This window comes from Engystomops pustulosus, chromosome 6 (genome assembly GCF_040894005.1).
Source record: "Engystomops pustulosus chromosome 6, aEngPut4.maternal, whole genome shotgun sequence".
Lineage (NCBI taxonomy): Eukaryota > Metazoa > Chordata > Amphibia > Anura > Leptodactylidae > Engystomops > Engystomops pustulosus.
Genome location: NC_092416.1, coordinates 157045314 through 157189492, shown reverse-complemented (window position 1 = coordinate 157189492; position 144179 = coordinate 157045314). Strand labels below are relative to the sequence as shown.

At 42.4% G+C, this 144179-nt stretch overlaps 2 protein-coding genes across 4 annotated transcripts in view; both read left to right on the top strand.

The window, feature by feature from the left end:
* Positions 1-6728, top strand: part of MMP9 (matrix metallopeptidase 9) — a 10756-nt gene extending 4028 nt beyond the window's left edge. The window contains exons 6-13 of the mRNA XM_072112003.1: positions 683-856; positions 943-1116; positions 2367-2522; positions 3139-3349; positions 3459-3592; positions 4917-5067; positions 5159-5262; positions 6234-6728. Coding sequence (XP_071968104.1) covers positions 683-856; positions 943-1116; positions 2367-2522; positions 3139-3349; positions 3459-3592; positions 4917-5067; positions 5159-5262; positions 6234-6343 — 1214 coding nt within the window. The 3' untranslated portion in view covers positions 6344-6728. The remainder of the gene's footprint in view (positions 1-682; positions 857-942; positions 1117-2366; positions 2523-3138; positions 3350-3458; positions 3593-4916; positions 5068-5158; positions 5263-6233) is intronic.
* Positions 6729-80615: 73887 nt separating this feature from the next.
* On the top strand, positions 80616-143163 carry SLC12A5 (solute carrier family 12 member 5). Of its 3 annotated transcripts, XM_072111996.1 has the most exons (26): positions 80616-80853; positions 106877-106956; positions 108144-108275; positions 110905-111051; positions 121221-121275; positions 121711-121841; positions 123095-123336; positions 125075-125286; positions 125970-126134; positions 130119-130217; positions 130764-130821; positions 130942-131116; positions 133351-133469; positions 133644-133742; positions 134622-134741; positions 135328-135432; positions 135510-135678; positions 135764-135959; positions 136054-136223; positions 137126-137257; positions 137996-138103; positions 139022-139144; positions 139227-139405; positions 140948-140962; positions 141054-141187; positions 142246-143163. In XM_072111996.1, exons 1-26 carry the CDS (start codon positions 80802-80804, stop codon positions 142335-142337), a joined length of 3309 nt encoding a protein of 1102 aa, XP_071968097.1. In that variant the 5' UTR covers positions 80616-80801; the 3' UTR covers positions 142338-143163. The 3 variants fall into 3 exon arrangements, with proteins under 3 accessions (XP_071968097.1, XP_071968098.1, XP_071968099.1); XM_072111997.1 differs by lacking the exon at positions 140948-140962; XM_072111998.1 differs by lacking the exons at positions 80616-80853; positions 106877-106956; positions 121221-121275.
* The last annotated feature ends 1016 nt before the right edge of the window (positions 143164-144179 follow it).

The following is a 144179-nucleotide window of genomic DNA, read 5'->3' as shown; positions in this document are numbered from 1 at the left end:
ATAGCCTTTTATGATTTGGTTATACATAGCACCTAACTCGATATATATATATTTTATTTAACACTGACTTTCATTCATATTAGATTTTTATGGACTAAAAATAGTCATAGCTGTCATGATTTTACATTCTACATCATCATGTCTTTGTAATGTGAATGTTAAAGGGATTTTCCAGGAGTTAAATATTGATAGCTTGCGAGGGGAAGGTGTCTCAGGGAATCCACTCTAATAAGCAAGTATAGCGGGCACTGAATTTATTTGTAGGTATCTCTCTGACCAAAAAATCTTGTTCAACTGAAACTAAAGCCCCTTCGACCCTCATCTCTTCTATGTAACATGGTAGCCAAGTTTACATGTGGCCTGATTAAGAGAAGGCACCTCTATCTTTACGTCCTGTGAGATATTGGGCATGTTGATATCCAAAAGGTTGACCCTACTTACTCACACAATATGCCATCACGGCAAAGCAGGACACTCTCATTCACAGTAGCTGGACATTCAGTCTACTGAAATTGGTGGGCTTTACCAGTATAAACTTGTGTATGACCATCATTGGTTCCAAACTATCTCATAATTTTTGGTCAAATTTTATAGCTGAAAAGACTCAAAACTTCTGTTTTGAGCAAAGACAGTCATAAAAGTTGAAAGAACATATATAAATTTACCTCTGCTTTCTCCACAGTGCTCTACACCTTTGACGGCAATGCAGAAGGTCAGCCCTGTGTATTCCCATTTATTTTTGATGGTCAGTCTTATTCTTCCTGTACAACAGAAGGTCGTTCAGATGGATATCGCTGGTGTAGTACCACAGCCAACTATGACAAGGATGGCAAATACGGATTCTGCCCCAACAGAGGTACATGGTCTTTATATAAGATATATGTGGATGTGACATGATAAAACATTTGGAGGACACTACTGACTTGAACCATTTCCATGCAGATACTTCTGTCATTGGTGGAAACTCTCAGGGTGACCCTTGTGTGTTCCCCTTCACCTTCCTGGGCAAGACATATCGCCAATGTACTAGCGATGGACGGGACGACAAGAAATTATGGTGTGCAACTACCTCCAGCTATGACAAGGACAAGAAATGGGGATTCTGCCCAGACCAAGGTATGTAACATAATACAACTTATCTTACCAATAATGTCCTAGATGAAATAGTGCCCTTTACAATAAAAGTTTAGACCACTGTGCCCTATAGAGTAATAGTGTGACCATAGTCAGGGTCAACTCAAGGATTCAGTAGCCCCTTGGGCGACAGAGCCTCAGTGGGCCCCTTTACAACGAACTCATGTGGCGGCATTAAAAATTGAGAAACTGTTCCCTAAAACATTCCCTAGTTTATCATCCCAAACAGCCCCCTCATGGGTATTTTATAGAAAGCCTCCCACACCCCCTATGAATGCATTATGTACAGACTTATGCGGGCCCCCGCGGCAGCCCTGGGCCCCGGCACTTGCCCGGGTATGTCCAGTTCTGGCACTTGCCCTGCCCATAGTGACCAGTGACATACGGTAACTTGAAATTGCTGAGTCCCAATGGAAAATCTGTACCAGGCCCATTACTATTAAGGTAGTTATCCCAATTATTTAAGTTATCCCCTATCAACAGAATAGGAGATAACAGGGTGATTGGAGTCCAAAAGCTGGGACCCCACAGATCACTAGGAATACTCGTGATCTGGAGAGCAGATGTCCTGAACTAACTAATGAATGGAGTGCCCTGTCACTCTGTATACTATCTATGAAAGCCATCACAGATAGAAAAGAGTATACTCATCCTGCCCCTCCACCTTTTAGTGAGAACAGGATCCCCATTCTTTGGAAGGTTGAGGGTTCTGTTCTCGTGATAGGTGGGGTCTGAGGAGTTGGTCCCTCACCAATCAACAAGTTATTTCCTATCCTGCTCAACCTTTTTGCACACCCCACAGTAAAAGTGCCCACTTATTGTAAAATTGAGTGCCACAAACACACATCAAGCTTCTTGCATGGTGTTCCAGTTGTTGGATCCCTACCAATCTGGTATTGATCACTTCTCCGAAGTGAAAATTTGGAATGCTCTTATAAAATGGTTTTTAGTGTCTTTGCATAGAAAAATTGCACCTGAGAAACAGAACATCTACTGTGCTGTCAGCAGCATGATTTAAGTATCTGGTGACTTGTAGCCTGCAAGCCTGACAACACAGAAACAGCTTAAATGGTACTGCCAACAGGAGACGAGTTGCTAAGGAACCATTGGTTTTCCTTGTTAAATTATCACCGGAAAGTAATTTCTGATGGACGTAGTCTTAAATATCACACCCTAACTTGAGTGTTTTCATCAACCCATAACTTCATCCAACATTTCTTAATTTTCCACAGGTTACAGTCTGTTTTTGGTGGCAGCACATGAGTTTGGTCATGCATTAGGACTGGAACATAGTAGCGTCCAAGATGCCCTGATGTACCCCATGTACAAATACGTGAAAGACTTTGAGCTCCATTCTGATGACATAAATGGGATACAGTATCTATACGGTAAGGGCCTCCAGGTTATTAAATTAATATTTGTCTACCATTCTTACATGGTATTTGCCATGATTCAGTTTTAAGCCAATCGACATGCTATTTTATGATAATTAAAAACAGTCAGATCCGCTTCTCTCCCCGGACGTAAATCATTTTCACCGGCAACTGTGCTGTTGCCGGGCAACCTGTAAATGTGGATTGATTGTGAAGGGAACAGGAATGACTGGCAATGGCGCGAGAGATGGAGGAATTAGGGTTATTACTTGGAAACTCTTGATTACATATGTACAAACGGAGCCGCGCTATATAAAGCACACATATCACTACTACATAATGATAGCAATGAATAATATACTCCCCAAGTAGGATGTCGGAATGTGCATTCATGGAGATGGAGATGAAATATTGGTTGTTGTACTTGTAAATGGTGCTCAAAAGAAATGCAATAATTACAAAAAAAAGCGTAAGAGCTGAAAAAAATCCAATGTGTTCTTTACTGTCAATGTCTATACTTCAATGATATATTACAGCCCAGCAGTAGACGTCGTAGTGATTAATTACTGGGCCTATAGCAGATAGTACGGCAGCTGGAACTGCTTGATTAATTCTTGTCTATGTTTTAAAGGATCTGGATCTGGTCCAAAGCCCACTCCACCAAAACCCACCAAGAAACCACGGCCTACAACCACTCCTTCAACCCCTACCACCACTACTATGACCACTACTACCACTACTACTAGTGATGTTCCTATTGATCCTACACAAGACCCATGCAAGGTGAAAATGTTTGATGCCATCGCAGAAATTCAAGGAGTCCTTCATTTCTTTAAGGATGGGTAAGAGGAACATGATATAGGTTGCCTTTGAAACTTAAAAATCTGCTTTTTATACAATTTTTAGCACATTTGTTTCATCATTGACAAGTTCCTTCTATTTATGTTTCAGAGTGTACTGGAAATTACCGGCCAGAGGTCCACCCAAGTCTTCTACCCCAATATCAGACACTTGGCCAGAACTCCCCTCCAATATTGACACTGCATTCCAGGACCCCAAAAGCAAGAAGATCTTCTTTTTCTCAGGTGGGAGATTAAGGAGTGATAAAAGGGTGCATTTAGACGCTCTGCTTATGACCATGTGGAAAACTTTGAGTACTCCCTTGGCAAATCATATGTAAAAAAGCTTTCCTTCATAAGGAAGTGGTATCTCACTTTTAAGCTTCCCATAAGAAGCTAGCCAATGGCTACCACAAGGAATATTTAAAGCGATACTTTTCATTCTTTTGGAGGGTTGCTTATTTGCATATTCATTTCTCATGCCTGTAAGATTTCCTACCCCATTTAAAGGTCTCCAACAATATCCTTGTAAGCTATGTCAATGGATTCTTACCCAGGAAGCTATTACTCCAAGGGTCAACAAGCCCAAACACATGTCTACAGAAGGGTGGCTTTTACTTTTGAAGATATTATAGTCATGTGTCACATGGGTGCCAGTTTTTTTAACCTCATATCGCCCAATCCACGGATGTCAACCCATAAATGTGAACAGACCCTAACAAGATAGCTGTCTAAAAAAGGTTTTAAACACACATTGGGGCAGATTTATCAAGCTGTCTGAAAGTCAGAATATTTCTAGTTGCCCATGGCAACCAATCACAGCTCCCCTTTAAAATATTCATGAGCACTGGTAAAATGAAAGCTGAGCTGTGATTGGTTGCCATGGGCAACTAGAAATATTCTGACTTTCAGACACTTGATAAATCTGCCCCATTATGTGGATGCCAGATATTGCTACTTTTTATCCCCCTATGCCAAGTGAGCATTGAGGGTGCATGGTGGGGCGAGGTGTGGGCTGGATGTTATTGTAGATAACCTGGACACACGATATACCTTCCCCCACTGGGTCTAATCTAGTATAATCCGCATGCAAGTTTCCTGCCATTAAAAAGTGGCAATTTTTAGCACATGCCATGTAAACTTTCTGCTTTTTCTGCCATATTCTCCAAAAGTTGTCAGATCGGTCAATTAAGGGGACCAGGAAGAGGATATGTTGGCCTGCCAGAAAACTGTTGCAGGTTACAGCTAAAATCTTTGGCCAGCATAGATTTCAATTCTGGTCTTGGGGGCGATGCACCATAATCAAGGCCAGTGCAGAAATCATGGGTCTTAATAAAGTTGCACCATTTTGGAGAATTAGTTTGTATGGGCATGACATTAAGCCCCTCACCCTATAGATCCACCCTTGTACATACCCTAAGTACCCATTATACGGCTGGATATGAGAGGCTTTTGTCTCCTCTCATAGGCAGCTCTGATCATTAAAAAAGGATGGTTTTATAAGATTGATACTGTCCCTGTAGTCATGTTTTATGTATCATAACCTGTCATAACATTCATGTCATCGCAGGTCGCAAATTCTGGCAGTATACTGGAAACACAGTTCTGGGACCACGTAGCCTTGACAAACTAGGATTCGGCAAGGATGTGGACAGAATCTTAGGTGCTATTACAAGGGATAATGGAAAGGTCCTGCTGTTTAACGGTGAAAGATACTGGAGGTAAAATTTTACAATCCAAGCGATAATATATAAAAGAAAAACATCTGTAGTTGCTCGGAGAAAAATAATAACTTTATTTTCCTATTAATAGACTGGATGTGAAGTCACAGGCGGTGGATAAGGGATACCCACGACACACAGATGAAGATTTCACTGGCGTTCCCACTGATTCTCACGATATCTTTGTGTATCAAGGTAATGATGTACATTGTGGTGTAGCATCTTTTCTTATATTGGCCCCGGGGGACTCATTTCTCTCTCAGGCACTCGGACTCTGCACAGAGGTTCAGCAGTGACGCTGCTATGAGAGTGCGGGCCTACTTCAGGCTCTGGCTGCAGCCATTATTAGGCCGTAGTAATGTAACCGTAGAGCCCATAGAAATACCACAGTGTGGGCAATAGAATAACTTGAAGCTGCTGGGTCAGTGTAAAATCTGTGCCAGGCCCCAAATCATAATATATTGGGGGATTTATCACGGTGGGTGCCAGGGTGATCATACAATATCATAACCGCATTGTATATAGTACTAGTACTTACCATATGGGAAACAGAAACCTTATGAGTCCCTAAGTCTCTTGGGTTTAGTGGCGACCTTACACCTATTCAACCTGCATCAACCCACATCCTATATTCAGGCTGAATGGAGAGAGGGCCGCACATGCTGCTCTCCATTTTACTTCATGGAAGAGCCAAAAATAACTAGGGCTGTTTTCTCAGACTTTCTATCTCGTATCGGACAGATCTATCTCGTTCTAGAGACAGATCTATCTATCTATCTATCTATCTATCTATCTATCTATCTATCTATCCATCCATCATATCTATCTGTCTCCTCTATCTATCTATCTCGTATCTATCTTGTACCTATCTATCTTTCTATATATTTATATATATCCGTCTCATCTATGTATCCATCTATCTTGTATGTATCTATCTATCTATCTCATATCTATCTATCTATCTTTCTATATATTTATATCTATCTGTCTCCTATATCTATCTATCTATCTATCTATCTATCTATCTATCTATCTATCTATCTATCTATCCATCATTTAGCATTCACGGTATCCCAATTAAAATGTATACATAACCTGCATCATATGTTATCCATGTCTCATAGATGTGCAGATATTTACAAATGTTCTTCTTCTTCTTCTTGCAGGCAAATACTACTTCTGTCAGGATTTCTTCTTCTGGCGCATGACGTGGCGCAAGCAAGTGGAAAAAGTTGGCTATGTGAAATACGACGTCCTTCGCTGTCCGGAAAATTAGAGTTTCATCGGAGGAGGATGAATGTGTTACGAAGAGTTGGCCATTTAGGAAAGGGTTAAACGAGGGTTGTCGGAGGTAGCTTAGAACGGGAAGTCTTTGTTTTTATATATGTCAACCTTAGATCCCGCCGCGCCTCTCGGCGGCAGATGTGCTCCTACAAGAGACGTGTAAGTGTTGAGGCACTGTAAGCATGGGCTCCATGTTTAATCCCCCTTAGGGTTGTGTGTGTGTGTGTGTGTGTGTGACTACGCCTGCCTGGCGCAGGCTTCCGCAGAGATGTGTGACAGATGATGAGTTGTGGCAGTAGTAAAATGAGACAAGGTGACCTTTCAGAGATTTCTATAATATATTGTTTTCTATTCTAATAAATACTGTTCCTTCTTGACCCGGGCTTCTGTAGTTTTTTGCATGTGAAAAGATAAAACATTTTGTAGAAGGCTGTAGATTGGGGGATTTGTTTAATGGGATTCTATAGGAAACATGGCTGCTTTTTTCTATGAACAGTGCCACATCTGTCCACGAGTGGCGGCTGGTACTGCAGTTCTACTCTATAGAAACAATGGTCACGAATAAGAAGTCAGTTGGAAAGGGGTTTTACCCTCCAGATCATCAGTGAGGAGAAAACAGTGATATCGCAGTACAAGGCTAATAAATAAAGTGATGTCACAGTACAGTGATAATACACACAGTGATGTCACAGTACAGAGATAATACACACAGTGATGTCACAGTACAGGGATAATACACACAGTGATGTCACAGTACAGTGATAATACACACAGTAATGTCACAGTACAGGAATATTACACACAGTGATGTCACAGTACAGGGATAATACACACAGTGATGTCACAGTACAGGGATAATACACACAGTGATGTCACAGTACAAAGATCATACACACAGTGATGTCAAAGTACAGGGATAATACACACAGTGATGTCACAGTACAGGAATAATACACACAGTGATGTCACAGTACAGGGATAATACACAATGATGTCACAGTGCAGAGATAATACACACTATGATGTCACAGTACAGAGATAATACACACAGTGATGTCACAGTACAGGGATAATACACACAGTGATGTCACAGTACAGAGATCATACACACAGTGATGTCACAGTACAGAGATCATACACACAGTGATGTCACAGTACAGGGATAATACACACAGTGATGTCACAGTACAGGGATAATACACACAGTGATATCACAGTACAGAGATAATACACAGTAATGTCACAGTACAGGGATAATACACACAGTGATATCACAGTACAGGGATAATACACACAGAGATATCACAGTGCAGGGATAATACACACAGTGATGTCACAGTACATTGATAATACACACAGTAATGTCACAGTACAGGGATAATACACATAGTGATGTCACAGTACATGGATAATACACACAGTAATGTCACAGTACAGGAATATTACACACAGTGATGTCACAGTACAGGGATAATACACACAGTGATGTCACAGTACAGAGATCATACACACAGTGATGTCAAAGTACAGGGATAATACACACAGTGATGTCACAGTACAGGAATAATACACACAGTGATGTCACAGTACAGGGATAATACACAATGATGTCACAGTGCAGAGATAATACACACTATGATGTCACAGTACAGAGATAATACACACAGTGATGTCACAGTACAGGGATAATATACACAGTGATGTCACAGTACAGATATCATACACACAGTGATGTCACAGTACAGAGATCATACACACAGTGATGTCACAGTACAGGGATAATACACACAGTGATGTCACAGTACAGGGATAATACACACAGTGATATCACAGTACAGAGATAATACACAGTAATGTCACAGTACAGGGATAATACACACAGTGATATCACAGTACAGGGATAATACACACAGATATATCACAGTGCAGGGATAATACACACAGTGATGTCACAGGACAGGGATAATACACACAGTGATGTCACAGTACAGGGATAATACACAATGATGTCACAGTGCAGAGATAATACACACTATGATGTCACAGTACAGAGATAATACACACAGTGATGTCACAGTACAGGGATAATATACACAGTGATGTCACAGTACAGATATCATACACACAGTGATGTCACAGTACAGAGATCATACACACAGTGATGTCACAGTACAGGGATAATACACACAGTGATGTCACAGTACAGGGATAATACACACAGTGATATCACAGTACAGAGATAATACACAGTAATGTCACAGTACAGGGATAATACACACAGTGATATCACAGTACAGGGATAATACACACAGATATATCACAGTGCAGGGATAATACACACAGTGATGTCACAGGACAGGGATAATACACACAGTGATGTCACAGTTCAGGGATAATACACACAGTGATGTCACGGAACAGGATAATACACACAGTGATATCACAGTACAGGGATAATACACACAGTGATGTCACAGTACAGGGATAATACACACAGTGATGTCACAGTACAGGGATAATACACACAGTAATGTCACAGTACAGGGATAATACACACAGTGATATCACAGTACAGGGATAATACACACAGTGATGTCACAGTACAGGGATAATACACACAGTGATGTCACAGTACAGGGACAATATAACTTATGTATGTGAGGGGAGGGTTACTTTTAATTTTTATTTCAGAAAATGTTGACATTCCCGTTGGACCTGCCTCAAGCAAAACCTGTAAACCTGAGTGGGAGTGAATATACAGGAACTTGCCTATATATCTGTATGTACCCGATGAGTGACCCATTAAATCATACAGCGGCATCCTGAGGTTGGCAAAGGCAGACTGACAAAACATCAAACAAGAATCGGGATGAAAGGATCTCTCTGTTTTATTATTTCTCTAAAAATAACTCTAAGCTTTCATGAATCTTGAGAATCTAGAGCAGAACATGTAGGAGTTTAGGGGAGCGATGACTGAAAATCAAAGCGGAGGCTTTTTGATCAGGCTGGATTGGGCATGACATGCATGAAGCAGGAGCGGGCATCATGTACAAAATCAGGATGGAAGACAATAGATTTGAATATAATGAATTATTGCTGGAAACAACTTCATCATTTAGGTGTTACCTTATTTCTACCCCCATGAAAATAGTTATTTTTTTCCAATATAATATTGCTAACCCATTAATGGAATTTGGGGTCAATAAAGGACTGTCCCATTTTCAAGGTCCCCCGTTAATGAGCCGTAGAGTATTTACTAAGAGGGGGAATCATGTCTATTCATGACATCTACAGCCTCCTTTTTTAAATAAGAATTATGTAATGCTTCGTTTGTCCTATAGGGGCACCGCAGGAAAAAGAGAAACACTTATCAATTAAAGGGGTTGTACCAACTGAGAAAGTTGCCCAAGGTGATTGGTCATGAGAACTGGACCCTCAGCAATCCGGAAAATAGGGGTCCCATTCTCACAGCACTTGGCTATCTCTGACACGCTCAACGTCAGTGAATTGGAGTGCCATGGATACCAACCCCTCCATAGAATGGAATGGATAGGGAGTATACATGCTCGTCCTGCTGCTCTACCTAACAATGGGGCTCATTTACTAAGGGTCCGAAACGCTCACTCTAGTCGGATTTCCCAACAATTTCCAATTTGCGCCAAATTCCCCCAGGATTTTCGTGCAGGTGATTGGATTGGGGGGGGGGGGGGGAGGCGTGGCCGTCAGGCAGACTCTCCTGTTCGTTACCATAGTAATGTGTGTAACTGCCATCACTGCCTCACTGTGATGACGTCTCACCACACCAGCCATACTGGATGCACTACAACCAACCGGCATACAGCCAAAAATAGTGGTGATCACATGACTTGTCCAGACATGTGATTCCTCTTATCACGAATAATCTCACAACTCTCTGGAACATTCCATCCACAAGGGGTTTTATGAACTTCCCTTGGTCAGAGAATTCCGAGCTTATCCAACCAGGAGCCTTGTACAATATAAAACATACATGACATCCTATTGGTCACATTAATAACATTTCCTTCCCAGCTGCAATGCTGAATATAGCCTGTAAGTAGCAACATTGTTAAGGGATGTACATTTCACATTTAGGGCAAAGTACATGTTCTTAAAGGAAACTTGATGGAACTACACAGATTGTAGGATTAGCTGTCCATTTTATGGACATAGGAAGCGGATTAAATTTGTAACGTAATACGTCCAGCGACACATTGACCAAAGAATTATTGTAGGGCCACCAAATGATAATAATGCTACAAAAAAAAGAAACTAACTATAAACAACTTTGCTGTCACATGGGGCATGTAGTTGTTTTTTTGGCAATATTGGCAACAACAACAATAGAGACATCTTGTATTCAGGGGCATAACTAGGAAAGACAGGGCCCCATAGCAGACTTCAGAATGGGGCCCCCTTTCCCACTCATATATATACATATATTTATGCACATAAACATACCGTTCTTCACTCATACACACATTTATACACTTACAACATATAGAGCATATACACAACACATATACACCCACATATAGTGCCATATACAGACGTACAGCATATATACATACAACACATATATATCCCATATATGTTATATACATATTATAATGTTCAATGTGCAGAAAAATATGTATAGAATGGTGCACATCCTCTATTCTCTAGTGTTAGGCTAGATGACGGGCCACCTGACACTGTGGGCCCCATAGCAATTGCTATGGCTTCTACCACTGTAGTTACGCCCCTGCTTGCAATGCTATTCCCTACCGGTAAAGGTTGAGAGTGAATAAGCAGATGCCAACTGATGTTGACTATCTATACAATACCCACCATGCGTCTGTGCTTATAAGTATAAGTAGAGTTTGTTTGCATTTATAATTACTGTCTCCAAGATGTTCCTTCAACCTTTGTAATAGATCACACTTGATATTATTTATATTCTATATTACAACTCAGATTTTGTACTAAACCATTAAATACTCACATGCATCTTGAAACCCCATATGGATGGTCAAACATGCATGATTGTCGACTACAAAACGGTAAATCAGTAAAAAAAACCAAAAAAGCCAAAAGATAGTGGAAGAGTGGTGCAGTCATGGGGGAGGGAAGGTGCATTATGTATCCCGTTATGTAGACTGCATTCCTATTGAGCACTGCAGTTCTCCTGAAACAATCCGGAAACAGTGTGTTGTCTAATTAAAGTCTGCATCCCCCAGTGGCGTCTGATGTTTAATGAAGTACAAAAGTATACAATACACATTATACGCACATAGAACAACTGCTAGAAGACTCTCAGCACACTAGAAACAGAAATACTGCACATAAAGGCTGCGGGTATGGAGAAGGTACTGGTTAATCGTAGCATAGAAACACATCATAAATCAGGGGGTTGATTGATTGTTATGGGGGGAGCAAAATATCTCGATAGGGTAACAACTAGAGATGAGCGAACACTAAAATGCTCGGGTACTCGTTATTCGAGACGAACTTTTCCCGATGCTCGAGTGCTCGTCTCGAATAACGAACCCCATTGAAGTCAATGGGAGACTCGAGCATTTTTCAAGGGGACCAAGGCTCTGCACAGGGAAGCTTGGCCAAACACCTGGGAACCTCAGAAAAGGATGGAAACACCACGGAAATGGACAGGAAACAGCAGGGGCAGCATGCATGGATGCCTCTGAGGCTGCTTAAACGCACCATTATGCCAAAATTATGGGCAACAGCATGGCCATGACAGAGTGACAGAATGAAGCTAGATAGCATCTAAAACATGCAATAATTGACCCTGACACTATAGGGGACGGCATGCAGAGGCAGCGGCAGCAGGCTAGAGAGTGTCATGGCGACATACCCTAAATGGACTCAGGCTTCAAACCAATGGGTGGCAGAGAGGAACCAAAGGAGGTGAGCAAGAAGTGCTCAAATAATATCGGTACATGATAAAAGTTTGCCAGTATATTTTGTGGATTACACAGCAGGGTGGCGACAAAGTTAACATGGAAGCCATGAAAACAACCCAAAATTCTGCCTGACACAGCTCGTTTGATAAGGGGACCATGTATGGAGGCAGTGAACTAGTAGTAGATTAAAGGTGCTGCAGTTAAAACTATGTTAGTTGGATCTTGGCATGGAGCTGGCGCTCCGCTGCCAGGCGAGCTTTCGCCAATCCAAGCCCCTGTCTCTAGGCTACTCCCCAAACAGCACTTTTGTATAAGATCAAGTGTAGTAGCGTTCTTATAAGTTTAGGATATGCCGGGTGAGGGGAATGTAAACAGATACGCAAGAAGCGCATGATGCGCATGGAGCTGGCGCTCCGCTGCCAGGCGAGCTTTCGCCAATCCAAGCCCCTGTCTCTAGGCTACTCCCCAAACAGCACTTTTGTATAAGATCAAGTGTAGTAGCGTTCTTATAAGTTTAGGATATGCCGGGTGAGGGGAATGTAAACAGATGCGCAAGAAGCGCATGATGCGCATGGAGCTGGCGCTCCGCTGCCAGGCGAGCTTTCGCAAATCCAAGCCCCTGTCTCTAGGCTACTCCCCAAACAGCACTTTTGTATAAGATCAAGTGTAGTAGCGTTCTTATAAGTTTAGGATATGGCGGGTGAGGGGAATGTAAACAGATGCGCAAGAAGCGCTGAAATAATATCCCTAAATGGTAAAAGTTTGCAAGTATATTTTGTGGATTACACAGCAGGGTGGCGACAAAGTTAACAACTTTGATGTGGAATCCATGAAAACAACCCAAATTTCTGCCTGACACACCTCGTTTGATAAAGGGACGATGTATGGAGGCAGCTATATGGACGACTTTTGGAGGTAGCAATGGAGACAACGTGTGGAGGCTGCTATGGAGACAATTTAATTTGGATAGTGCCTGTATGTGGCAGTCCCAAACATTTTTCAAACCAGAGGAGCAGGTAGGTGGCCCTCCAGTAAAATGGGATAGATTGAGTGCCTGTATGTGGCAGTCCCAAAAATTGTTCAAACCAGAGGAGCAGGTAGGTGGCCCTCCAGTAAAATGGAATAGATTGAGTGCCTGTATGTGGCAGTCCCAAAAATTGTTCAAACCAGAGGAGCAGGTAGGTGGCCCTGCAGTAAAATGGAATAGATTGAGTGCCTGTATGTGGCAGTCCCAAAAATGTTTCAAACCAGAGGAGCAGGTAGGTGGCCCTCCAGTAAAATGGGATAGATTGAGTGCCTGTATGTGGCAGTCCCAAAAATGTTTCAAACCAGAGGAGCAGGTAGGTGGCCCTCCAGTAAAATGGAATAGATTGAGTGCCTGTATGTGGCAGTCCCAAAAATTGTTCAAACCAGAGGAGCAGGTAGGTGGCCCTGCAGTAAAATGGAATAGATTGAGTGCCTGTATGTGGCAGTCCCAAAAATTCTTCAAACCAGAGGAGCAGGTAGGTGGCCCTCCAGTAAAATGGAATAGATTGAGTGCCTGTATGTGGCAGTCCCAAAAATTCTTCAAACCAGAGGAGCAGGTAGGTGGCCCTGCAGTAAAATGGAATAGATTGAGTGCCTGTATGTGGCAGTCCCAAAAATTGTTCAAACCAGAGGACCGGGTAGGTGGCCCTCCAGAAAAATGGAATAGATTGAGTGCCTGTATGTGGCACTCACAAAAATTGTTTCAAACAGAGGACCGGGTAGGTGGCCCTCCAGAAAAATTAAATGCATGAAGTATAGCAAGAGCCAGTGGGCCCTGTCAAAAAATAGCCATTTTCCTCTGCTTTACTGTACAAAGAGGAGGAGAAGGAGGAAAATGAGGAGGAGGAGGAGGAGTGGATCAATTATTCAGGTTGAGCTTCCTTCACCTGGTGGAGATTGGAAATTCTGAGAAATCCAGCCTTTATTCATTTTAATAAGCGTCAGCCTGTCAGCGCTGTCAGTCGACAGGCGTGTACGCTTATCGGTGATGATGCCACCAGCTGCACTGAAAACCCGCTCGGACAAGACGCTAGCGGCAGGGCAGGCAAGAACCTCCAAGGCGTACAGCGCCAGTTCGTGCCACATGTCCAGCTTTGAAACCCAGTAGTTGTAGGGAGCTGTGTGATCATTTAGGACGATGGTATGGTCAGCTACGTACTCCCTCACCATCTTTCTGTAAAGATCAGCCCTACTCTGCCGAGACTGGGGACAGGTGACAGTGTCTTGCTGGGGTGACATAAAGCTGGCAAAAGCCTTGTAAAGCGTACCCTTGCCAGTGCTGGACAAGCTGCCTGCTCGCCTACTCTCCCTCGCTACTTGTCCCGCAGAACTACGCACTCTGCCGCTAGCGCTGTCAGAAGGGAAATACTGTTTCAGCTTGTGCACCAGGGCCTGCTGGTATTTATGCATTCTCACACTCCTTTCCTCTGCAGGGATGAGAGTGGCAAGATTTTGCTTGTACCGTGGGTCCAGGAGAGTGAACACCCAGTAATCGGTGCTGGAATAAATTCTTTGAACGCGAGGGTCACGGGATAGGCAGCCTAGCATGAAATCTGCCATATGCGCCAGAGTACCAACGCGTAAGAATTCACTCCCCTCACTGGCCTGACTGTCCATTTCCTCCTCCTCCAACTCCTCCAACTCCTCTTCTTCTGCCCATACACGCTGAACAGTGAAGGACTCAACAATGGTCCCCTCTTGTGTCTCGCCAACATTCTCCTCCTCTTCCTCCTCATCCTCCTCCACCTCCACCTCCTCCGATATGCGCTGAGAAACAGACCTCAGGGTGCTTTGGCTATCAACAAGGGAATATTCTTCCCCCGTCTCTTGTGACGAGCGCAAAGCTTCCGACTTCATGCTGACCAGAGAGTTTTTCAACAGGCCAAGCAGCGGGATGGTGAGGCTGATGATGGCGGCATCGCCACTGACCATCTGTGTTGACTCCTCAAAGTTACTCAGCACCTGACAGATATCAGACATCCACGTCCACTCCTCATTGTAGACTTGAGGAAGCTGACTGACCTGACTACCAGTTCTGGTGGAAGTTGACATCTGGCAGTCTACAATCGCTCTGCGCTGCTGGTAAACTCTGGATAACATGGTCAGTGTTGAATTCCACCTCGTGGGCACGTCGCACAACAGTCGGTGAGCGGGCAGTTGGAGGCGGCGCTGCGCTGCCCTGAGAGTGGCAGCATCTGGGCTGGACTTCCTGAAATGCGCACAGATGCGGCGCACCTTCGTGAGCAAATCAGACAGATTGGGGTATGTCTTGAGGAAACGCTGCACTATCAGATTTAACACATGGGCCAGGCATGGCACATGTGTCAGTCTGCCGAGTTGCAGAGCCGCCACCAGGTTACGGCCGTTGTCACACACAACCATTCCCGGCTTGAGGTTCAGCGGTGCCAGCCACAGATCAGTCTGCGCCGTGATGCCCTGTAATAGCTCTTGGGCGGTGTGCCTTTTGTCGCCTAGGCTCAGCAGTTTGAGCACCGCCTGCTGTCGCTTAGCGACGGCACTGCTGCTGTGCCTAGAGCTACCGACTGATGGCGCCGTGCCCACGGATGGTAGTTCGGAGGAGGAGGTGGAGGAGGGGTGGGAGGAGGAGGAGGCATAGTAGGCCTGAAACACCTGGACCGAGGTAGGCCCCGCAATCCTCGGCGTCGGCAGTATATGAGCAGCCCCAGGGTCAGTCTCGGTCCCAGCCTCCACCAAGTTAACCCAATGTGCCGTCAGCGATATATAGTGGCCCTGCCCGGCAGCACTCGTCCACGTGTCCGTGGTCAGGTGGACCTTGTCAGAAACGGCGTTGGTCAGGGCACGGATGATGTTGTCTGACACGTGCTGGTGCAGGGCTGGGACGGCACATCGGGAAAAGTAGTGGCGGCTGGGGACCGAATACCGAGGGGCGGCCGCCGCCATGAGGTTGCGAAAGGCCTCGGTCTCTACTAGCCTATAGGGCAGCATCTCCAGGCTAAGCAATCTGGAGATGTGCACATTAAGGGCTTGGGCGTGCGGGTGGGTTGCACTATATTTGCGTTTCCGCTCCAGCGTCTGGGGTATGGAGAGCTGAACGCTGGTGGATGCTGTGGAGGATCGTGGAGGCGACGATGGGGTTTTTGGGCCAGGGTCCTGGGCAGGGGGCTGACTAGCAGCTGACACAGGGGAAGGAGCAGTGGTGTGCACGGCCGGAGGTGAACGGGCTTGTTGCCACTGAGTGGGGTGCTTAGCATTCATATGCCTGCGCATACTGGTGGTAGTTAAGCTAGTAGTGGTGGAACCCCTGCTGAGCCTGGTTTGGCAAATGTTGCACACCACAGTCCGTCGGTCATCCGGTGTTTCCTTAAAGAACCTCCACACTTCTGAAGATCTAGCCCTCGCCGCAAGAGCCCTCACCACGGGAGCTTCACTAGTTGACAGTGGCGCTGATGCACCAGCTCTGGCCCTGCCTCTCCGTCTGGCCCCACCACTGCCTCTTCCAACCTGTTCAGGTCGAGGACTCTCCTCCGTCTCAGAAGCACTGTGTTCACCCGGCCTCTCAACCCAGCTTGGGTCTGTCACCTCATCATCCTCCGATCCCTCAGTCTGCTCCCCCCTCGGACTTCCTGCCCTGACAACAACTTCCCCACTGTCTGACAACCGTGTCTCCTCATCGTCGGACACCTCTTTACACACTTCCACTACGTCAAGAAGGTCATCATCACCCACAGACTGTGACTGGTGGAAAACCTGGGCATCGGAAAATTGCTCAGCAGCAACCGGACAAGTGGTTTGTGACTGTGGGAAGGGTCCAGAAAACAGTTCCTCAGAGTATGCCGGTTCAAATGGCAAATTTTCCTGGGAGGGGGCAGACTGGGGGGGAGGAGGCTGAGGTGCAGGAGCTGGAGGAGTGGGGATTTCGGTGACATGGGTGGACTGCGTGGAAGACTGACTGGTGGTGGACAAATTGCTCGAAGCATTGTCAGCAATCCACGACATCACCTGTTCGCACTGTTCTGGCCTCAACAGTGCTCTACCACGAGTCCCAGTAACTTCAGACATGAACCTAGGGAGTGTAGCTCTGCGGCGTTCCCCTGCTCCCTCATCAGCAGGTGGTGTCTCACCCCGCCCAGGACCACGGCCTCTGACCCCTGCAGTAGTTGGACGCCCACGTCCCCGCCCTCGTCCTCTACCCCTAGCCCTGGGGTTAAACATTTTTAAAATGAGAGTTATAACTTTTTTTTTTTTTTACTTTTTTTTTTTTTTTTGTGTGTTTTTTTGTGTTTTTTGTTTTTTTTTGTGTTTTTTGTTTTTTTTTGAGTTTTTAGAACCAAACAATCCTATCCTATTGCTATGGCTATTTTCTAGCCAAGTATCAAAGGAAGCACACTACTATGCCAGATGAGATGACACTGAGTTATTGCCTAATAGAAATCCAACCCCTACTGAATTTTGCCACTTCAGCCTTTGCTATGGATATGTGCGCCACTAAGCGCAGAACACAGCGGTCGCAAGTCTCACTACAAATTGCTCAGAATTGGCAAGTACATGCACTGCAGAAACTACAGCCACCAGCAGATCAACCAGAAATCAAATATATAGAACGCTACTGTAGGCTTCAAGAAGCTATTTGTATTCTCCTATGGCTATTTTCTAGCCAAGTATCAAAGGAAGCACACTACTATGCCAGATGAGATGACACTGAGTTATTGCCTAATAGAAATCCAACCCCTACTGAATTTTCCCACTTCAGCCTTTGCTATGGATATGTGCGCCACTAAGCGCAGAACACAGCGGTCGCAAGTCTCACTACAAATTGCTCAGAATTGGCAAGTACATGCACTGCAGAAACTACAGCCACCAGCAGATCAACCAGAAATCAAATATATAGAACGCTACTGTAGGCTTCAAGAAGCTATTTGTATTCTCCTATGGCTATTTTCTAGCCAAGTATCAAAGGAAGCACACTACTATGCCAGATGAGATGACACTGAGTTATTGCCTAATAGAAATCCAACCCCTACTGAATTTTGCCACTTCAGCCTTTGCTATGGATATGTGCGCCACTAAGCGCAGAACACAGCGGTCGCAAGTCTCACTACAAATTGCTCAGAATTGGCAAGTACATGCACTGCAGAAACTACAGCCACCAGCAGATCAACCAGAAATCAAATATATAGAACGCTACTGTAGGCTTCAAGAAGCTATTTGTATTCTCCTATGGCTATTTTCTAGCCAAGTATCAAAGGAAGCACACTACTATGCCAGATGAGATGACACTGAGTTATTGCCTAATAGAAATCCAACCCCTACTGAATTTTGCCACTTCAGCCTTTGCTATGGATATGTGTGCCACTAAGAGCTAAACACAACGGTAGCAAGTCCCCCTGCTAATTCCTCACAAAATGGTAAAAGATGCAAATTAAAATAAAAAAAGTAGAACGTTATTGTAGCCCTAAGAAGGGCTGTTGGGTTCTTTGAGAATCACTCCTGCCTAACAGTAAGCTAATAGAACACCCTAACGCTTTCCCTGACCAGCAGCAGCTCTCTCCCTAGCGGCATCCAGAGACAGAATGATCCGAGCAGCGCGGCCAGCGGCTAGTCTATCCCAGGGTCACCTGATCTGGCCAGCCAACCACTGCTATCGACGTGTAAGGGTACCACGTCATGCTGGGTGGAGTGCAGAGTCTCCTGGCTTGTGATTGGCTCTGTTTCTGGCCGCCAAAAAGCAAAACGGCGGGAGCTGCCATTTTCTCGAGCGGGCAAAGTATTCGTCCGAGCAACGAGCAGTTTCGAGTACCCTAATGCTCGACCGAGCATCAAGCTCGGACGAGCATGTTCGCTCATCTCTAGTAACAACCAAAAGTTACAGTAGGCTTTCCAATGTTACAGTAAAATATGTTTGCTTAAAAAGGAACCTGTCATCAGACATTGACCTTATAAACCACTAGAAGTTTGTAGTGAAGGAGCTGAGCATCTTCTAGATCAGTGATGGTGAACCTTTCAGAGACCGAGCGCCCAAACTACAACCAAAATTCACTTATTTACCGTGAAGTGCCAACATGGCATTTCAAGCAGTAACTTATTGCTACCTGTTCTTCAACATCATTCAGTTGTATCTGCTCTCCTAAGGCCACCAATACATTTGAAAGAAGTTGGGCAAATTCAGACCATCATTGTAGCTTCTCTCCAGGAATAATGGTGGGTCCAGTAGGAGGACCTCCAAAGATATTGCAGTTCTGTCAGCACCTTCTCACTTTTCCTGCAGTTTCAAACAGCCAGTGAAGTGTTGCTTTAAAATAGCGCTGGGAGCAGCATCTCTTAAGTTGCTTGGGACTGCAGGAAGAATTGGATGTGGTCCTGTTTGGTGAAATTGGGGCGATGGCCTGAGTGCCCTCAGGATGGGCTCCGAGTGTCACCTCTGGCACCGGTGCCATAGGTTCGCCACCACTGTTCTAGATGATGTTTATTTCACAGCCCTACATGGTTCCATCATCCAGAAAATCATCTTTGAATCATCTTTAAGATTTAAACTGGTTGTTTAAAGTCAAGGAGGTGGAGAGTTTAACACTGAAGTCAAGCTCTCTAAATATCAGAAAGCTCCCTTCGCTGTGATTGATGGTCCTGCACCCATTGACATCACTAACCAGATCTTCTGAAGACTATAGGATGATGTCAATTACAGGGATGGAGACATTCAGAGAAGGGGAGAGCTTGACTTCAATGTTAAACTCTCTGCCTCCTTGACTTCATACAACTGCAACACCCTCGCCGATGCAAGGCAGAGTGGTGGTTGCGAATAGGTCCCATCATGTAGCTTGTAGCCTGTGAAGGGTCTGATCAACCCCACAGCATGTCACTACATAGTCACCACATAACACAGATGAGCACTGCAGAGGTAGAATCTGTCTGGTAAAGCAGGAGTTAATTGTTTTATGTGATGCAATTCCAGCAACCAATCACATGTGTTAGACTTTGTTTCTGTGAGCTGAGATGTAATTGGAGGAGTAGCCACCACCTGACCAGTGGGAGTAACAAAACCCTTGGTCAGGAAACTTCTAGAGGGCAGTCTAATCTAGTTAGACAGGAAGACAGACCACAGCAGGAGAGCTCAGCTCCCTGCCTGAGTGGAGAGAGTTAGTCAGTGAGTGGAAAGGGGTATCATCCTACCTTCAAGGGTGATATCTGAAGCAACCCAGGACAAGCTGAAGCATCCTACTAGGACACAGCTATCTTCCAGCCTGCCCTTGCATCCAGGCTGATGATTTACATCCTGTGGCTCCCTCCAACTGCATCTCCAGCATTTCACCATTTTGTCAAGGCACGTTGCTAATGTTCCTGTCGGTTCCAATAAAGAACTGTAAGTTATTTTTGTTCAACGTTTGCCTCCGTCTGGTCCCTGCTACTACGGCTGTCACCATCACGGGCACCCTGTCCACCACACAGAGACCCATACTCTAGACACCAAAGGGTTGCCCCAGGGAGAACCGCTATAGCAGCCTCTCCCTCATCATTTCTTGCCAACACCACCCTGCTGGAGACCTGCCAGGCTGTAGGACAGCCCTCCGGTCCCCATACCAAGCACCGTGACACTAGCGTGCCTAGGCCGCAACCGCCAGCCACTCAGGTACTGCAGGCCCCGGCTGACTCCAGGCCCCAACAAAAGGCTAGGCCCCGGTGGGGGATGTTGCACAACCAATTTACATCTCAATTCAAAGCTGATTTTCTGGATGATGTCATCACACTGGGCCATGAAATAAACATTATCTTGAAGGTGCTGAGCTGCTTCACAACAAACTTGTAGTATTTTATAAGGTCAATGACCGATGACAGGAGAACCTTCATGAAGTCTTTTCCACCACATACCGGTCCAGCACATTGTTCTTACCTCTGTAAAGTTTGTAGTTGTTGGAAGTATGGTAGCAGGGATTCCTGTGGCCTTCCGGTAGATGTCATTACTGTATGCACAGCACCCTCCATTGCCTGAAAGCAAAGAACACCCCACAACACAGGATGTCACAGGTAGTCCCAAGTGCTGCAGGTGGTGGGTCACAGGGCACACCATTTCCTAGGCTAGTTATGGATGACAACCCCCTCCACACCATCCAATATTAATATATTATTTTAGTAGATGGGTCCTCCATGCATTGTCTGACACTCATGCTGATATCAGGTGTGAAGAGACACGTCGGGTTTCCCGAAAATTTCCGTAATTTCCCAGGGTTTTTGGCACACGCGATCGGATTGTGGCGCATCTGCGCTGGCACGCACGCAACAGATAACGGGGGGCGTGGCCATCGGAAAACACGACCGATTCGGAAAACCGCAATATTTTTTAAAAAATGTGTTGCTTGACACGCGCTTACCTGCACCCAGGATAGGATGGTGAACTCCGGCGGACTTCAGCGCAGCAGCGACACCTGGTGGACATCAGGTGCACTACCTTAGTGAATCCCCGGAAGACCCGAATCCTCGGCGGAGAATGCGCCGCTGGATCGCGATAGGACCGGGTAAGTGTCTTCATCTTAATGCCGGTTCTGCTACCTGAAGCGAGAGACTCAACTTGCCTCATGGCAGGTGCACCACTGCATATCAAAGTAGCTAGTATGGAATGACCAGGAACACCAATCCTCCACATATCACAGGCTTTTTACATTCCAGAACAAAAACATCTTATTATAATACCGTCTTCAAGGAAGAGTATAGAACGACATTACCACCTTACATGACCTTTGCAGCTGCATTACAATGATGCTCGAGTGAAAGGCATCATTTGCAAAAGATTTTTCCATAGTCGTGTGAATCCAGCATTACAGACAGGTCTAATTTTGTCTCATTGACAGTAGAGTTGTCATTTTGTATGCTCATTGCTCTTCACTATAGTAAATTACTGTTATTATGCTTATTTTTATGTCTGTTTATTTGTACATAGTGCAAGGGCACAGAACTGACATCTACTGGCTAATAGTGGTAGTACAACTGAACAGGAATTCTAATAATCCTCTCCGCTCATATACAAAAAGAAATGCAGCATTTTTCATGTAGTAATAGAAGTAACTGAAGCAGAGCTAGAGGCTTATGGACTATTACAGGTTAAACATCATTCTTCTTGTAATAAGTTTATTGCAGTGGATAACTGTGTTAGTATTGGTTCCTCAGATCCTTTACTGTAGGTGCGACTTGTTTGTGTCTGTTTAAAGCAAGTCTGAGGCCGCATTCGCACTTTGTGTTTCAATTGACTTTTGAAACGCAATTTAAATGTAACATGGAGGGGCTTGGGTATTGGGAATGAGTAGCACGTCTTTTGCATCTAAACAATACAAGACACCTGGTGCCTATTCCCAATCGAATGTTTTCCGAATGCATCTGCAACATCCCCCACCGGGGCCTAGCCTTTTCTTGGGGCCTGGAGTCAGCCTGGGCCCGCAGTACCTGAGTGGCTGGCAGTTGCGGCCTAAGCACGCTTGTGTCACGGTGCTTGGTATGGGGAACCGGAGGGCTGTCCTACAGCCTGGCAGGTCTCCAGCAGGTGGTGTGTGCAAGAAATGATGAGGGAGAGGCTGCTATAGCGGATCTCCCTGGGGCAACCCTTTGGTGTCTAGAGTATGGGTCTCTGTGTGGTGGACAGGGTGCCCGTGATGATGGCAGCTGTAGTAGCAAGGACCAGACGGAGGCAGAGGTTGAACAAAAACAACTTACAGTTCTTTATTGGAACCGACAGGAACCGCAGCAACGTGCCTTTAACAAGATGGTGGAGTACTGAGATGCAAGTTCGAGGGAGCCACAGGAGGTAGATCGCCAGCCTGGATGCAGAGGGCAGGCTGGGAGGTAGCTGTGTCCTTGTAGGATGCTTCAGCTTTATCCTGGATTGCTTCAGGTATCACTCTTAAAGGTAGGATGATACCCCTTTCCTCTCACTAACTAACTCACTACACTCTTCAGGCAGGGGCTAGGCTCATCTGCTCTTGGTCTGGGGTGCTGACTGCACAGACTCCTCTGAGTCTCTAATCTGAGACAGTGAACTCTCTCCTCACACTGCACTCTCTTCTGAGAGAGAACTCACTTCTTCTGGAAGTTTCCAGGGATCTTATTACTCCCCTGGTCAGGTGGTGGCTACTCCTCCAATTACATCTCAGCTCACAGCTCAGCTCACAGAGACAAAGTATAACACCTGTGATTGGCTGACACATATGACATCACATAAAGCAATTAACTCCTGCCTTACCAGGCAGGATCTACCACTGCAGAGTTCATCTGTGTTATGTAGTGACATGCTGTGAGGCTAATCAGACCCTACACAGGCTGCAAGCTACATGGTGGGACGTATTCGCAACCACTCCTCTGCCTTGCAGTGGCGAGGGTGTTGCATACCCCCAGGGCAATTGAAAGAGCCGCCCTCGGCTCGACTACGGATTGGGGCGCAGAGGTAGATAAGGGCACTTTTGGGAAGTGCAGGCTATCGGATATGTAGGGACAAACCGCCCATGGCCCTGGAGACAGACACCTGGGTTGGTGTCGGACTAAAACAACGACATGTAAATGTGAAGTATGACAGTTGGTCGCTAACGCCATTAAACCGAACTGTACAGTAGGAAAGGTGTGGTGTCATGTACTGTAATCCACTCCTTGCACCAGGGCCTGTATATTTGTTATATAAACACTTCTTCCCCAGCGACAAATATATGGTGTGTGTATATGCATTACATGGGCATATGTGACACAATAAGACATTGTACAATGTACAAGTACCTGCCGACTGACACTCTTACCCTGTGTATGAGTGGCATCCAGGTGCTATCTCGGTAACACCCCCGGTCCCCTAAGGACCCGCAGTTTACGGACTACACCCACGTGCAAACCTCGGTTTGAGGGATAAGGTAGCGGTCAGGGTTTTACATAGAGACGGTCCGACACAGCCACACTACAATCTGAAAAGCCTGTCAAAAGTTAGTGCAAACTACTGGCAAACTCACATTGGCTTAGGAGCCCAATGGGTACATATCTTGAACGTTACAAACGTTACAAAGGTAGGCTACACAGGGTAGCAGAATAAAATGTCTCTTTACCTGGAAAGGAAAAGGCATAAAAGTGCATGCGGAATGTCCATACCTAAAAAGGAAGGCATTAAGTGCAATATAATAAGTCAATAAAGTAGCAGCTTTTCCTTGGAGTTGGCAAAAGTCTCACAGAAGGTCTTTAATGGCAAAGTCCATCTTCTGGGCACAGCCCTTGAGGTGGGGAAAAGTGCAATAAAGATGCAAAGGGTCTCCTCTATGTGTAGAGGGACAGAGTCCTTTGTAGGAATCTTCTGCTGTGGCAGAGGAAGGGGTGCTATCATAGCACATGACAGTAGGCAGTTCAAGGAGAGTCTCTTGACTGAGATATATAAGGGTGAGAGTCTCAGGAAAGTCTCTGGCTCTATAGGGTTAGCGGAAATAATATTTACATATGTACACAGTATTCACAGTACCTGAAGTGGGCTACAGCCCATCAGGGTTACTCAGTATCTTCTTCGGTGGTAAGTACTTCGGTGTCAGAAAAGCGTACCTGCCTCCTCCTTCTGTGTGACACCAGTTGGTACTCCTGCAGGTACGCAGGAGCTTTACCTTTTGTCTCCCTTTGAGACCTCCGAAGTTCCGGCCTGGAGAAGATAACAACCTCCTCATCGTCCTCCTCTGAGTCAGGCGCTGGAGTCGGAGTCTCAGCTGCCTCTGATGCTTCAGGGGTTGCAGACACTGGAGCCGGATCATCCTCCACAGGCAGCAGTATTGGAGACTGCGGTGGGGATGATGGTCTCTCTGGGGTACCTCTTACTGGAGTGGAAACAAAACAGAGTTGAGGCACAGTCACAAGTTCTAAGAAACTGGGGGTAGGTGAACACAAGGAGGTCTGTAAGTTGGGGGTCGAGGTGAGAGGTGTGGACATAGGGGCAAAAGGACGAAGACATCTCTTCAGCCGGTTCCTATGTACCCGGAGTAGTGGACGGTCTCCTCTTGAAATCTCGTAGACTTCAGGGGAGAGACTGTCCCTAACTAGGTATGGCTCACGCTCCCAACGCCCATCTAGCTTACTGGTGGGATGGTTGTTGCGCAGCCACACTCGATCTCCTGGGGCAAGAGGCTCAGCACAGGCATTACGATCGAAGTCCCTTTTTTGTTTCTCTCGGGCCTCTTCCAACCGCAGATCCACAACTTCTCTGGCATCCGCCAGGCGCCTCTGGTGTTCGTGAACCCAGTCAGTCTGGGGGAGTAAAGACTGGGAATCAGGGGACTCCATGTCCCAGGTCATATCAGCAGGGAGATGGCCGTGTCTCCCGAACATCAGATAATACGGGGTGTATCCTGTGGAGCAATGAGTGGTATTGTTGTACAGGTACACTAATTCGGGCAACAGTTTTGGCCAGTCAGCCCTTTTTGCAGGGGTCAGAGTCCTCAGCATGTTGATTAGAGTCTGATTCATCTTTTCGCAAAGCCCGTTGCCTTGGGGATGATAGGCTGTGGTCCTCAGCTTTTTGCAGCAATATAGAGTGCACAGCTCCTGGAAGACTTGGGACTCAAATGCTGTTCCTTGGTCTGTAAGGATCTGGTCCGGACAGCCATAGGGGAGGATGAAGCTCTTCCACAGGGCCGCTGCGGTGGTCCTTGCAGATAGATCTCTGACAGGTACTGCAACCACAAATTTGGTATAGTGGTCGATGATCGTGAGAGCATAACTGTGACCGGATCTGCTGGGCTCCAACTTCACATGATCCAATGCCAGGATCTCTAAGGGCCGTTGGCTCACAATGGGATGTAGAGGGGCCCTTTGATTGTGTCGCTCTCCTCGAGCGATGGCGCAGGCTGGGCATTCCCGACACCAGGCTTCGATGTCGGGCTTCATGTTGACCCAGTAGAACCGTCTTCGGAGGGTGGCTTCAGTCTTCTGAGCGCCAAAGTGTCCGGACTGGTCATGGTACATTTCCAGTACTATCTTGGCGTCCCTCCTGGGAATCACAATCTGGTACAGCCGGTCATAAGTGATAGGGTCCAGAGTTCTTCTCTTTAGCAGACCCTGATGCATGTTCAGAGTCTTTCTCTGGCGCCACAATTGAGACAGTTCTCCATCAGCTCTTCTGCTGCAGATTCTTTCAGGCACTCGCCCACTAGAGAGATAGTCCATTACTTCTCCTATGGCGCGGCTATCAGCCTGAAGACTTATCCAGAGGTCCTTTTCCGCAGGGGGCTCTGACTCTTCTTGAGGAGTAGCTGGCGCTGCCTCTGACGGTAAGGAGTAAACTCTCTGGGCATCTTGACGCACAAACCGGGCATAGAACGCTGGCATCTCCACATCTTCCCACTGAGCATCCGTGGAGGGTCCCTCCCACTGGTCAGGGAGACGTGACAGAGCGTCGGCGTTGTCATTGGTCTTACCAGCCCGGTACTTGATGGTAAAGTTGAAGTTGGCAAGTCTGGAGGCCCACCGTTGTTCCAGTGCTCCAAGACGAGCGGTGTTCAGATGCGCCAAGGGATTATTGTCTGTGAAGACAGTGAAGAATGATGCAGCCAGGTAGTCCTTGAACTTTTCGGTCACAGCCCAGACTAACGCCAGAAACTCCAACTTGAAGGAACTGTAGTTCTGGTCGTTTTGCTCTGGTTCTCGGAGGGAACGGCTGGCGTAGGCTATGACCCTTTCAGTTCCGTTTTGGAGCTGGGATAGTACAGCCCCTAGGCCTTGCTTGCTGGCATCAGTGTATAGGGTGAAAGGCAGACTGTAGTCTGGATATCCCAACACCGGAGGCTCAGTCAACCGTTGCTTGAGCATCTGGAAGGCAGCTTCTCGTTCGGCCGTCCACTCAATGGATACTCGGGAACGTTGGCTCTCTTTTGGCAGGCCCCTTAGAAGCTCTTGCAGGGGAGCCGCCAGCTGGGCAAACTTCGGGATGAAACGCCTGTAATAACTGGCAAATCCCAAGAAGCTTTTGATGTCCCGTACGGTTGATGGGGTAGGCCAATCGTGGACAGCTGCAATCTTCTCTGGATCTGGCTCAATTCCATGAGCGCTCACCACATGTCCCAGGTACTTGACGCTAGGTTGTAGCAGGTGGCACTTGGATGGCTTGACCTTCAACCCATGTTGGGTCAGGATTTGGAAGACTTCAGCCAGATGGTGGAGGTGGTCTTCATAAGTCTTGGAGTAGATGATGATGTCGTCCAAATATAGCAGGACGGTCTCGAAGTTGCGATGACCCAAACATCTCTCCATCAGCCGTTGAAATGTGCCTGGGGCGTTGCATAGCCCGAACGGCATGTTGTTGAACTCGAACAGGCCCATTGGGGTGGTGAAAGCCGTCTTCTCTCTGTCTTCCGGCGCCATGGCCACTTGCCAGTAGCCACTGGTCAGGTCCAGGGTAGAGAAGTAGGCAGCTGACCCTAGGGCTGCAAGGGATTCCTCGATTCGAGGCAGAGGATAGGCATCCTTGTGGGTGATATTGTTGATCTTCCTATAGTCAACACAGAATCGAAGGGTTCCATCCTTCTTTTTCACAAGGACCAGCGGGGCAGCCCATGGGCTGTGACTTTCCCGGATAACATTGGCTGTCTTCATCTCTTGTACCAGCTTCTTCACCTCTTGGTAGCGGGCTGGAGGTATGGGCCGGTATCGCTCCTTGATAGGGGGATGAGAGCCAGTAGGGATGGTATGTTGGATCAGGGTAGTCTGCCCAAAATCCAGTGGGTGTTTGCTGAAGGCCTGGTGGTGCTTCATAACGACATCCAGGACACCTTGTACTTGGTCTGCAGGAGTAAAATCGTCGTCTCCAATATTGAGCTCAAGCCACCAGGATTGCTCGGCAGGCTCACCTTCAGCACTTTGCTTCAGTTCCAACTGTTGGGAGGCAGACAGAGAGGTTTCCACCAAGTCTTCAGGATGGACGCTGAAGAGAGTGGCTACGGCTTGGTACTTTCTCAGATCCACTGGGGAGTCTCCCACATTTAGTAGTCGAATGGGTACTTGTCCTCGGGATACAGTGACTATGCTCCTGGCGGCTAGAATGGGCAGGTCTTCATCAGCTGGTAGAGGTTCTACTATCGCCTGGTAGTCTTGACCTTGGACGCCCATGCAGGCTCAACACCATACTAACGTCTCAGTCCCAGGTTGAAGGCGAACAGGTTGGGGATCCTTGATCCGGGCTCTGCAGATTTCACCATTAGGGCCAGAAAACTTCTGTTGCGCCGCTAGAACCTGCATAGTCTCCTGAATTACCTTCCGGGAACCGTTGGGCACTGTTGGCAGGGAGTCGTGGAGAGCCTTCAGCACTTCAGGGTAGCAGTTGCGGAGGACATTGGTACCCAGTACCAGGGAGAAGTTACCGTTTTCGGGCACTCTCGTCACCACTACGCCCTGTCTGGTTAACTCAGTGTCTCCAATGGTTAGCGTGGGCTCCCAGTAGCCGCGGATGGGAACGGGTTTTCCGTTCGTAGCAATAATGTTCAAGTAAGCCTTGGGAGGCTGGACTAAGGATGCTCCTCCTCGGCATTTCTCGAAGGCAGCACTCCGGAGGGTGGTCACTTGAGAGCCGGTATCAATTAAGGCCGGTAGGGTAACTCCGTTGATGGTTACATGAACCATGGGGCGAGTCCCCACGAACCTGGGCATCCAGTTGGCATCTCGGGGACTTACATGTTCTTCCCTTGGAGGTCGTCCCTTAGCTCCAAGGGTTTGTCGTTTAACTGACGACATCCATCCTCTTCATGCCCATATTTACGGCAGTAGCTGCACCGCTGGCGGGGTTCCTTCTGACTCCAGGTGCTTAACGACTTCGCTTCTCTTGGGCGCTGTTTGGCCGGGGAGTCACGAGGGGTAGCTGACCGTACAGAGTTCTCTGGAGGTTTCTTCCTCATGGCGGAGACAGTCACTTCCAACTGGGTCAACCGATCGAGTATTTTATGCAGGGTGTCTGCCAGATTAGAGACCTGTCCTGCTAAGTCAGCAACTTCCGTAGCCGCAGGAGTAGGTGATGTCGACTGCGTTGGATGGCAAGCTAGAGCAGATTCCTCCATTTCCACAGATTCAGGCTCTTTCTGCGGTCCAGTAGGCGGTCGGTCCCCTAATATGTCAATGGCAATTTCCTTAAACTCAAGAAAGGAGCCCTGAGCATGTTGAGAAGAGATGATCTTTAGTTGACACCTTTGATTTCTATCAACAAGTCCATTAATGAATTGTTCCCTCAGGGTTTGGTCAGAGGTTTCAGCGTCTTTGGGATCAAGACGGGTTATGGCCTTCCATGTCTCCTGTAGGGAGAGGGCAAAGTCTTGGAGGGACTCTTGGGGCTTCTGTCTTTTCCCGAAGAATTGCTGCTTCAACTCTGAGGCAGTACACTTGTCAAAGGTGTTGCGCAACCTATCAAGAATTTGGACCACATTCTGACACTGTTCTCGGGGCCAAGACTTGACTTCCCGGAGAGCGGGTCCTTTCAACTGCCCGGTTAGGATGCCCACTTTCTGTTCCTCTGTGAACGGGTACAGGGCCAAGGTGGCTAACAACTTGTCTCTGAATTCAGGGAGACTGTGTGATTCTCCCTCGTAGTGGGGTAACCAGGGGGCCCCCGGATAGTAGGGCATAGTCAGAGGCATCATGGTAGGGGTCCCAGGGACACTAGCCGTAGCAGGGCTGAAGGGACTCTCTGGAGGACTTAACATGCTCCGGTACCCTGAGGAGGGACAAGGGGACGGGACTTGCTCCAGTCCCGTATCTTCGTCCTGGGCGGACATGACTGGCCTAGCTGAGGGAGGCCTGTAGGGTTACACAATGTCTGTTGCTATGGGCGATGGCTAGAATGGGACGTGGGCACTTTAAGACACAGTCACTATTCCCTGGGAGGTGAGCCAATAACCTAGCGTCGGAAACAATCTCTACCCCCCTTTAACTTCCCCAGCGGTACTCACTCAGGATCAGCCGCGGTGCACGAAGGTCTCCGTTCCCGATGTCCGGCAGGCAGCAGGGGCACGGTGATGCTCAGCGGTGTTCTCCTCCAGTCGCAGGACACGTGCGCCGGAACTCCGGATGAGGCGCACGCTGCTGGCCGGCTTCAGGCGCGGCCTGCGCCGAAATCCAAGATGGCCGATTAACCCTCTTCGTTGCCGGCCGCACACGCTCCAGCTCCTCCTCCACGGTGCTTCGCGCCACTCGCGCAGGGGGCGGAGCCTAGTGACGACTCTGGAGTTCCCGCCAGTGAGGATTTGGCGGGCTGGAAATACTTGCTGCGCCACTTGTCTCTGAGGTAAAATGCTTCGGGCGCAGCAGCGCCGGATGTAGCAGAGCTGACAAAGTTCTTTGCAGGGTTTAACCTCTTGAGTGCTGGAGCGGAGCTCGACGGCACGTGGCAGCAGTAATACAGTTCAATGTAGAAATATAACACAAAGTCACTTGGGCCTATACCCGAATGGCAGCAGGGTTAGGCAGTACAATTGTTTCTTAATAAAGTACAGTCTTTAGTGCCAGGATAAGGCACAGAAGTATATATCCTGTTCGTGACGCCACTTGCAACATCCCCCACCGGGGCCTAGCCTTTTCTTGGGGCCTGGAGTCAGCCTGGGCCCGCAGTACCTGAGTGGCTGGCAGTTGCGGCCTAAGCACGCTTGTGTCACGGTGCTTGGTATGGGGAACCGGAGGGCTGTCCTACAGCCTGGCAGGTCTCCAGCAGGTGGTGTGTGCAAGAAATGATGAGGGAGAGGCTGCTATAGCGGATCTCCCTGGGGCAACCCTTTGGTGTCTAGAGTATGAGTCTCTGTGTGGTGGACAGGGTGCCCGTGATGATGGCAGCTGTAGTAGCAGGGACCAGACGGAGGCAGAGGTTGAACAAAAACAACTTACAGTTCTTTATTGGAACCGACAGGAACCGCAGCAACGTGCCTTTAACAAGATGGTGGAGTACTGAGATGCAAGTTGGAGGGAGCCACAGGAGGTAGAGCGCCAGCCTGGATGCAGAGGGCAGGCTGGGAAGTAGCTGTGTCCTTGTAGGGTGCTTCAGCTTTATCCTGGATTGCTTCAGGTATCACCCTTAAAGGTAGGATGATACCCCTTTCCTCTCACTAACTAACTCACTACACTCTTCAGGCAGGGGCTAGGCTCATCTGCTCTTGGTCTGGGGTGCTGACTGCACAGACTCCTCTGAGTCTCTAATCTGAGACAGTGAACTCTCTCCTCACACTGCACTCTCTTCTGAGAGAGAACTCACTTCTTCTGGAAGTTTCCAGGGATCTTATTACTCCCCTGGTCAGGTGGTGGCTACTCCTCCAATTACATCTCAGCTCACAGCTCAGCTCACAGAGACAAAGTATAACACCTGTGATTGGCTGACACATATGACATCACATAAAGCAATTAACTCCTGCCTTACCAGGCAGGATCTACCACTGCAGAGTTCATCTGTGTTATGTAGTGACATGCTGTGAGGCTAATCAGACCCTACACAGGCTGCAAGCTACATGGTGGGACGTATTCGCAACCACTCCTCTGCCTTGCAGTGGCGAGGGTGTTGCACATCCATTATGGCTTCTCTGCCAGTTTTGGGTGGCTTCTCACTCCACTATGGGCATGTTGGGGGCAGAGACCGGGTGGGCAGCAGGGTGGCAGACGGAGGGCTGGGGCGTGAATGCCTGGCCCGTCACATTTACTATAGTCTCTTTAGGAAAACTGATGGAGACTATAGTAGAAAACTCAGCCAGTTCCGATCTGGTCTACAGGTTGGGACTGACAGAGTTGGTGCCCATATTCACTGAGTCCGGAGCCTGAATATTGCAGCAGGACCATTGGTGAGGGTATTTTAAGTCTTAATAAATTCCCCACCATGGGGCACATTTACTCAGGCCCATTCCACACCTGCGAGTGTTATGCCCGAACGCTGCAAACCGGAAAAGAACCAAGCAAGTCAGTTCCGTCCTGGTTTGTAGCGCGAGATCCTGGCAGCACGCACTGCGAGTGTGATAAGAGTTCATCGCATCACTCTTGCAAGTGTGGAATGGGCCTTACCTGTCCCTGCGCGATCCTCGAGGTGCGTTGTCCGATGATCCTGCACAGCTGCCGCGATTCACAAAGATCGTGCGACCTGCATGTGTCACTTCCCTGATCAGGTTCGCCGGAGTTCACCTTCATCTTCCCGGTGTATGTAAGTGCTTGGCTTGCGACACAATTTTAAATGTTAAATCCTGCGCATTGTCCGAATCCGTCGGATCATCCATCGGACCGCCTCCCAATTTGTGTCGCTTGAAAGCCGGCACGATTGCGTCACACTCCGATTGAGTGTGAAGCATTCCCCATCGCGATCCCCGAAAACCTCGGAAAACCTGACAAAAATGCGGCCGTGGGACCTGAGTAAATAAGCCCCAATGTGTGAACAAGGCCTCAGTCTATGTGCTATATTCCGGTCATCAAGGGTTGAGTAAGACAGACAGGAGGACAGATTTGCATCAGTTTGTCTCAGGAGATGTTCACATGATGCGTTGTTTTTTTGGATGTGTTTTTGACGCATTCCAAAGGCTCCAGCCTGGAACACATACCCGATATCCTGCATGTGTCGGTTCCCCGCTCAGGTCCGACAGAGTTCACCTTCTCCCTGGTGCATGAAAGTGCATTGGATGTGACACAATTTGAAATTAAATTCCGCGTTCAGTCTGAATCAGTCGGATCGTCTGATGGCCGCCCCCCCCCCCCCTTCTGTCACATAAAAGTCAGTGCGGCTCCTCCACAATTTGATCTCGTGCAACACAATCCCCTGTAAAAAAAAAAAGTGTCACAGCCGTGCAAAACCCGAAAACGCTGCAAAGTCCGACGAAAGTGCGTCTGCAGACCCTTAGTAAATAAGACCCAGTTATCTCTATTGGACGGAAGTATCCATTAAAATGGATCTGACTAGGACATGCACCAGGGGCGTAACTAGGAGAGGCTGGGCCCCAAGCAGACTTCCGAATGGGGCACCCCTTCAATGAATATATACATATTTGTACAGTCACAATCACACACATTTATACTGATATATACACACATTTACATACTCATACAGCATATACTCACCATGCATACATACAGCACATGCACACAAACATACCCACTGCGAATGCACAGAGCTGGTGGTAAGTAGGGGGGAGCATAAGCCAAAGAGGCTACTCAACGCCCCAGTTCCCTCTGCCGAATGTTTGCATATTACTTTGATAAGGTTTAGATGAGGTTAGGAAGTGTTATAGGATTAGGGGAAGGTAGTTTAGGGTTTTACGGTTTTAGTAGAAACCTACCTTCAGATCTCCCGTACTAGGTAGGTTTCCTTTAAGAAATCTCATCCAAAAGCATCCGGAAAAAAATCAGCCTGAATATATCATCCTATGCAATAGATAGAATAATAGGTTTGGGGAAAGCTTCTTATGTAATTTACCGAAATAATGGTGTAATCTTTCCTAAATTATCGAATGAAAATGGCCAACTTGATGATGCTGTGATTTGCTTGCATCCAGATCAGGGAGGGAGTGAGAGGTCTGGAAACTTCCACTACAAACTCTTTCAGTGAAGTATGAAATGGCTTTAGCCCCGGGCGGGTAAATAACTAAGGAGAATCGCAAGATGAATCTAATTAGCAGATTCTCCGGATATGTTATTGTATCCATTGCAGGGGTGAGGGATTTTTTTTGTAGGATTGTAGGAAGGAAGGGACATGATTTTATAGAAAAAGGACATAATAATCATCTTGAAACTATCCCAAAGGAACATTTGTGTCGCACGCAACCGTTTTGTGGCGAGGCTGCACTGAAGGGGGAAGTTCCGGAGCTCGGTCAGACGCCATTTAATATGCAGAATACAGAGAACAGAATTGTGTTGCACGCCCCATGTTAAAGGTGCACCAAAAAATAATGGTGCACTATGTCGGAGCAGAGCAGGGGGCGCCAGATTCATGAACAACAGGCTCCAGAAATTCTGAATCTGGCGCCCCCAGCATACTACACAGGCAACTGCACATAGTACAGACTGTACTGTTGTTCTTAGTAAATGTATAATCTACTCAAGTCCTCCTGCTCTATAACATGCTGCCTGCAGATAGGACACAATGGGGCTCATTTACTAAGGGCTCCGCGGCCGCACTTTCGTCGGGTTTCCTGAATTTTTCCGTTTTGCGCTGAACTCCGCAAAACGGATTTTGATCGGATTGTGGCGCATCGGCGATGGCTTTCACGCGACAGAAATAGGGGTGTGTGGCCATCGAAAAACCCGACGAATTTTAAAAAAAAATGCGGAATTTAAAAAACAAAATGTGTCGCAAGATCAAGCACTCACATGCACCGGGAAGAAGAAGGTGAACTCCAGCGGACCTAGGCGCAGCAGCGACACCTGGTGGATATTGGGCGCACGACCTTAGTGAATCCCGGAGTACCCGAATCCACGTCGGAGAACGCACCGCTGGATCGGGTAAGTAAATGAACCCCTATGTACAATCTGCTCAGCTCCTCCTGCTCTATAACATGCTGCCTGCAGATAGGTCACCATGGGCCACATTAATAAAAGTACTGCAAACTGTACTATGTGCAGTTTACCTGTGTAGTTTGCGCCAGATTCATCAAAAGTGGCGAAGGGTCTTTATTAATTTGGTGCCCCCTGCACTGCTCAGGAAGTGTGCACCAACTTTTTTTGTATATTATACCTACCTGTGTATTATACCTACCTGTGTATTATACCAACCTGTGCATTATACCTACCTGTGCATTATAACTACCTGTGTATTATACCTACCTGTGTATTTTACCTAACTGTGCATTATACCTACCTGTGGATTATACCTACCTGTGGATTATACCTACCTGTGTATTATACCTACCTGTGCATTATACCAACCTGTGCATTATACCTACCTGTGGATTATACCAACCTGTGGATTATACCTACCTGTGTGTTATACCTACCTGTGCATTAGACCTACCTGTGTATTATACCAACCTGTGCATTATTACAAATACCTACCTGTGTATTATACCAACCTGTGCATTATACCTACCTGTGTATTATACCTACCTGTGTATTTTACCTAACTGTACATTATACCTACCTGTGGATTATACCTACCTGTGGATTATACCTATCTGTGCATTAGACCTACCTGTGTATTATACCAACCTGTGCATTATACCTACCTGTGCATTATACCTACCTGTGCATTATACCTACCTGTGTATTATACCTACCTGTGCATTATACCTACCTGTGTATTATACCTAGCTGTGTATTATACCTACCTGTGCATTATACCTACCTGTGTATTATACCTACCTGTGCATTATACCTACCTGTGTATTATACCTAGCTGTGCATTATACCTACCTGTGTATTATACCTACCTGTGCATTATACCTACCTGTGTATTATACCTACCAGTGTATTATACCTACCTGTTTATCATTTATTTGGGGAGTAGTTGATACCAGCGGCTTCCTGATCTACAGATAATGTTTGGCTACAGATGAACCTGCGCCTATAACTAGTAGTTATAGAAATATCGCTGTCAGCTATTAACCCTTTAGTGAAAAGGTTAAATGGGCCTTTCTTTCACATTAAACTTTCTCTTTGAATTAAAACATAGAACTAAAGAGAATTTCCTGCATCAGTAGAAATAATCCTCTCCGTCCATTGCAGTTCCCCGGAGGTTACGCGCTCCATAGCCGGACCCTTCAGGCATGAGAGCAGCCGCAGCCTTCACTGCTGTCTGATACAATCTCATAAGACGCTCCATCCATCTAGGCCGACAGCCATTACACCTTATTTATCGCAACTCAATTCCCACTGACATCTAATTTAAGCCTTTAATGGCATAAGGTGAGGAAACCCCCAGACCTCAGTACAATGGAATCTGCCCCCGGGGCAATGAAGAGGTTTACAGGCATTTTATACCAACAAATGTTATAAGATTCTGCTCATTATTTTTTTTTCAATAAATATTTATATATGTTTATTTCTGGACCTCAGTTAAAAATCTTCCAACCATCAGCAGTGTATTTCCCGGAAAGCTCTAAAAATAAATAAAAGAAAATTGTTTACATTGCCCTATCAGCAGACAGCATGTTATAGAGCAGGAAAAGCTGAGCAGATTGTACATAGTGTCCTCTCTGCAGGCAGCATGTTATAGAGCAGCAGGAGCTGAGCAGATTGTACATAGTGTCCTATCTGCAGGCAACATGTTATAGAGCAGGAGGAGTTGAGAAGATTGTACATAGTGTCCTATCTGCAGGCAGCATGTTATACAGCAGGAGGAGTTGAGCAGATTGTACATAGTGTCCTATCTGCAGGCAACACGTTATAGAGCAGGAGGAGTTGAGCAGATTGTACATAGTGTCCTATCTGCAGGCAACATGTTATAGAGCAGGAGGAGCTGAGCAGATTGTACATAGTGTCCTATCTGCAGGCAACATGTTATAGAGCAGGAGGAGTTGAGAAGATTGTACATAGTGTCCTATCTGCAGGCAGCATGTTATAGAGCAGGAGGAGTTGAGCAGATTGTACATAGTGTCCTATCTGCAGGCAACACGTAATAGAGCAGGAGGAGTTGAGCAGATTGTACATAGTGTCCTATCTGCAGGCAACATGTTATAGAGCAGGAGGAGCTGAGCAGATTGTACATAGTGTCCTATCTGCAGGCAACATGTTATAGAGCAGGAGGAGTTGAGAAGATTGTACATAGTGTCATATCTGCAGGCAGCATGTTATAGAGCAGGAGGAGTTGAGCAGATTGTACATAGTGTCCTATCTGCAGGCAACACGTAATAGAGCAGGAGGAGTTGAGCAGATTGTACATAGTGTCCTATCTGCAGGCAGCATGTTATAGAGCAGATGGAGCTCAGCAGACTGTACGTAGTGTCCTATCTGCAGGTAGCATGTTATAGAGCAGGAGGAGCTGAGCAGATTGTACATAGTGCCCTATCTGCAGGTAGCATGTTATAGAGCAATAGGAGCTGAGCAGATTGTATGTAGGGTCTTATTTTCAGGCAAGCTGGTTTCTTAGGAGGAGCTTAAAGGTTTGTACAAACTGTCCTATCTTCAGGCAGCATGTTGTAATACAGAATATATAGAGCAGATTGTACATAATGAGGCAGATTCACCAAGGCAATATTACTATAGTAAAACTCCATCAGTTCAGATCTGGTCCACAGGTTTCGGAGTTTGCGCCACACAGCTGCCTCTAAGTGACCACCGGCGGGGGGGGAATATATTAAGACTGGTCAGTCTTAAAGGGGTTTTCCCACAAACACAAGTTAGGCCCTATCCATCTTATTGACGAGACCCCCACAGATCACGAAAATGGGGGTCCGATGGGGTCCCACCTCCGTCTGACCCCCTCGTCAATCTGTCAGAGTAATGGAGCAGACAGCCGCGCATGACCGTTCTGCTCCATTAATCTCTATGGAGCTGACAGAAAATTATGCTAATGCAGCTTCACAGGTTGTTACACTGTGAAGAGCACGCCCCCTCCCACTGGGTGCTGGGCCGGTGTGGGGGAGGGGAGAGAACAGTGTATCAGCCTGTGAAGCTCATGCCCCTCAGACTTATTGCTGCCCTGTGCATAGCACACGGGCTGTTGTAGCCTGTGAAGCTACAGCATGGATGAGATTTGGTAACACCCAAAGGAACCATTCAGACTCATTAGCATAATTGTAAAAATTGATTTTAGAAGGAAGTAGGCCATGGATAACAAATATACATTACCAGAGACGCGGTGCCTGGATCTATGAGTAAGTGTCCCTGGTTTATCATGACGGATTTTGATGGGAGATTTCCTATAATGTAATTACCAGCCATATCATTACCATTTACATGGAGGATATTCCAGCATTTACCACAGACTGTGTTTCTTAGATATCAGACAAGGTTCACCAAAGCTTCTGAATCTTTTCTTTTCACTGTGTTAGAATCTTCAAGGTTTTCATTACTTTGAGGTCAGCAGTTCGGGTCAACAGAACCTACAGCAGGACGTCCAATGTGATTCTGAGCTGCCTGAGATGTCTATAGGGAATTTCCTCGGCTTTTTTTTATTATAGCCTGTAGTCTTATCCTATTTTTAGTTTCAATGGCCAATATTATATAGCTGGCAGGTCCTGCAGAACTGGGTGGGTCAGGCCGATCCCAAACCTCCCAATAGTCCGAGATTTTCAGTGTGTCTCACTGTTCAAGGTTGCAACATGAAAACTTAGGCCGCTTCCACACTTGCGTTGCAGATCACGTCAGAGTCTGATCAGGGTGCGATCAGGGTTTGGTCAGTGAAAAACTGACATTTTGTATCAGAGTTCAATCAGTTTTCAGTCAGAGTTTGTTCAGTGTCTCAGTTTTTCACGTGCATTTTCAATGCAATTTCAATGCGTTTTTCACGCGCAGATAATGACTCAGGGCTGAGCTCTATCTTTTCTATGGCAATTGATAGTCTCCATAGACTTGTATGGTGCATTTTTCACGTGTGTGACTTGCAAAAGTAGAGCATGCCGAGATTTAAACGCACGTTAAAAAAACTGTGTGTGTGTGCGTGGAAAAACAATGCAAGTGTGAAAAAGCCAATTGATTACAATGGGTCAGAGCGCAAATTCTGCGCGTCAAAAGCACGCGCAGAAAACACGTGTGTAAAACGCAAGTGTGAAAGGGGGCCTTAGACTCTCCTTCAACATCCAAAAATTTGGGAGGTATGTGAGTCACATCTCATATTATACAACCTAAAGCTCTGTCCACATCTGTGTCTGAGTTTGGTCAAACCTAAAGGACCCCATAATACATTATAGAATTCAGCAGGTTGTATGACAAATTTGCCACTTATTTTTAGGGTAACTATTTCTGGTCATCACAGCACAGATATGGGGGCACATTTACTTACCTAATCCCTGCGCGATCCCCTAGGTGCGTTGTCCGCCGGAATCCACATCTGCCGCGATTCATGAAGATCTTGCGCCCGATATCCTGTATGTGTCACTGAAGTCCGCCGGAGTTCACCTTAATCTTCCCGGTGCTTGTAAGTGCATGTCTTGCATCACAATTTACGATGTTAAATCCTGCGCGTTGTCCGAATCCGTCGGATCGTCCGACGGTCCGCCCCCCGATTTGTGTCACGTGAAAGCGCCGATGCGCCAGAATCCGATCTTGTGCACCAAAACCCCTGTAAAATGCGTCGTTAATCGTTGGGAAACCCAACGAAAATGCGGACCCTTAGTAAATAAGCCCCATGATGTCAACCTTGAATAGTCTGTATTATACCGTTGGCTATTCTGTGCAATGTAAGGGTCTGTTCACACAGTGGATTTTGATGTGTACATATTTTTTATTCGCTTTCCAATCCACATACATCATATCAAAATAGTAGCAAAAATGTGAAACATAATTCCTTCTTAATCCACTCACCTCTCCATTCCCCAGGAAATTTCCTTTAACCCCTTTAAGACGCAGCCAGTTTGTATGCTAAGGCTCCGCCTCTTTTTTTTAGTAATCTGGCACTTTAATTTAACTAAATGATTTTGAGATTGTTTTTTCGTGACACGTTGGACTTCATGTTAGTAGTAAATTTTGGTTGATATGTTTTGCGTTTATTTTTTAAAAAACCTTAAATTTGCTAAATTTTTCGAGAAATTTGTCATCTTCAAAATTTGCTTTTGAGAGGGATAGTGTTATCACCCAAATTATGGTAGTTACTTAATGGAAACTCTATGTTTTCATCATTTTTTAAAGTCCTTTCATTCCTATATGACGTTAGACAGCTAACAAATACAACAAAGTTTATCAGTCCCCCCCCCCCCCCTTCCGAAATTTCTATATTTTCTATGACGTAGAAAAGCATCAATTCTGTAATTGATTTTTGACTTTATTATTTTGTTGGTTAATTGTAAATGTCTTATTTTTATTCTATGGGTCAGTACGATGACGTGGATACCACACTTAAATATTTTTGCTCATGTTTTACTAAATTTCTCACAATAAGACCTAATATGAGGAAAAATCTATTGTTTTTGAATCGTTTTTGTCTACGAAGCTGGTTGATGGCTTGTTTTTTACAGGACATGTAGTACTTGGCACCAGTATCATCCTGGAGTAGATATGTTTTTTTGATCACTTTTTATTGCATTTTTGTGGGATAAAATAGGTACAAATTATATTTTTTGTTTGTTTTTTTTACAGCTTTTTACGGTGTTCATTGTGCGGGTTCAATAATGATTTATACAGATCATTACAAACGCAGTGACTATATGTGTGGGGATTGTGTTATAACTTTGACCTTTTTCACTTTATGGGGCATATTTATCAGCCGCTGCTTGTGCAACGCATAAGAAATAATTGGCGTAGAAATAAATGCAGCAGGCGATTTTTCACATGTGATAGTAATGCCCCACGCCAGCCCATTCCTAGCCGAGCCTCCCCATGGCGGATTGGGCTAAATAATCGCAAATGCCAGGCTAACACCACTGCACTGTGCCAGCTAGGCCAGCAGCTAGTCTAACATGTAGAAGAAAGTTTACAAGATTAATGATAATTTAGAATAGTAATGTGTACCACTGTCTAGGCTACATTCAGTGGGGGCCCCCACCAGATTTTGCCCCCATTTGCCTCCATCTGCCTTAATCTGCCCCTGCTGTACATGTATTTGTACCTGTACCTTTGCCTTTTATGCCTTTCCGTGTTCTCCCCATGCTGCCCTCAGCATATACACACAGCTTCCTCTCTCACATTGCTCCAGCCCGTCCTCATAGCATCTCCCACTGTATCTCCCTCTCACTGTCCGTCTACAGACATCACAAATGTAAATATCAGTAATGCTGAATCACTTGATGAACATTCAAGGATTAGTAGAAACGCAGTAATGGCACACGGGCAACTTATGTAAAAGAGCGGCCAACCCTTTATAATTCCTCTCTTTTCAATGAAGACCAATGGTCTTGGCCAAACTGAGTGTGCATGAGTTTAGGAAATGTTTAGCCAACAGCTAATTAGGATAAATTGAAGCTTTTAGACAACTGTTCTTCAAATTACTAACAGGGAGAAACATTTCTGTTCCCATGATCACTGTTTTTCTCAGATCTTATCTGACATTCCATTTTTGATCTATTTTTAATCTAAAAAGACAGCCGCCTCATTGGTGAACAATGTATAGTGTTTTTTTTATTGCACCCATGTGCTACCATTATTAATTTTTTTAGTAGCTTTGGGAAATCCTACAAGAAACATGGATTTGGCCTACTGTGGGATATCTATATGTATACTTGTGTCCTGGGCTAGTGTTACCCCATGCCAAGGGACCCCTGGCCTTCCGAGGTATGTATGGGGCTATGGCAGGGGTCTCTGTCCGCACAGAGGAGGCCCGTGCCAGAGGCTGTAATAGAGGCTGCGGTTACGGCTACATCAAGTACTATCACACTACAGATCATAACCCGGGAGTGTGATGCATCTGGAAGCCGTTCACCACATCTCACTGTGACTCTGGATGTACGGCCACGTTATGAGGTCATCCCGCGACCATGCAACACTTCCCATCTAGCGGCAGAAGAAAGAAGACAGGACAAGGCAGGAGAGCACATGTATTTTTTTGCTTACGCAGAATTCATTGGGAAGGGACAGTAGGTAAATTCATGAAGGGGGCAGCTTATATAATTAATACAGAGCCTACTATATAAAATTCATTAAGGGCTCAGTATGTAAATTGATCATTGGGGGCAGTGTGAATAATTAAGGGGGCCCAGTATATAAAATTCACTGGGGGGGGGGGTAGTATGTAAATTCATGGGGGACCAGTACTATGAGGGGTCCCATTATATAAAATGCATGGGGTGAAGAATGTAAATTCATAAGGGGGCCCATTATATACAATTCATGGGGGCAGTATGTAAATTCGTAAGTGGTCCCATTCTATGTAAATGAGGGGGGCCATTATACAAAATTCATGAGGGGACAGTATGTAAATTCATGAGGGTGCCCATTATATAAAATTCATGGGGTGGAGAATGTAAATTCATGAGGGGGCCCATTATATAAAATTCTTGAGGGGACAGTATGTAAATTTATGAGGGGGCCCATTATATAAAATTCATGGGGTGGAGAATGTAAATTCATGAGGGGGCCCGTTATATACAATTGATGAGGGGGCAGTTTGTAAATTCCTAAGGGGTCCCATTCTATAAAATTCTTGAGGGTGGCCGTATGTAAATTCATGAGGGGGCACATTATTTGAAATTCATGAGGGTGCCCATTATATAAAATTCATGGGGTTGGAAAATGTAAATTCATGAGGGGGCCCATTATATAAAATTCATGGGGTGGAGAATGTAAATTCATGAGGGGGCCCGTTATATACAATTCATGGAGGCAGTATGTAAATTCATGAGGGGGCCCATTATATAAAATTCATGAGGGGGCAGTATGTAAATTCACAAGGGGTCCCTTTCTATAATATTCTTGAGGGGGCAGTATGTAAATTCATGAGGGGACAGTATGTAAATTAATGAGGGTGCCCATTATATAAAATTCATGGGGGGTCAGTGTGTGTAATTCATAAACACATTCTTTCGTGGGGACACTGTATAAAAATAATTATTAGGAGCACTAAATAGGAAGGAATTTATTAAAGGAGGCCATATATAAAATAATACACAGAGGAACCATGTATTATGTTATTGATTGGGAGGCCACCACATATTCTAGTGGTACAGAATTACTATATATTTTACTATATATATTATTACTATATATTTATATAGTAATATATTTGGGGGTCACAATGTAATTTTTTGATATATGCAGGGGGCATGGAATGGTTTGTCATTTATATTCTTTAGCAGCACAATCTGCACAGCTGACATTATACTGCAAGTAACTGTGGTATTTTTAGGGGCACAGTAGCGGGATGAGCTGCCCAGAGCTGAACATCTGCTTAAAATTCTGCCAGATTTTGCAACATTTCTGGACCAAAAGAAGAAGACATGTCACATGTGAGCTGACTAGATCCTACTTCTGCCTGTGTCAGATCAGAATTGTGTTCACTGAATAACCTATAGTAGTGGTCATTGTGTGGGGTATTATGGTATAATAAGAGTGATCATGATGTGGGGTACTATGTGGTAATAAGTGATCATGATGTGGGGTATTATGTGGTAATAGCAGTGGTCAGGGTGTAGGGTATTGTGTGGTAATAGCAATGGTCATGGTGTGGGGTATTATGTGGTAATAGCAGTGATCATGATGTGGGGTATTATGTGGTAATAGCAGTGGTCATGGTGTGGTATTGTGTGGTAATAGCAGTGGTCATGGTGTGATGGTATTATGTGGTAATAGCAGTGATCATGATGTGGGGTATTATGTGGTAATAGCAGTGATCATGGTGTGGGGGTATTGTGTGGTAATAGCAGTGGTCATGGTGTGGTGGTATTATGTGGTAATAGCAGTGATTATGGTGTGGGGGTATTGTGTGGTAATAGCAGTGGTCATGATGTGGTGATATTATGTGGTAATAAGAGTGATCATGATGTGGTGGTATTATGTGGTAATAGCAGTGGTCATGGTGTGGTATTATGTGGTAATAGAAGTGATCATGGTGTGGGGTATTATGTGGTAATAGCAGTGGTCATGGTGTGGTATTATGTGGTAATAGCAGTGGTCATGGTGTGGTATTATGTGGTAATAGCAGTGGTCATGGTGTGGTATTATGTGGTAATAGAAGTGATCATGGTGTGGGGTATTACGTGGTAATAGCAGTGGTCATGGTGTGGTATTATGTGGTAATAGCAGTGGTCATGGTGTGGTGGTATTATGTGGTAATAGTAGTGATCATGGTGTGGTGGTATTATGTGGTAATAGCAGTGGTTATGGTGTGGTGGTATTATGTGGTAATAGCAGTAGTCATGGTGTGGTGGTATTATGTGGTAATAGCAGTGGTCATGGTGTGGTGGTATTATGTGGTAATAGCAGTGGTTATGGTGTGGTATTATGTGGTAATAGCAGTGGTCATGGTGTGGTAGTATTATGTGGTAATAGCAGTGGTCATGGTGTGGTGGTATTATGTGGTAATAGCAGTGGTCATGGTGTGGTGGTATTATGTGGTAATAGCAGTGGTCATGGTGTGGTATTATGTGGTAATAGCAGTGGTTATGGTGTGGTGGTATTATGTGGTTATAGCAGTGGTCATGGTGTGGTGGTATTATGTGGTAATAGCAGTGGTCATGGTGTGGTGGTATTATGTGGTAATAGCAGTGGTTATGGTGTGGTAGTATTATGTGGTAATAGCAGTGGTCATGGTGTGGTAGTATTATGTGGTAATAGGAGTGGTCATGGTGTGGTAGTATTATGTGGTAATAACAGTGGTTATGGTGTGGTGGTATAATGTGGTAATAGCAGTGGTCATGGTGTGGTAGTATTATGTGGTAATAGCAGTGGTCATGGTGTGGTAGTATTATGTGGTAATAGCAGTGGTCATGGTGTGGTAGTATTATGTGGTAATAGCAGTGGTCATGGTGTGGTGGTATTATGTGGTAATAGAAGTGATCATGGTGTGGGGTATTATGTGGTAATAAGAGTGGTTATGGTGTGGTGGTATTATGTGGTAACAGCAGTGGTCATGGTGTGGTATTATGTGGTAATAGCAGTGGTTATGGTGTGGTGGTATTATATGGTAATAGCAGTGATCATGGTGTGGTGGTATTATGTGGTAATAGTAGTGGTCATGGTGTGGTGGTATTATGTGGTAATAGCAGTGGTCATGGTGTGGTGGTATTATGTGGTAATAGTAGTGATCATGGTGTGGTGGTATTATGTGGTAACAGCAGTGGTCATGGTGTGGTATTATGTGGTAATAGCAGTGGTCATGGTGTGGTATTATGTGGTAATAGAAGTGATCATGGTGTGGGGTATTACGTGGTAATAGCAGTGGTCATGGTGTGGTATTATGTGGTAATAGCAGTGGTCATGGTGTGGTGGTATTATGTGGTAATAGTAGTGATCATGGTGTGGTGGTATTATGTGGTAATAGCAGTGGTTATGGTGTGGTGGTATTATGTGGTAATAGCAGTAGTCATGGTGTGGTGGTATTATGTGGTAATAGCAGTGGTCATGGTGTGGTGGTATTATGTGGTAATAGCAGTGGTTATGGTGTGGTATTATGTGGTAATAGCAGTGGTCATGGTGTGGTAGTATTATGTGGTAATAGCAGTGGTCATGGTGTGGTGGTATTATGTGGTAATAGCAGTGGTCATGGTGTGGTGGTATTATGTGGTAATAGCAGTGGTCATGGTGTGGTATTATGTGGTAATAGCAGTGGTTATGGTGTGGTGGTATTATGTGGTTATAGCAGTGGTCATGGTGTGGTGGTATTATGTGGTAATAGCAGTGGTCATGGTGTGGTGGTATTATGTGGTAATAGCAGTGGTTATGGTGTGGTAGTATTATGTGGTTATAGCAGTGGTCATGGTGTGGTAGTATTATGTGGTAATAGGAGTGGTCATGGTGTGGTAGTATTATGTGGTAATAACAGTGGTTATGGTGTGGTGGTATAATGTGGTAATAGCAGTGGTCATGGTGTGGTAGTATTATGTGGTAATAGCAGTGGTCATGGTGTGGTAGTATTATGTGGTAATAGCAGTGGTCATGGTGTGGTAGTATTATGTGGTAATAGCAGTGGTCATGGTGTGGTGGTATTATGTGGTAATAGCAGTGGTCATGGTGTGGTGGTATTATGTGGTAATAGAAGTGATCATGGTGTGGGGTATTATGTGGTAATAAGAGTGGTTATGGTGTGGTGGTATTATGTGGTAACAGCAGTGGTCATGGTGTGGTATTATGTGGTAATAGCAGTGGTTATGGTGTGGTGGTATTATATGGTAATAGCAGTGATCATGGTGTGGTGGTATTATGTGGTAATAGTAGTGGTCATGGTGTGGTGGTATTATGTGGTAATAGCAGTGGTTATGGTGTGGTGGTATTATGTGGTAATAGTAGTGATCATGGTGTGGTGGTATTATGTGGTAATAGTAGTGATCATGGTGTGGTGGTATTATGTGGTAATAGCAGTGGTCATGGTGTGGGGGTATTATGTGGTAATAGCAGTGGTTATGGTGTGGTGGTATTATGTGGTAATAGCAGTGATCATGGTGTGGTGGTATTATGTGGTAATAGTAGTGATCATGGTGTGGTGGTATTATGTGGTAATAGTAGTGATCATGGTGTGGTGGTATTATGTGGTAATAGCAGTGGTTATGGTGTGGTGGTATTATGTGGTAATAGCAGTGATCATGGTGTGGTGGTATTATGTGGTAATAGTAGTGATCATGGTGTGGTGGTATTATGTGGTAATAGCAGTGGTCATGGTGTGGGGGTATTATGTGGTAATAGCAGTGGTTATGGTGTGGTGGTATTATGTGGTAATAGCAGTGATCATGGTGTGGTGGTATTATGTGGTAATAGTAGTGATCATGGTGTGGTGGTATTATGTGGTTATAGCAGTGGTCATGGTGTGGTGGTATTATGTGGTAATAGTAGTGGTCATGGTGTGGTGGTATTATGTGGTAATAGTAGTGGTCATGGTGTGGTGGTATTATGTGGTAATAGTAGTGGTCATGGTGTGGTGGTATTATGTGGTAATAGCAGTGATCATGGTGTGGTGGTATTATGTGGTAATAGTAGTGGTCATGGTGTAGTGGTATTATGTGGTAATAGCAGTGGTCATGGTGTGGTGGTATTATGTGGTAATAGCAGTGGTCATGGTGTGGTAGTATTATGTGGTAATAGTAGTGGTCATGGTGTGGTGGTATTATGTGGTAATAGCAGTGGTCATGGTGTGGTGGTATTATGTGGTAATAGCAGTGATCATGGTGTGGTGGTATTATGTGGTAATAGCAGTGGTCATGGTGTGGTGGTATTATGTGGTAATAGTAGTGATCATGGTGTGGTGGTATTATGTGGTAATAGTAGTGATCATGGTGTGGTGGTATTATGTGGTAATAGCAGTGATCATGGTGTGGTGGTATTATGTGGTAATAGTAGTGATCATGGTGTGGTGGTATTATGTGGTAATAGTAGTGATCATGGTGTGGTGGTATTATGTGGTAATAGCAGTGATCATGGTGTGGTGGTATTATGTGGTAATAGTAGTGGTCATGGTGTGGTGGTATTATGTGGTAATAGCAGTGGTCATGGTGTGGGGGTATTATGTGGTAATAGTAGTGGTCATGGTGTGGTGGTATTATGTGGTAATAGCAGTGGTCATGGTGTGGGGGTATTATGTGGTAATAGCAGTGATCATGGTGTGGTGGTATTATGTGGTAATAGCAGTGGTCATGGTGTGGGGGTATTATGTGGTAATAGTAGTGGTCATGGTGTGGTGGTATTATGTGGTAATAGCAGTGGTCATGGTGTGGGGGTATTATGTGGTAATAGCAGTGATCATGGTGTGGTGGTATTATGTGGTAATAGTAGTAATAGAGTGCTATAATATGGTAATAGCATGATCACGGTGCTTTGGTATGTGGTAATAGCAGTGAGCATGGTGTGGTGGTATTATGTGCTTACAGCTATGATTATAGTGGTTTCATGGGTAATATTGGTCTCTCTAAAATTTATTTTGTTTATAATATTTTATTGATAATATAACAGTATGCCGGGGATATTTGATTACTGTAAGGCTACATTCACATGACTGGCAATGGCCGTACGGAGAGATATGGTGCCGCACACGTAAGACACCATACCGCTCCATACACGGGGTAAAGATAGGACATGCCCTATCTTTCCTCATGTTGCAGCGCCGTGTATCTCTATGGAGAGGGAAGGGATCAACCCTAGCATATGTTCGTGTGAATGCGGCCTAAGGAGTTAATATTTAGCTGTAGTGTAGTAATCTGTGGATGTGGCAGGGGGCATGTGTTATGGCTTTTGTACCTAATCTTCTTTGCTCACGGTCAAACCACAAAACGTGCAAAGAATCAGCCACACAGCTAAATGTGAATGAGTTGATGGTACAGGATCTAAACATTTGGGGCCCCTGTGTCGTTACATCTTAATAGCTTTGAGCCAAAATCCCATTTCTGGATTATTTCTCCAATCCCCTCTTTGCTGAAGCACTGGCCTCAACAGTCACATGATGGGGCAGATTTACTTACCCGATCCTGTCACGATCCCGCGGTGCGTTGTCCGACGAGGATTCGGGTCTGTTGCGGTTCACTAAGGTCATGCGTCCCATTTCCCGAATGTGTCACTTCCACGCTGAGATCCGCCAGAGTTCACCTTCTTCTTCCAATTTCATCATTTCGTTTTTAAATTCCACGGCTTGTTCGAATCCGTCGGGTTGTCCGACGGCACCCCCCGATTTCTGTCGCATGCAAGCCGGCGCCTAGGGCAAAAACCTAGGGCAATTCGGCGCCAAACGGAAATATTCGGGAAATTAGTAAATGAGCCCCGATATGTGTGTACTGGTTACCGTTGAGACCAGTGATTACAGGCACAATCAGAATGATCTCTATCTTTTCAAGGATCAGCAGAAATCAGGCTAGCAATTTTTGTTTTAGGATTATTCCCAGACTTTAGGTCCATTTGTTATAGAGACAGACAGTCCCTTTAAATACAAGACACTAAACAGGCAAAACTACTGGAATATGGCAATATGGCCTCTCGGGATTTCAAGCTTCTATAAAAACCCTGATTGAGTTTTTCGAGCTATTCCTGTGTGATTGACAATGACTGACATTTCAGATGTCATCTGCTCCATAAACACATTTTCCTTCCCAGGTGAGTTTTATCAAAGCCAAGAAACTTGATCATTTACAATGAAATAGAAATCCATTTTAGCTGACCGGAGGTAAAGTGCCGATGAATAAATGGAGCAGAGAAGAGGAGCCGGAGCTTTATTACTTCTATTTATAGAGAAAATGTTACATTGTTAGCGCGCCATTGTCATCGGGAAATATCATGTAAAAGCAGAAACGGGCGGAATGATGCCCCATTACCTCATCGCTAGGAAATGCGGAATAATAGAACTTTTTGGAGTGATTATATTTGTTATGTTTTCTGCAACACCAGCAGCAGGACATTCAGTATATTGATCATAAAAACAGGAAGTGTTTGGTATGTACATGATGTTACTGTCAGGATCAGCGGTAGGGCACCCACTGGACCGCCTCGGGCGACACCTGGGAGCGGAGTTTAAGTGGCACCCGATTTTCACCAGGGCCCACCGCATATCGGGTTGGACTTGCTGTGGCTTGGTACCGCCAGGTCGCTCAACTGGCGCCACTCGCCCGGGGTGGCAGCCAAGGCGAGGTACAGAATCGTGAGACGGAAGCAGAGTCATGGTCACGCGGGAGGTCAGGACAGGCAGCACAGGAGCAGAGTCAGGGACGAGGCAGAAGGTCAGGACAGGTGGCAGAGAACCTGAGTCAGGTATCAGAATCCCAACGGGAAATCACAATAATTGCAGGAATAATGCATGAGGGGGGGCAGCGAGGGGACCGCCGCTGGAATGAGGGTAGGTAAGTGCTGCAAGGGGGTTCCAGGGGTGCAGGGAGGCACAAGGGTTGCAGGAGCACCAGTGACAGTTACAAACAAAGCTATGACATATTTTTATGTAGTAGAGCACAATCTAGGGCACATAGGGGCACATTTACTTACTTTCATGCTGCAGTTCACCTAAAGAGCATTGCCCGCCTGTAATGCACTGTGCCGCAATTCACTAAGATCGCGCGCCCCATATTATGAATGTGTAGCTTCCCCGCTCAGGTCCGTCAGAGTTCCCCTTCTTCTTCCTGGTGCATGTAAGTGCTTCATCTTGTGATACAATTCGAAAGTTATATCCCGCGCTCAGTCCGACTGTCCGACAGCACACCCCCTAAATTGTGTCACATGGAAACCAGAGCAGCTGCGCCAAAAACGATTGCGTGCGAAACAATGCCAAAGCAGACACCTGTTAAATACCTGTCCAAGCCATGTAATCTCCGAAAAAGGCAAACAGTCCCACAAAAGTGTGTTCCGTGACCCTTTGTAAATGAGCCCCATAGTGCTCAGACACTCACCCTTTATGCAGGTAGAAATGCCTTCCTGCCCTGCTTGTCAGGAAAGGAGCAGAGCCTCTGTAGTAAAAGTCAATATAGCTGAGGGATGGAGGCACAAACACCAGGGGCGGATTAAGGTCATGGGTCCTGGGCTGTATGAATATTATAGCCCCTACAAGTATGGAACTAGAATCAGCTTCTTGGGGAATGGAGGATGAGTCCTGTCTGCTGCTTTCAATCTGCGGTTTCATAAACTTTTTAGTGCCTTCAAAGTTCCTGAAATATCTCTTGAGTATATGTGTGTTAAGAGCATGAACAAATGAATGAGTATTTCATGGGTGAAGGTCCTTTTTAGTATAAAATTTGATGGGTGGTTTGGGTGACCAAAGCAATTGCATGGGTTGTGTTGTGGTCTACACTGCCCCAATTTGGTTGCTGGCTATATACTGGGGGCAGGGGCTGCTGCCTATATACTTAGGTAATGGGCTGGCTATATACTAGGGTGCATGGGCTGGGAGGCTATATACTAGGGTGCATGGACTGGCTGTATACTAGGTGGTATGGGCTGGCTAGCTATATACTAGGGGCATGGGCTGGTTGTATACTAGGGGGCATGGACTGACAGTCTGTATACTGGGGGGGGGGGTATGGGCTGGCAGGCTCTGTTCTAGGGGACATAGGTGGGCTGGCTATATACTGGGGGTTAGGGGGCTGGCTATATACTGGGGGACAGGGCGCTGGCTGGCTATCTACTACAGGGCATGGGCTGGATGGTTATATAATGGGGGCAGGGACTGGCTAGATACTGGGGGGGTTTCAGGCTATACACTGGGGGGCATGTGCTTTCTAGCTTTATACCGGCTGGAGACTGTGACCAATCCTATCACATTTCCATTCAGATTTGATTCTCTTTTGACTTTGGGTCTAAAAGCACCAAAACCTCACCAAATGTTGTTAGTGTGATTTCAGCCTTAAAAAAAAAAAGAACTAAAACAAGAATATTTTTTTTGAATGGTTATATAATTCTTGACATGGTGGAAGTGGCAATGTATCATTCCATATTGTATTAGGGCTGTACCTGTAAAGGCATTATAGATCTTGGATCGGATCCTTCCTCACCCTGTCAGCGCTGGTCATAAAGGTTTCCAGTAATTCAAGGAGGTTTCTACAGCGTCTATTGATCGTGTGAGGGATGGATGCAGATGTCAGCCTTACCTTCCATAGCGCTGTGCATAATGGCCTGGTGTCATTTATCACCGCATACTGGACATACATATTCATGGGGCAGCGCTTGCCCCTTGCCCCTTTTTACTTGAGGTTCAAAAACAATAACAAAAGTAGAAAAATATTCCAAATATTCCTTGGCTGCATATACAAGTCTTTAAAAATACCTAAAATGGGAATATCCCTTTAATACCCCTTTAATACTATAATCTCTCTCTATATATATAATAAGTGGCCACCATGTATTTAGTTTCTGTCTAGCGTGATGACTTCAGTTTATAGTACATTATAATGGACCCCCACACCACTCTTATAAAACTGATCTCCTGAACCGGCCCAGGGGCTTCATTGTGTTTGCAGACTTTATTACCATGTCACACATGCTGTGACATTAGCTGATTTAATCCCATCTCAATATGTGTACAGTGTGCACCTTTCTTAATTGTTGTTCTCAAGATTTTTTTTAACATAATATTAGATTAAAGGGATAATACACACAGTGATGTCACAGTATAGGGATAATACACACAGTGATGTCACAGTACAGGGATAATACACACAGTGATGTCACAGTACAGGGATAATACACACAGTGATGTCACAGTACAGGGATAATACACATAGTGATGTCACAGTACAGAGATAATACACACAGTGATGTCACTGTATACACACAGTGATGTCACAGTACAGGGATAATACAAACAGTGATGTCACAGTACAAGGATAAAACACACAGTGATGTCACAGTACAGGTATAATGCACACAGTGATGTTACGGTACAGGGTTGATACACACAGTGATGTCCCAGTACGGAGGTAATACACACAGTGATGTCACAGTACAGGGATAATACACACAGTGATGTCACAGTACAAGGATGATTCACACAGTGATGTCACAGTACAAGAATAATACACACAGGGGCACATTTACTGACCTGTCCCGTTGATGCCGCCGATCTGGAATGTCCGACAAGGATTTGGGTCTGCCGCGATTCACTAAGATCGTGCGTCCAATTTCCTGCATGTGTCGCTTCCCCCCTGAGGTCCGCCGGAGTTCACCTTCTTCTTCCCGGTGCATGTGAGTGCTGATCTTGCGACACAATTTGGTTTTTAAATTCCGCGGTGTGTCCAAATCAGTCGGGTTGTCAGACGACCACGCCCCCCGATTTGTGTCGCATGCAAGCCGCAATGATGCACCACAATCCGATCGCGTGCGCCAAAAACCCAGGCCAATTCATGGCAAAACGGTAAAAAGTCGGGAAACCTTACGAAAATGCGGACCCTTAGAAAATGTGGCCCACAGTGATGTCACAGAACAGGAGCTTGGTAGATCGGCTATATGGGTCCCAAGTATTTTTTAAATGGGAACTCCCCCTTCAAAAGTTTTTTTCGCACTCAAATACTGATAAGAAATCACTAACAAATTATTCTTTATTCTGTAATCGGTTTGCAGGTTACATATTGACACTTGTAGCTAAGCCCTGTGTCCTTATTGCAGCACAGTTGTTTTAACATAGTGGGGCTCATTTGCTAAGGGTAGCGTTACTCACTTTTGTCAGACTGTGAGCCTTTTCCGGGGATTGCACGGCTTGGACAGGTATTTAACAGGTGTCTGCACTGGGATTGTGTTGCACGCGATTGGATTGTGGCGCGGAATCACTGATTCGGACTAAGCGTGGGATTTAACTTTCAAATTGTGTCGCAAGACAATGCACTTCTTGATTTGATGTGACTTTTGAATCTGTTTCAAATTTGAATGTGTGAACAAGTTCTTAGCATGCAGATAGCTGTCTGATATCTTTTCATCTTGATCAGCGCATGTGCTATTTTCGGCATAGGTACAATGAAGCTCCTACCGCTCTCTCCAGGTTCTACTCTTTGATATAAAGTTGCTGCTTCCCTATTGTAGGTGATACCATGGTGCTTAATGTAACGTGCAGACTACACTGGGGTACATAACATGCCCGCCGTGCCAGGCATAGCCGTATTACTGCGCTATTTGTGGGCATTGCAGCATATTAAAGACATGTGTGGCGCTCGGCGGGCTCGGCTATACCGCGCACATACGTCTTCCCCTTTATCTTCAGGTGATTTGGTCAGAGGAGCAGAAATAAAACCTGAGCGCTCACCCCCATTGCTCCAGCTGTTGCCATGGAAACCAGGATGGAGGCTGTATTACATTTTATTCATCAGCCGAAAGAATGAGATAGAAAGGAGAAAAGGGAGATACCAGCATGGAAACGGAGAACGAGAGGAAGAGCGAGTATAATACTTTCCCCAGAATATCCGCTATTACATCATGTCTGCTCCCACCGCTTCACGACTCCTTCGGTGGCGTCTCATCCCTACGTCTTTATTATGTGCATCCGTCTTGCGCGCAGTAACGTTATAATTAACCAATCATTTTAATACATTTATAAATTGCCCCGGGAGATGTTTTTTTTCCCCCCGTTTTTTTTTTTTATTTGGAGCCACAGCATGCGGCACGGTTGTGTTTTCTGCAGTTTTTTACTTCCCTTTCCCGATTAATTTCAATGCACAAAACTGTGATACAAACGCACTCACCGTCCTGGATGGTACAGTTTACTTACAAAATTAGGAACAAACTTTATAACATCCCCCCCACCCTCCACTCATAAACACACAATTTTTTTCTTCCTTTAGTCGCCCCTTTTATGTTCCATATCTCCCAAGTTGCAGAAAGTCTTATTGTCCGTCTCTAACCCTGTCTCCTTCTGCCCCCACTGTATATACCCACTCAGTGAGACCCACAGCCTTTAATGCCCCAATAATAATAATTCTTTATTTATATAGCGCACACAGATTACGCAGCGCTGCACAAAGCATGACAAATTCATCCATGTACCCATGGGGCTCACAAAATTTAAACAACCTACCAGTATGTTTTGGAGTGTGGGAGGAAACCAATGCAGACACAGCAAGAACATACAAACTCTTTGAAGATGTTGACCTGGGTGGGATTCGAACCCAGGACCCCAACGCTGCAAGGCAGAAGTGCTACTCATTCAGCCACCGTGCCACCCTATCTTGCCTCCACATATTAAAATTCCTCCTTGACCCCCTACTCAAACCACAGAATATCTCCTCATGAGGACTGCCTACTACCCATTGCCTCCCTTCCTGTTGCCCCATCCTATACACTCACCGGCCACTTTATTAGGTACACCATGCTAGTAACGGGTTGGACCCCCTTTTGCCTTCAGAACTGCCTCAATTCTTCGTGGCATAGATTCAACAAGGTGCTGGAAGCATTCCTCAGAGATTTTGGTCCATATTGACATGATGGCATCACACAGTTGCCGCAGATTTGTCGGCTGCACATCCATGATGCGAATCTCCCGTTCCACCACATCCCAAAGATGCTCTATTGGATTGAGATCTGGTGACTGTGGAGGCCATTTGATTACAGTGAACTCATTGTCATGTTCAAGAAACCAGTCTGAGATGATTCCAGCTTTATGACATGGCGCATTATCCTGCTGAAAGTAGCCATCAGATGTTGGGTACATTTTGGTCATAAAGGGATGGACATGGTCAGCAACAATACTCAGGTAGGCTGTGGCGTTGCAACGATGCTCAATTGGTACCAAGGGGCCCAAAGAGTGCCAAGAAAATATTCCCCACACCATGACACCACCACCACCAGCCTGAACCGTTGATACAAGGCAGGATGGATCCATGCTTTCATGTTGTTGACGCCAAATTCTGACCCTACCATCCGAATGTCGCAGCAGAAATCGAGACTCATCAGACCAGGCAACGTTTTTACAATCTTCTACTGTCCAATTTCGATGAGCTTGTGCAAATTGTATCCTCAGTTTCCTGTTCTTAGCTGAAAGGAGTGGCACCCGGTGTGGTCTTCTGCTGCTGTAGCCCATCTGCCTCAAAGTTCGATATACTGTGCGTTCAGAGATGTTCTTCTGCCTACCTTGGTTGTAACGGGTGGCGATTTGAGTCACTGTTGCCTTTCTACCAGCTCGAACCAGTCTGCCCATTCTCCTCTGACCTCTGGCATCAACAAGGCATTTCCGCCCACAGAACTGCCGCTCACTGGATGTTTTTTCTTTTTCGGACCATTCTCTGTAAACCCTAGAGATGGTTGTGCGTGAAAATCCCAGTAGATCAGCAGTTTCTGAAATACTCAGACCAGCCCTTCTGGCACCAACAACCATGCCACGTTCAAAGGCACTCAAATCACCTTTCTTCCCCATACTGATGCTCGGTTTGAACTGCAGGAGATTGTCTTGGCCATGTCTACATGCCTAAATGCACTGAGTTGCTGCCATGTGATTGCAGTTGGACAGGTGTACCTAATAAAGTGGACGGTGAGTGTATGTAATGCCCCCTTGACCACCCACTGTAAAATATTATTAAAATATAACTAATATCTCCTCTCATTCACCTGCCCCCGAAGGTAGGCCCAAAAGAACCAACTGTCCCCAAAAGTGGTTGTCCCTAGGCAGGTTGAAGCAGTCCCATGAAGGGACAAACAGGGTCTGATATCTCCAACATCTCTTAAATTCCATCTTGCCCAACAATTGTTTTCCCCAATAATGGGTAAATATGGGGAATGTCAAGAAGAGTTGGAAAATCTATACATAATATGGTCAACTAAACCCATCAGAATCGGTATATTCCATAAACTGCTGCCATAGGGGCCCACGCACTGAATTGGTTGGGCTGCTCATTGGTTGCCAATGCTATCTGCATCTTCTGGAGTGGTGGAGTAGAAACTTGTTCTCTCCCTGCTCCACCACTGAGCACCTATCACTGCTGTGCGTGTCAGAGGTTGGCAGACGAAATTACGTTATCATATCACAATTTAGGTGGGGCAGCTATATATAGGGGATCATAAGGTTAGGAATATAACAGAAAGGAAGGCATAAGTTGGGGGTTACAAATAGGGCATTTTAAGTGGTGGGGGTTTTGTAAATCGGGAGGGATACAGAAAAGTAGCATTTTGTGTAGTGGGCTACTGCAAGGGGGTCATTATACTATGTGGTGGCCACTGAAAGGTGCATTATAAGTGGGGGGGTACAGGAAAGTGTGAAAGGACTATTAAAAGTCGGGAATTATAAGTTAGGGCCAAAGGAGTGAGGGTATTTTACTATGTGGCAGCCGCTAGAAGATGCATTATAGGTTGTGGGTTAGTGCACTGCATACATTTTAATGGATTAGTAATACTACAGTGGCTAAGAAAAGTATTCACACCCTGTAAAATTGTTCACTGTTTGTTTTATTGCAGCCAGTAAGATCAAAAAAGTTCTTTTTTTTTGCTAATTTGTTTGCTCATTTATCTACACTCTGTCCGCATCTGGACAGAAAAAAAGCAGTAATGTAGATATTTTTGCTAATTTATTAAACTAGAAAAACTGAAATATCACATGGTCATAAGTATTCAACATATTTTTCACACCTGGATTTGAGGATTCTCTGCCTCTTCCTTCCAGATCCCTTAGGTTGGATGGTGAATGTTGGTGGAAGCCATTTTCAAGTCTCCCCAGAGATGCTCAATTGGGTTTTAGGTTGGGGTTCTTGCTGGTCAATAAAGAGTTATGATCATCCCAAACTTCATCCATTTAGGGTTATGGGGGTTACTGTGCTCTTAGGAACCTTGGGTGTTGCAGAAATTATTTTGTAACCTTGGCCTCATCTGTGCCTTGCCACAATTCTGTCTCTGAGTTCTTTAGGCAGTTCCTTAGACCACAGGATTCTCATGTGCTCTGAAATGCACTGTGAACTGTGAGGTCTTATATAGACAGGTGTGTGCCTTTCCTAATGAAATCCAGTCATTAAAATTAAACCCAACTGAACTCCAATGAAGGAGAAGAACCACCTCAAGAAGGATCAGAAGGTAATGGACAGCATGTAAATGGATGAAGTTTGGGATGATCATAACTCTTTCTTGACTAGCCAGAACCCCAACGTTAACCCAAATAAGCATTTCTGGGGGGGATTTGAAAATGGCTTCCACCAACATTCACCATCCAACCTGAGGGATCTGCAAGGACGAGGCAGAGAATCCCCAAATTCAGTTGAGATTAAAGTGTTGAATACTTTTGACCATGTGATATTTCAGTTTTTCTAAATAATAATTTTTTGTCAAGATGGGGGCAGAATGTACATTAATGAGCAAATAAAAATAACTTTTTTGATCTTACCAATTGGGTGCAATGAAATAAAGAATTAAAGATTTAAAGGGGTCTTTCCGTACCCTTTGTATATAAAGGAATGTAGTAATGGTTTGAAAACCAAAATTTACCAATTTACGACATGAAAATCCTTCCAGTATGGGACAAATGGACTACGATATCCGCTTACGGCAATCACGGAGATCTATGCTGCACGATCATATCCTGATCTAATGGATCCAATGTGTTGGACAGGTGGATTGGGTTTCATGCTGCGTTCTTTTCTGCAGTTTTGACAACAAAATCGCCGTAAAATGCTGCAGTTATGCGCAATTTTCACGTAATCACAGCAAAAAAATGAAAAATAAACCATAACATGTTAGCCCAGACTTCATGTCTTGTTCAGACTATATCAAATCATGTGCAGCAGAAATTTCCATGTCTAAATCCAGCGCTGGTAACAATATGCATTTTTATGTGCTGACTCTATAGAAGTATAGAAATAAACTATATCCTCCGCTATAGTTGACATGGCAACTACATCCACCAAACCAAGCATGTCGTATTACAGTATATGTACATCCCTGTCATAACACACTGCTCCATGATGTGCACAGTATGAGGCTCGTGGCGCTAAATCCATGCATTGACAAGCAGCGCTCCCAGGAGATTTTACCGCTGTGCTTTCACTGCCGACCCAAGATTACATAACAAAGAGGCAAAGAAACCAATCAGATGCCTGATTTCATTTTCCCAAAAAATGTAGGGAATCAGAGCAAAAATCTAGTTAGTTGGGATGAGTGGTTGTGGCATGAATTATTTCCCGCCTTGTAGTACTGATTTCTGTAAAACTATAGATTGAATTTAGTGGAAAAATTAACAATACTAAAAAATTAAAATACTAAAATACAAGATGAACCAAGTTCTCACCATTACAAATGTCATTGTTCTGATACATTAAGGCATCATATTCTAAGCAAGAATAGCTAACCTGTATAAGATACTACAGTGGGTATGGAAAGTATTCAGACCCCTTAAAATTTTTCACTCTTTGTTTCCTCGGATCCAATAAACAATAATAATAATAAACCGGAGTACCCTGAAGAAACCCACGCAAACATGGAGAGAACATACAAACTCTTTGCAGATGTTGACCTGGGTGGGATTCATACCCAGGACGCCAGTACTGCAAGGCAGAAGTGCTACCCATGCCACCGAGCCGCCCCTATCCAATTGGTAAGATCAAAAAAGTTCTTTGTTTGCTCATTTATGTACACTCTGCCCCCATCTTTAGAGAAAAAACTGAAAGGTAGATAATTGTGCTAATTTATTAAACAAGAAAAACTGAAATATCACTCCCTTTTGATGTGACACTTATATTTAACTCACATGCTGTCCATTTCCTTCTGATCCACTCTGAGATTGTTCTACTCCTTCATTGGACTCCAGCTGTGTTTAATGAAGCTTATTGGACTTGAATAGGAAAAGTACACACCTGTCTATATAAGACCTTACAGTTCACAGTGCATGTCTGAGCATCATGAGGTCTAAGGAACTGCCCAAGGAGTTCAGAGACAGATTTGTAGCAAGGCACAGATCTGGACAAAGTTACAAAAGCATTTCTGAAGCTCTTAAGGTTTCGAAGTTTGCCAGATCAGTCCGTGTTCCCAATGGGGCTCACAATCTAATCAACCTACCAGTATATTTTGGAATGTGGGAGGAAACTGGAGGACCCAGAGGAAACCCACGCAAACACAGAGAGAACATACAAACTCTTTGCAGATATAAATACATGAAGAAATAATATTCTCTGCTCTGATAAAACAAAGATTAAATTTTTTGGTGTTAATTGGTATGTGAGGAGAAACCTGGCGCTGGTCATCACCTGCCAAATACAATCCCAGCAGTGACACATGGTGGGGGCAGCATCAGGCTATGGAGGCAGGGACAGGACTGGTTGCAACTGAAGGAAAGATGAATGTGGCCAAGTGCAGACATATCCTGGAGGAAAACCTCTTCCAGAGCTCTGGACCTCAGACTGGGCCGGATCTTCCACCAAGACAATGACCTTAAGTACACAGCTAAAATAACAAAGCAGAGTCTTCAGGACATCTCTGTGGCCATTCCTGACTGGCCCAGCCACAGTCCTGACCTAAACCCAATTGAGCATCTCTGGAGAGACTTGGAAATGGCTTCCACCAACATTCACCATCCAACCTGAGGGAACTGGAGAGGATCTGCAAGGAAGAGGCAGAGGATCCCCAAATCCAGGTGTAAGGAACTTGTACCATCTTCTCAAGAAGACTCCTGGCTGCACCAGCTCCAAAGCTGCTTCTACTCAACACTGAGCAAAGGGGCTGAATACTTATCACAGGGGGCTGAATACTTATGGCCATGTTATATTTTAGTTTTTCTTGTTTAATAACTTAGCAAAAATATCTACATTTGTGTTTATTTTCTTCCAAGATAGGGGCAGAGTGCACATTAATGATTACCAATTGACTGCAATGAAACAAAGAGTAGGAAATTTAAAGGGGTCTGAATACTTCCCATAACCCACTGCTCCTCCTGCTCTATAACATGCTGCCTGCAGATAGGTTTGTATGATATGGTTAAATGAGTTATCTACATTTTCATTAAAGGGGTCCCCAGAAATCTTTTCAAAAGACACCCCATTCCTACAGCTCCACCACGGGGACACGTGGATGTACCAGGTTTTCCTCTTCCTCGGGTTAGGGGTGGTAATGAATATCAGCAATTTTTTAATGGTGCTGCTGCGTTGCACCCAGGACTAGGGCACTGTTGCGGTCATGTTTTTCTATTTCTTTAAGAATTGTGGCACTATTACTCCTTAGTCAGCATTTTTACTCGGTAATGTGTCAGTCAAACAGCATGAAACAATTGGCTATTTTCTCCTTCTTTTGATTTATCCTTCAGACGCTGGTTATTCTATGTCTATTCTATAGGCGTCTGCCATAGCCTGGGGCTCCACCTGCGGCACCGTTATATATATCTCTTTAGACTTCATTTGTCTTCCTCTTGGATCTGTATTACAGTATAAGGTATAAAACCATCTCACAGGGGTTCTCCACCTTCACCTGACCTTAGTTTACGAGCGTCATCCAGCAACTTTTGCTAAATACGCAGCTTTATATTTTTGCTTCCCTTGTGTGATTCTAGCAATAAACATTTATCACCAGTTGTTCGTGGTTGAGGTCCTTGGTCACAACACAATTGATGTGTTCTAGACAATACCATATCCAACGTACAGAGGATGGAAGTAGAATAGCTCGGAATAGATATCACAGACCTATCTGATTGGAAGTAAACCTAACAGTGATTGGCTAGGCTTTGGCTAGTAACCAGTTCATCCAACCAGTGTTAGGTTCTAAAGGGGGGTCAGGTGTCACTCTGCCAGTGAGTCACTGTCACAGCTTGGAGGCAGGTGCACGTATTGTGTGGTAGCACTGCGGCTACACATCGCTCCAAGAAAAAGTCAGCTCAAAGCTGTGACATAGCTGGTGGGGGACCTCTTATATGTAAAGTGGTGGGGACCCTGGGGTGTGCGCCCCAGTAGCCCTTCCTATAATTAGACCCTGATGCAAAAACATGGAAATGATTTATTGAAAAGTGTCCAACCCCAACATCTGCTGGAAACCTCTGGCATTGGTTTTTGTCTATGAGAAGAAAGTATTAGGCATGCTCAAATTCAAGATTTCGATCCAACTTTGTCACCAAAGATCCATTATCAGGCCACCAACAACGTTTGCGGCCTGCATGCAGTCAGGGTGTGAAGTCTGCTAACACGTCAATGATGGTAGAAGAGAATGCCGCACATGACCTGCGATATACATTGCGCCTCATGTATTTGGCTCACACATGGGGTTGTGGAAAGCATGTGTGTGTCTATGAACCCATAGGAATACATGTGAATGCGTGCTAGCCAATCCAACAAACATTGGTTGTGTGCATATAGCCCTTATCTGATCCACTCTTATAAGATATGTACTAATATCTTTTAATAAACAAGAACGTTACATTGGAAATATTCAGAGTCCCCAATTCCCGATGACTTCAGATTGTGATTTTCATTTTATACCTATAACTTAGCAGAACTTTTCTATATACGTAATTGGAGAAGGAAGTACTGAGATCATACATGGTAGTCTTCAACTATCACATTCAATAAATCCCGACACAAAGGCCAATGCACCAAATCAAGATTAGTTCTGTCTCAGACACGTACATAACGTGACTCTAGCTTTGGTGGACTATGGACTACCAAGTAGAGTTGTAGAGTAGTCCAGGTTTTGTTCAGGACCTAGGTCCCTGGACATCAGAGTTGATACACTGTAGATCACATTAGGTCACCAGTGGCCCTTTATTTCCTCCTACTTGCCTCATAAATGATTGTGGTTATTATAGACAATGGATGTGTGATATGAAGATCCATTATCTTCAAATCTCACATGCATGGTCTATACTTACCCCAAAAGCTGGTCATACGATTTTGGTAATGGATAAGTAAATGTCTGTAGCTGAGATGTCTCTTTGCTCCTGTCCTATCACCTTTTCATTGCAGTATCTGAAACAGCGCCATTCAAGTCTATGTGGCTCTGTCTGGTACTGCAGCCAGTTCTCTGAAAGTCACACGGCAGTGGATAGATAATTTGGTCAATGGCAAGAACCCTCCATAAAGGGTTCCACTAGTGCTGTTAACATAATAAAGATCATTTTAACCCCTTACTTTACAATTTTACTCAGTGTTATTGCTGTTTTAGCTCATATCACTCCCTAGGATGCTCAGTGCAAAATCCCAAGGTGTGATAGGAGACTCTCTAAGCAGACACATTATTATCCATCTAGTTCTGTGGGGGACAATGTGGTTAGATTATCAGGGTACATCTGGTGTCTGACATTGTACTTACACACTGACACATAGAAAGATGAGAGAGATCAGAGATGATGAGATGATTACACAGAGGCATGACAGACAGAGGATGACAGACTTTTACACTGTTACACTTTTAGTTCTGCTACATCTGTTGTCTCACAGATATGTGCCTGCCTCCCCCTTCCCCTGGATTACTTTTCTTTTTGTAGTTTGCAGCCTCTCTCTCTGCTCAGGATGTGCTGGAAGGATGTGCTCAGTGAGTGTCTCTGAGCTCCGTGCAGGGGGCGTGGCTAAAGGCTCACAGCAGAGAGAGACAGAAATCTCAGCTGCACGGCCTCACACAGCAACCCAATGAAATTGTACAGCAGGACTGATAGAGACATGTTGGACTTAAATCTGTGACATGCTGAATTTATCACAGAGAATGTGATATTTTGTTATCCTGAGTATATTTAAGAAACTTGTCTTCCTGGGAATACCCCTTTAATTTCACAAAATACCCATTGTTTCTGCTTAATAATTCAGTGCAGAATAGGACGACGCTTGCAAAATCTGTTCACAAACATTCACTGAATAATTTATCGAATCGGAATTGGACAAAAATTAATCTTGATTCCTTGTAAAAGGAAATTCAATTATTACGGAGTCGATTAAAGGCTGAATTGTTTGTCGAGCTTCTGAGATTTTTGATATTTTGACAAATGGGAGCCCTATATCCAGCAGATTAAGAGGAAGAAAATTCAGCAGGATATTAGGGATTACTAAAATAAGATGTATAGCTGAGGCAACTCTCTGAGAAACACGTCTTCATCTGTGTGTGTCCGTGGCATCTTTGGAGAGCGATGCTTCCGACAGATCTAACGTAACTCCTCCGAGTGTTGAACGGGAAGCTCATGATGAGAGGAAATGTGCTACAATAAGCGCAGCAGTCAAGAGCAATGAAACAGACAATACATGGAGAGCAAATCCAAGGCTTGATTAAAGGTAATTAATTTGTCTAATAAGGTTTGTTCTGGGGCCCAGTAAGACGTATTGTTGATGGCTTTGACTTCTAAGGGACGCTCACTGTGAAAACACATCTCTAAGCCCTTATGTGTGAATATCACTGGCCACAAACAACAAATCTGTGGCCCGTGGGTCATCGTAGAAGAAAAGACTGGCCAAGCCATAAAATCGGGCAATTATAGGACCTGCTCTAAGGACAAAAACAATGGGGGGGAATTTTTCAAAGCTTCTAGACCAATTATTTGGCAGTGAGCAATAATTTGCGATTATTATGCTACTACGTCACCTAAACGCATAAAGGGGTGTGGCAGCTGGCGGAGTGGGCGGGGATGGGCGTTCCTCGCCGGGCCTGCATACTTTTCAAAAATCGGAAAACTTTTGTTTGCAGGTTTTTGCACAAAACTACGGCAGATCAGACCTGGCATATTTTTAGCTGTCAGCTGCGCCGCCTAACGGATACATCCCTCAGGCAATGGAGGGGGATGGCCTTTGGGAAGGGGCGTGGCTGTCATCATGCTGCTGGCATATGATTAGTTTCCCCCAATGCTCGTTTGAATGATGGATCAAGCTGACGGTGATGGCAGGTTGAGTAGGGTCCCGAAATCAACTACAAGTCCTTATGGGCTGCATGTGAAAAAAAAATTTATAAAATCTTTTATACTTACCTAGATGGGAGTGCAATTAAGCAAATCAGACTCACATCTAAAGACGCCCCACCGGCATCTGCTCTCGCAATGTGGCAAGTCAAGAGGGACAATGCCCTGGCGCATGCGCCATACCTACAGCACTTGGGTACTCCTTCGGCTTCACTTGCCTAGTAGTATATCCGCCTAGTATGTTTCCAATGTGGGCTGTGAATCTGATTGGTGCCCATGACACCTTATAATTCTAGAATTTACTAATAAAACATTAATTATTCCTGCGCCTTTTCAATAATAAAATAATTAGTCATGATAAAATCTCACAACAGCAATGCTGACCGTCTCACTGCTGATGGTTTCCCGATAGAAAAAGGTCTCTCTATGGTACATAGTAAAATCAAATGGCCTCATATAAAATTTAGATCCAACTTGCAAAATGAATTCACTTTGTGGAGAATCAATGGGGAAATACAAATCTGTGATGTGTGGAATTGTTCAGGTGTGAATTGCTATGAATCAAAGGCAACATATTTTGTCAGGGTATATGAAGAATGGAATTTCATCCGTGGCACTTGATCCTCTGTATCCGAGGAGTAACACTGCGAGGGGTGAGGAGGCACAATGACTTATGATGCTAATTACACAGTAATATAATCCTGTCATATAGAGTTATCTCTCTATATAATTAGCCAGACCTCACTGTATATAGGGTATAAGTACTAGAATAGCCGGCGTAGACAATGTGATGGATCCCTGCAGCACAGGGCTCACCTCCTCGGATAAACCTCCTGTGATACTGCTGGTATTTAAAAATGGAATCTGTATGGTGGAGAGGGGAGAAATGTTCTGTGGTGCCACATATATATTACAGTATATACTCAAGTCTAAGTCCACCAGAGCATAAGCCGAGACCCCTAATTTTACCACCAAAAACTGGGAAAACCTATTGGGGCAGATTTATCAAGCAGTCTGAAAGTCAGAATATTTCCAGTTGTCCATGGCAACCAATCACAGCTCCCCTTTAAAATATTCATGAGCACTGGTGAAATGAAAGCTGAGCTATGATTGGTTGCCATGGGCAACTGGAAATATTCTGACTTTCAGACTGCTTGATAAATCTGCCCCATTGTCTTGAGTATAATCCGAGGGTGGGAAATGCATTGGTCACAGCCTCCCAGTATATAACCAGCCAGCCCCCTGTAGTATATAGCCAGTCCCCAGTAGTATATAGCCAGCCAGCTCCCAGTAGCATATAGCCAGCCAGCCCACTGTAGTATATAGCCAGCCAGCCCCCATAAGTATTTAGCTAGCCCCATGTAGTATACAGCCAGCCCCCCGTAGTATATAGCCAGGCCGCCCCAGTAGTATACAGTCAGCCAGCACCAGTAGTATACAGCCAGCGAGCCCCCAGTAGTATACAGCCAGCCTGCCCCATGTAGTATACAGCCAGCCCCAGTAGTATACAGCCAGCGAGCCCCCAGTAGTACACAGCCAGTGAGCCCCCAGTAGTATACAGCCAGAGAGCCCCCAGTAGTATACAGCCAGAGAGCCCCCAGTAGTATACAGCCAGCCCGCAGTTTACCAAGCACATAAAAAAAACAAACTTACCTACTCACCTTTGGGCGGTCCTGATGCCCGGCACAGCTCCCCGATGCTACGGTCCCCACGGCTCCTCTTCTTTCTACCCTTTGTTGTAACGCGTCCACGCAATCTGCCGGCCGGCGCACACTATGACGTCATCAGTGGCGACACCATAGTGTGCATCATAGTGTGCGCCACCCGGCAGACTGCATGGACGCATCTCTGCCAGCTTATACAGCATAGAGAAGACAGAAGAGGAGCCACCCGGAGAGCATTGGGGAACAGGAGGGTGAGTATGTAAGTTTATTTTTTTTATTGACTCGTGTATAAGCCGAGGTGAGGTTTTTCAGCAAATTTTTCACTGCAAAGGAGCCTACTGAGGCTCTGTCGCCCAGGGGCCTACTGTAACCTGGAGACGACTTTGGACACTATGTAAAATCTACTCAGCTCCTCCTGCTCTATAACATGCTGACTGCAGATAGGACACTATGTACAATCTGCTCAGCTCATCCTGCTCTATAACATGCTGCAGGTAGATAGGACACTAGGAACAACATTCTCAGCTCCCCCAGTTAATGTTTCCTGCAGACAGGTCACTATTTACAATCTGTTCCAAATAATGTAACAGGTTCCCTTAAAGAAATATTTTTAGTGACATCAGAAATGATATATTTATGTGGCGTTCCACAACCTTTTTCACTGAGTTGACCCTTCCATCTACAGGAAACCCACCATAACAGACCAAACGTCTCCTCATAGTTGTGTGTTGGGCGGCCTAGCTGCGCCCTTCATGCTCAGACGAGAATGAAAGCTGACAGCTCCTCTCTGCACGGTTAGAGATGTCACAAATTAGATATTTCTTGTGCTCTTTGACCAACAAATATCTCTTCCATTTGAGGCCACATGCCCAGGCGTTGGCTCCAGAAACCATCCACTGTCTCAGATTTATAACATCCTGACATCTCCTGCCGGTATTCAGCTGCCGCCCTATACCAGTAGCTGGAAATGTGACCTTAACAAATCCTTTACTGCCAAACACTGATTGAAAAAATGTTTATTGCTTCGTAAAGCTTCAATTACAGAAGAAGCTGCATCCATGATCGTCCTCACCACGCACCTGTTGTCCTTCATTCCCATCCTGCATCCATGTCAGGAATGGAACGTTCCTCAGAATTTGTACTAGAAATCTGATGGAAGTATACAGTGTGGTAGATACCGGTGCGTAAAACCTGCTACTTCTGTAGGGATCACATAGTTAAAGGAAGGGGTCGGCCAGTTTACCTCATTTTTGTAATATGTGTGTAAGTGTGGGGGGCAGGATATTAGGTAATTTACCAATATACATCTAGTAATAGTTCTGCTCCGCTTTCTTGATATGTAAGGTGAAGGCTCCTGTCTTTTACCTCATCAGCCAGAGATTCCTGACCATAAAATGGCCGCAGATAGAGGGTCATGTGATCTCTATCTGTCCATGGACAATCACCCTGCCAGGAGCTTAGGACATTCCTTGTGCTAGAAAGCCTCTCCTCAACCCTGGTGGTAATAATCAATGAGGACCTCATATGAGTAGTTCCCATGTCGATACTCCTCACATCCCTGCTAGTTCAGTGTCTTTATAGAGCTGTTCTGGTGAGTTATGGTGAAGAAAAATCAGTTTTAAAAATATTGGCCATACACATTCCAGAAATGATGGTCAAATACGACTATTTTGGTCGGATCAACGGAATATTTCACATGTATGGGGGTGTCTCAACGCTCCACAGAAAGCAGTGATCTTGGGGAAAATAAATTTACATGCCTGATCCTTTATTCCCACAGGAGATGAGTCAATATGGGGATATCCATGATTTCCAATAAGGGGTTGTCCATCATGTCCATTAGTCCCAGTACTGTAAGAATTGTTACTGTACCGACACGGTAGTTCTACCGGCAGACAGCGAGTCCTTGGATGATATTTCTGTATCATACTAAAACTTCCGTCCTGTGCAATATTTTCAGTCTGTCAGATGGGATCATCATATGATCGTCTACAGCCGGGCTTAAACCGCTTCATGTTGAAAAAATGAGAACATCTAAGTCCTGCCCCAGGGACCGCTACCTTTGGTGGGTTATGCACAAATCCTGTCCCCTTTTCCGCCTATTGTTATTATACTTTGGTTTCCACTTTCCTATTAAGACTCTTTTAAGCCCATGTGCCATGTTAGTCTTTTTATATTTTGTTTTTAAGCCTTATAAAGAACCTTTACGTTTTGCCTGTTGAATATTTATGTGCCTATTTTCAGTTGTCGTGGGTTCACATGAAACTTTAACCGGAGTAACTTTAATGCCAGAGTATATATGCATGAAGGTTAATATAAGTGACACCTACAAGACAGCATCCAGGGCACCGCTCAGCAAATGGCAAGGACGAATAATTACAAGAAGTCATTCTAGTTTAAAGGGACTCGGTCAACAGGTTTTTAACCCATTAAACTACAAGCTTCATCAGATCACATAAGAGCCAGAGCCAGGCGGTTATAGACAAAGGGTTTTTTTTTATCATTCAATGACCATCATTGGATGCACCTGTTATATAATCCCCACCCCTCTAAAATTAAAAAAAGACTAGAAATACCCACTCCTGCTCCCCTTCATCTTTATCCCAGCTCTGTCCATCGCTAGTCTTGACAAGCTGGGATCACCTAGAAAATAAAGTTATTATCAGCAGCCCTAATTATGCTAAATATGCATGCCCTCTCCACCTCCCTCTTCCCCAATCACATGCCTCTCAAGAGACGTCACCTCCCTCTCCCCTAATCCATTGCCTCTCAAGAGACGTCACCTCCCTCTCCCCAAATCCCATGCCTCTTCCGTGACATCACTTCCCCCTCCCATGCCTCCAGCAAGGGAGAGGGTGGTGCAAGGACATGCATAATTAGCAGCCTGGAGCGCAGGACATCTTGCCCCTGCACTCCGTGCTGCTAATTATAAGTTACTATTCTCAGTGATCCCGTCGTGTCAAGACTAGCGACGGACAGCCACGGGATCAAGATAAAGAGGAGTGGAGGAGAGTATTTCTAGCTTTTTTTTCTTTAAGTGGTTAATTTCCTCTAAGGAAAACTGACGAACAACCCTGATAGATAACCCCCATAATCTTTAGTCATAGTAAATGTGACTTGCAAATAAAGATCCAGTTCCCAGTTATTTCTCTCCTGCCTGTATCTACAGTTCTGTATGACAAGCCTGATGCAGTTGAGAGTTTATATAAAAAGGGGAGTTCTAGAAAGGACATTTCATACCCTACCCGAAGTAGGGTATGTACAGTACATGTACAGGGATGTGCCTTATGTGCGCCATCTGAGGGACAGAGATGAGCAGTCTGTGGATGATTCTGCCTGCTTAGACCTTGCAGAGCACACAGTAATCCTGTCAGATTTACGGATTACCAAGGGCTGGTTGCATTCCTGTGCTGAGATTTATCACAATCTGAAGTGTTTTGTGATCTGCAGCAGTGGCTTTTAGAGATGTGTGCAAAACAGACACGTGGAACGTCACGACGTCCTCCAAATCTGATGCAGTAGAGTCCGGTTTATTAGGGCAGGTTGTCACTACTGTGTTGGGGCCACAGAACACGTACAATGACATATTTTATGTTTTATTGCATCTGATGGCTTTATTACACACAGTCTACAGTGACATAGGAATAGAGTGAGAGGTCTACAAGCTTAACAGGGCAAACAGAGATTTCAAATCCTGGCAGAAATTTTATGGACATTGGCAAAAAGTTAATTGATTTTTTTCCAATGAAAAATATGAAATTTATCTCAGAAATGCAACTGTAAAAAAAGTTTTCTTTGCTCTAAAATATATATCTATGCTTACACACTACAGAGATAGCAATAGGTAGATTCCCATAAAGAGAACACCACATCAACACCACATCAACACTAGAATCCGGCTTCTAAGTTGACAGCTTTTATTTCGGCCTGCTCCATGGTTGGCCAGTTTTTAGAGGAGGTTACTCTGACTTGCCTGGATCCTTGCACTGCCTTTCACAAAAGACAGGTCAGTGCCTCGCCACAAAGACGGGTGTCAATTTCTCATGCAAGATCAGGGTTGTCCACCTTGTTCTCAGAAAACTTTCTATTTAAAACTTTCTTTCTCATTTAAAAGCAGATTGTGGCGCACCCAATCGGATTTTGTCACAAACTTTCATGCAACACAAATCTGGGGGCGGGCTGATGGACGATTCGGATTTAACATTTTAAATTGTGTCGCAAGACAAGCACCGGGAAGAAGAAGGTGAACTCCGGCGGACCTGAGCGGGGAGCGACACATGCAGGATTTCGGGCACACGATCTTAGTGAATCACTGCAGCTGTGCAGGATCGTCGAACAACGAACCTCGGGGATCGCGCATGGACGGGTAAGTAAATGTGCCCCACAGTGTCAGAAGCTTTTCCGATACAGGCGCAGACATAGAATAAGCTCCTCCACACCAAAGTGGCTTTCCTTATGGTCCCTCTATGACCTGACAGATTGAGGGGCCAAAACACTCTCCCCACCCAGAGGGTTTCACGAAAATTAGCACAGTTTAGGTAACTTAACATCTGCCAACCAGTGTTCCCATGGTCTTAAAGATATACCTTCCACTACATAGCAATTTTAACCGACAACAACAAATTACCAATTAGTTCGACAAGAGCTATAGATACAAAATCCGTTAAGAAACCCTCCAAACTTATTGAAACCTAGTATGAAGGGGATGCAACCATTGACTGGACTCCCAGGAGGGACAGTAAGAGTCCTGCTTACCACTTTAGTTTTTGACAATGTCCACATTCGGCCACCCGCAAATGGACATTATGGGGCACATTATGGACATTCGCGATCCAGCGACGCGCTCTCTGCGCTGGATTCGGGTCCGGCCGGGATTCATTAAGGTAGTTCCTCCGCCGTCCACCAGGTGGCGCTGCTGCGCTGAAAAGCATCGGAACGTGCTGGAGTTCACAGCCAAGCTGAGTGAAGGTAAGTTCAACAGATTTTTTGTTTTAAATGCGGCGGTTTTTCCGAATCCGTCGGGTTTTCGTTCGGCCACGCCCCCCGATTTCCGTCGCGTGCATGCCAGCGCCGCCGATGCGCCAAAATCCGATCGCGTGCTCCAAAATCCCAGGGCAATTCAGGGGAAATTGGCGCAAATCGGAAATATTCGTGTAACATGTCGGGAAAACTCGAATCGGGCCCTTAGTAAATGACCCCCAATATTCCCATTTATGAGGATTTCAAAGAAATAACAACTGTGCCAAATTACATGAACCCTAAATGTTCCACCTGACCCGAGATTTTTTTTCAGTATTTACGCTTATATTGTAACATTTATCGGAGTCAGGTGCTTGTATTCAAGGAGATTATATTTACCATTTAAAATATCCTCCTCCTCACCAATACAGAAGAGAGGACACCATGTTGCTCTTTACCCAGCGTTATTACATTTCCCTGTAAGTATAGCAAAGTAAACATCACTTTAAAGACGCTACTTGATTTCTTAACCTGCGGCCAGAAGGAATCCTACCATTTCCTTCTGAATATGTGCTAAAGCAGTAAAGGTCAGTGATTAAAATTGTAATTATCCAAAGCATGGGGAAATATGACCCCCAAGTGTCTGAATTTATTATGGGGGATTCTCAACTTATAATGATGCAATAAATAAAATAATTAATTGTGGTGGGGATTATAATACCCTATAATTTTATCATTTATAATGGGGGTTATTATATAAAATATTTATTATCAGGAAACAATATAAATTAGGTTGAATAAGAGACTGTATAATGGGGCATTTAATTAGGAGGTCACTGCTTTAAATATGGTTTATAACAGCCCCACTCGATTATATGAAAAAAATAAACTCATATACTTACCCTCCAGTGCTCCCCGCAGCTCATCTTCTCCCTGCTCATGCACACGAGCATGTGACACCAGTGGAATCAAGCTTTATCCTGGTAATGGATGGCAGCCCCTGCATTATATAGAAATTTTGTTATGCACTGACGTACCATCTGTCAACTAACCATTAACTATTACAGTTCTGGCACAGACTGCACTACTGGTGCATCAACTTCAACCAAGCCGGCACAAAGTCCCCCTCTTTTCAGTGAGCGATGGGAGGTGGATCCCACCTGAGAGCCGATGCCTTCAAATTGCACCAAAGAGGGGCGGACCAGAAAGGAGTGCAAGACATGTGACATTTATTGGGGTCTTTCATCCTCCTCCCCCTGACGTCTCCATCTCTCTATTTCTAATAAAGTCAACCTGCACTAACTCTGCAAGGATGCGTCTCTTCCAACTCTGTCACTAGAGGGAAGAGGAGCACGTGAGGGTAAGTATACGAGTTTTGAATGGAGCATTTCATTAGTGAGAGGAGGCTGCATGGGGCATTTCATTCGAGAGGGGAGGCTGCATGGGGCATTTCATTAGTGAGAGGAGGCTGCATGGGGCATTTCATTAGTGAGAGGAGGCTGCATGGGGCATTTCATTAGAGAGGGGAGGATGCATGGGGCATTTCATTAGTGAGAGGAGGCTGCATGGGGCATTTCATTCGAGAGGGGAGGATGCATGGGGCATTTCATTCGAGAGGGGAGGATGCATGGGGCATTTCATTCGAGAGGGGAGGATGCATGGGGCATTTCATTCGAGAGGGGAGGATGCATGGGGCATTTCATTAGTGAGAGGAAGCTGCATGGGGCATTTCATTAGTGAGAGGAAGCTGCATGGGCATTTCATTAGAGAGGGGAGGCTGCATGGGGCATTTCATTAGAGAGGGGAGGCCACATCGGCATTTCATTAGAAAAGGGAAGGATGCATAAACATTTCATTAGTAAGGGGAAGCTGCATTGGGCATTTCATTACTAGGGGAGGCTGTGGCCAATGCATTTTTCACCCTAGGCTTATACTCAAGAATATATGGTAATTAATGGCTGAAGGCATTGTTTGTTATATCACTACTGCAGGGGGACATAATATAATGTTATTCATTCAAGGGGTTTCTTTATAAAACATAACTCAGTGGCGGGGGTTGTGCTTATTCTATTTAAGTCAGAATTTAAGTCAGCAGTATTTATAGGGTTCTATATAATTTTTTTAGGGGGTATAATATTTACTACATATATATTCATTTATGCGGAGGGCACAATGTGGTCAATTGGGTTGTGAGGAGTATGTTTGATATATATAGAGCATAATGCAGTCAGCTGTGATGTTATATATATTATTTAGGAGCACAGTGTCGCTATCCACGTGGGATTATACTTTAAATATCTGTGGTATTGTTAGGGACACAGTGTGGAGATGTGCTGCTAGGAGGCGATGATATTTGTGGATGAATTAAAAAGCACAGAATATTTCTCTGGGACCCAAAAGTTTCTGATTTGCAGAAGTTTTGTTTATTTTTTTAAAAAGCTTGGATTCAACCACGGTTGAATGGTACCTTTAATTTTTTTTATATAGGAGCTAGAAATGCTTTAGAAACAATACCCATGCATTATTTCCTATGGTTCCACTAAAATAATAACATGCTGTACATGTTCACCCTACCCTCTGTGGCCAATCACAGGTTTTAGTGGTCACATATGCAGCATGCCACATTATCAAGACCCACCGGGTCATCAGAGAACTGGCATTGGATTGAGAATTAAACAGGATCTTAGAAGAAATAAATAAACAAACCGCAGACCATCCCTTTAAGACATGTGTATTTATTCTGTTCTCAAGAACACATGCTAGGGGGCAGAATGGTCTAGAGCGAGAAAAACAAAAAGCCCTGCCTCGATGGTCCTCAGTGTTTTGTGAATCATGCTGTGGGTTTGTGCAACGTGTCTCACATTTGAATTTACTCATGCTGTTACTACATAAATTGAGATCCGGACGAGGTGACTCAGGCAAAAACACATAGAGCGAAACAGTCCTGTAACACAAAAAACAAGAGCGGACGCAAAGGCAAACTGATAAAGACATTGAAGCATTATCTATCTATCTCATATCTATCTATCTATCTATCTATCTATCTATCTATCTATCTATCTCATATCTATTTATCTATCTATCTATCTCATATCTATCTATCTATCTATCTATCTATCTCATATCTATTTATCTATCTATCTATCTATCTATCTATCTATCTCATATCTATCTATCTCATATCTATCTATCTATCTATCTATCTATCTATCTATTTATCTATCCTTCTATATAACTTTTATCTGTTTATATTCTATCTATCGATCTATATGTCAAAAGGTATCCAGCAGCACCAGTAACCCCAGCGGGTGCACACCATGGACTTGATCGATCCATCAGTAAGATCAAAAAACTGCAGCACACCAATAGTTCAATAGAAAAATGTGAGGGTAGTTTATTCAACAAAAGGACACAAAAAGCCAACTGAAGCGTTGGGTGAATAAAGTAAATGGCAAATAAAAGTAAATATTTTTTCACTGAACTATTGGTGTGCTCCCCTCTTTTGATTTTATCTATCTATCTATCTATCTATCTATCTATCTATCTATCTATCTCATATCTATCTATCTATCTATCTATCTATCTATCTATCTATCTATCTATCTATCTATCTATTACTAAGAAGAAAACCAAGTCTGCACAGTGGAGAGAAACCTCGATAGAGGGGGTGCAGAGCCTCCATGGATCCTGGCAAGATCCTTCAGAAGTATAGTTGAAAAAAGTGTGGGCAGCACTCCAAAAATCCAAAATTCCAAAGGGTCAAGTTTATTGAAACAATGACGACGTTTTGGTGTGAACCACGTTCATCAAGCCTTAATAAAGGGGCTTGATGAAGGTGGTTCAGACCAAAATGTTGCCACTGTTTCAATAAACTTCACCCTTTGGAATTTTGGAGTGCTGCCTACACTTTTTTTTCAACTTTATCTGTATATCTATGTATCTATCTTCCTTTCTCTTACAGTGGGAGGAGCAAGGATTGAACATGAATTGAAAATGATCTCAGTAAATGATTTCTAAAGGTTCTACTGATATTAAATTCTTACCAGATGTACAAAATAACCCATCCAAACCCCACTGGCAAAGAAACCATAGATTCCAAGAAACTTTGTATGATGGATAAAATCAATGACCTTTCTCAAGACCTACAGTAAACAATTCCAAAACAGTATTTTTCTCATTATAACACATAAGTAATGTGTGGACATCTATGCTTTGACATCTTTGCCAGTGTGGATTGGGAGAATTGTTACTAACATCTGGGGAGAATTTCATGTGAATAGCATATATTTATTATTCATGTGAATAAATATATTTATATAGATAATTGGTGATGTGTTCAATACTTTTTTACTCACTTAATTATCCATCTATCTATACATCCATTATATTCAGTTAAAAATGTATTTCTGATTAATATTTCTATTTATCACTTAGTTAGAGAGCTTTCTAATTACTGATAGATTTCAGCCGGTGTTGTGACTTTTTGTGTTTAGTACTTTTTTCCCATTATTACACATTATTTGATTTATTTAAATAAGTGGTTTGGTAGAGCATTGATTGGTTGCTTTGGTCAACAAGGCCTGTCCACACTTAGTAGAAAAGGTACTTCAATAAATCAATTCCAATCCCTTTGTTCCTGAAGACTAGGGATCGGCCAAAGTAGGTCCAGTGAAATCCCAGGCACTTACAGCCAGAGGTAGCGGGAATTCCTAAAAATACTCTCTTTAAATTGCAACCCCAAGGCAATTCCCAGTGAGCAATAATAATTAAAGCCCATAATAACCAACATCTATAATACAATGTTATTTATGATTCCAGAATTGAAGGTAACGTTCACTGGCTTCAAGATCATTTTTGCCCAAAACTTACTATTACAAGGTGGAAAGAATTGGGATCCACAATTGAGTATTAGGTACACCCATGTATTTCATACTGTTTACATAACTGGAGAATAGTCTACTAACTATTTAATTAGGGGTTGCTATCACATTGATAACTGCAAGTTCATCCGAACAGAGGCCATGGCAAAACTCCAGCAAAATAGATTCGATATTAGCTTCATGCGCTATTTTAAAGAACTCTCTTGTCAAAACGATCAATAATAACTGTGACAGCTGTTAAAAAGAATTGTTTACCTGCTGAGAACATTACTCAGGCTAACAGTATGACAGCCAACCATGTATACAGGTCTTATGCTTTAGGGAAGTCACAAAAATTAGAGGGGTTAATATGTAGGGTTGAAATAACAGAGAACCTTCCATACTCACACCCACATTATATTTTCCCTAATGGATAACAATCATCAACACCTATAATACAAAAGGATAACAATAATGTAGAATTATAATTTCACTCATCAGTGTGACTGATGTCTTGTCACACTAGTCACAGTCCAGGTTAACAATGTACAATGCTCAGAGAATTAGCAAAAACCCAAAACTCAAGAACGTCAATAATAGGACTCAGTTGGCATGTTAAATGTTCAAGTTCAAAACCTAAGAGGAAGAACGATGGCTGGTATGGAAGGTCTGCCAGGAGAAATCAAAGTTGCATCTCAAAAAAACCCCAAGGTCTAATGTTTTTGGTGGGAAAACATTTATTACAAAAAAAACCACACAAAAACAAGGCAAAAGCAAAAAAAAACTAAAATAGAATACTGGAAACATAAAACTGAAAAGCTCCAGGGGAGGCTGGTAGGATAGCTGGGCTCCAGGGCAAGCTGACAGGATAGCTGGGCTCCAGGGTAGGCTGGCAGGAAATAGAATGGTGAGGGCAGGCTGGCGGGATAGCTGGGCTGCTAGGCAGGCTGGCAGGTTACTGGGCATCGGGCAGGTTGACAGAATAGCTGGGCACCCGGGCAGGCTGGCGGGATAGCTGGGCTCCAGGGCAGACTGACAGGATAGCTGGGCTCCAGGGCAAGCTGACAGAATAACTGCACTCCAAGGTAGGCTGACAGGATAGCTGGGCTCCAGGGCAGGCTGGCAGAAAACAGGATGTCAAGTTCCGGACCACAAGTAGGATGCCGGCTTCCAGGGTCGTTGGCCAGATACTCAGAGAGAAGGGTTCCAGCAATAGCATAATACACAGAACCAAAGTCCAGTTTAGCAACAGGTACAAGTCCAAAACAGGTATACAGGTGAAAATGATGTGCCCTGAGGCACCAGTGCCCCACCCTTTTATTAGCCCCAGGTCACGCCCACAGCAGCTGAAACAGCCCTGATCAAACCCCCAATGTGTCAAACATCTCAACAACAAAAATCATAGCCACTATAAAGCATTGGACACAATGGGTGGCATGTATCATGCCTTGAACTTTTCTGTGTGGCAAGAATTCAAACTTTTTTCCCACTCTTGCCACCCTCATGCCAATTGTATGAAAAGTAGGCGTGATGGGGCAGGTTGGGGTGGTGAAGTTCTGGCTTGCTCAATTTACTATGACCTGGCGCAGGTTATGGCAAACCTCTACGCCAGACAGGAGCCTCTTAGTAATTCTGTTGTGCCATGTGTCAATGGGGGGGGATATTAAAATTGGTAGGTTGCGCCACATTTTCCCCAAAGACTTCTAATTATTGTTGATAAATGTGGCTCTACAAGAGATATTTTGGCCTAGTTTTTGTGAAAAATTGATGACCCAGTGAAATTTTCAGTATGATGTTCTTGACCAGATGTTGTATTTACCTAATTTTTAAATCTTCTAAAGAAAAGATGTTTTTGAAATCATATCCTGATACATAAATCCATTGGATTCAAAAAGGTTTATATTTTTTTCTTGACTATATGTATATGCATCCCACCTGCAGCAACCCACATAGTAGACACATATGTATCTCAATACACAGGTCACAGAGCTCTCTCCACACCAGATCACGTACTGTTGCTCCATTACTAATGCATTCTAAGACGGCCATGCGGCTTCCCTCCCTCGTATTTCTTGATGTCAATGATCCTGATGGCTCCTTATAGATTTAATTCCCTGAGCTAAGGGCAGGTAGACTTCGCAGAATAGAAAGGATTTCCAGTGTCACTGCATCTGAATGTAAATGACAGTATGAGCCCCTTCCTCCCCCTTTCTGCAGTGTCCTCTCTAGATATAGGTTTCTGGAGCATCATCCACACTCAAGGGAGAAGAGATATGCCTCCAGAATACATGATGAAGTGACTGCTTCCCAAGGGGTGCGGAGGAGACAGGAAATATGCGGAAGAAAGATCAAAGTGAAAGGGAAGCATATAGGGAGGGACATAGAGACGGAATATATATGATATGTTATGTATATAACAATCGCTATTCCTACAAGCCGATACATATGTATGGATATTTATGGCTGTATTTTTATACAACTCACAGATTACATTCCTATCGATTACCGGTAAATCTGCTTCTAATATATTCTACACAGCTACTTGTTGTTACTCCACAATTTGCATTCATGGGCTATTAAGACATGATGTCTATGGCCACTTTAAGTCGTAATTGGCTCGTTCAGTGATCCACATGAAGGCAATGTCAGCAAATCAATTTGCATGTTTAAGCATCTGGAGCTTTGGTTTGCCTGCAAATCTCTTTTGTATTGAGATGACCAGCTGTAGCGACCATAGGTCAGCCCCATGCAAGCGCGAATCAAGCGTGTGTAGCCTTCTGACACCTGGGGCTGACTTGTGAACTAGACAGTCATGGTGTACAACAGTGATCCCAATACCAGTGTCCACAGCCTTTTACTATGGTGTGAGACATCGCTGACTCAACATTATCCAAGTCCTTATCAAAGAGAGTCTATGGGTCTAATGGAAGACATTGTCAACACGTTCCTATCTCTGGGCAGAGAGGGTCTATTGAGAGGAGCTAATTAGTTCTCTTACAAGAATATTCATTCAGGTTTTGCTAATCCAAGAAAGCAGAATTGATTCATGAGTCACATGGAAGAGACATCAGCTGTTGCAAATTTAACGGGGAATTGTCCCTCCTGAAGGCTCTGTGAAATATTTCTACTTCTTAAGTTGATAGGGACATAAAATGTGGTCCAATACAGAAGATACGGGTAAACCTTGTTTCCTTCTTTACATACTTCTTTCTTCTGCTCCTCAAACATCCATTACATCCAACATGACTTACAAGTAGTCATGCATGAGTACGGTCTACCTGCTGATGGACATCTCTTCTATCTATACAGGATAACAACCCCTATTAGAACACATTCGACCACCTCAGACACTACTTAAGAAGACTTCCACAGATTCGTAAGTGCTCACTCAAACTTTTGGATCAGGTATAAGATTCTTCTCTCAGTTTTATTTGAGTAGCCTATTTTGGCATCAACACAAGATTGTAACAACTGGGTTGTCAGATGGAAGAGACTCTACACAGCACTGAATTCAGATTGTAAGAAATATCGGAAACTTGTAACACTCAGATGCCAATTCATTCATAAGGATGCAGTAAGGTTGAAGTTAAACCTTGGTTTAGTATCTGTAAGAGGACAATTTGGTATCTCTTCCTGATACTGGAGAAAAATACAAAATTATAGTTGTGTGGGGGGCAGTATAGATCTTATACTGGGGCCTGAAGGTAGTAGTAGATGTAAAATCACTTTTATGGAGTTGCTGAGATGGTGGATTTATAGTAATGGGATGTCTAGTCCTGCAAGCTCTCCTTATCACGTGGGATCCTTAAAGCAAACCCCCAACTATCCCATGGGTCAACCCAATAAGTCCCAAGTAGATATTTCCACTATCCAATCCATATAACCAAATTGTATTACATTAATCTATACAGCAACATCATTGTGTCCCAGGTACATGTTACAGGCCATACGAATTTGGCAGATGACCCATTATTTAGGGTATTTATTATAAGAGCAGTGTGAAGACCGAGTGATGGACCTTGATACTGATCTTCGCCGCAGAATAGAGATATATGTGAATATCATTAACTCTTATCTGCAGAGACGTGGATAGGCACCCGGCTAATGAAGGAGTTAGTAGAATAGATGAAAGCTAAACTAATACTGTGTAATGGCTTGTGCCTAATCCAGAACATCGCAAACTATAACAGGTTCTTAAAATGACAGGGACTGAAAATGTGGTCCAGTCCAAAAGAAATGGGTAACCCTTGTTTCCATCTTTACATACTCATTCTAGTTCCTCTCATACATCCAACATGACCTAAAATTAGTCACGCACTAGTACGGTCTACCGGCTGAAGAACGTATCTTCTATCTATATAGGATAATATACAACACATTCGACCACCTCGAACACGACTTAAGAAGCCTCCCACAAGGGAAGCGTAAGTGTTATCTATATCGTAAGTCTTATCCTAAATAGATAGAAGATACGTCCTTCAGCCGGTAGACCATACTAGTGCATGATTAATTTTAGGTCATGTTCACTCAAACTTTTGGATCAGGTATAAGATTCCTCACAAATATTTAGTCACGTAGCTTATTTTGGCATCAAAATACGATAGCAACAACAGGAAATATCCAACATGTCTGTTCCATCTTTCAGAATGCTTCCGACGACTGCCATCGTGAATGATCAATCCCATGTAAAATTTCATCCGTCAGTTTCATCCAAATTCATCTAATGTGTATGGGCACCTTAAGAGCTGATGAAGCAGACGGAGATGTAGGGAATTCCCATATACAGTATCTCCCTGTGATGCCCATTCCCTGTCATCCAGTCTCTACACAGCTCACTCCGTCATTCTCTCCTGCATGTTTTTCTTCGGCTTTTATTCCATTGCCCCCTCCTTCTCCCCTTCCAGTGTCTCTATTTCTCCCCCATCTCTCTCTCTCCGCTCTCTGTCCCCCCTCCCTCGCTCTCCCTCCCTCTCTCCCTGTACATGGGGATGTGAGTGTGCGCGCTGAAGGATCTCTGCACTGCAGCCTCCTCCTCCTCCTCCTCTCTCTCTCCCTCTATCACACACTGAGCATCGCTGCAGTATTAGGCATCAGTCCCTGGAAAGGAAGAAAAGGAGCCTGAGAGAGAGAAACCGAGAGAGGGAAAGCAGCACAGGAGAGAGACAGGATGCTCAACAACCTGACTGAATGTGAGGAGGGAGAGGGGGGCACCAGTCAAGGTAAGTGCTGGAATCTGACAAGAGGGAGGAGGGGGGAGCTAATTCTCCGCAGTGCTGCTTCTGAAGTGGGGGGGGGGGTAGTGACCAGACAGGGGGGGAGTGCCCCCCCCCCCAACATAAGACTCACTTTAAAGCCCATTCATAAAACAACAAGGGGTTAAGCGTTTTTAACGCAACAGTAAAATCCTCTCAAAAAGAAAAAAAATAAGGCCGGGGAACATCTTGCGCACCCCAAAAATCTAAGTCACACACACTGTTGCACTTGCTCCCTAAATGTAGACCCTCTACCTCTAGATGTAGCCTTTACGACCCAGACACCGTTGCAGGTCCCGGCACACCGCACTCCTCCTGCATTAAACCGGTTTGTTTCTGCTGAGGAAAAAAAAAAAAGGCTTTGATGAATTGTAAAGCCGTCAATCTCATGTCTTGATCCTCGGGATGTTGCATGCTACATTTACCCTAAAATATGTTTGGCTTTTGCAGAAGCCACTTTCCCGGGAGCACATCATTACATGGTGCAGAATTCTGCCACCTGTATGTTATACTGGGGCCATCATAATGCAAAATCGGCTCTGCACTTACCACTGCAAACTGACCCACATTATCTCATCCAACACTTTTAGGCATAAATCTCACAGCTACAGACCTTGATCCCAAGATTTGTTCTTGTTAGGTATATTACACCCCTGCACTGGACCTCTCTCGCCTGCCCCATCACTGAGTACTGTAGTCCCTGCTGACCTCTCTCACCCCGTTGCACCCTGCCACCCCCCTCCCCGGATGACCACTCTCATGCTTTTTGTGTGATGAGGTCTATCTACTTTAAGCATCCTAGGAGACATCTCATCAGCTTAACAGCGGCTTCATTACGTCCATAACACCAGTGGTGCATCCTCTCTCATGTTCACTGCATCTTCTCATCTACCCTGCAATCTCCAGCAGTCTATACTACCTTCCAGATTTACCCTTGTTTGTATTCTCCGCTGCTCCTCCGTCTTCTTGCATAAACCCTGCATTCCGTGTCATTGTCACTGCATTGCAAGTCATTTTCATACTTAAAGATCCATTGGCGCAACTTTTAGATTTCCCCGTCCTCTAGATTTTCCGATACAGTGGGATCATATAGCATTACCTAAGGGAGCAGTCTTCCAGATAGAAAAATGAAAACTGCGGAGAATACTGAGAATATATAATTGGTGCTTTTTAGTTTTCAGTTTTTCTTAAATTTTGCAAAAATTTAATATTAATTAAAAAAAATTTATATATTCGGAAAGGCTCACCCCCCCATCCGATTATGATCCGATTATGTCATACCGCTTAGACAGCTGACAAGCAGTCACATATAGTTTGGATCTGGAGGTTATCTTCAGTGTCACAAGATAACCGTCTAGTGGTGAAATATTGAGTCTTTTTTTTTTTTCCTTAAATCTTTTTGCTGCAACCTAAACTCCCCAGGGTAGAGGATGTATAGCATCGGAGCAGATATGTATATATCATACTGACCTGGAAAATGAATGATTCTTCCATGGGATGTAGAACCAAGTATATCTATCACCACACCTTTCACCTTCCCTGACTGCCTGATATGCTCATAGCTCAACGTCAAGTAAATGATATCCATTTATAGTAGTTTGTTGCACCATAATTATGACAATTCCTTCCTTTCCTCGGTTGAACTTGATGGACATGTGTCTTTTATCAACCATATAAACTATGATACTATGATGCAAAGAAATTTCGACAGATTTATGACTGGTCTGCATCAAAAACTCTCTCGAAAATGTTTTTAATTATTATTAATTATTTATTAATGCTATGTTCCAGTTTTTAGGTTCAAAGTATTGGTTTTTTAGGAGATAAGTCATAGTCTGCCCTCTCAAAGGACATCTACCACGAGGATTAAGGATTGTAAACCAAGCACACTGACATACTGGTGTGTGCCCCCTCTGGCAGGATGTGCTCTTCTTTTAGCTTCGTATGCCCTTGTTTTTACAAAAAAAGGTTTGAAAAATTATGCAAAAGAGCCTGAGGGGCTCCAGATTGAATAGGTGCCTGTGGTCCCTGGAGCCCCTAAGGCTCATTTGCATAATGTATCACCTTTCTTTGATAAAAATAAAGGCTTGAAAAGCTAAAAGAAGATCTTGATAGAGGGGGCACACACCAGTATGTCAGTGTACTTGAATTACAATCCTCCATCCCAGTGGCAGATTTCCTTTAACTTTAGGTTCAGTATAGTGTATATTCTGCCGCCTGGTAGGTAACTTGATTAGTGGTGGGGTTCAGGTGTCAGACCCATCTATTGAATTAGGATAGGTCATTAGGATCAAACATTGATCAGGAATTGGACATCATCTTTAAAGAATGAAAAAGTGTCAATCATGCGCCGAATCTATCAAAGAATATGTGTGTATACCAGTGTAATTTTGGCACCATGTATACTACCTACATACTTAAATAAATCTGCAGGATGATGAATCAAAATTTTCATAAAATAAAATTAGTGTGGGAGTTCTGATTAAGAATCCTACAATATTAGCAAGAGTGCAAAGGGCTTACATAGAGCATCTCACCCTGGAGGACCTTAGATGTCCAAGCGCTCAACTAGCAGCAAACTGCAATACTTCTTATCTGGGAACACTGTAGGGTCCTTTTAAAAAGATATTTAACAGCTTCTTTAAAGGGGTTGTCCCTACGGGATAGGGAATAACTTGCTGATCTGTGGGGATCTCAGTGGTAAAACCTTCATGGCTAATAAAAATGAGGGTCCATTGTACCCAAAATAAACAGAGTATTCAGTATTCACACTGATGCTCTATTTATCTCAATGGCGCTAACTGAGATAGCTGAGTGCCGTACTCGGCTACTTCCGTCAATAGACAGTGATTGGAGAGGCAGGTCAGACTTGCACGCTGCCACTCCATTCACCGTCAATGGCCCTAACTCTATGGGTACAACAGGTGTACAATGGACCCCCGTTTTCATGATCGGTGGGGGTCCAACCATTGTGACCCCTAACAGATCAGCAAGTTATCCCAGTTTGATATATTATAATAGGGACAGAGTGTCCTATTTAGCTCCTTTTTCTGTTTGCGGCAATTGTTATACTGAGTTAGTGTCTCTTTATTGTGGAGGATGTAATTCATTACAAGAGGAAAGTGAGGCCTCAGCCATTTCTGCAGTGACCCATTTTATGTAATATTACGGGATGATTAAGATGTGCTAGAAGTCTTATCGCACAGGAATAAGAAAAAAAATCTGAATTTTATCAATTGATTTGCTGTCGGCTTTGCCTATGTACAGGTATGACACCCTACCTCCTCTACACCCTATCGAATAAAGCCAGTGACTAGAATCATCCAGAGAATTTATGGGTCAACACTATATCTCAAATCACAGCAATTTTACAAGAAGTTTCATTTGATCTCTATGGCTCTATTCTTTCGATTTCTTTGCCAGAGACTGAATAGCTGGAAGTAAAAAATTATTCCCTAAAGCTGGCCATACATGGCACTATTGTTCATGCCCAAATGGGTCAGGAATTGGGATGTGTTTGGAGTTACAATCACAGGGACCTTGTTTTTTCACAAATTTGTAACAAATTGGAAACCTGATCCCTTTCGATAATAACTGCAAAGAAAAGGATCAGGATTCAATTGTAGAAGTACAAGCATGGTAAAGGTCCCGGAGTGATCGCTAGACATCTTCACATTAATGGTCTCAAAATTTAGAAAATAATTTTGGATTAGACCCTTACCATACATTTTACTCTCAAACAGGCTAGCCGGTAAATCCTACTTTGGATTACTGGCCAAAGTGAGATTATGCCCCCGGACCTTTCAATATTTGGTACATGGCGCTGTAAGTTCACAAAACACATATAACAGGGGAGATAATTATATAAAGTTTATGATTAAATTTACACATCAATTTACTGTGATAAAATCTTGGTACGGAAACAGGCTGTCTAGTATCTTCACTGGCACCCATGTTATTTATGTAGCCCCACTGGTCCGATTTTAACTTATCTTGTAAAATATGCCATTGTGTAAGTATGAATCGATGGCTCGAAAGCTTTCTACTCCAAGACAAAACCGTAAAAGAAGCAGTCAATAGGGTCTACCTAGCAGGATACTGATATGTGCCCCATAACAGAATCAGTCAGAGCTAAGGTCTAGGCTGTAGGCTACTGACAGGAGCCCATAACAGAATCAGTCATAGGTAAGGTCTAGGCTGCAGAGAGGAGTGTACTGACAAGACCCCCATAAAAAACAGTCAAAGGTAAGGGCTTAGCAGCAGGGTATTGACAGGACCCCCATAACACAAATAGTCAAAGGTAGGGGGCCCAGCAGCAGGCTACTTCCGAGAAAAAAGAGTGTCAGCAAAAGTTCTGTTATTTATGGAAGGAGTTAGGGGATATTTGCATGAAACTATATATTGGATCTCCAGTATAAATTTTAGCGAGACCCTTGTAACCTCAAGTCAACACTGTCTATTGACCTGCCATACCACACAAATTCACGCTGGATCAATTATATCAATAGTCCACATACCACTTTTACCTTTTTAAAAAAATAAAATTAGTTAGCCAGATATGGGTTTTTTTTAAATCACCCAATGAATTGAATCCTACAAAGTGATTTACTAAATCTAATTCCAGTGATTTGATGATTGTTTACTCCTGAAGAGTGCGGTATTCAGACTCAGCCTAAAAAAAAAAAATCCTGTTGCAGTATTATTATAGCTGTTTTGGCCAGTATTTGCCCCCTATTGAAACAAATGAAAGCCCATCGAGGAGGGGATTATATTGTTTAGCTCGAATTGTGCACAGGAACATATCAGGCTAAATAAAGGGGAGGAGTAAAGAGAGAAGAGAGAATCGATTATTGTATGCAGGTGGGGAACTGTGTGACCATAAAACTCACCTCCATAAATTTTAATTTTAACTATTTGCATACAAATGTAATAAAAGTATCATTAGACAGTAACCTTTCCCCTCATACACCGAAATCTGTTCTCAAATTGGGTTTATATTATTTAATTTCCTTCTGAATAAACCTAATGAGAACGTCTATCTAATTGACTAATCATCATTCCGGGACAATTTCCTATTTTCAATTATTTGACTCTTTGCATTTTTAATTTAGAGAAATTCAGCATCTTTCTTGTTTTAGCATTTTTTATCTATCAAACACAAAATGTGCATAGTCATGTTTTATAATTTCCTAATAGTATTCATTGTATGAAGTTTGGGTATTGGGGCAAAGATGGAAGTTACACAGCAGGGTTCACAGGCTTACATCAACCTTTAAAATACATGGAGATTAGGGGGGGGGGGCAATACTAAAAAATTGAAGTGAGACCCAATGCTTACAATTAAACTTAACATCTAGGATCTTTAGGTACATTCCTTATACACTTGTTGGCTAACATTGATGAGGAAATTACCAAGGTCAGCTCCAGGTTTCAGTAGGCCCCTGGGAAGAAGAGCCTCAGTGGGCCCCTTTGCAGTGAACTCACATGGCGGCATTAAAGATTTAGAAACTAAAACAGTCTCATGTTCCCTAAAATATTCCCTAGTTTTTCATCCTAAATATCCCACTCATGGTTATTTTATATAAATCTCCCCTCACCCCTATGGATTCAGTAGATACAGCCTTATCTGGAAATCAGTTCTGGGCCTTGGCGCTTGCCTGGGTATGCCCAGTGCTAGTGCCGGCCCTGAAACCTACATCAGTTTACACTATGTGTAATTATGTGTATTATCTACTAAAATGATCTCTCCAAGGGTCCAAAGAAGATGCAAGATCTGGTCAGTGATAAGTTTATCCCGGTTTTAAATGGTAAAAAGACAATTGTCTAGGGGAATGCAAGAGGTAGCCAAGTATGGACAGCTATGTCCTTCCATCCTCTAGACAGTAATTGAAGAGGTAAGATGCATGCTAGGTATGACTCACAATTTATTCAAAAGATAAGTTCACTTTTGGAAGTCCTACTGGTCAGATCTCCACAACTGTTTGTATGACGTATAACTTTATATTTTGGGATAACCCTTTAAGTTGGTCATACATGTTAGATAAATGTTGGCCTAACCCTTTTAGTGGGATTGCCTAACCATCTTATGTGGAAGGCAAATGAATGTCCATGTAGGAGCTCCTATAAGCAAGTCAAATACATCGGAGAGATACTGGTGAAACTCTCAGCTGTCTTGATCTGGAAACTTTTATGTGGTCAGATACAAAAGCTACATTCTGGCTAAATTGTCTGATTTAGCACTAACCTAATGCGTTTTCTTCCATGGCAGATACGCTCATGATTACAAACCCTATGAATGGAGAAAACTGGTAGCAGCTTATTCTGCTATCCCCAAATTTGCTTAGGGGAAGAATGCAAGTGCATGTATGATTGGGAGACACCAGTCATCAGCCAAACAAATGTAACAAGTATTGTAGGTACAATAATTAATACCTAATCAGCAAGTTTCCCCCTATCCTCCCATCATTAGAACATCTGTCTTACTTAAACTACTTGTAAGAGTTACTCTAAGTCCACACTTCCGTTCAAACCTCTGTTTCTTACCTCAGTTAAAAAAAAAGTAAAGAACGGAGGTTTGACCCCATTGGCATCAATGTAAATTTTCTGTCATCATAATGCATGTGTTTTTTTCAACGGAGAAAATTAAAGTGGCTGCAGTACTTTTTCTCAGTTTGAGAAGCGTACACAAAACGGATGCCTGCCTAACTAACCGTAACGTATGACTTAAAGGAAACCTACCACTTGTAGTGGCAGGTTTCTGATGGAAATACCGGGCACCAGCTCAGGGTGAGCTGGTGCCGGAGCTTATTTTCGATGGGGTTTTAAACCGCGGTATCGCGGTTTAAAACACTTTTTAAACTTTATAGCCGGCGCAGGCAGGTACGCGCTCGGCGCCTACCATGCGTGCGGCTCTCATTCACTTCCTATGTAGCCGCGTGCACGGTAAGCGCCGAGTGCGTACCTGCCTGCGCCGTCTACAAAGTTTAAAAAGTGTTTTAAACCGCGATACCGCGGTTTAAAACACTAACGAAAATAAGCTCCGGCACCAGCTCACCCTGAGCTGGTGCCTGGTATTTCCATCAGAAACCTGCCACTACAAGTGGTAGGTTTCCTTTAAAATTTACAATGATGTCAGTGGGGTTTTTAACTGATACGTTAAATCTCCTTTTAACGGAGGTTTGAACGGTAGAGTGAACTTAGCCTTAGCTGTTTCAGAAGATAGTTAAATCCACATGGCGGCCATATATGAGACCTACAGTTTTGGAATCCCATCAATGTAGTTGGAAGTAGAGGCTTTTGTTCTCATCTTTGGTCAGTGTCCAACCATGTTGTGATATAATTCATGGGCAATATATGAAAGAGTGGAAGGTTAAGCAAGGAATGTTCCGACTTATCATTAAAGGCATTGGGGTAATTAGTTTTTACCCCATTGCCTCATCTATCCTGTGACCCCGGTTATTAGGACAGACCAAATTGTTTGAAGATCACTGAGAGCTTTGTGATCATAATGGAAATGAAGGCTTAGGTTAGTTAGGTTCGCATGGAGATGATGTTGGAATTGTAGCCTGTGGGGATGAAGATCATGCTAATTTTATTGAGCGGATTTTTATGAGCTGTGTTACCATACCGATAATGATTACTTCTATAATGCGTTACACTCAGAAATAGAGGATAGTGTTACAATGAACACATAGCTCCCCGAGAGGAGCTTCCAGACGATCTCACATTCTCATTCTCCCCGACATACAGATTTTTAAAAAATTAAACACAAAACTATGAAATGAGCAATTAACAGTAATCTATGGAATCTTTGGTGTCTTCGGAAATGTGTACGACAATTGTTATATCATTAAAATTCTCATTAACATTCGTGAATAAATAGCACTTAATAATGGACTGTGGGTTGAGGTGGATACATTTCATAATGGTAACTACTCCTGCTATATTAGGATAAAAGGAAATGAGCAATTAATTATTAATAGTGAAAAAAATTTTTTAATTAATTGACTCTAAGCCTTCCCAAAACATAATAGTGCTTATAGTACACAATTGGTAGGTCTGCACTCAACTCTGTGCTGCCTCGTGCTCATGGATAAACAATCAGTAAAGGAACACAGAAGATATCAGAACTAAACTCCATAGTGAGATTGGGTACCTCCTCAATGCCTAGTAATAAAGCGCAGCGAAGCAATGCGTCTGCAGTGAGCATTGGGCGGTGCAAGAGGGGAGGATGTCGGAGGGGGTTGGGATGAATAATAATGAGCAGGACGTTGAGAATTATGCAAATGAGAAGGCAACCTTTTTCAATTTTTGAAAAGCACAACCCCTGGGACTTGGCTGTGTGCGCTGGCAGGGAGCCAGGTAATAATAATAATAATAATAATAAAGTTTACTATTGCATATTATTATAATCAAGTAACAGATAGATTAGATAAAGACATGATTGCTTTGTGCAGTGCCTATTGGAGCCAGTAACCAGTAACAGGTTCCCTTTAACATTAAAGGCATTATATGTACTAACCCATACTAATTGTGTGAGGCAAATGTATTATTACTTTTGAATGCATAACACGATTTTTGATCAATTTCCATATTGTACATACGACTGGTGCGAGTTTATGATATATCACATGATCATGTGAGCGAAACTCATGGCCTGACTAGCGACTCTTCCGTACCACCGTGAGAAGGCTACGTCATCAAGGCTATGTATATATGCACTTTATGTAGTTTATGTCAGATGGTAGACAAGGCCATAAGGCATACTACATACTTTGTATCTGTACTTCTACTTACCTGGATTAAAAGAATTCTTATCGCTACCTAATGGTTACAGGATCTTCTGTGTTCCAATAATAGTGATAAGTCAGTACCTTTTATAAATGTAGAAATCTATCTTTATGGTAATACGCCCATGAACCAGTACAAAAATAAGTATCTTTTATGGATATGCAAATCAGTCTACAAGTGCGGCAGGGGCAGGACCTACCGACAGCAGTGACACAGACAAAGGCTGAAAATGTCATTTGTGGCAAAAGGGGATACACAGAGGAGAGGAGAGCTGAGCTGAGAGCTACGCCCCGTGCCCAAAGCACTTTCTGGCAGCTTTGCATATCCTTTAAAAAAATGACTATTTCTGCATTGCTTAATCACTTTATGACCACGTAAGCTCAGTTTCTGTCCCTACAAAACTCCCAATTTTTATTGGTTTGATTTTGAGAGCATTTTAGGCATGCCATCAATTTTTACAGGTATTAAACAAGAAATACTGAAGTTACCCCAGCACTCAACTCAGGCGTCCTGTTCACCTTGTGGCTCGTCTTCTCCTCTCTTCTCTGGCAGTGCGGGCAGAAACATGTCTATGCTCTCTGCTCCTGGGCACACACTATGACATAATCAGGTGGTGACACACAGCGCCATACTGTGTGCGCGGTTTAGACATACTTCTGCCCGCACTGCTGTGAAGCCGGAAATGCAGGGAGAAGACGAGTCGCAAGGAAAACAGGATGTCGGTGGTGAGCGCTGGAAGGTAAGTATACAAATTTGTTGTACAATCGAGGATAAGCCAAGTTGGGTTTTTTCTGCACAATTTTGTGCTGGAAAACTCAGCTTATACTCAAGTTAATACAGTACATTCTCCACCATTGTTTTCTGCTCTACAACCTTCTTCTCTGGCTTAGAAAACAGATAGTGTTTCTCATGCAGGACAGTTTACCAGGTGCACAGCTGCATTGCTTGTAAAGACAGTAAGTAATTGCAAAACTGCCTTAAAATGTGTAATAGGGGGTCAAGAAGTAAAAATTCTCCTTATGGAGACTTCCAATTATAGGGGGTCATGCACACAACTTAAAAACATACCTTGTGTCTGTAAAATGGATCTTACAATCTTTACATAGCAATTCTGCCACTGTTAGCCCTAGTAGCAGCAAAACTAAGGTACAGAAATGTCAGGGTTTGGCTCCAGGTTTCAGTGGGTCCCTGGGCGACAGAGCCTCAGTGGGTCCTTTTGCAATGAACTCATGTGGCGGCATTCAAAATTCAGAATCTAAAACAGTCTCCTGTTCCCCAAAATATTCCCTAGTTTATCATCCCAAACAGCCCCCTCATGGTTATTTTGTATACGCCCCCCCTCACACCCGAATGGAGTCATTAGATACAGCCCTCCCCAGCCCCATGGATTCCTTATGTACAGCCTTATGTGGGCTCCGGCACTTGCCCAGGTACACCCAGTTGTGGCACCAGCCCTTAGCACTGTCCAAAGCTAAATAATACAATGAAAAATAACTATTATGTATGTTGGCATTGAATTGCTTTATTAGCTTAGAAAACTCCTTTAAAGATTTGATCCGGTCTACACAATGATAGAGGATGTTGGGTAGTAAATGATGAAGAAAATGAGTCAGCAGTCAGCGGCAAGTATTGCTATTGCACAGCAAGATAACCCATTTATTGATTCTGACTGTCCCAGCCACAAATCCATGAACATTGTAATGCTCAATAAATGAAATGAATGGAACAAATGCAATGATTCATACAAATAAATACATGTAGTCCTGGACTATGGCAACGGGAGTTTCACGTTTTAGACATTTCCTGCTAAAGTGTTAGTTGGAGTCAACCTTTTAAAATCAAGGCCTTGTGGAGATGGCAAAGGTGCGACATTTAAAGGCAAAGCTTAGTGCTTAGTGTTGGCAAATATTCATAGTATCATAGTTTATACGGTTGAAAAAAGACACTTGTCCATCAAGTTCAACCAAGGAAGGGTAGGGATTGGATGAGGAAGGGATTTAGGGGAAACAATCCTATATAGCATAACAATCAATGTTATTTAGGTGTAAAAAGGCATCTAGACCCTTCTTGAAGCTCTCCGCTGTGCCTGCTGTGACCAGCGCCTGAGGCAGGCTATTCCACAGATTGACAGTTCTCATAGTAAAAAAGCCCTGTCGCCTCCGGTGATTAAACCTTGGTTTCTCCAAACGGAGACAGTGCCCCCTCGTCTTTTGATTTGATTTAATCTGGAACAACTTATCCAAAATATGTTTGGATTTAACAATCTATTTAAATTACAGGCGGTCCCCTACTTAAGGACACCCGACTTACAGACAACCCATAGTTACAGACGGACCCCTCTGCCCACTGTGACCTCTGGTGAAGCTCTCTGGATGCTTTACTATAGTCCCAGACTGCAATGATCAGCTGTAAGGAGTCTGTAATGAAGCTTTATTGATAATTCTTGGTCCAATAACACGAAAAATTTTGAAACTCCAATTGTTACTGGGGCAAAAGAAAAAAAATTGTCTAGAACTTCCATTATAAAATATACAGTTTCGACTTACATACAAATTCAACTTAAGAACAAACCTCCAGACCCTATCTTGTATGTAACCCGGGGACTGCCTGTAGTTACATTTGTGGGTGAATTCTACACATAATTTATAGCAAATGTTTTCGTTCAGACTTGTGATTTTGAAAAATATTGATCACATGATTTCAAAACAGATAAAAAATATTTTTGCTACCATCATTTTTTCAGCAGAATCGACTTAAAAAGTAAAAAAATATTTCGAGAAATATTGATCACATGATTTAAAAAAAGAAAAAAAAAATATTTTTGCTTTATTATTTTATAATTTTAGAAAATTTTCTACTTTTTAAGTCGATTCTGCTGAAAAAATTATGGTAGCAAAAATATTTTTTTATCTTTTTTGAAATCATGTGATCAATATTTTCAAAATTAACTATCACAAATAATATTTATTACATATTTAATTATAAAAATATCTAACCAGAAATTGCCAAAAGGCCACTTATATTTTGAAAGTAGGAAATACAAAGCGCTAAGCATTTCTTAAACGGGTTTTTCCAGTTTCCTTAAGATACGCTGGGGGGCTCTGTTCGAGGAGAGAATACAAAATAAAATAAGCTTTCTCTGCTTCGGTTATTTGTTACCCCAGAACAATAACCATCTCTTTGTATATACTCCCAGCCAGAACAGAACCAGCGATCTCATGACAGTGGCCAATCAGAAGTCTCAGCAGAATTGTTTTGCACGCCCCATGTTAAAGGTGCACCAAAATAAAAGTGGTGCACTCTATAGAAGTAGTACAGGGGGCACCAGATTCATAAAGAATGGGAGAAATCATGAATCTGGCGCCCCCTGCACTATACACAGGAAAACTGCATATAGCGCAGTTTGCACTGTTCTAAGTAAATCTGCCCCAGTGGTCCCGAAGTTTCTGCTTCCCAAGAAGGTGTAAACGAAGAGAATGGGGGCCATACCACTTGATTATTTTATTTTTTTACCTTCTTTCGACCCTTTTACCCCTTTAAAGGGAACTTGTTACCACACAGCTTCCCAGGTTCCCCATAGAGCCCTATTAACAGTCACCCTTCTTTTAGCTAAAAATTGTTTCCCTCACATCCCCATATAATCAACTTTATAATTTTATCTGGAATCCATGGATATCTATAGCAAGTCGAGGGTGGTGTGGCCTCCTTGGGCTGACATCATCTCAGGTCCTTTAGCCTCCTAACATTAGCAAACTGTACCCCATGCATATATCTGACATTTCTCCTGCATGCTGAGAAAGTATTGGGTTGAGCTGCTGAATTCAGTCTGCGGAGGCCACGCTTCCCTCGACCCGCTATAGATTTCCCTGGATACCAGTTAAAATTATAAAGTTGATTATACGGGGATCTGATGGAAACTAATTTTAGCTAAAAGAAGGCCGTCGGTTAGCTATTAGGGCTCTATGGGAACCTGCTGTATTTGTGAAACATGTGGTGACAGGTTCCCTTTAAGAAAGGAGGAATCTTCCTTCAAAAGGCTTTTTAAGGTTTATAAACTTTTTAAAATAATGTAACCTACTCATATACTTTACTATCAGATGATCTTGGATCAACCTACCTCCAACTTTTCCTTCTGGTGATGGGACTTCACTAACATGTTCTTTCAAGAAGTGATAGTGATATTCATGACATACACAGCCTTTGTCTATGTACTATGTACGTAGTACTTTGTACTATGTCTACGAGAGGAGGTCCTAAAGTATATTAACAGGGTCTAAGTGTGGCCAGCAAAATAATAACTCTGTCCTCACTGCAACTGACTTCCTGGGCATCTTCCAAAAACACTAGGAGAAGCCCCTCGGCCAATCACTGGTTGCAGTTGTGACCTGTCATTGGCTAAGCATCTTCTGTTGATTTTTCCAGGAAGTCAAGGGCATTAAGGAATGGGGGCATGGATAACGGAGCATGGTGAGGAAGCACTGAGTGATAAGTAATTTACTCATGTACTGTAGAGCCCCTTTAATTATGATTAGTGGATACCCCCTTTAAGTCCTCGTAAGGATAGGATCAATAAAATGTGCAATTTACTGATCATGATGTGTAGGTGTTGGACATGGTACCAGATGTGAGGATGTGAAGTTCCTTGTGGATGGATGGATGAGGTGATCATCCTCTCCAGCTTATATACTCCATTGCTCACCTTGTGGCCTGTGATGTTTGTGTTGTCTCTAATCGCTATCAGCAGGTCCTCATAGAAGAATAATGAGCAGCAGGGATAGAGGGCACCCCGCTACCTCCCATTATTGATGTGTACCAGCTTAGAAGAAGAACCAATTATTATATTCATGCAGATGGGACGTAATAAACATTAGTTTTCTCTCACTTTTGCCAAAGCCAAGAAGGATCTGAAGGAGGGCGTCTTTCATTAACACTCTAATATATCTTTATGGCATACTCCGATACTTGAGAAGGAATTGGGAAAAATTGCTATTTTTAAATGAGAATTTCTAACATTTTCAAAAACATATTTAAAAAAAACATTTTTTTAAAAAATGTAAAGCTTATTTGGCACCAGACAATTAAGATATTAATTAAAGATTCATTAGATATAGTCCCCCTCACCCCATGGATTCCTTATGTACAGCCTTATGTGGGGCCCCATAGCAGCTCTGGGCCCTGGCACTTGCCCAGGTATAGCCAGTGCTGGTGCCAGCCCTGACAAAGCATAAGGCATAACTTTTGATGTGTTTTAACCCGTTGTGTTTTGTTGTCCCTGTCTGTATTATCCCTATTGACATCACTGTGTGCATATTTCCTGTACTGTGACATCACTGTGTCCACTTTCCATGCACAATTACATGACTATGTTAATTATCCATGTTCAATGACATAAAGTATCCGTATCCATGTACAGTGACACCCATGTGTCCTCTCTACTGTGACAACACAATGTATAATATTTGTTCACGGTGTTCATCATTCTTGTACCGTGACATCATTGTATGTATATTCTCTGTGCTGTGATTTGACTGTATACTATCCCTCTGACAGGATCCTCGCTTCTTTTAGCTTCTTATGGTTTTTACAAAAATTGTTTTAAAAATTGTGCAAATGAGCCGGAGGGGCTCTGGAGCCGGAAGCCCCTCAGGCTAATTTTATCATTTTTAAAGCTTTTTTTTTGTGAAAACAAGGACATAAAAATGTAAAATAGGAGCAGGTCCTGCCAGAGGGGGCACACCCCAGCATGTAAATGTGCTTGGTTTACAATCCTTCATCCTGGTGGTAGATTTCCTTTAAGTAACTGTACCTCTGCCATGGTCTACATCCAGCATCATCATATATAGTGTACATGGCACATAGTACAAGCTTTACATCAGCTTCCAGTTGCAATCTGACTCCACAAAAGGTCTTCTAGCAATAAAATGTCAGTGTGAAGTTCGATGACTTAACAAGCTTTTACTGTGCATTCTCTCATTCATCTAATACATTATGCAGCGCTATCTCTCCCGAGTCCCAGACACTCATTTTCCCTTATGTTTAATTTGTGTTGCTTATTACTCTTATATAACAGTATTTTGCATCATTCCTGTCTATACGGCTACATGGCTCTTTATACTTTTAATTTACAGCCAGATTAATGTAGTAATCCATTACACTGTGAGGTTCGCCCCAGTGGCTGATGGAGCTCAGCCGGAGAGACAGTTTTCACAGAAATGACCATATGCTGATCGCTGATGCTGGATAGGACTTTGTCTCTTTGCTATAGCAGCATAATTGACTCCATTTGTGTATATCTCTATAGCCTCTTCCCACTGCATGCTACTGGATCACCTTTTGCTGGCTGTATTTTTTTTCTCTTTTCCATGGCAAAAAAATGTGCCAGAAAGTAACATTTTTACTACCTACTTTGAACCAACTAGTTGTGTTACATGTGTTATCATGTGTCCAGACTCTGGTTATCACCACCTGTGTCATCCAAGGGTAAAACAGGTATTTCCAGCAGTGGAAAACCAATCACATTATACCCGGTTGATTTGAACAAAATCAAATACCCTGTTTCCCCTAAAATAGGACATCCCCTGAAAATAAGACCTACTACAATTTTGTTCAATCTTAGAAATATAAGGCCTCCCTTGAAATAAGACCTAGTGGCAGACATTGCTATCTCCCCTCACGCCGTACATTAGTATTAATAGATCTTTTAGATGCTGCAAGAGGTTGTGTTATGGGTGATGAATTTGTGGAATAAAAACAGTTGCAGTGCAAATGCGCTACAAGCAGCTACATGGACAAGAAGTGGGCATTTAAGGAAAATGCTTTTACTAAACAAAAGAGATTGGGCCAAATATTCCAATAGTTCAGAGTTTGAAGAGTTATAAGGATGTTTGAGAAGTAGTTTTTTTTGTGCACCAAAAAAAGTGAATTCCTGTTAATGGAAAAATAAGACATCCCCTGAAAATAAGACCTAGGGCCTCTTTAGGAGAAAAAATTAATATAAGACACTGTCTTATTTTCGGGGAAACAGGGTATGATCTCAAGGGAGACCTCATTATAATGTACAAATATATAAAAGGACAATACGTCTTTCCAAAAATGTTTTTATACTTAGGTCTATGGCCAAGACACTTTACTCCGCCTACCATTTAATCTTCGGCGCGCAGCTCCTCGTAGCTGCCCGCCCTCGTCCGAGTCACGCGGCATCTGCGGCCTTCTGCGCATGCGCAGTAGCTCCGGCCCCGGAGCCGCGGCCGCGCAGCCAAAGGCTTGCATTCTGCGCAGGCGCAGAACACACGACGAGGGCGCGCAGCTACGCGCTGAAGCTGCGTGCCGAAGATTAAATGGTAGGTGGAGCAACTTGGCTACTGGGGCGTGGAGTACCCGCCACTAGTAGCCTCATGTCCGGCTACTCCACGCCCCAGTAGCCGCATAAAAAATTTTACATATGCATGCAATTAAGTTTTCTAAAAGACACCCGGGAAGTGAGGATTAGCTCAAAAAAGGGCTATCCTCACGTCCCATTCATCTACCTACCACCACTTCTACCGTTATAGGTAGAATCGGAGTGGTAGGAGCCCTTTAAGTCTAGACAAGAGGTGGTTCTACCATCACCATAGACAGGGGGTATCCTCTACACCTAGAGGAGGGGAAGTTTTACCATCACCATAGACAGGGGGCATCCTCTGCACCTAGAGGAGAGGCGGTTCTACCATCACTGTAGACAGGGGGCATCCTTTACACCTAGAGGAGAGGTGGTTCTACCATCACCATAGACAGGGGCATCCTCTACACCTAGAGGAGAGGCAGTTCTACTTTCACCACAGACAGGGGCATCATCTACACCTAGAGGAGAGGGGGTTCTACCATCACCATAGAGAGGGAGCATCCTATACCTAGAGGAGAGGGAAAGGAAGTTTTACCATCACCACAGACAGGGGCTTCCTCTACAACTAGAGAAGAGGTGGTTCTTCTATTGTCATAGATTGGGGGAGTCCCTTACACCTAGAGGAGAGGTAGTTCTGCCATTGTCATCTGTAAATTACTTTGGAATATGATGATGCTATATAAATAAAGATTATTATAGGCAGAGATTCTTTACTGTGCAAACAGTGGGACTGTGGAACTCTCTGCCGTAAGATGTTGTAATGACTGATACTTTGTACATGTTCAAGGGAGAACTGGATGCTTTTCTTGACTGCGAAAATATCACATTGCTTTGTTGTTGATCATCCAGCTATTCTGACTGCCATATTGGGGTGGTGGTGAAATTTATTTTAATATGGGCCAATTGGCCTCTATTTGGATCAACCATCTATGACTTATAGAGTAGAACCTTTTTCCAAACTTATCTACAATTAAACGATGACTCCATACTATGCAGGGGAAAAGAGGATAATGTTATATGGAGTTAAGGATATCAGTTGAGTAATATTCTTAATTTGGCCTTGGCACCTGGTGAACCCTAAGCACCACCATATCTCACCCAGTTAATAAGACTAAAAGGGAGTCTAACAGCTCCCCAATCACCTATTCAGTAAAACCCTCATGGAGCGGGTCACTTTATAAGCTTTTAAGACATACCTTTATGTTTATTAGTGATATTTCATTATAGAGAGAATTCAGTTTTCATCTTTATGCAAATGAGCTTATTGGTGCACCATGGAGGTGGCCATATCTGTTGCACCACCGGTTGTCTTCAGTCTTCATTGTCCAGTGCCACATAGTAGCACTTTTTTTACACAATGCTTGACATCCTCCTATAAAAACAAGTTTGGAAATCAGATATAGGGTGAACCAGCAGAAATGACCTGCCCCTAGTGCACATAAAAGCTCATTTACATAAATATATGAATGGAATTTTCTCCCAAATGACAGGTCATAGGAACATGGGAAATATATGTATGGCAGGCATTGAAAGTATTCTACAAATTTCTGATTTTACTTGTGGGTTGATTTGGGACCTGGTAGACTCCCTTTAAGAGCTACACTACTACTGTGTATCATTATTATAATGAGGAGTTTTAGAAAAGTAAAAAACAGGCTGGGGCCGCCCTGCTTGATTTTCAGCTTTTTTATTTCAGAATCAGGGTGGACTACGCGTTTCGGAAGCGGAACGCCTCCTTCATCAGGTCCCAGAATACAATTTCCTATAATTCTCTTTCAGATGGTATGTCCCAGATGGATAAAGTAGGGATACTCTAAGCTGTCCTGTGGTGTGGAGCGGCGTTGGGTATGGAGAGATATAATAGGAGAATGAGCCAGCAGGGGCGCTGCCCCAGCCTGTTTTTTACTTTTCTAAAACTCCTCGTTATCATCCGCTACAGCTACTAGTACTGGATGACAGGCTCACTGCAGCAGCTCCCATAGTTATATATTTGTGATCAAGTCCTCACCCTACCAATGTGCCTATACCAAGTCTAGTCCACACCTGGTAGGAAGGGACTTTTTGACCACTGAAGTCTATTATTGTACCTTTGTCACCATCATATATATACACAATTGTGTATATATATATATATGTTTACATGTAAACTTATTTGTGTATTCACCCTTTCCCACATGACTTGCGCTGTGTAAAATTCAGTTTTTTATATTTATGCTATCATTATTATAATATCCTTTTATTATACCAATAGGATGTGTTTCATGGTAAAAGGCGGTTGATGTGGTTAAAGGCAATGATCAGTAGACATATAATAAAACATGATTTATAACGTGCCACCATATCCTACTACAGGAGATAATGGCGAGAACCCCAGTCGGCCAAGAGCTGTCTGCAGTGAACAGACAAATGATAAATTATGCAACACATTTCCAATTTGTAGGCTAACATCATCTGAATTATCCTATTATTAGAATTACACGTTAAAAAGAATCACCGTGGGGTTTGTTTCTATGAGAGTGATTTGTTTTAGTTGGTTGCTATTAGTTGTAGAGCAATACTGATTATTCCTTACATTATAGTTGAAGTTTATGGCGGTGGAAGTGACAAGGGCTGGAGAATGTCGATAACTAGTAATGATTTGGTGATAATGAAGATCTATATATATATAGGATGAAGCTCTAGTTAAAGGGATTGTATTAAGGTACCAACTTCTTTCACTGCCTCCACCATCTCCAATGCTTTCCACCCCTTATTACCAGGGGCGTAACTTGAGGGGGTGCAGAGGTTGCGATCGCACCTGGGCCCAAGAGGTTTAGGGGGCCCTTATGGTGTCGCTTTACCATATGAGAAGACTATTAATATAAACCATACATTATAGTCGGGGGGCCTGACGCAGACTTTGCACTGGGGCCCATCAGCTTCTAGTTACACCACAGTTTATTATGTTCACTCCATAGATTCTCCCAAGTAATCAGTGCCATAAGTTTATGCAACTTGTATGCTAATTAGGTTCTGTACTGTCAGGTGGGTGGTCCTTGGTGTGGCAACACCCACTGGACAGTACAGATCCTACATTATATAGGATGAAGGATTGTGAACCGAGCAGACTTACACGCTGGGGCGTGCCCCCTTCTGTCAGCATCTGTTCTTCTTTAAGCTTCATAAGCCTTTGTTTTCACAAAAAAAAATGTATGCAAATTAGCCTGAGGGGCTCCAGGCTTCATAGATGTCAATGGAGCCTGGAGCCTCATACGAAGTTCATACGAAACAGCTCAGTTTCTTTTGAAAAGAGAATACCTTTGCTTATTACACTTTATTACAATCGCAAACATAACATTTGGTATATAGAGATGAGCTATTACATATACGGAGATAAGCCCATCCTTCATAGCCAACCTGCATGGCCATGTACATAGTAGTGTAAAATAGGAGATTATATTCCCATATAAAAAATCTATGCAGCATGGACGTGAAGGAGGAAAGGGCAGCGGAAGGAAGAAGATGAGACAAAAAAAAAAAAAGATGCTGCTGTAGCTGCTTCCACTTAGGTTTTTTAATCTCATACTAGTACTGGACTCACAGCTAGACTGCTCAATATTGCTCTGTAATATCCTCCATGCTGCTGTTGCTTATAGTAATTTTTCTATACCCGAACAGTAGTGCAGTTATAGTAACCCCAATTAGTACTGCTGTATAATATCCTCTATGTTGATGTTGCTAATAGTAAGTATTCTATTCTGCAGTTGCAGTTACAAGATCATCTTTCATATTATTGTTTCATATAGTAAATGTTCTATTTCCCACGGGAACTTCAGCTTTACAGTAAAACCATTCAGCACTGCTCTACAATGTCCTCCATGTTGCTGTTGCTTATAGTGAGTATTCTATTCCCCGTGAGTACTGCAGTTGCAGTTACACCATTCAATACTGCTGTAATTCATGTTGTTGTTGCTTATAGTAAATGTTCTATCTCCCACGAGTACTGCAGCTTTACACTAAAACCATTCAGCACTGCAGTATTGCAGTTACAGTAAATCTTTTTAGTTCCATGGCAAGAAGTGTTCATGGTAAGAAGGAATGTTATGTAGTGATCATAACTGCAATACAGTATTTAAATATTTTTTGTTATGTTTGTAAATTTATGCCGAAAAACGTGTATACGGCTCTGTATAAGTCATGGTAATAATAAGGGAAAGTGCCATAATATCTTATAAAGACACATGAGGACTTGTCATGCTGATAGACTGCAGAGCGTAATATGCGCTATACTGGTAAAATGACCCCCAAATTTTTGATCAATAGACTAGTCAGAAAATTGGTTTTGCAATAAAATATAATGCAATTCTCCTCCGTACTGCATTTGGCCGGTACAAGGGGTCATTTGTCATCATCTTAGTCAAAGCCTGCTACACGTTCTATTGTCACTGTCTTAGTATTTTTATCTTTTAACGCTTTGATATTTTGGAATATATTTATTCTTTTAGGTTATGTTCATAGATTTGGTGGATTAGGTAGAATGGATTTAAGAAAAGAGACTACAATACATATTTCTGTTCATGGCAATAAATATGGAAACCCCTCCAGGTGAAAATCCCACCTCATTCTGGATGAGTAGCCAATTCAGACCAGAGAACAACACAGGAAATTATAAAGAGCCTGCCATTGAAATTAACCCACCCAAAATAAATATTTCATTAAAAACTATTATTAAAAAGCATTGCCCTTATCCCTATATGTTTCATGTTCAAGTTAAACGTTATGGGGGTAAAAAATCAGTTTGTAAACTGATATACAACAAACCTGATGTGAGTCCAATTACACTAAGTGAGTCCAATGAGGCCCTGCATATTCAGTGGTTTCTTGCATTGCCCTGCCTCCTTGTTCCTGATTGACAGGTCTCACTGTTAGGACATGCTGCTGTGTGGAATGTTGAGAGAAAACTCTGTTACATCATTGGCCACTTCATGTCATTTGACCTATGTGATCTAATCTAAGGTCCTGTTATATCTGCAACGTCAACCCTATATATGTATCTAATCACACAAAATCATTGCATTCATCCTTGGTTGTTAGTTATAGCAAATACTGTGTAAAATAACAATTTTGGAAATATTATACATGAGTGTTAGAATTTCTCTTATCAAAGACGTGTGTCCCTACATGGTCTACCTTTACTTGTTGGACAGAGTAATGGGTCCATGCAAAGGGACATCATTGCATTATACGAAAATATGGAGCAAGGGCTCTCTCCGCCTGCCGGTCCCGACAGTGAAGTTCTGCATCAGTAATCAATAATAAGACTCCCAATTTTTATATAACTGGAAATATAATTATTTACTAAAACAGACATGTCAGGAGAAGGGATTTGTATTTTGTATTTGTGCATTACATGGTAATCCCATATTGGTCAGTTATAGCACTAACTATATGTATAGTGGTAATATATAGGCTTAAATAATAAGACTTTGACAAATAGAGGACATTAAGGACTTTGTTTATTTACCATGGCACTATTCTCCGTAAAACAAACCCTGATTTTTTTTTTTTTTTTCATAATTCATCATGTGATGGGGAAAGCCACCAATATGTAGAGAAAAAAAAACTCAATTTACTTCTGCGTAAAATCAGAGGCACTGAAGGTCCACAAAAGCCTAAGGGTATCAAACCCACAATACAACCATTGGTTGGAGTCCTTAAAGGTTTCCAACCTGATTAACCCTTAACAATGGTTAAGAATAGTGTTGAGCAGAACCAAAACTGAAAAATGTGGAACCTTGCACAACCAAGTATCATATTATGTAAAAGAAGTAAAACACTATAAACCCTATAAGTTGCCAACGGTATGTAAATCACGGCCATGATGTGCCATTTTAGTGATGTTTCATCGTTCTCCGATGACGTCATCAGGAGCGACAATCCTCCTAAGCAACAGTGTTACTGTTATAATCCATGTTCTTGGTTTTTATTGAGGTCAGATGGTGCTTTACCGCTATATTTCTGGCAAAGGCAACATGAAAAATGGAGCTTGAACAGCCATGCAAAAGCAAATTCTTATAATTAATACTAAATTGTGTAGTTTAACTTTACACCTACTACTAGCTCCGTTAATTTTATGCCGGTAAAATGCTCAAATGTTTGGCATACGTTGTGGCTACTTAGGCCACACACCTGTTTCGCAAGGTGAAGCAAAGTATATGTGAGAGTTTTGGGGCACAATGGAGAAGATTTATTAAGACGGGTGGACAATCCATGACCTGTCACACGACATGCCAAATTCACTTACTGACCAGAAGAAAATCTATTTCATGTCAGACCTGTTGTAGATTTCAGTTAAAGGAGCTTTAAACCTGCATCACATAACTTAATATATATCGTCAGTAGCAAATGAGATCTAAAACATTTAGTATTTCTTCAAAGATATCAGCAAGTGGTTAAATATCGACGGGAAGGAGAAGCCACACAATGCTGGTCATCAGGGAATGATGAGGATGATGATGAAAACATGAAGAAAATTGGTGACAAATCATATCTACGTCTTTCTCTGCCCTATAGCTTCAGAATTGTATAATTGATTTTTAGTTCATGGAGAAGAGAGCACTGTTTTTTTCCCCCCTTTGTATAAAGTACGTTCAGTGTCGGACTGGAGTACCTTGGGCCCACCAGAGAAAATCTTTTTTGGGGCCCACCTTTCATGTAAATAGAAAGAACCGAAAACACGTTGGGGCAGATTTATCAGCAGCATTTAACATTAGACAGCGTAAACGAAGATGGGCAGATTTATACTGCACCAGGTATCATCCAGCCTCACGATGTAGGAATCTGGATTATAAATATGTTGTAGTAATAATAAATAATTCTTTATTTACAGATTACACAGCACTGCACAAAGCAAAAGGCAGGATCGCCAATTCTTTTAGCTTCTTAGGACCTTGTTTTAACAATAAAAAGGTTTCCCAAATTATGCAAATGAGCCTCAGGGGCTCTAGACTATATAAATGTCAATGGAGCTTGGAGCCCTGAAGGCTCATCTGCATAATTTTTAAAACCTCTTTTTCTTAAAAACAAAGGCATACGAAGATACAAAAATAGAAGCTTCTGCCAGAGGGGGCACACACCAGTATGTCAGTGTGCTTGGTTCACAATCCTTTATCTTGGTGGTAGATTTCCTTTAATGAGACTTTATGTAGTGCTACATAACTTTAGAGTGACAGCTGCAACTCTCAAGCTTGAATGGTGCTTCATGCTGTGTACTGCTACTGTAGCTCCATGTATGGCTGTGTACGGTGGCTGTCGCTCCATGTATGGCTGTGTACTGCTCCTGTAGCTCCATGTATGGCTGTGTACTGCTCCTGTAGCTCCATGTACGGCTGTGTACTGCGGCTGTCGCTCCATGTATGGCTGTGTACTGCTCCTGTAGCTCCATGTATGGCTGTGTACTGCTGCTGTAGCTCCATGTATGGCTGTGCACTGTGGCTGTAGCTCCATGTATGGCTGTGTACTGCGGCTGTATGGCTGTGTACTGCATCTGTAGCTCCATGTATGGCTGTGTACTGTGGCTGTAGCTCTGTGTATGGCTGTGTACTGCGGCTGTATGGCTGTGTACTGCGGCTGTAGCTCCATGTATGGCTGTGTACTGCGGCTGTAGCTCCATGTATGGCTGTGTACTGCGGCTGTAGCTCCATGTATGGCTGTGTACTGCAGCTGTAGCTCCATGTATAGCTGTGTACTGTGGCTGTAGCTCCATGTATGGCTGTGTACTGCGGCTGTAGCTCCATGTATGGCTGTGTACTGCGGCTGTAGCTCCATGTATGGCTGTGTACTGCGGATGTAGCTCCATGTATGGCTGTGTACTGCAGATGTAGCTCCATGTATGGCTGTGTACTGCGGATGTAGCTCCATGTATGGCTGTGTACTGCGGCTGTAGCTCCATGTATGGCTGTGTACTGCGGCTGCAGCTCCATGTATGGCTGTGTACTGCGGCTGTAGCTCCATGTATGGCTGTGTACTGGGGCTGTAGCTCCATGTATGGCTGTGTACTGCGGCTGTAGCCCCATGTATGGCTGTGTACTGCGGCTGTAGCTCCATGTACGGTTGTGTACTGCGGCTGTAGCTACATGTATGGCTGTGTACTGCGGCTATAGCTCCATGTATGGCTGTGTACTGCGGCTGTAGCCCCATGTATGGCTGTGTACTGCGGCTGTAGCTCCATGTATGGCTGTGTAATGCGGCTGTAGCTCCATGTATGGCTGTGTACTGCAGCTGTAGCTCCATGTATGGCTGTGTACTGTGCCTGTAGCCCACAGCATCCAATACAGGGCCTCCCTACCCCCACAGCATCCAATACAGGGCCCTCCCCCCCCACAGCATCCAACACAGGGCCCTCCTCCCCCCACAGCATCCAATACAGGGCCCTCCTCCCCCCCACAGCATCCAATACAGGGCTCCCCTCCCTCCACAGCATCCAATACAGGAACCTGGCCCCCCCGCAGCATCAAATACAGGGCCCCCGCCCCCTGCAGCTTATATTACAGGGCTCCTTACACCTACCTCCTCATCAAAGGCTGCTGACTGTCCCTCTCCGTTAGTCCAGTCTGCCACCTACGCACTTTCAGCAGTTGTGCATCGCACAGAACGATGCCGGCTGGGAGCACACTGATGCGCTGTCGCACACATTGACAACAGCGGCGCGCATACTGATGACGTGGACCCTTATGCCGACAGCGCGTACACACTGATGCTGTCGCTGAGGATGACCGCGTGCGGCAGTACACCGCGACCTGCAGACTGCCTTGCGCGCTCACAGATGCCGGCAGTGCGCATCGGCAGTACGCTGTGACCTGGTGCTGGCGGAAACAGTGTCCGCCAGCGCCTGATCAAAGACTTTGTTTCAGTGTCGGGACTCGGGGCCCACCGGAGGTTTCTCCGGTACTCCGCTGGGCCAGTCCGACGCTGAGTACGTTATTATGTTTCTGATGGGAGACGTCTTTGTGCTTTCACTACACTTCAATCGTACTGCAGTCTGTTATTAGTCTGAAGATTCCCATAGTCCATCTTCAGAGCACGACCTGTTCTACTAGTGCTCCCCTGAAGGCATTTAAGGTTGTCTTTGTGGTGTTGTCATTTATACTGTCTTCTGCTATATTAATTTCCTTCTGGAGATGTGATTCGAGCTCATGTCATGCAGGGTTGTTGATGTAATTAAATAGAGGGTAATTATTGGAAGTAACCAATTAGGAGATCTTAAAGAGGACCTTTCACCACACCCAACAACTACAATTCTTTGCATACCTTTATCATTGCCACTTGATTGTTCCAGGGCACAAGAAGTTTTAATCTAGCCTAAGTGATCCATGCCATTAATTTTAGCACCCAACATGTTAACTAGACTCTGGGTGGACCCTGGCTGTCTACCCCAAGACCACCTACTTTACAGTAGAGAGCCTAATTAGGTTTCTAATACTGACTTGGAATACTTAGGCTAGATAAAAACTGAAGTCAACAATTAAGGTACGGAAAGAGTTAGAGGAGGTGGAAGGTCCTCTTGAAGATCTCAACGAGTCCTTATGATTGGTTATCTCCAATTGCTAACTCCCATTTATTAGCATCATAAAAAGTACTTATTGCTCGGAAACAACCTATTGAAGGATGCAAAGAAATAGAATTGGTTGTGGTGTTGTGGTGATCATTGGCCAAACCAATCGGTCTTGGTGATGACAGAAAGTGTTGGAGAGAAGTTGGCAATAAGATTTTAATATGACTGATTGCTTTCAACCTGGAACGGAGATCATGTGGTCACTTATTATTTTTGTTTCTCTTCAGGAGATGGAAATCCCAAGGAAAGCTCCCCATTCATTAACAGCTCAGAAATGGACACCGGAAAAAACATGGCCCTGTTTGAGGTGAGTACAGATGGAACAAAGACATTTTGTAAATTCACTTTCACTATGTTGTGCTCTGTACAGACCCTTGAAATCTGCAGGTTGGGAGTACTATGGTATATAAGTGATGCAAGGACAAAAATATGACCACCATATTGTATAGTAATTTGGTAATTTGGCCTCATGAGGGAAATGATTTCACATTCAGCAGAGAAGGCAGTCTTATGATTTCCATGCATAAATTAACTCTTAATAAATGAAGCAAAGTCTCTTACATAAAGGATTTCTGTTAATCATCTTAGGGGACAGGGCAGGGGTGGCACAAAAATGTCTCCCTCTACTCCCTCATTTCCCTCTCCCGTATTCCTGAGGGAGAGGGAAATGAGGGAGTGGAGGGAGACATTCGACAAGTCACTTGGCTAAAGAGAAATTCCTGAGAGAGGGAGTAATGAGGGAACTGAGGCAGACATTTGAGAAGACAGAACAGGCCCCTTGATACTTGATTAATCAATTGGAAAGGTTCCAGCCATTTTTTTTATATTGATTTAATAAATATATGAGCTACAGATTATAATAATAAAAACTGAATGGGAAGTGGTGTGAAAACTTCCCTTTAATGAATGCAACATCCCACAAGTCATAATTATTTATTAACATACCTTGTTTTTTACATGACGAGTTGTATTTTTCAATGGCATTATTTTCAGAAATCTCTAAATATGGAGGGACAGACCCTCCCCCACATTTTGCATTATACATTTGCTGTATTCACTGAGCAGCATAAGTTTCTAATTATCTTTACTGTACTCGCTGGTCAATAGGATTATAGTGATATCAAATACCCACTGTTGATGGCGTCAGCTTAACTCCTGAACCTGCGTCATCCCTGCAATTTTTATATTCCTTATATTTTATCTTTTAAAAAAATCTCAATTTCTGTATTATATATTATATATTATCTAAAGAATTTAAAAGACCACCGTAGGGTGTGTTTGACCCCATGAAGACAAATGCCCGTTACTTGGAAAGTGATAACGAAAGATGCCGCCAAAATTCACATCTACTGTACTTGACTAGGCATATGTACCACCATGTTTCTGAACTATAAACTAAGTAGTTAAACCAAAAGATGTTATAGTTTTCCAAAGTTGCATCCACTGACTCTCAATATGATTTAATAACTTTTAATATTATCCTCATGCTTGCAGGAGGAAATGGACACTAGTCCAATGGTCTCCTCACTTCTCAGTGGCCTGGCTAATTACACAAACCTGACCCAAGGAGTGAAAGAGCATGAAGAGGCGGAGAACAATGAAGGGGCAAAGAAAAAGCCTATTCAGGTAAGACTTGTGAAGGACATCTATAGGTCACCTAATCGTATCCATGAGTTATATCTGTTTCCACCTCAAGTATCAATGTTGAACATCTAAGTAAAGATCTTTATGTCAACCCCATACAAATAAATGAATAAAGGACTTTTTCCAACATGGGTGGTAACCAAGTCTCTGGGACTCAATAGATAAAATTTCTCCTACTGGAGATCTCATCCTCCATTCAGTAGAAGAGCTCAGAAATGCTTAGCTGTGTATGTGACTCCTGTATAGACAGAGCAATGCACTGATGTGTTAGCCACTTATGGGGTGAGTGGTTAACACAACAAGATTGAAGGGGGTTAGAGGACCCCGGATCAGGAGATAAATGTTAACTAGAAGTTCAGTTACATATTCCTCATATACAACAGACTTCCACTTGTTTAAATAATCCATTAAAATCTTTTTGGACAATCTATGTAATGTATAGATAGTACAGAAAACTAGATGGAATAAAATCTCATCTTTCATCTCACTCCATTAATGGAGTAATAAATACCCATCAGTGATTAGGTTGAGAGTTGCCCCCAAAGGGCTTTTTAATCTTAATTGCAGGGGAATATGAAGGAGGTGGCCTGAATATTAAACTCAGATAAGGCTTACTACTTAATTTAGGAACAAAATATGAAAATTTTGAAAATTGGTAAAACATTAAGCCTCCCCAGGTGGCTATTGACCTACAATGTCCAGGTGTAATATTTTTTACAAAATACAATGGAGTTCTATGGAGGTCTTCAATAACTTTGTATTGACTGTTGTACAGATACATATTATCATTTACTGAAGTGCAGTAAAGCTATATCTTATTATTTGCTGTGCTGTAGTAAAGCTATATGTTACCATTTACTGTACTGTAGTAAAGCTATATGTTACCATTTACTGTACTATAGTAAAGCTATATGTTACCATTTACTGTACTGTAGTAAAACTTCATGTTGTCATTTACTGTACTGTAGTAAAACTTTATCTTATTTTCTATAATATCAAGCTAAATGTTACCATTTACTGTACTGTAGTAAAAATATACTGTATATTGTACTGTAGTTAAGCCTCATGTTATCATTTACTGTAATGTAGTAAAGCAACATATTAACATTTACGTTACTGTAATAACGCTATATCTTATCATTTGCTGTAATGTAGTAAAATATGTCTTATATACTGTACCGTAGTCAAATTATATTCTATAATTTATTGTACTGTAGCAAAGCTACATATTATTATTTACTATACTGTGGTAAAGCTAAATATTAAGCTATGACTAGAGATGAGCGAGCACTAAAATGCTCGGGTGCTCGTTATTCGAGACGAACTTTTCCAGATGCTCGAGTGCTCGTCTCGAATAACGAGCCCCATTGAAGTCAATGGGAGACTCGAGCATTTTTCAAAGGGACCATGGTTCAGGAATGAAATGTGTTATTTAATTGAAAAAGAATGTCTTCTGATAAGTTATCAGATGTATGCAAACATCTGCAATCTATTCTTCACTGTTCCGCACGTATATTATCTCCCGACAAGTTATCAGATGTGAAGAACAGTGAAGAATAGAATAAAAACAGTGAACACAGGATCATTTAAGTGAAAAACACAGTGAAGAATAGATTACAGATGTTCGGCACACCTGCTTACTTGTCGGGAGAGGAGATACGCTGTCCCGGGATCCGCTCCTCTTCTTCCACTGAAGTCTCCCCGATGTCTGCCTGCTGCCCGATGTCTCCCTGGTGCCCGCGATGTCTCCCTGCTGCGCGCGATGTCTCCCTGCTGCGCACGATGTGTCTCTGCTGCGCCAGATGTGTCTCTGCTGCGCCAGATGTGTCTCTGCTGCGCCAGATGTCTCCCTGCTGTGCGATGTCTCCCTGCTGCCGTTCCGCGTGTATCTTCCGACAAGTAAGCAGATGTGCCGAACATCTGTAATCTATTCTTCACTGTGTTCTTCACTTAAATGATCCTGTGTTCACTGTGTTCACTGTTTTTATTCTATTCTTCATTGTTCTTCACTGTGTTTGTTTAATTAAATGCTCGATCTCGAGCAGGGGAAATACTCGTCCGAGCAACGAGCCGTTTCGAGTACCTTAATACTCGAACGAGCATCAAGCTCGGACGAGTATACTCGCTCATCTCTAGCTATGACTATACCACAGCTGCTGTTTGTAGGGTCGCTGCAGAGATCCACTTCTTCAAACAATATGACTGAGTAGCTAATCATTCTCTGATACGCATATATGAATGCCAGCAACCATAACATGTGGAACTTTTAACTTTAGTTGAGTGTGATTGATTACTAATAATAATTTAATAAAAGTTAAGTTTTAGGTCTGACCAATAAAGCTTTTTTTCTGTCTCTGGACAGTTTTGTAAATAAGAAATCATAATTCTTCACAGATTATATATTTCCGCTCATTCTGCAACTGAGCATATTATTGTTTTTTACAGACATCTAGAAAATTATGTATCCACATTCAGATCTGCCCATATACATTGATATTTTATTATCTTCTTATAGTGCACTGTTAATACACTTACATTAATAATGCGCTAATACAATATAATAAAGACTTGTATTAATCCACCATATTATGAATCTGTTTTGTTATCCTAGGCTCCAAGGATGGGAACCTTCATGGGTGTCTACCTGCCCTGCTTACAGAACATTTTTGGTGTCATCCTATTCCTGCGCCTCACATGGGTTGTGGGGGTTGGAGGTGTCCTGGAGTCTTTTATTATTGTTGTGATGTGCTGCTCCTGTGTGAGTATGGGACTGGGGAGTAATGGATGATGGAAGGATAGTAGGTCGGGGCACTATGATGAGGCTTTATAATGCTAGGGCACATGTAGTTACATATATACATTAGATATAAACCCATCAGCCATAACATTAAACCACCTGAAACAACAAGGCATGGGAACCATAAGACTTCTGAAGGCCCTTCTTGCTTCATACCTACCAACGTTAGGAGGGAGAATTTTTTTGCTCCCAATCCACACCTTTTGCTCAGTCCCTTACTCTACCCCCACACAGTATAGACGACAATCCCCTTAGTGTTTCCACATCTCTTATATTGTGTTCCCCCCAGCTCCCTTGTATTCAGGCCCCCCATACTTCCCCCCCTTCATACTGTTCCCCCCAGCACATACCGGTGAGCACTGTCCCACAGCCCCGATCTGTCTCCGGACACTGTCTATTCGGGCAAGAGGGACAAGTCTGTCTTTTGGTTTGAGGAGGTGGAGCAGGAAGGTAGTAGCTTTGTCCCACATACCCCCTCTGCGTTCCGCCTTCTGGGAATTTGAGCACCAGCTGGGATGAAGGGAGACCCCTGAAAAACCTGGAATGTCCCATCAATTCCAGGACTATGTCATAGAGCCCATATTGTTAGAAATGTAATCCATGTCCTTTACTACTCTGTTGTTTCAAGGTATAGACACTCACCCTCTTTATACCGGTTTGGCTATAAGTGTCTGATCGCTGGGGGGCACTTGTTGGAATCCCCAGAACAGGGGTCCAAAGAAACCCTGAAATATCCTATGGTGTGCGAATACGGCATGTTCAACTGTACTCTATTCAGTGTACGACACTTCAGGGGACCTTCTACTAAGGGATGGAGGTCCCAGTAGTCAGAGAACCTGCGTCTAGGCAATGGTCTTATCACTGGGGTTTGACTGCTAGGACCATGGGCTATTAGCATTATGGGGAACCAAAGTCTAGCTATATACTGGAATGGAACTGGCATCCTAATTCCATAGAAGTAAATGGCTACAGGATGCCAAGTCACATAAGTCCAGTTTTATATGGACAGGTCAGGGGTAAACAAGGGTCAGGTATCACCTTTGCTGCTGGTAGGAAATAAGTGTCTTTAATGTTATGGTTGAAGGATACATGATATTCACTATGGTGCCGAACCTGTAGTGAACGGAGACCCCACACAATACTCACATGATATTCCCTGCACATAGTACACCGCGTATGGCGTCTATTTCTAGAACTGACTGATGGGAGTTTAGATTTTTTTTTTTAAACTGTGTTTCTCACTGATGTTCTATGTTCTTCTCTAATATTCTCTGTTACCGTCTGTCGACATATTCCCGTTCTCATAACCCTCTCATACCTAGCGGCTTCTCCCTCCCATTATCTCCACTGACACTTACCATAGCTTCTCTGCTTTCAGCATTTGGACAAATTTATTCAGCAATTCAGTTTTAGCGAACCATTAAAACCCCCCAAAAGGCCCCATATGTTCCCCTTTAACCGCATTGCGCCATAGACAATATTACTGTGCGGCCCGTGTCACATTACGTGGGATGTCATGCAGCCTGGCAGTGTGTGTGTGACGTGGCATCTTTCCTGTATATTTATTCCATGATCTCGTCTGATGTCGGTGCCAGTGACTGTGTCTAATATCACGCCCACGCTTTATAGGATCGCTGCTAGTGCCAGAGCTAATCCTTAATTGAGCAGCGCCGATTCTTGAATTATCGCCTAGTTTGGGATTCTGTTGCATGTGCTTACTGTACATGTGCTGTGTGGATAGCAATTACATGATGAGAACTATTTCTGATCTAGGGCTTATTAGCTATAGAAAACTGGATCTGAGCGTCTCCTATAATATATCCATATAATTTTAGTCCAGAAAACCTCAATAGTCAGAGACATATATTGAAGCTTCCAGGTCACAGATCACCATTTCTATAAACTACCATATGTTATTTATAATACTAGTGTTGTTTTATGTGGTAGAGCACCCTTTCATCCCCATCAAGCTTCTAGGCGACTACTACCCCTGTATCCTCTACATGTCACCCCTGCAGATATAGTTATATCCTACTGTCTGCTGTGACATCTAGTGACCAGTCCCAGTATTGCAGCATTTGCTTAATACAGAGGTAACAGTACTATATCCAAGCACCACATCCTATTGTGTTGCTTTAACATTTGGTATACATTTAATTAAAGGGGTTGGTCACTTTACCTTATGTTTTTTGTAATGTGTGTGTGGGGCACTATATTAGGTAATTTACCACTATACATCTATTAATAGTTCTTCTCCGCTTTCTTGAAATGTAAAGTGCAGCCTCCTGTCTTTTACCTCATCAGAGATTCCTGACCATAAAATGGCCGCAGATGGAGGGTCATGTGATCCTTACTGGCGAATGCTCATGGACAGTTAGAGATCACATGATCCTCCATCTGCGGCCATTTTGTGGACAGAAATGTCTGGCTGATGAGGTAAAAGACAGGAGGCTTCACTTTACATATCAAGAAAGCGGAGCAGAACTAGCAGGGGCGGACTGGCCATTGTACCCACCGGGAATTTTCCCGGTGGGCCGGTCGGTCCTGGGCCGGTGTGGGGCCGGTCCGGAGCTGCTCCGGGCCGGTCCGCACTTCCTACAACTTTTGATTTAATCTATAGTACCTGCATCGTACGATGCAGGTACTATTGATTAGTACACAGACGCAGCGCAGCACCGCTGCTTCTGCGTCTGTGTATACAGGCAGCTACACAGGTCGCGCAACTGATGTCATTGCGCGACCTGTGTAGCGTGGAGGAGGCTGGCACTTACCATGTCAGCTGTCCGGCCCTCCGTAGCTCCGCGGCTTGGTGTAAGAGGCGCGGAGCAGTGACGTCACTATCCCGCGCCTCTACACCAAGCTACAGAAGACCGGAGACAGGAAAAAACCTGCGCCAGAGGTGAGTATTATGTTTGTTTTGTTTTTTTTAAATTATAGAATGGGTAGCATTAATTATGCCTGGGGCGGGGGATTGCATTGTTCTATCTAACTGGGGCAGGGGGTATTATTATATGTCTGGGGCGGGGGGGGGGGGGTGTGGATTATTCTATATCTGGGGCTGGCAGGGGGGAATTATTATTATATGTCTGGGGAAGGGGGGGATTATTATGTCTGGGGCAGAGGGGGGGGGGGAAATTATTCTATATCTGGGGCTGGCAGGGGGCATTATTATATGTCTGGGGCGGGGGCGGCATTATTCTATATCCGGGGCAGCCAGGGGGCATTATTATATGTCTGGGGGGGGTATTATTCTATATCTGGGGCAGGCAGGGGGCATTATTAAATATCTGGGGCGGATTATTCTATATCTGGGGCTGGCAGGGGGCATTATTATATGTCTGGGGGGGGGGGGATTATTGTATATCTGGGGCAGAGGGGGGGGATTATTGTATATCTGGGGTGGGGGGGATTATTGTATATCTGGGGTGGGGGGGGGAATTATTGTATATCTGGGGCTGGCAAGGGGCATTATTATATGGCGGGGGGATTATTCTATATCTGGGGCTGGCAGGGGGCATTATTATATGTCTGGGGCGGGGGGGGGGGGGTTATTATTGTATATCTGGGACTGGCAAGGGGCATTATTATATGTCTGGGACGGGGGGGGGGGGAGGGAGATTATTCTATATCTGGGGCTGGCAAGGGGCATTATTATATGGCGGGGGGGATTATTCTATATCTGGGGCTGGCAGGGGGGAATTATTATTATATGTCTGGGGAAGGGGGGGATTATTATGTCTGGGGCAGAGGGGGGGGGGTTATTCTATATCTGGGGCTGGCAGGGTGCATTATTATATGTCTGGGGCGGGGGCGGCATTATTCTACATCTGGGACTGGCAAGGGGCATTATTATATGTCTGGGAGGGGGGTGGGGGGTGGAGATTATTCTATATCTGGGGCTAGCAAGGGGCATTATTATATGGTGGGGGGGATTATTCTATATCTGGGGCTGGCAGGGGGCATTATTATATGTCTGGGGTGGGGTGGGGGATTATTCTTTATCCGGGGCTGGCAAGGGGCATAATTATATGTCTGGGGCGGGGGAGAGATTATTCTATATCTGGGGCTGGCAAGGGGCATTATTATATGTCTGGGGGGGGCATTATTCTATGTCTGGGGCAGGCAGGGGGCATTAATTCTATTTCTGCGGTAGGCTGGGGCAATTAATTTGATGTCTGGGGTAGGCTGGGGCCATTAAATTCAATGTCTGGGGTAGGCTGGGGGCATAAATTCTATGTCTTGGGTAGGCTGGGGCCATTATTATTACATCAGGGTCATAGTAGGAGCTCTATCAATACTGGGGTGGGGGTGGGGAGTTAAGGGGGTTAAAGGAGAGAAAGAAGAAATAAATTATCCTTACCATTACAGTATGTTACATTATGGGGCACTATTTGTGTGGTACTAATATTGTAGGGGGCTCTATTACAGTATTTGGGGCACAGTAGTGGTGGTAGTAGAAGAAGGGACAATGGGAAAGTGCAGAACATAAGACGTCTGTGTGGTAAACTCTGCAGGAATGCTGTGTACCTGGAGGAAGAAACAAGGTGATGGTGGAATTAATGAAGAAGAGGAAGGAGTACAATCCGAGGACACGTCACCTGATGTCACTGGATGCAATAGGTGAGGATCTCATGTGTTTTCTGTAGCTGTATATGATAAATACTGATTTTTTTTTCATGTTCGCTTCTGTGTATATATATATATATATATATATATATATATATATATATATATATATATATATAGTATTATAGTAGTTATATTCCTGTACGTAGGGGCAGTATTATAGTAGTTATATTCTTGTACATAGGGGGCAGTATTATAGTAGTTATATTCTTGTACATAGGGGGCAGTATTATAGTAGTTATATTCTTGTACATAGGGGGCAGTATTATAGTAGTTATATTCCTGTACATAGGGGGGTAGTATTATAGTAGTTATATTCTTGTACATAAGGGGCAGTATTATAGTAGTTATATTCCTGTACATAGGGGGCAGTATTATAGTAGTTATATTCTTGTACAGAGGGGGCAGTATTATAGTAGTTATATTCTTGTACAGAGGGGGCAGTATTATACGTAGTAGTTATATTCTTGTACATAGGGGGCAGTATTATAGTAGTTATATTCTTGTACAGAGGGGGCAGTATTATAGTAGTTATATTCTTGTACATAGGGGGCAGTATTATAGTAGTTATATTCTTGTACATAGGGAGCAGTATTATAGTAGTTATATTCTTGTACATAGGGGGCAGTATTATAGTAGTTATATTCTTGTACATAGGGGGCAGTATTATAGTAGTTATATTCCTGTACATAGGGGGGCAGTATTATAGTAGTTATATTCTTGTACATAGGGGGCAGTATTATAGTAGTTATATTCTTGTACATAGGGGCAGTATTATAGTAGTTATATTCTTGTACATAGGGGGCAGTATTATAGTAGTTATATTCTTGTACATAGGGGCAGTATTATAGTAGTTATATTCTTGTACATAGGGGGCAGTATTATAGTAGTTATATTCTTGTACATAGGGGCAGTATTATAGTAGTTATATTCTTGTACATAGGGGCAGTATTATAGTAGTTATATTCTTGTACATAGGGAGCAGTATTATAGTAGTTATATTCCTGTACATATGGGGCAGTATTATAGTAGTTATATTCTTGTACATAGGGGGCAGTATTATAGTAGTTATATTCTTGTACATAGGGGCAGTATTATAGTAGTTATATTCTTGTACATAGGGGGCAGTATTATAGTAGTTATATTCTTGTACATAGGTGGTAGTATTATAGTAGTTATATTCCTGTACATAGGGGGCAGTATTATAGTAGTTATATTCTTGTACATAGGGGGCAGTATTATAGTAGTTATATTCTTGTACATAGGGGGCAGTATTACAGTAGTTACATTCTTGTACATAGGGGGCAGTATTACAGTAGTTATATTCTTGTACATAGGGGGCGGTATTATATTAGTTATATTCTTGTACATAGGGGGCGGTATTATAGTAGTTATATTCTTGTACATAGGGGGCGGTATTATAGTAGTTATATTCTTGTACATAGGGGGCAGTATTACAGTAGTTACATTTTTGTACATAGGGGGCAGTATTACAGTAGTTATATTCTTGTACATAGGGGGCGGTATTATATTAGTTATATTCTTGTACATAGGGGGTGGTATTATAGTAGTTATATTCTTGTACATAGGGGGCAGTATTATAGTAGTTACATTCTTGTACATAGGGGGCAGTATTATAGTAGTTACATTCTTGTACATAGGGGGCGGTATTATATTAGTTATATTCTTGTACATAGGGGGTGGTATTATAGTAGTTATATTCCTGTACATAGGGGGCAGTATTATAGTAGTTATATTCTTGTACATAGGGGGCAGTATTATAGTAGTTGGCTTGTATATGGGAGAAGGTATTGTAGTAGTTTTATTTTGTATATAGAAGACAGGATTGAATGTGTTTTTGTAGCATTATTCCTGAACATAGGAGGCAGTATCAATATATTCTTTCTTTGAATTGTACATGTATGGCACAGGGGAAAGGTATTTAAGGCTTATCGGGTTGTGTTTTTGCATCATTTACTGATCCACAGGTCACATTCTTTGCGCATTAGATTCACTTACTAGCAAAAGATGTTCTTGTTTTGCATTAAGGCCATCTACCAACAATTTGTCTGTAGTAACCCCACCCACATTATCTGACCACACCCACTTGTTTTGACTCCGCCTATAAAATGGGGCCACTTTTATAGTTTTTTCCAGGGCCATTTTATATTCCCAGTCCGCCCCTGAGAACTAGTAATAGATGTATATTGGTAAATTACCAAATATCCTGCCCCCCACACACTTACACATATTACAAAGAAGAGGTAAAGTGGCCAACCCCTTTATTGCGTTTTATGTACATAGACTTGTGCTACTTCTCCAGATGCAGGGTCATAGTCCAGAGGTTAGGGTCTATCATTCATCTGGATCCAACACAGAAAGAAACCTGATTTAGTATTTCCCTGTGGATTTAGCTATGGATCCATTTACATTGCAATCCACTCTAATGGAAACCTAAAGTATTGACATCCACGTCATTCACACTAGAGTTACCATTTAGTAATTAGTGAAGTCATCAGGGGATATGTATCAGGTCTTGTACACTAGTTATCTGGAGTACAAGCATGTGTTGTGCCCCCATTATTGCAGCTCCCATGTTTTACAATGTGGAAAAAGAAATTTGATTTCCTTATGCTGCCCCTAATCCCCCCTCCTTGCCCCCACAAGACTCATAATGACCCCCATAGTCTATAAAAACTCCCTTTCTAACATGAAGGTAGGGTTAATTTTGAGACATACCTCCAAATGCATGGGACCCTGAAATCCAGGACTGTCCCGCTGTATCGGGGATGGTTGGGTGCTATGTTATTGATGTAGCCCCAGTCAGAGGCTAGGCAGAAGGATACAGACCGGGCCAATAAGGCTACTATGGAAAACAGAAGAGAATTGCTCAGATATCCTTCTTATGAGATGAAAATCTTGTCAATGTAATAACTAACAGTCACTAGAACTACAGACCGGATTATTAATATTCATGCGGTCAGACCTATGGATTTATCTAAGCTTTTTTATGCTTCAAATTATCTTGTGTAATATAACAGATAACTTTTTTAAGGAAAACAAAAACATGGAGAATATGGGGACAACACTTACGGATCAAACCTTCTACTGGATACATGATCTGTATTCCACTTTTATTCATTTCCACAAATAATATAAAAACTGATCTCCCTTTGGAGACCATAAAAAAAAACAAAATAGCAAACATTGGTAACACATTGTAAGAGGGGCACTTTTTCCTAAGCTTATACAACCTCTTAAACTACTTTTATAGTACAATAAAGGGATATAACAAATAAAGAAGTACTGTAGGACCTTGGCCAATCTGGATCAAATAGGGACCTTATTCTTCTTCATGGCAGGAGGCCAGGGGTGCAGGTCTGTGATGGGTCCAAAGGATAGGTCATCAACATCAGCTCGAGGAGTCCTGAGACCTCTACAGATCAGCTGTACTCAGCAATTTATAATCAGAGAATGGAACAGGAAGCAGACAGCGCCGTCTTCTGTCTAGTGGCCGAACTGAGTTATTGCAGATTAGTTCTTATTCACAAGAATAGGAGCTGATCTGCAGTAACCTGGTCTGACCACCACACAGAGAACTGAGCTGTCTCTGTTCTGTCGTTCCTCTGTGATCTGAGATGGTGCTGGGTGATGGGCCATACCAACATGATCTTGATGAGCTATTCTATGGAAATATTAATATTTTTACCTGCATGAGTATGTTTATGGTCTATCTTCAGTATATGTGCTTGGTATGACTGTGCCTAATTGTTCTGACACTTGCCATGTGCTATCATGTCTTGTTTCTCAATCTTTGTATATGACATTGCATCTTCTTCATGTGACATCGGGCATAATTTTGCCATGTTCTTATATCATCTGCTAAGTTCTCAATATTTTATCTTCAATGGGATCTTTTGACTTTCCAGTAAACAGCCTCTGACTAGTTTAACTTCCTGGGTTTTCACAGTCTGCTTCCAAAGGGGTTTCCAGGCTTAATCCATTGATGACCCATACAAAGGATAGGTCATAAACAGGTGATAGGTGCGGTTCCAACACCTGGCACCTTTGGCAATTGGTGACGTTGGCGGTACCGTGAAACTATGCTCAGAGCAGGAGTCAGACCACTTCATGTGGCGCTGTCTGCTTCCAGGCTTCATGTGTAGTGTGAACAGCTCATCAAGACAGATGCTGAATATTAGACCTCTTTGCGTAGGGCATTGAAAATTTAAAGGGAACCTGTCATCAGAAAATGGCTTAATAAACCACTAGCAGTTTGTTGTCAAGGATCTGAGCAGCTTATAGATCATATTTCTTTTATCTCCTGGTGTGGTGGCATCATCCAGAGAATCAACTTTGAAGTAAATTGGTTTCATGAGGTCAAGGAGGCGGAGAGTTTAATACTGAAGTCAAGCTCTCCCTGCTTAAAACGCCCCCTTCACTGTAATTATGGTCCTATGTCCACGGACATCACTGATCAAATCTCCTAAAATCTGATGACTTTATACAACCAATTAACATCTCACTTCAAAAATGATTTTCTGGATGATTCTATCACATTGGACCATGAAAGAAACATCATCTAAAAGCTCTTCAGCTGCTTGACAATATACTTGTATTAGTTTATTAGGCCAATTTCTGATGACAAGTTCCCTTTAAAAGGGTAAACATAGCTGCTTTCATCCAAAAACAGCGCCACACTTGACCATGCTTTGTGATGGCATCGCAGCTCAGTTGTATAGAGATGTCTGTAGCTGAGCTAAAAGACCATGCACTGCCCATGGGCAAGGTGTGGAAGGTTTTTAATTAAAAAAAAGGAAAAGAACAGTTTTTTCAACCCCTGGATAACACCTATAGGCCCAGGAGACCCTTTCAAATGCAAAACTTTGACCACTTTTCTATGCACAACCCTGAACCAATTTTGCCTAACATATTACAATTTTCTGAATCTGCCATAATCTACTCTGTCCAAGTGCTAAATCATTGCAATTCATGAAAAAAAATTCATTGAACGTGACATAATCAGATTGTGGCCCTGTCGTATTTAGACTGTTCAGACTGTTCGCTGCATCTGATGTCATATCTTGTGAATGTGCACTGCATTTGATATCACACAGTGGATCTCAGGTTATGTTGTCTGAGGGTGCACTGCGCCTGATATCACATCGAGTGTGCACTACATCTCAGTTCCCGTTGTCTGAGTGAGTGTTGTATCTCGGGCAATGTCGTCTGAGTATGAACTGCATCTGCATTTGATATCATTTACTCCCACCATGCACTGCACCAGAAAATCCCCCACATTGCACTGCGTCTGACATCTTCACCTTACCACGCACTGTACCTGAGACAAAGACTTTTCATGGTGCACTGCTTCTCTTATCCTCCCATGATGCATTGCGTCTCATGTCTCCCCCCCTTACGATGCACTGCTCCTGTCATCATCTTCCCCACCCCATTATACGTTGGGTACAGGCTCATGGCGCCTACCTGTGTTTGCTCTGCAGACCATGCTGACTGCTATCTCAATGAGCGCCATCGCTACCAATGGAGTTGTGCCAGGTAGGGGGCATTTCAGATGAACCAAATATGGGAGATGCAGTGCGTGGGAGGAATTTGGGTGGGGGTGCACAATACTGCTGGATGCAGACGCAATGTGTGTGGGGGTGTTGGAGACTATATGCCAGATGCAGGCGCTTTGCATCAATCAGATTAAATAAGAGGGGATTAGTCCATGAGAAGAATCTGTAGTAATGAAAATGTCAAGGATAGAAGGAAGAACGTATTGTGATGAAGTTATGCTGTATGTGTAAAGTTGTCTTTTATATTCCCTGCTATAGTATAGCTGTACATTTCGAGGCCAAATATGTAAAAACCAATGTACTAAGCATAGCAATATGTGGGTGCAGTGCTATATGAGCGCAGTGATCAATAATGCATTAGTACGAGATTGTCGATGTTTTCATATACGTTTCTGAGAACTCTATCTCTCTATAGCTGGTGGCTCATACTACATGATCTCTCGTTCGTTGGGGCCGGAGTTTGGAGGAGCTGTGGGGCTTTGCTTTTACTTAGGGACCACATTTGCTGGAGCCATGTACATCCTGGGAACCATCGAGATTCTGTTGGTAAGTAAAATTAGTTGTGGAGGTAAGGTAATGGACTTGCTCCAATTTTATAATTGTGCCATAGAATATGGATTCTCCTGATGGCAATTTGGTCTGGGATAGACTGAAGCAGTGGTGTTAAACTTAGTAACAAACCAGCACGGTGGTTGCTTTTAAAGGGCCAACTGAGATCAGAAAAATTTCCAAATTTTCTTTCTATTATCAACCATTTCTAAATTCTCCGAAACACCTAACCAACCAACCAACTTTTCCACCACCAATGGCCATAACATTTGGTACATAAAGGTCGAAACTGGTTAGCTGATGTGTTAGGACAGTCCATCCACTATAACTCGGAGGAAGATTTGAACATGGCGGTTGTGTTGCTGCATCTAAAAGCAGTAACAGGTTTTTACATCTAGTAGTCTGGAGGTGGTAGCCTGCATTCGGCACACGGCCTTGTGTTTGACATGTGTGGCCTAAGAGATTCCAAGTCGAAACCTTAATTCCTAATCTAGTAAGCTTTACTGCAACCTTGCACAGAGTCAAATCCAAGTATTGGCCAGGAGACAGGACAAGTGCAAGGTTGAGAAAAAAGCATAGTCTGAGTTTTGATCAATTGAACCAAATTATGAACAATAGCGTAGGGAATCAAAGTAAAGAATGAATAAAAAAAAAAAGTTCAAGTTAGGCATGCCAAAATATTCCCCTCTTGAACAGGTCACTAAGTTTGACGTTATCTTTGGTGCTACAATGATTCCCAAGTGACAGGGCCACATAAATAATCAGGAGCCAGAGCAAGGGAGGAAGAAGTATCCACTAGCTTTGTTATTGAATGAGGCGGCCGGAACATGGATATGGAACTTGGCAAGTAACAGCCAACTAAACAGATATGATGGACACGTGCAGCCAAAACAAAACATTTCATCTAATAGGGAAAGACAAAAATAAATGAGCAGAAAAAGTGAATACATAACAACACTTGTGACATAGCTTTTAGCTATACACTTGCAGTTGTTTTCCACTGTAGGCAACTTTACGTCTGTAGACTAGACAATCCAAAACAATTGCTGGTTGCCACAATCCAGAGCATTACTGCCAGTCCGGCTCAAAACAGTATGTCTTGTTCTTTTTCGGATCATATCCATATCACGTAAAAGCCTTAGCACTAGTTTATTTATTTGCGTTTGAACATCAGAAGTTCTAAAAATAATTCATCTCCGAAAGATCTTGTGTACCTATTTGTAACATGCATACACTTTTTCTTTATCCAGACCTACCTTTTCCCTGGAATGGCCATCTTTAAGGCGGAAGAAGCTAAGGATGAGCCTGCTGCACTGCTGAATAACATGCGTGTTTATGGCACTTGCGTGCTAACCTGCATGGCCATCGTGGTCTTTGTGGGAGTAAAGTATGTCAATAAGTTTGCGCTGGTGTTCCTGGGTTGTGTGATCCTTTCCATCCTTGCAATATACGCCGGAGTCATTAAGTCTGCATTTGACCCGCCAGATTTTCCGTAAGTTCTTTAAATTATTCTTAAATGGTACTTTTAAGTAATGTTTCATTTAACTCGTTGTCTTGCTTGATATTGTAATCTAAAATATGTCAAATACTACAGAAGGGTCTTATTCTGAGTAAGTTGAGGTCGTCATATCTAGTCCTCTTTTTCATTACGTTATATCTGGCGATGTGCGGAAGAACTTAGAGACAACCAAATGCATTTCGATTAATATTCTGGAAAATAAGTGGTGCTACGACCCCTATACAACTAAACCCGGTTGTACACAAGCCAGTTTTTTCAGGTTTGGTTCAGTAGTTTCATGTTTGAGCCAGTAAATCCTGCAGACATGCAAAGCGAGTTTGTCGGGACTTACTCGATCCTGTTCATCTGAGCTATGAGACAGCCTATTCCAGGATTTGTTACATGGTGCCAAAATTACTAATTACACCCCTGGTAAACGTATATGGTAATTTACCAGAAGTTAAAGAAACCATGGTTGGAATTTATTAAAACTGTTGTTATACACACCAGTCTTACTTTCTTCCCTTTCGGCACTCTGTAGCCTGTATCAAGAGGGTGCAGAAAGTCTTAGTTAATCAGAAGCGATTTTCGCTTGATAGACCGGGTCAGACCTTGCAGAGATTTCAGCTACAGTCAGAAACTATAGTAAATTCAGGTAAATCCAACAACAAATGGGGCTATTCTGACCATACAAATGGCAGACAATGCAGTATAAATGCTCCTCTATGTAACCTACGATGTAGGGATTCAACATTGCATAAGAAAATCAATTAATATATGCAGAAATTGTTCTAAAAAGAAGCTGAGTCTCAGGGTACAGCCAGGAAACTGCAGCGCTAAACAGTCTGGTGTTAATTCCTGAGCTGAAGTCGAAATGTAAAAATAGAGGAAAACATCATTAAAAAGTACTTTGTAATAAAAGCACAAATGTCATCTTTATAGTACTGTATAACACAAGTATTGCTAGTACAGATAGTTACTGCTTATTCATTACTGCTAGTTATTAAATAACTTTTAAATAAAACCTTTTAAAACCTTTAAAATAAACCTAAATTGTTTCAGAAAATCTGTCGAGGGAAGGATTGCATGGTAACAACCTAAGCAGGAGGGTTAGGATGCTTAGGAATGGCATCATGTCTAATGAAGACCTTTCACCACCTCACCAACCTCAACTCTGCATTTTTTAATAGGCATTGTTCAACTGATTTTGGATAGTTTCAATATTCTTTTAGACTCTACTGGTCCCAAGTAATTAATGTCATTATTATTTTATTGGTCCATGTTAGTTTTAATACAGTGACTTGACAGAATTGTGTTGCACGCTCTATGTTAAAGGTGCACCTAAAAAAAGATGTTGCACACCTGCCGAGCGATGCAAGGTTGTGATAACTGAAGACCGTGCGTCAGTATTCAATAATCTGGCGCATCCTGCACAGTCACAATAGTGAAGTTTGCACTAATTTTGATAAATCTGGCTGTTAAGTAGTCTCTCTGGTACCGATGGGTATACTATGTTGGCCAACAAACAACAGATGTGTTGTCATTTTTTGTGGTCTGTTTGTCGCCCTTTTGCCAAGAAGAATTTTCTTCCGCTAATATTCTCTTGTACTATTAATTTATTTGTGGTTTGTGCAGATTTCATTTATTGCATGTATGATCTTCATTTCTTTTTTTTATTTCACATTTATACCATAACATGCACCATTGTTGCTTTTTCTTTGCCTCTTTTCAGCATCTGCATCCTTGGTAACCGCACTCTTTCGCGTAAAGGTTTCGACATCTGTGCTAAGTTCATAGAGGTTGGGAACGAAACAGTCACCACTAAGCTGTGGGCCCTCTTCTGCTCCTCTCCATTCTTGAATGCAACATGTGACCTGTACTTCTCCCAAAATAACGTCACAGAGGTTCAAGGAATTCCAGGAGTAGCTAGTCCACTCATTCAAGGTGAGTTCTGTAGCTAAAAAAGTGTTGTAAAGAAAATTTGGGGGGAGATCTGTCTTAGGGATGATAAATATGTACCAGTTGAAGATATTTTGAAGTGTTTTATGCCAGAAAATGCAGATTTTTTTTAGGACACAGGGGGATCATGTAAATCGTGCCCATCTCGCTGTGACAGATAAATCTAAATGCTCCGCCCATATAACCGATGGCTGTTCAATTCTATGGCAGGTCCTGCATAATGTAGAATTGGGTCATAACCTGCCTCCGTTCCTAGTGCAGGTTATAGTTAGTAAACAGGTACAGGGCTGGGATGTTAATGCACTCCACCGCAGAACATGTACCCTTCATGCCCCTCCATAGTAAGTGGGCATAATAGGAAAAATAGTTGCAATTCCTCTCCAGGAATTTCAACTATTTCAAGGGCTTGTACGCCAGAAAACTGCCATACAAGCACTGATAAATCCCCCCAGTATCTCATTTGAGGCCAAGCCCATACCCCTTGTCATGCTATTCAGAAGAACATATAGTTGAAAGTATGTTAGATTTTTTTTTTTGGTGCAAATTACTTTAGATTTGGGCAACATTTCCTAGTGAATTGTGTAAATTAAAAATTTGATGCATGAGTCGGATCTAAAAATCTGTCAACCTGAATCTTCAATCTTATTTTTCCTTCTAAAACTCTTTAGAAAATGTGTGGTCGAATTATTTACAGAAAGGTGTTATGGTGGAGAAAAGTGGTTTGGTTTCCGTTCCCTCTGGAGATCCAGTCAACTTGGACCAGCCATATGTCTTCAGCGACATGGCAACATATTTCACACTGTTAGTGGGAATTTATTTCCCCTCAGTTACAGGTAAATATTAGCTGGTTTTTTTTGTATTATACATTTTATAGTTAAGGAGTATTCCGGTTTCTTGGTGAAAAACTTGCTTTTCAAAGGGGTTTTCTGAAACTATAAAATTGAAGTACTATCTTTAGGATTGATGAGTATCAGTATGGGGTCTGCATTTTCCACTGCATGCAAAGCACAGTATCATATATTGTATAGTAATGAATTTGAAAATTCCGAGCTGTACCATTGTTATGAGACCAAAGGACAATAGCATGAAAGTGCTGCTCTACAGCAAGTAATATCAGATCAAACTAGGGAGTCAGTTCAAGGTAAAAAACCTGAACAATACATAGTTGATGAATCCATTAAAGTATTGATTCTATAAAGAATCTAAACAATGGTTCAAGAGTTGTTTAAAAGATCTTTATCTAGGACTCAAAGATGACTTTCGAATTAACCCTTTTTAGACTGGTACCGAGATGAGAGCAGAAACCAAGACACACCAGTCTCTTAGAAAATGCACAAACTTTATTAATGTGCAGCCACATATATAAAACACAGAAAATCAGCTTCATAGGGGTGGGAAAAGGTGATAAAATACTGCAATGCTATAGGCCAGCTTGAATATCTCCCCATAAATTCACTTTCCTAAAATATGCAGATGAACTTTACATATTATTTCTCATACTGTCTCCAGGGAGGCAGAATGTTTTTACTAAAAGTCCTGAGAAGAAGACTCTGATGGCTCCTTGGTGGGGCCAAAACATAAGATAAGCAGGTGCTAAAGCAAAAATATAGGACAAGAATCAAGAACAGAACTGTCTCTCGGCAGATGATTCAAAATGATGTTTGAATCATGAGATGAATAGACATTTTACTATACAGTTGGCTATGGTTAAATTTTAGACAGATAGGAGCTAAAAACTGGCCATTGTCCTTCCACATTTTCTTGAATTGGCATTTATTTCAAGACCGGCTTAAGGTTTGGTGCAAAATGTTCCCAAGCCAACTTCCTACCAAGAAAGATAAGGATAAAATTTTGAGTCCACATCTTTAAGTTTAAAAATTTTTACGTATTTACGTGTAAGAACATAGACATAATTCTAGTATAATATATCATGTTTAGAGAGTCAACTTATTGTGAAATTTTAGATTAGTATTAGACTATCCTATTTTTTGGGCTTTAAGGCGCACCGGATTATAAGGCGCACCATCAATAAATGCCTGCTAAAACATCTAGGTTCGTATATAAGGCGTACCAGATTATAAGGCGCACCTAATTATAAGGATGAATGACCAGCAGGTGGCAGACCCGTGCACTGTTTAACCCCTTAACGCTGAAGCCACTTTTCACCTTCCTGACACGGCCCATTTTTTCAAATCTGCCCTGTGTCACTATAAGTGGTTATAACTTCGAAACACTTTAACATATCCAAGTGATTTTGAAATTGTTTTCTCGTGACACATTGTACTTCATGTTAGTTACAAAATTTTGGTGTTATGTTTTGCATTTATTTATGAGAAAATCAGATATTTGGTGAAAATTTGGAAAAATTCTCAATTTTCGAAATTCAAAATCTTCTACTTTTTCCACACATGAGTCATAACACCAGAAAACATAATAACTAACATTCACCAAATGTCTACTTTATACCTCCGTGGTTTTTTATACATACTATCATTTTTGTAGGATGTTGTGGGGCTTTGAACGTTAGGTGCGATTTTTCACATTTTCATAAAAAAAGCAAAATCCTGCTATTGAGGGACCTGCTCAGGTTTGAAGTCACTTTGAGAGGCCTAAATAAAAGTAAAATCCCATAAATTACCCCATTATAGAAACTACACCCCTCAACGTACGCAAAACAACTTTTATGAAGTTTGTTAACCCTTTAATTGGTTTACAGGGGTGAAAACAAAATCGGATGCAATTTTGAATTTTTTATTTTTTTTTACTAAATTAATGTGTTTTTCATAAAATGTACAAATTCTCAGTGGATAAAATACCAAAACGCTCCACAAAATTTGATACCCAATCTCTCCCGTGTATAGTAATACCCCATATGTGGTGGTAACCTGCTGTATGGGCACACGCCAGGGCATGGGGGGGGGAGCTGCGCCATTCAGAGCAGATTATGCCTTGTCCCTTTTTATTGGCTATACAATCTTTATTTTTTGGGCAATTTGGACATATAAGGACTTATTTTTTGCGACATGAGATGCACTTTACAAATACTTCATTTTAGTGGGTCTGTAGCTTTTTGATGAGATTTTATTAACTCTTTAATGTATGGAGGAAAAGAAAATTGTCAATTTTGGGTTCCTTTTTTTTGTATATTTTGGGGGTTGTACAGCATACACTAAAAATACTATAATATTTTTATTCTCTAGATCACTACGATTACGGTGATACCTCATTTATATAGTTTTTTATATATTTTACAGGAAAAAAACAAATATAAAGAAAATCTCCTTTGTTTTTGCATCGCCATCTTTTCGGAGATATAACTTTAATATTTTTTTGTTGACAGAGCTAGTTTAGGGCTTATTTTTTACGTGTTGAGTTGTCCTTTTCAGTGGTACCATTTTGGTGCACATAACTTTTTTTTTATCACTTTTTGAAACATTTTTGTGAAGGGATTTTATGAAAATTGACATTTTTGGCGAGTTTTTCGCGTTTTGTTATTACGGCGTTCACCATACCGGTCCAATAATGTTTCTGACTTATTGTACAGATTGTTACGGACGCGGCGATACCAAATATGTGGGGTATTTTGGAAATTTTCAGGTTTTTTCACTTTATTAGATGTGTATAGGGAATGTATGTGTTTAGGGGGACTTTAACTTTATTTAATTAATTATTTTTATTCAAAAGTGTGTTATTAGTGTTTTTTTACCTTTTTTCTTTACTTTTACAGGTTAGCTTGAACAAGTGATCCATTGATCACTTGTTCAAGCTATTCTTCACCTAATACAGTGTAATACAGTATACTATTGTATACAGTATAATACTGGTCCGATTCCAGCGAAAATGCCCCTGACACGCCGCGGTCAGCGCAACCGCGGCGTGTTAGGGGTTAACACCCGCGATCGGAGAAATATAATATATAGCCGACACCCGCAGCTTCTGGCGCCGGCTCCGTTCAGGAGCCAGCGCCAGAAGCTTGACGTACTATTACTGCATTTTGCGGGAACGCACCTCCCGCCATGCAGTAATAGTACGTCAAATGTCGGGAAGGGGTTAAGGCAGCTGTTGTCTGTAAGTATGGTTCATTTATAACCACTGGACTATAAGGCGCACCTTTGTTTTCTGAGAAAATCAAAGGATTTTTTGTGCACCTTATAGTCTGAAAAATACAGTTTCTCTACATATTTTAAAGGATGGGGCAACCCAACCTGTATTTCTTTCTTATCTGCATACGGTGACTCACATCAAGCGTCTACTTCACCTGCCTCCTCCCTGATTAGGTGAGGAGTGTCTGTAGGAGGATGTAATTTGAGCATTGGAATATTCAGCCCGACAATATTTTTAATCACTTTTCACAGTTTGAGATAATTGAGCTTTAATGAGGACCCATGTTATCACGTCTGTGTAGTGATTCAATAAGCAAATTCCTTGAAAGTGAGCGCCTAAAAGCAATGAGAAAACAAGCACATAAATATAGGACTATAATAGATAATAGCTTTAGCGGAAATTGGCAAATATCCCCTCCTTTTGCACTGTAAAAATCATGTTTTGTGAAATGCCACATTCACCGAATTAATTAAAATGTGGCAAACTAAAAAAAGTCTAAAGTAAATCAACAGTGTCAAGACCGAATGTATTCTCACTTCCAAATAAATAGGTCTATAGATAAGGGTGATAAATGCATGGAAGTGTAAGCGGGAAGGTGGGAGTGTGAAACATGGTAATAGCATTGTCATTAGACATTCTTTATACTGCTCCACCTTATATATGGCATCTGAGTAATTACATTCAGTCATCACATTTTTTTTTCAATCACACAGGAATAATGGCTGGTTCTAACAGGTCCGGAGATCTCCGAGATGCACAAAAATCTATTCCCGTCGGCACAATAATGGCTATTGCTACTACATCTTTTGTATGTATCCTTAACAAATAGTCAGTACAGGCAATCCTCGAGTTACGTACAAGATAGGTTCTTTAGGTTTGTACTTAAGTTTAATTTGTATGTAAGTCGGAAGTGAATATTTTGTAATTTTAACCCCAGTCAACATTTTTTTTGGTCTGTATTGCAATTGGATTTGAAAAATGTTGGGTTGTCATAAGAACCAGGATTAACAATAAAGCTTCATTACAAACGCCCTTAGATAACTGTTATAAATGTTTTTTTGTAGCAGCCGGCTAAGTTGGGTAAGTCGGGTGTTCTTAAGTAGGGGACCGTCTGTATTTCATTTATAATCTATACAAAGCTTTTCCAGTATTGAGTAGATTACAAAATGTATCCTATAAAACAATTCCTCAACTTGAGATTCTCATTAAATGGGATTTCATTAAGAATTAAAAGTCTCCAAATAATAAACTAAAAAAGAAACAAACACTCTGCTAGCGGTAAATCAGTCTTATAAACACCTTTTTGACCGGTCCCTGATTTTGGAGGTTCTGTCTGTTTGCCCTTGACAATTGACCAGATATTTCATCTGTAATTCTGTTTGGTGCCTGCATTGAAGGTGTCGTTTTGCGTGACAAGTGAGTACCCAAGGATATTTTTTGTAGATGCCCCCTCCCTAAGTATTACTGTATAGTCGCAGTGTGATATATACTAAACTCTGAAGACGTGATTTTGAACTTTATGTTACTGACTTGCAGATTTGGAGAAGCTGTTAATGGAAACTTAGTGGTGGGGACATTGGCCTGGCCTTCTCCCTGGGTCATTGTGTTTGGGTCTTTCTTCTCTACCTGTGGAGCTGGTTTGCAAAGCTTGACAGGAGCCCCACGTCTCTTACAAGCGATATCAAGAGATGGTATTGTGCCTTTCCTGAGAGTAAGTATACTTTATAAAGTTATACATTTTATAAGTATCATAGTGTTTCTCATGGGGTGGATTTTATTTGGAAAGCCAAAAATACTTATTCAGTATTAAAAGGTTTAGACACTCTTTTACATAAATTACCCATGTACCATAACTGTGTTAATAATCCCTTAACATTTGTCAAGTGATTCAGCATTCCTGATACTTATGTTTGTGCTGTCTGCAAACTCTCCATGACTCTTTGCTCACATATTTGAGCACAGATGAATAGCAGGAGCTGCAGCAGGAGAATATGACAACTCCCTCCATTCTTCCTGTGTCTGTAAGATGGACTATGCGAGAAAGAAATACAGTGGGTAATGCCATAAATACAGACAGTAGCAATAAGTAACAGGAAGGTCAGTATATATATATATATATATATATATATATATATATATATATATATATATGTATGCAGAGGGCAGCATGGTTAAAAGAGTTCTCAAGCTCTCGAAGGAGGCAAAGACACAGGTACAGGCAAAGACATGTCTAATGGAACAGATTTATTGAAAAGTGTCCAACCGCTTTAATTTCTATCAAACCAGATGTTTAGTGGTGGTCTCTAGTCTACACATTTAAAATCCTCCTACAAAATCTTTATGGATCTGGGGTTTGAAGTAGCCATTTGGGAACTCTTAATCCTTTTTTACACATATTAGTATTAGTCTTGCACTGATGTTTTTCTTAAATGGATGGAAAAATTGTTTATCCAAACACACATCCCATAAATATTTGATTTATGTAACTCTATGTAGGTTCATGTGCTTTAATGTAAATGGTATCAAGATCTACCGGATGGTAAAATACAGCATGAATCGGGGAAAAATGGAGGGTTAAAGTGCTAAAATGTAACTTTTATTCATGAATATCATAAAAATGGCACTGAAATACAATTGATGATAATACGTGCAAAAAGATGCGGAAACAGACGTTATCCTAATCGGTTAACAAGCGGAAGTGTATGTCTGCGGTAACTGTAAGAGCCTAAGCGCCCATCAAATCAGATGTGAATAAATGGTCATCTCCTACCATGATTCAGGCGTCTCCAGCTCAGTGGGTGGGTGTAAGGGGCACTTAGAACTAACCTGTCGCTAAAAGGACCCCTTTAACTCCAGCCCTTACAAGGGCAGACCACATCTGTCCTTGTCACAAAATGCATGCCCCCTGTCAGCGCCACCTTCCCGGACGCATTTTGTCACCTGACTCTTCAGAGGGATCAATGCTGATGTCCGCCGTTCTTTAGCCTAGATTGGCGTAAATAGGGCATATAGGGGCATGCAGAAGTTGAGAAACTTGCTGTACGCAATGCTTCAAGTTGAACTGCACATCCCCTGTCCTAGTGGTGGATCAGGAGATTTAGTGTGCAGGCTGGCAGTCTGTTCGTGACCCTCCATTTTTGCCCGATTCTTGCTGTATTTTCTATGTATATTGGGGTCATTTGAAAAAGGAATAATTTCTTATACGCGCTGTGTTTCTACCGGATGGTAACATAAGCCCCTTTATCACTGCATGGTAATGAGGCATCTTTACTTGGCTTTAAATACTTTTTTCGACTTTCCAATGCCAAAAGTATAAAGTACTGTGTGCAAAGCAGTAATCAAAGAAAAAGGTGGAAAATTTGAAGAACCTAGAATATAGGACATATTTTCTGTTGTTTCACACTTGTTTGTTAAGTATATAATTCCATATAATTTTGATGCCTTTAGCATGAATCTACAATTTTCGTAGTCCTGAAAATACAGAAAACTCTTTGAATGAGAAGGTGTGTCCAAACTTTTGGTCCGTACTGTATTTCCTGGACAGTACCCTGGAATCTGATTTACCAGTTTCTCTCATTGTTGCGCCACATTATTTAGTAGCGTTTTAGGCTCTTAGTTATTATGGTCTGTTTTCAGGATGTGACACAGTTGTCACAGTTGTTCTTGGTGCTTCATGCTGTTACACAGTTCTGTTACATTCTAGGCATACATCTGTCGGAAACTACTAAAAAGCGCTACCACGCGCCCCTTCTGGGGCACAGGTTTCTAAAGTGTCGGTCTAAATGCAACCGTGACACGATAGTGGCGCAAACACATAATATATACATGTGCAAGCTCCAAAGACATTTCTTTCATGTAAACTTAGACAAAAAAAACCACAATAATATCTAGGCCATTGTGTTTGTTATCACTGCAATTACAATATTGAACATGTTTTCTACACAGGTTTTTGGTCATGGGAAGGCAAACGGAGAACCCACATGGGCTTTATTGCTGACAGCCTGCATCTGTGAGATTGGCATCCTTATAGCATCCCTGGATGAAGTTGCTCCAATTCTTTCCATGTACGTTCATTTATTACATATTAAATCTTTAAATTACTTTTTGAAAATACTTTTTATTAACATCAATCTCAGATTCTTTCCTTTTAATTGCACTTCCACCAGCCTTAATCTCATTTCTCTGTGTTCGCTTCTAACTTTCTAGTTCCTTTCTTTTCTCTATTGCTGTGTCTGCAGGTTTTTCTTGATGTGTTACTTGTTTGTTAATTTGGCCTGTGCAGTCCAGACATTGCTCAGGACTCCCAACTGGAGGCCTCGCTTCAAATATTACCACTGGTAAGTGAGGCCCTGGCAGATATATGAAAACATGTGCTGTGGTTGGTTTTATACATCCTTTATGTTAAAAATCTACATATTCCAACTCAAGTCTTGCTAATAACTTAAATACTATGAAACAAAATGCAATGACAATATAAAAAATCGAAGAAATACTTAACTGTTTTAGAAGTTTTTTTATTATTGAGGAAAAAATATATAATTTAATTAATAATAATCTTTATTTATATAGCACCATTATCATACCGTAGCGCTTTACATATCATTTTGTTGGAAAATATTCAATATACCTGGCAATTTACTGACCAAAATCAGCTGGTTTTGGCCTAAAGAGAGAAGTGGCCATCCTCTTGCCCAGTGACATTTTATCTGTATGGATACACAAGTTATATTGCATATAATATATTGCTATAAAATGAGAAGTGGTATATGAACAATTGAGGTTATGTTAGTGCTATAGATTTGTCACACCTTGGGATTTGTGCTTTTTCTTGGCATGCAACAACCCACTATATAGTTTACTTAAAAATCTTGTGATTTATTATTTGAATTCAAATGTTAAAATCCAAATAAAAAGGAATTATAAAAAGAAAAAAGTTAAAATCCAATTTAGGAAATGAGTAAACAGTTGCATACAAACTCAGATCTCCTAGTGGGACACAAAAGAACAGGAAAAGAAGTACCCTAATATGTGAAAATAAAACCCATTTACCGAGCTGTCTAAGCCACTTTTATAAATGTAACAAAATATACACAAATCTGACATACATGCCCCTCAATCTGTTTAGCTTCCTCCTCATGTTGATTGCATAGAAAACAGCATGTTCACTTTAAGGAATGTCCTTTTCTGTCAAAATTTACATTTTCTCTCTTTTGCAGGACTCTTTCGTTCCTTGGCATGAGCCTTTGTCTATCTTTGATGTTTATCTGCTCTTGGTATTACGCTCTTGTGGCCATGTTGGTTGCTGGTCTCATCTACAAATACATTGAGTACCGTGGGTGAGTATGTAAAACAGCTGAAGATGGTGTTGCATTGTTATAGTTACTGAAGCATTTAGCCCATGCATATTTGGTATGGACTTAGGTCAGATTTCACAATTCTAACCCAATTTTGTGTAACTTTTCTTTTTATAAGCCCATGTTGCCTTCCTAGAAAGTGTGTTTTTTTCAACCAAGACTTTAGTAGAGAAGTATCTTTAGTTCATTATCACACTGGGGATGTTGCATCTTCTGGACTTCTAAAAATTAGCATTACAAGAGGATGGCCAAACCCACTCAGTTTAGGTCTTAGAAGACCCTAGAATTTTTTTCCTTTTGATTTTCAGCTCACTTATTTACAAAGTCACCTTTTTGAAGGCCTAATCCAAAAGCTTTTGCCAATAAAACCACAGATGCTAAATCAGGGAGCTTGCACCGCCAATGTTCAATGATGTATTTTTCTGTCTTCATATTAACTTGAAAGCTAATTTGTCATCCTTTAGATGATCCAGATGCATGTGTAAATGCTACTTATATTCACTAAAATACTTTTGTTTTAACGTTTTCATGTAATCTAACACATATTGTATCAAATTTCTATGTATAGGGCTGAAAAGGAATGGGGAGATGGAATTCGTGGACTGTCACTCAGTGCTGCTCGATATGCTCTCCTGAGATTAGAGGAGGGTCCGCCACATACTAAAAATTGGAGGTATCTATGTGAACCATTGCTTTCAAATATTTTAAAGCCTTTTTTCATCTTTTATGATTTTTCAATTTTTGTTTTAGGCCTCAGTGTCTTGTTCTGGTTCGAGTGGATCAAGACCAGAATGTTGTTCATCCCCAACTCCTTTCATTAACTACTCAGCTGAAGGCAGGTAAAGGATTGACCATTGTTGGCTCTGTGCTTGAAGGAACATACTTGGAAAATCATCCCCAATCTCAACGTGCTGAAGAGGTAAATAGCATGCCTTATTTTTACATACACCAAAAATGTGGTGTATAATGTTTTAGAATTCATGCTTTGTATCATTTTATTTTAGTCTCTACGTAGGCTTATGGAAGCTGAAAAGGTAAAAGGTTTTTGCCAGGTTGTTATCTCTTCCAATATCCGGGACGGAATTTCTCATCTCATTCAGTCCAGTGGCCTTGGAGGTCTGCAACATAACACCGTCCTGGTTGGTTGGCCACGTAACTGGAGACAGAAGGAGGACCATCAGACATGGAGAAACTTCATTGGTATTACTTCACTTTAAAATAATATTTGTGTTATTTATTAATACTTAACAAAACCCATTTTGCAATCATATACAATTATTTTTTATCATTCCAGAACTTGTAAGGGAAACTACTGCTGCTCATTTGGCTTTGATTGTTGCCAAGAATGTGGCAATGTTCCCCGGAAACCAGGAAAGATTTACTGAAGGAAATATTGATGTGTGGTGGGTGGTCCACGATGGTGGTATGCTGATGCTCTTGCCATTCCTTCTTCGTCACCATAAGGTAATCAGCTGATGTTAATTTACACGTCACAACTATTAGTTCTTCATTTTCCATACATTAAATTAAAATTAAGTTTTTAAATGAACAAAAATCTTAAGATTAAAAATATATACAAGGTATTAAGAATGTAAATGTGTAAGCATTTAAAACAGATGTGAAAAGCTTCTTATTTCCTACTGGAGATTGGGGAGCATTGAAAGGATAGTGAGAAAATACTGATTGATTTTTCTTCCTCTACAAAAAGATCTTCTATAAAAGAGCCCATATCTTTGAAAATTACTTTGGTCTTTACCGATTCTGGTTGATAGCACAAACTCTAGTATTGATACTAAGCAATCAAAGTTCTATATGTATCAGCTTAAATAAAGTTTATTTGATTTAAAAAAAAAAAAAAAGGAATCAGTTAATTTTGACCATTTGTTTAACCTAGAATAGAAATTTAGAAATGACAGTGCTAAATCTCTCTAAACAAAAAAAAAGTTCTGGTTGCTATAAATAAGGCTTTATTGTAGTTCAACAGTAAAAGAAATATAAGTATTTCAGTAAAGATAATAAATCAGCAACGTAACATCCAATTGCCAGGAAGATTCATGCTGCTGTTTGACAAGGTTGATTCCCTTTTGTCTAAAAAGTTGTAAAAGTGTCTAAAAACTGTCTATAACGCTTGATAAATGTGGCATGGGGCATTTTACATTTTTTAAGGTTTTCTTTTGGCATAATTTCGAATTGCAATTGTCAACAAATTGCTAACAAATCTGCCCTCAAACATCCATGTTTAGTACAGATGATATGGCAATACATGTTGGAAACATGAAATATAATAAAACAGATAATACACCAAACAACCTACAGCTATAACTCCATAAAAATAAGATATTAATTGTTACCTCCCATCTACTAAGGTTTGGAAGAGATGTACAATGCGGATTTTTACAGTGGCTCAAATGGATGACAACAGTATCCAGATGAAGAAGGATCTAACCACCTTCTTATACCACCTAAGAATCAATGCGGAAATTGAAGTAGTAGAAATGGTAAGTTTTGACAAACGACATAACATGCTGGACAGTTATATTTGAAGAATGCATTTAATTTGGTAACAATAGTACAAGCAGTACATAGCACATAGTATGGCCATACATATTGGAACATTTATCATCCAATTCCAGCATACCCAACCCAATTTAGATGACCTTGGGTACTGTAAGTCATGACACTGTAGATAACAAGATAAAATGACTTCTTGTGCAAATCAAAATATAAAAACTTAATAAAACACTTCAGTAACTTCATTTCTTCTTGAATTCTGTCCTCATATCCACAATATATAATTCAGATATATGATCTTCGTCTTCATTTTGGCCATGTGATCTCATGGTGACCTTCAGTAGCAAACTTTTCAAAATCAATAGTTACTGATGATGATTAGGCTCCTGTCACACAGTTACAGTGCAGAACACTTCATAATACAGAGGGAATAATTGTATAGTTAATAAATCGTTATTAATGACTCATTCCTGAATTTGCAGCCCACTCCTGTCCTTCTACTTTAACACATCACCTTCACCCTGAATGATATAGGCATGTATATAGGCATGTAATGTATGAAGTAGATGTCCAGTCTCTCTTTCTCTCTGTATTCTCCTCTGTATTCTCCATGTCTACATTATATTATCAATAATACAGAATTCATGTTACTTTACAATCCATACCATGTCATCACTTTTGTACTATTGAGGCTGCCTTTTACCATTTATTCTCCTTTTCTCTAGCACGACAGTGACATATCAGCATACACGTATGAGAAGACTCTAGTCATGGAGCAACGATCTCAAATCCTTAAACAAATGCATTTGACAAAAACAGAACGGGAAAGGGAGGTGAATACACACTATTTTTTATTACGTTTAGGATTATGCAGACACTGTTTTACATCTATTTGTAAAGACCAATTTTTTTTTTTTTTTTACAATTCCTTCAGCAAAGTTCTTCTGACATATATATCTAAATGAGATACAAATAGCTGTATCATATCTATTTATTTGCAATACCTTGTGATTCTTCCTAGAGATATATAGCACATTGACAACTGGGTGTTATCAGTTAAGGGGTTGTGTTCCCATATGGTTTCAAATTGTTCAATCAGATCTCACACTTTGCTGCAAGAGGTGCATGAAAAAACATGGTTGTCAATTTATTCATAAATATTTAGAAGAATGAGACAATTGTCAGTTCTAAGAAAAACTTATTCAGGACTGTTGTTTCATAAAAATACAGGTATTTCCTTATCATCGGATCTGTTTTCCATTTTAACGCCCAGGTCGCTTTTCTTTATTTTTGACAATTCCTTCAACAAGCCTTAACATTTTTTTCTGTCATCATAGTTGTATAGGGTCTTGATTTTTTGAGGATGCAATGTAGTTGTTAATAGCACAATTTTGGATTTCATATACCCTTCTGGTGAACTTTTATTACCCCTTGCTGAAGTTTTTCCTAATAAAAATTGTCTGTGTTTATCATCAAACATAAATAACATAACTTTTCTCTGGGTCATACGCATACAGTAATAATCCAGCCAAGCCCCAGCACGAGTAGGACCCGGTGTCCTGCAAACCCCTTTTGACGTAGCGCCACAGAAGAACATTACGTTAAAGAAAGTACTCTTAATGACCAACGTAAAATTCTGAGAGGGCAGTTAATAAGGGGTCACATTAAGGAGAGTAGATAAGTTCTCATTTAAGATTAAAAGTCATGGTAAATATAAGATGTGATCTACATGTAATTTCCTTCTAACACAGATTCAGAGCATTACGGATGAATCACGTGGTTCAATAAGACGTAAGAACCCTACAAATTCTCGGCTGCATCTAAGTGTTCCAGAAGAGCAAGTGGGAGATTGTGAGGAAAAGCCTGAAGAAGAGGTAAAATTGGATATGTTACCTTGCCCTTGAGCACATCTCCTTTCGTTGTCATTCCCTGATGACAAATTTCCTTAACATTCAGGTAAAATTAATACATGAGGAAAATGCAACAAGTACACCGCAATCTCCACCAGAGGAAGCAGACACAATTCAAGACAGGGTGCATCTTACCTGGACGAAGGACAAGTTTACAGCAGACAAAAATAAAAGCAAAAGTCCAAGTACTCCAGAAGGAATTAAAGATTTTTTCAACATGAAACCGTAAGTAAAGAGCATTAGTAGATATACTCATTAGTATAGCTTCCATAGTATTACTGTTCTTATACTAGGCAGTCCCTGAGTTATACACAGGATGGGTTGTGTAGGTTTTCTCTTAATTTGAATTTGTATACAAGTCAGGACAGGTATATTTTATAAGTGCAACTCCAGACAAATTATTTTTCTTTTGTGCCCGAGACAACTGGGTTTAAATGGAGTGAACAGTAAAAGTTTCTTAGAGACCTTAATCAACTCTTACAGTTGATCAGTGCAGCCTTGAGGTAAAGTTGAGTAAATTCCCAGAATCCAGGGCGCTTCACCAGAGGTCACAGTTTCCACAGAGGTCACTTTTAACTAGGAGTCTTTAAAACGAACCTGTCATCAATAACATGCACAATAAACCTTACTCATCCCCCTCCACTTCGTTGAGCTCAAATCTGTCTCCTCCCACCATTAAAATTATTCCTCACATTTTATTTGATATGATATATCGTAGGTATGTTTTAATTTTTTTTTTTAATAAATTATTTCTGTGGGATTGTCTCACACAGAGTAACATCTTAGCTAGCCATTCTTCATTTCTTGAGTTCCAAGTAAAATTTTCCCTGTAAAATGCACTTCACGAAACTGTTCTTCATCATAAATATCCAGTTAATTTGTAGGTCTGGATATTCCTCTACAATCCACTTTGCTTTGCATTTTGCTCCTTTTGCTTCTATCCTGTGATGCGTTTTTTAGCTATACAGATCGTAAAGGCTCTCTAGCTTGAGCAAGAAGTCTATGAGAATGTCAATATCCCATTGGCTTGCCCATTTAGATGAACGGACTAAATTATAAAATATAAGTTTCCTCTTTCCAATGACTTGAGTGGGTTGACTGTGATTTTTAAAAAAGCTACATATGGCTGAGGGGGGTTGTCCTATTCACCCGTGTCATTGTCCATCACTGACAGGTCACTGTTTGTTTACATATGTCGGCATTGCCCTCCTGACAACTATCTCGCATTTGCTATAGCATTAATCTCGTGCTTTAGTGGGTTCACTGAGGTGTCTGTTAACAGCAACCTGGAAGTGACATATGATAGCGCAAACTGGAAGAGTCTAAGATGTTTATTGTTTTAAATAAACCCTTTTAAAAAAAATATTTCAAAATGGCTCAAATCCACAGAAATATGGATAACAATACATTCTAACTACTTTAGGAATAAAATAGCTTTAAAAGAAAAGAGGACATTTAAACAAAGTATTTTCTTGACTTAAGTGAAGCGTCATCTTCAATGATTTTTTTAAACATTTTTTCCCGCCTAAAATTCAAATTGAAATTAAATATGAACATAAAACCAATAAAAATCACGTCAGTAACCTGAAAAACAAACAAAAAAAAAAAAGAGTTCAAGCCATAGATAGAATGTGTGGAAAAAATTTACATTGTGTCTGGTCAAGTTATTATTTTTAAAGAATATTTGGAAGTCTGCATATTGATAATATGAAGATTTTATTTTATTCTCCACTAATCCTTAAGTATTTCTATTTTTCCTGCACTCAGAGAATGGGAGAACTTGTAAGTCTATTTTTGTAAATATGTCCGTTAATATCAATAAAACTGATAGAATTGTACATTTTTGCTAAATATCGGATTTCCTTTTACCCAGGAACCAGTCCAATGTCCGCAGGATGCATACAGCTGTGAAGCTTAATGAAGTTATAGTCAAGAAATCTCATGATGCAAAACTTGTTCTACTCAATATGCCTGGTCCACCTCGTAATAGGAAAGGAGATGAAAACTGTATCCTTGTCTGGAAAAAATATATATTAAAATACCCCATTCTGGATAATTTCTAGAGTAAAGCATATCCTAGCCCTTTAGTTCGAAGAGTCTGTGGCACTTGGTCGTACAAAGTGCCATACATTCTGTAGTGGCTGTGCTCGGTGCTAGAATTATCTTGGTCTCGTTCCCTTTATAAGATTCAGATCTATGAAGGCCGCTGTGCTTGGCCAATGAAGCCCTTCAAAATGATGAAAATTTGACCCCCCCCACCGATATGGCATAGATAATCTTTCCTAAGGATAGGTCATCAGCATTAAAATCCTAGAATCCTACAGTAATATCTTTTAGTCAAAAAATCTTCTTTATGTTACAAAACCAGGAGTCTGGTTAGTTCGTGTCTGAGTTTTTCATCTGTAGAAGGCTTTTTAATGGAAAAGAAATCTAGTTAGTTCAAAAAGTTATGATTGGAGAGGCTGAACAAGAGCTATTAAGACTGCAAAACAGAGTTTGTCGGCCATATTTCCTGGTCTGCAAACCGCTCTCTATGGTCACCACCAAAGCATAGAAAATTAGTCCGATGGACTAAGTTGTACAGACCACTCAATGACTATTATTTTTATTGGTAATTATTATAGACTACTTATTCTATTTATTTTTCATCTCGGGCTTGAATGGTGTCAAAATCTTCTCTTCATTGTGTACATTGGTTGAACCTTTTTCTATTGCCCTGTGTTGCAATACCCAGAACACTCTTTCCACTAGCAAGTTCTTAAAAATTTTGGAAAAAGCATTAGCACCAACCCAGCCTTAAAAAGTTGATAAAAAGGGATCTATCTAGAGAGTCAGAATACCACAATCTAAAATTCATGGTCTATTATAACGAACAATATGATTTCAGGATATTCTTTTATGCCAATGGAATAATGAATTGCCTCCTGGAAATAACTTTTTCAATGCTATCTTTTGTAAATATCCTTCTTGGTTTCCAGAGATATGGGGTTGAAGTTTATGTCAGGTCTTGAGCCATTATGATTCACTGTTAAACTGCTTATTTTTTCCTTAACTTCTGCGACCAGATATGGAGTTTTTAGAAGTCCTCACAGAACACCTGGACCGGGTTATGTTGGTTCGTGGAGGAGGACGTGAGGTCATTACCATCTATTCTTGAATACCAGAAACTGGATGAAGTTTTTGCTGCACTTAGCTGGAGTCTTCAAACCTCTCTCCACATTGCAAAAGTAATAGGAATCAGGAGAGATGGGGGGGAGGCATATGGTCAGTGCTCAGAAACTTCACTTGCTTCCACCATTTCCCTTTAATGCCCTCACATGTGAACTGCAGCACCAGATCTTCCATTCCAGCACAAGTGCAACTGTTCCTCATAGCTTCATCAGCGTGCCACTGATGATGTTTATATACAAATCTTTACATAAGTCTATATATGTTTCTTAAACTGAGCCGCACTGCTTAAGATGCTATAGATACTGGCCCCTCTGTGCATCCTGTGATCCACCGTTACACTAATTTCTCCCTGAACACAGACTTGGAGAACTTGTGGGTTGTGCTAGCAGAAATAAGAAGATCATTTTCATCTACCAGTGTCAAAGACACGAGTCATTACTAAAGTATTGGTGTGACAAGATAAGGGAGAGAGGGGGTATTCACCAGCATGCTTTACCGTTCCAAATGTTCCTCCCTCTACACCCTTTTCTTGACAGCCGCTATTTTCTCCTCGGCTTCAGCAATCTGATCTGTCGGTATTTGGGGTAACCGCAGAAAGAAAAACAACGTACATTGTCTTATTCAGACTGCATATGCCCCTGAAAAGGAAGAGCAGAGCCAAAGTGCAGAAGAGGCCAAACGAGATATTAAGAGGACCACTCAGCTGTGCAGGAAATTGAGCAAGGGCTGTTAACATATTGTCTGATGCCGAGGAGCATGTTGCAATAATAATCTGATGCAAAAAAAAAAAAAAAAGACAAAAAAAAAAACAATTGAACAATTGTTTCTGCCTTTTAATTTTCCTCTACCCACTGCTTTCTTGTAATGTCTCTGAGGAACTGTGCCAGGAGAGTGGTGCAGCGAGTACAAATCTGAAACGAGGCAACTGGGGCAACAGTTTGTGCAGAATCGGTAGCAGGGACGTCAGGGGGCCTTCTGGAGACTGTGACTTGCATCCACAGTCTGAGATTGCATGGCCTAGGATAGATCGCTTATGTATAGTTCATTTCACACTATCCCAGTCATTGTTCAGATGTGATTTTTGTGCTCGTTTCCTTTGTCCTTCACCGTTACACTAATTAAAAATAGTATATATTATCGCGATCCAAAATACACTCCAATTTAAAAAAAAAAATAAATTGTACAAGGCCGGTAACATTAGAGCACTTTCAAAAAAGCAGAACTTTTTAATCTGTACTTAAAAACTTTAGGAACCGGTCTTCCAAAACAGTAAAACATAAAGCAGTTGAAACTTTTGTTGGGCTTTAACATTTTCATTTATGCGTGACATGGTTTGTTCCTTTTGTTTCATAGTAGTAGTAAAAGTGCTGTGAGTTCAGCACTCCCAATATATATATATATATTTAAAAATTTAAAAAAACAACAAAAACACCACCGTACACATTTTAGGTGTTTGAACGTTTAACAGTGCCATGTCAATAGTGCTGTGACTTTAAGCTGTATGTGGCGGAGGCCTTACAGAGCACTCGCCCGTGTACATATATATATTTTTTAAACTATATAAATATATTAACAGAGATTTATTCAGAATGCAGAGTTCTACTGTTTAAAGCAAAAGTGAATTTAAAATGTAGAGTAAGCATGTACTGCAGAGTTCTATTCATTTTCTCATGTGTAGCACATTCAGTCAATATTTTTATAACTGTTATAGCTCAAGCTCCTCGGCACCGAGGTACCTTGTAAAAGAAAAAAAAAAATCTATATATATATATATGACTTATTTGCTTTTGGTGTTCAATTTTTTTTTTTTTAATCTGGTGCTTTCATG

What these genes read in the sequence shown, in the direction of transcription:
- SLC12A5 (XM_072111996.1), top strand. Translation starts at nt 80,802, where the DNA reads ATGCTCAACAACCTGACTGAATGTGAGGAGGGAGAGGGGGGCACCAGT. An exon ending in AGCTAGTCCACTCATTCAAG is followed by an intron (nt 125,287 to 125,969) that starts GTGAGTTCTGTA and finishes AAAACTCTTTAG; the next exon opens with AAAATGTGTGGTCGAATTAT. An exon ending in GGTGTCGTTTTGCGTGACAA is followed by an intron (nt 130,822 to 130,941) that starts GTGAGTACCCAA and finishes ACTGACTTGCAG; the next exon opens with ATTTGGAGAAGCTGTTAATG.